This window comes from Anguilla rostrata, chromosome 3 (assembly GCF_018555375.3).
Source record: "Anguilla rostrata isolate EN2019 chromosome 3, ASM1855537v3, whole genome shotgun sequence".
Lineage (NCBI taxonomy): Eukaryota > Metazoa > Chordata > Actinopteri > Anguilliformes > Anguillidae > Anguilla > Anguilla rostrata.
Window position 1 is genome coordinate 48,683,232 of NC_057935.1, and position 118,234 is coordinate 48,801,465.

At 43.7% G+C, this 118,234-nt stretch overlaps 2 protein-coding genes across 5 annotated transcripts; both read left to right on the forward strand.

Annotated features, from left to right (window-relative positions):
* The first annotated feature begins 6,713 nt into the window (after positions 1-6,713).
* On the forward strand, positions 6,714-31,010 carry kpnb3 (karyopherin (importin) beta 3). The gene is made up of 26 exons (XM_064327963.1): positions 6,714-6,873; positions 9,617-9,697; positions 16,339-16,531; positions 17,238-17,340; positions 17,734-17,830; positions 18,072-18,176; positions 18,821-18,943; positions 19,633-19,753; positions 20,819-20,906; positions 21,460-21,566; positions 21,945-22,069; positions 22,290-22,379; positions 22,682-22,855; positions 23,458-23,676; positions 24,181-24,264; positions 24,369-24,501; positions 24,928-25,049; positions 25,520-25,616; positions 26,122-26,294; positions 26,803-26,914; positions 27,789-27,844; positions 28,440-28,562; positions 29,103-29,322; positions 29,508-29,736; positions 29,835-29,976; positions 30,137-31,010. The coding sequence occupies exons 1-26, from the start codon at positions 6,796-6,798 to the stop codon at positions 30,221-30,223; spliced, it is 3,282 nt and encodes a 1,093-aa protein (XP_064184033.1). The 5' UTR covers positions 6,714-6,795; the 3' UTR covers positions 30,224-31,010.
* A 1,155-nt stretch (positions 31,011-32,165) lies between these two features.
* farp1 (FERM, RhoGEF (ARHGEF) and pleckstrin domain protein 1 (chondrocyte-derived)) lies at positions 32,166-116,520 on the forward strand. Of its 4 annotated transcripts, none has more exons than XM_064327966.1 (27): positions 32,166-32,186; positions 43,432-43,624; positions 82,690-82,794; positions 83,819-83,861; positions 84,824-84,902; positions 88,484-88,581; positions 89,767-89,881; positions 91,844-91,991; positions 92,557-92,652; positions 93,814-93,980; positions 94,143-94,211; positions 94,722-94,797; positions 95,121-95,334; positions 101,526-101,713; positions 102,021-102,110; positions 103,301-103,434; positions 105,131-105,212; positions 106,283-106,520; positions 106,925-107,055; positions 107,557-107,625; positions 108,253-108,342; positions 109,771-109,853; positions 110,254-110,366; positions 110,816-110,979; positions 112,959-113,066; positions 114,031-114,182; positions 115,214-116,520. In XM_064327966.1, exons 2-27 carry the CDS (start codon positions 43,454-43,456, stop codon positions 115,293-115,295), a joined length of 3,105 nt encoding a protein of 1,034 aa, XP_064184036.1. In that variant the 5' UTR covers positions 32,166-32,186; positions 43,432-43,453; the 3' UTR covers positions 115,296-116,520. The 4 variants fall into 4 exon arrangements, with proteins under 4 accessions (XP_064184036.1, XP_064184037.1, XP_064184034.1 ...); XM_064327967.1 differs by lacking the exon at positions 32,166-32,186 and adding an exon at positions 32,325-32,715 and having other exon boundaries at positions 101,526-101,701; XM_064327964.1 differs by lacking the exon at positions 32,166-32,186 and adding an exon at positions 32,332-32,715.
* Positions 116,521-118,234: the final 1,714 nt, after the last annotated feature.

Below are 118,234 nucleotides of genomic sequence, written 5' to 3' on the forward strand. Positions count from 1 at the left end.
GTTTTTTGTCATATTTAAGGAACTCACAAAACAGCAGGACCAGAAACTTGCCACGTATTCAACACCGCATCTCCCAGAATGTGCTGTGCTCATATCCCAGGTGCTGTTGCAACACATGTGCAGCTAACGCCTCACCTACTATATCTTTATTCAATTTGCAGGAATTTGTTGCACATTACAAGAGGCTCAAGTTCACACAAAACAGAAACAAGGGACATTTAATATATCGCACATCTGAGACATTGAACAAAAAAAGGAATGAGTGTGTAAGTGAGGTGCTAACTTTCAGCGTACCGGAGCCAACGTCACAGAGCGTTCCAGCGCAGTAGAGAAAGCCAAAAAACCACCTTCACGCATTGGAAACTGAGACCGATGAATCAGTGAGGGATTTTAAATCAAAAGGTGTTAGGAAAGGAGGGGGCGACTAGCTGCAGGTGCATTTTAAATTGGTCCAAGTTAGCATCCACCCCTGCAGCTTTTAAGCAGCACTGTCATTTGAATGCCCTCTAGCGTGCTGCATGGCCTGCTCTCCTGCTGTACCAGGTTAGGAACTTGGTTCAAGGCTTTGGGTTTTCTGAGAGTCCTCGCTGTAGTCAGAGATTCTCTTTATTAGCCAGTGCAGTTTGAACAGAATTTCTCCCCTCAGTGGATCAGGGGTTTTGTTACACATATTATACAGTGAGCTCCATAATGTTTGGACATACAGTATTTATTCTTGATTTGGCTATGTACTCCACAATTTTATATTTGTAATCAAACAATTCACATGTGGTTAAAGTGGAGATTCTGAGCTTTTATTAAGGGGTATTTTTATACATTTTGGTTTTACCATGTAGACAGTGTAATGATGTAACTATACACAGGAACACTTGTGGCCTCTGGCTTCCTGACCATGGGACTGACCCACCACTGAGTCACATTCAACATTAACCTTTTCTGGGCAACCAAGGCATAATGAAGTGCCTGTCCCCTTCCTCTTGTGACCTTGCAACAAACTCACTGCTTGTTCAATTAGGACCAGCTTGCGGCAGGAAAAATGAGGAGCCTGATTTTACACGCTTAAACACTAATGCAGTAAACATCAATGGTTTATCTATCAGTGTTAATTGACAGCTCCAATACCATGAACTAATCTAATGTTTGTGTGCCCAAAATAATCTACCAACCAGGCTCCTGTGAACGCACGTGGGGTTCAGTCACTTCAGTGACTTTGTGAGTATAAATACTCACCAAAAACATACCAGCTTTGCTCTGATTGTAAAGACACTTGCCTAACCAACCAGACGCCCTTGATGTACTTTGCCGCGTTTCCCAACTCACACCTTGCTTAATCACCGAGACCTGCCTGAGTTGGCTTGCCACCATTTGCAAAATAAACCAAGCTGGTTTATTTCCCATTGACAGCCATTCTGAGGAACAAGTACAGACTTTTCCTCGACATCTCCCTTGCGGCTGGACCCAAGTGGAAGATCTGTGCATATCCATAGTGGTCTTGACTGGAAGCCGTCGTAACCCCGACTTCAAAGAAGACGTTTTCCAAGTCCACACAAACCTGCTGTGGCACTTGGACCAGCCTATTCACTTATTCATTATCATAGCCAATAAATATATATCCTTTATTTCCAAACCATTGTCCAGTCTATGTTATTTCATACAGTTGGGCTCTACAGATGTACAGAATTCTGATTGGTTGTTGAACTCAATTGTGCACGAGCGATTCCTCTGGTCAACTGAGTGCCTATCGTTTGTTTGTGGCAGCTGTTTCAGGCACAGTTCTCGCTGATTGTGCAGCTCAGCTGGTGGGCTGTACTGGGAAATGATGTGGCAGCTGGTTGAAGTCTTCTGTTTTATATGTCTGTACCTAGCTAATCAGTAGTATAGGTACATTTTTTGAGATCAGACTTAGAAATTATGTTTTATTTCTAAGTCCCCGCCACCCCTCACCATACACCCACACCCACACACACACACACACACCAAAGGCTATGTCAAATTCCTCGTAAGGCTAAGGGGATTGTACAGATCAATGGTGTCCATTTCAGGAACAAGAGATAGCATTCCATGACCAGTATAGATTATCTTTGTTTAAACCATCTAGAATCAGGTTGCTTTTGGGGCCTACTGCTAATAACTGACTGACAGTAGAAAAGCTCCTCCAAACTGAAATTACAGTATCATTCATAGCATTGAAGCCCATTGTGCAGCAACTCATGTAATGATGCCCTCAAGTGGATTTTTAAAGTACAGCACGCAGTGCTTTTGTATTGACAGATGAGAAGCAATCAGCAAGAAACAAGCAGTGCTGCCTAGATGGCTGTGTGAGAAGGCTGAACTTCATTATCACCCAGACCCTTGTCACGCATTTGCCTCGATGACATCACTAAATTATTTACTAGGCCATTTCCCCCATCTCCTGTAATCTATCCTGATGTTCCCATCTCACAGTTTTCAGCCTCCAGAATCCCTCAAAGTCAAACGCCAGCAGTCAGCCATGGAGAGAGCATACTTGCTTCTTAACATTAGAAGACATTCAGCAGAGGGAGTTTTAGGCATCTAAGGGATGCATATAAATTTCTGGGTCTGATATGAGACAGTGCTGGGTGCTACAATGGCTGAATTTCAATAGGACTCCAGAGAGGAGAGGCTCAGCCCCATGCAGCTGCATCAGTCTGTGGCTTCAAGACATAAAGTTAAATGTGCTGATGCCTGCTAAAACACCAGCTGGTTTCTAAAACATATAGATCTTTAATTGTTTATGTGAGAAAAGTAAAAATAAAAAAAATGTATTATTACTATTTTTACTACTACTACTACTAGTAGTACGACTACTACTAGTTCTAATAATAATAATATTACTAATAATAATAAGAAGAAGAAGAAGAAGAAAAAGGAGAAGAATAATAAGAACAACAACAACAACAACAATAATAATCATAACCATTATCATTATCATCATAATTATAATAGCAGTAAAATAGCAATAAAATACAGTAGTTACCATATTACTAGCTGTACAAGTGACCGGCTATCTTTGTTAAACATAAAAATGTAAGCCATTCAAATAAATTATCTTCTCCCTTGGCCTTCCACTATTGAGTTTTCTGTCACTTGACTGGCTGGGAGCCTGGAGAACTGATAAAGTGGAAGGAGGGTAAGGTCCCAGGACAAGATAGTGGAAAGTCAGCCAAGGAGTTCACTGCATCAAAGAGTTCTCCACAACGGCCTTATTATCATTCCATAATTTACAGTAAGCATTCTTTTCCAAGGAGAACTCGGAGAATGATGTGTTTTCAAATCTTAGCTTTTGGTTCTTTTTTTCTGTGAAGAGTCAAATTTAACTTTATCTGCAGAAACCACTCCTGGTTGTGGAAGTTCTAGAGTTGTTCTAATGTAGAATGGTTAGATCAGAACAATACTTGTGTCTACAGTCATCACCAAAGCTGACAGCCGGATTATGTGTGCTTCATTGAAATTGAAGCTTATCAATTTTAAAACAAAATTTGCAGTTTGTTTTGTTTCTACATGGGGTTGGGCCTCTTGAGAGACTGATTTATTGAATTTATTTTCATTTGAATGTCTCTCTTTCTAGTGATTTGGACAGCATATTGCACATCTTTCTATTGTTGATGCAATTCACTCACTAGAAGCCACTTCTGGGAGGCCTTAATGGCTAGCAAAATTACATTTGAATAATGCAGACACTGTAAGGGTACCTAGGGATCCCTGGCAAACAGATATGAATACACCTGTCTTCTGTATGTCTTCATACAGACAACAATATAACAAAGCAAGACTGTCACTCTAGGAAGATAGAAAGGCAGGACATCACTCAAATAAATTTCTAAAACTGTATTAGACACATTACACTTCATATTTTTTATTGATTAAAATACCAAAGCTCTCAGGTTCAATTCACATGGGGATCAAGACATGACTGGTTTGAGAGCTATTCTAATATGCATGCTTTATGGGTTAATGTCCTTAATTGGATATCCCTGTTGAATAATGTGGGTCAGCTCATCAGTTTTGTAATTGTTGTGTAATTGCTGATTATACATAGAACTAGGGACTCCTACATGTTGGACCAAATGTATCAATAAACCTCCACCATACATGTAGTGAATAAACATGGGAGATTAAATATCTTGCATGTTCTTTAAAATGTACATTGGATTTAATCTGTTTGAAACATATAAACCAAATTTTGGGAATATTGGGAAATTAAAGGAAAAGTTGGAAGTATGTGCTAATAAGGTTATTTTGCTCAGCCAGTCAGATCACAGATCAGTAACAGACAGTGCAGGCTTACAGGATTAAACTCTGAAACCAAAACTATATACATATAAACAACATTCAATTGCTTGAAATAAGGGAATAGAGAAATAATGACCCTTTCATTCCTACTTGTTTATACATTATGCTTGATGTATGTCCTCCATTTTTGTGTATGTGTGAGCGCAACAAACATACATTTATTGGCTGTTTAGTTTTTTCACCTTTTGCAAGACAAATCCACAAAGTACAAAAGAAAGAAATAAGATGAACTTTAGCGCCATCTTGTGTCATACACAGGTTCTGCCATTCTACCACAATTACTTGTGTAATGTAAAAAAAAAAAATTGTGCTGCAGCCTGCAATAGATGCCATAGATGTTTTAAATGTATGTTTAATGCAAAGGCCACAAGATATGCAATATAAGAATGACAAACAATTCATAAAAATAACCTCATAACTTGACTCAAATGTATGCACACGTTGCAATTTTTACCAACAGAATGATTCAGTTAATAAAATGTGATGTTTGTAAAATATGAAATTGTTGGTGTATCACATTCCCATCTACAAAATTTTTCTGTGAAATTAATTTGGATCTGGAGGTGTGTTTTCTTAACAATTCTATGACCCTGTGCTCCTGCTACACTTTGACTATGTTTTCTAATGGTGCATTCAATTATAGTATATTAATTTGACCGTCCTAGCATAGTTTCCAGTGTCATAACTCTGCATTCTTTGCGGTCATCAATAATACATTGATATTTTCTGTCTTCAAGGAAATCTGCTCTGGACACTGCAGGCAATTTTATCCTGAAACTCGTCAGTTTTATTTAATCCATGACCCAAAATGACTCATCCATTGCTCCAGCTAAAACAGGACATAGACTGTGTGGATGTGGACTAAGTGGGTCAGCTCGCAGATTTATTTTAAGAAGTCACTGCACTGCATGAAGAATGGTTACACCTCATTAAAAAATGGAAAGCAAAATAGAGAAACCATCTGCTTTCACATAAAATATGACTATTTGCATGTTTTAAAAAAGTTGGAAGTTCAAGGGCAAAAGAAAGTTTCTTTCTGAACAGTGTTAACCAATCGGTATAACAAAATCTGAAGTACAACTCAAAGGTTTTGAATCGTGTGGCTATTGCTCTGCAGTCTTGTGATTTGTGAGAACACTGTCCACAACACATTTGAAAAGTTGTGCTGAGATGAGGGCGATGGAGATAGATATAGATAGCTATATAGATATACATATAGAGATCAGACTGGGTCATAGCTGCTTGCTACACTGTATGATATGCTGATATATAAATGAATTTAAGTTACACAGCCGAAAGAACCAATGAAGTCTTGTTTTATATGACCTTCAAGTGGTTTCCAAGTTTGCATGGTGTGTGAAAGGATGTGAGCTTTAACAAACAAAATCTTACATAAGGAATACCATGTCTCTAGTTTTACATGGGCACTTCTGCAGTCAGTTGACATAAGTCATGTTGAACAATAAACCTTCGATTTTGGCTGTCTGTTATAAATTGGCATGAGATACATTGGGCCTAGACACAAAAGAATTTCTTGAGAGAAGACATTTAACACAAAATATATGTGGAAAAACAAAACTGATATGAGCCAAAAGGAATGCATGGATGCAATTATTGATTGTTTTTATATATTAATTTCCATAGTTCATCGAACAGAAATAATAACAATCACAGGCATTCTGGAAATGTGTCACTTGGTCAGTAAATAAATAAATAAATAAATAACATGCTCATTGACTAATCGATAACATGACAACGAGATACTTATGAAACATTTCATGACGTTTTTTGAAGTTATTTTTTTAAGAATAGCCTACCATTCTCAATCAAATATACTGAGAAAATGCCCTGTCAATAGAGACTACGCTATTCTATCTTCTAAAGCAATTCAACACTAAATCAGGGCCCCACCCAACCATAAAATCAAACGTCCTTCACCCTACTAAAAAACACCACCATCCATCCATGTGTTGTACTATTTTGTTATGAATAGGGGCCAAATCTATTAATTGATAGTACTGCTGAAATAAATGCTGCCACAATATTCTTTCGAAGTAAGGTATTACTTTCTTGAATACTTCTCTGCTTTTTTGCACATCTCCCGCGCTTTCAGTTGCAATTTCTGTTTTCACATGACATCATCCTCTCGCTCGTTTCCCAACCCACAAAATTTTTAGCGCGGATGCAACGCGGAATCCACCAGTGGCGTTACGGGAAGCTTTTTGTGGCGTTTGCTTGAACCAATAAAAATGTAAGCATTTGCGCAGGCTATCCAATGGCTGGGTGAATTTTGTCTGGAGGACCTTCATCCAATCTTGCAGTTTTGACTCTTGTGGCTACCCAATCTGTTTTGAGGTGGTTCGTTGTTCTCTCCAATCAGATTTTGCGGGTTGTCGTGTCCGGTTCGAGAGGTCGCTCCGCCCGCCGGCTTACCTTCCGTCTTCCTCCAGGCTGTGGCCTCTTTTCTTGGATCGCACTGCAATGGCGGAGCAGCAGCCGTTCTACCTCTTACTGGGCAACCTGATGAGCCCTGACAACAATGTCAGGAAACAGTCAGAGGTATGAAATTATTTCTGTAATGATTTTTATAACAACTGCGGGTGAGAAGGAAACAACTATGTTGTTAGCTAGCTAGAATGGTGTGGAATGGAACCAGCTGTTTAAGGCTGGCCCAGCACACGTGTGAGGCAGCGGGCTTCGTAATAGCGTCAAGTAAGGTATTGGAGTGAAGAAATGTATCCGTAGCTAGAGCGCTCTGTCATCAAGATTGCAGGTTAATTGCTTACGTTAATAAATTATTCGCTGGGCCTTAGCTAGTTAAACAGTGTAATCAAGCGAACAAATAGCTGTCTCTCTTGATGACCATCGTTTAAATTAGTTGCAGCAGTACGTTTGCTAGCTTAGGAGGTAAGTTGGCTAGCTTTCATTAAAAGTGACTGGATGCAGAAATGTATGCTGATTTATTTCTAGCTAACTTATTTGCGTTTTGATTTGAGGTTGATGGTGTATCGCTAACTAGATTAGTTGGCACGCTAGCAGTGCAACCTAGCTATCGCTGTGGCTAGCGAGTGCATAATTTGTTTGTATTCATATATTGGCAAGCTAGCTGTGCTGTCTTGACGAAACGGTCATGAACGTTTGCTAGCTAGTGATCTTCGTGTATGGTGTTTCAAATAAGTGACTCGCTTGCTAATGCTAGCTGAATATCATTCGTTGGCAAGTCGACGATCTTTAGCTAGCTAGTCTCGTTAAGTTGTTAACATGTTCCACGCCGAACAGGTGGGCGTTTCTCTGTCGAAATGGTAAATTTGTTTCCCTTTTGACAGGGTTCACGCTAGTGCCACTGACTTGTTGATGAAAATCGATCATTTGGCTATCATTAGTTACCTAGCCTAACTTTAAAGTAACGTTAGCCAACGCTTGTCCAATATTTCCAGTCAGGTGGAGCCGACAAATTTGGCGTTCTGTGCCGCATGTTTTATTAGTGAGTTGTCTACTAGCTATCTGTGTTGACTTTCGGCTTATTAGCTAAGCAAAGTAATTTGTGTCCCGTGTATGGAGAAAAAGCACGGTCAGAAAATTTTTTTTCCGCAACTATGCAGAGTGCTAGCTAGTCCAAAATCACGCTAAACCATAAATATGTATTCTATCACTATCCGCTCTCTTTTTAGCTAAACGTAAACTGGTTGGTCACTCACTTAAGGCGGGGAAAGCTAATACTTTCACTGGCCTCTCATAGATGACTAGTCAAGTCCCTTTTGGGATTAATGTGAGCTGTCGAGTTAATTCTTTTGTTCCCACTGAGTTTAAGCGTATCATTTCTAAAGCTGAGCGGGGAAGCCATACTGAATTAATGTGGACTCCCGGGTTTGCTACAGCAGGACCTTTCATTTGGATGCGAGGGTTGAATCTTATCACACGGCAGCCCCTCAGCGGTCAGCACATTCTTTAGTGAAGACAATGAGCGGCTAGTGTGCAGCTAATGCCTAGCGAAATCCTTTAGTCAGACACGGGATGAGCTAACGTTACTCCGCTGTCAGGAACATTTCCTCCCTCGCTTTGGACACACTGCGGCGTTTGTTTTATGAGGATTTCTGGTTCATCTTTTTGTCTGAAGTGATGCATGTGTCAGTAAAATATTAAATGGGGCGTTGGAACTGTCGACCTCAGTGTTGTTTTCTAATAAAGAAAATGAACCCTACTTAAGGTCGCACTTAGATAATCTGCCTCTGGCACAGGTGGAAGGTGACAAAGGAAAATTAACTTGTTTTGTGCTCAGGAGGAGAACTATGAAAACAGGCCAGACTGCAATTGACAGCCAAAACTGTATTTCCAGAACTTCTGTACCGTTTAAACCCAGATTGTTTTAGTCTGTTAACTTTAACAGGGCCATTTTTCTGTTGGATTTGGTACATTTAGAATAACTGAATATTGATGTTTTTATTTTAATGCCCTAAATTAATTTTGAAATGGTCCAGAGGCCATTTGCTACAGTTCTATTTAAAGTAGTGACATGTACATGGTTGTTGTTTAGATTTTACATGGTAACACACACATATCAAAGCAAATGGTGTATCCACAGCAATGATTAATACAGGTTTTCAGAGGCCTGTATTTTGTGAATGTTGATGATCTGTGGATGTTGTAACTGAAAGAAGGCTGCTGGTTATGTTTTCTCATTGGCCCGTTAGCTGCTGAGTGTTAGTCACTTTCATGTATGTGTCAATCTCTGAGGTTACTCTGCAATGCTGTGGTACGTGCTAGTCATGCTGCTACCAACATGAATAAAGCTGTTGGCAATGAATTTGACTCTGGTGCAATTGAGAACATATGACACGTCTGCCTATGGTGTGCATTTCCACATTGACTAAGGCTTAAACATCCAGAACATCACTGGAATCCCCACACAGTTTTTGCATTCCGATAATTTTATGTACAACTGGCTGGTAATATGCATAATATAATGAGACCTTATGTTTGGTGTTCAAAGTACTAATTGGGTGATTGTGTCACATGACTGAGTAAACAGGTGTTTACTCTGGGGGAAAGGGAGAATGGCATTCAGTCTTTTTTTTAAATACCGCTAGTATTCTGAAGACATCGGTTTCCTTATGTGCTAAAGAAATGTAATATCCTCCACTTCCTTTCCTCCAGCTGGTGGTGTTTGAGGCCTGATCTGCTTGGTCAAAAGCAGTGCTTGTTTCAGAGGCCTGGTGCCTTGTGTTGCTGTCCTGTAAGCTTTTTTTATGAACTGGCCAGCAGATGTGGTGTAATGTCCTCTGTTGCTTCCCATCTTATGCAGGAGACCTATGACAACATCCCAGGTCAGACGAAGATCACGTTCTTGCTTCAGGCCATCCGAGATGTGTCCGTCGCTGAAGAGGTATGTAGCCTTGGGCCTACGCTGTCATACAGTCAGGGGAAATGAAAGCTCCATGCCAGTCAGTTACTCATGTTAGCAGATCATGAACAAGCCACCCGGCAGTACTGTTGAAGAACACTTCAGTTTGAAAGCTGCCTTTTCAAGTTCCAGTGTGACATTGCTGCTAATTTACTTGAATTGCTGGAGTGAGTTGTCCAGCTGTGTGTAAATTCAGGTTAGGATTTAAGTAGATCTGCGAAGGAAATGTGCAACAATGGTCGCCATTTCCTTTGGCTTCCTTATAATTTCTCCATTATGACTTTCTCGCTTGTTTTTCCATTTTGTTTTAGTAGTAATCGAGTTTCAAGGTTTTTTTCGTCACAAAATGCGTTTGCTTGACGATACAGGTTTTAAAGATGTGCCAGGTATCTATGACTAACGTGAGCTCAATTTTGATCTCTAAAGGATGCCAATTAATGGTGCATTGTGCTACAGTAGCTCTGGGTGCTGCCTTCAGCCACTGACACCCCAGTGGAACTGACCCTTCAATGAGTAGTACAGTAGTGATAACGAGCAGAAATAAAAAGCAGAAAAGCCGCATCATCATCCTCATAAACATGGTAGAGCCCTCAGGATAAAAGGGAATGAAAGTGCATCTGTGAATGAGAGGAAGGTTGAATTTATAGTAGAAGTGCACTGTCGGCCAAGTAAGGGATCAAGAGAGACTAATGTTTTGGTATGAATTAAACATTATTAACATTGCACTCTTCATTATCACAGTATACAATACTTTAAGGTGATTTAAGATTTACTGACCACCTTAAACTGTGATTTAAGAAATGTTTTAATTATAAGGAGAATAAATCCAGAAGTGCCTGCTAGCTTTGAAATTTAAAACTAGGGCCTGTATCATGAAGCAGGATTACTAAATTAGCTGGATAACTGCACTGTGTAAAACCTGGAACAGCCCATGTTCCAGATTTGGGAGAGTTCCATGTTTGACTCGGTGCAATTATCTAGCTAACTCAGTAATCCAGCTTCATGATGCAGGCCTCTTCATGCAACATTTTCAAGCATGGAGAGGGAATACCAGCTGTGAGACGGGTTTTATTAACATGTGGTTAAGCCTCATAGCTAGGGCTATTTTCACCAGTTAAACAGGTAGTTGCGCCATTTTTTTGGCGATATTATAGAAGGCAAAGTAAAAATTTCAGTACGTTTGCCCTTAATTGTGATGGTTAGCCACATACCAGTATTTTGACTATTGGGTGTGATAACTATTCAGCTAATCTGGTAGACGAGCTAGCTGTTAATATTTACACAAGACTTTACACAAGATTTTGTGAAATGAGAATTAAGAATCAGGATTGAAAATTATTTTTTAAATCCATTATCTATTATATTTTGGCTCTGTGGATAGCTATGCTGTGGTATACACATGCACTTTAATTTCCAGTTTCCAGTTAGGTCTATGTTCTGTTTCTTTGATGTATATTAGACAAACCAGAAGCTGCAGTCCTTTAGCAAGATGGTTAGCTGCTACTAAGTCTCAAGTCATACCATATCCTTTGAAGACTAGCAGGCCCACTATTAATCAGTTCAGCTTTACTTTGCTTGCAATTCATTTTACTGTAGCTTTCTCTTGGAGGCATGTGTAGGTCCCAAAATATTAATACAATGTAAATTACTATTATAATAGACAGACTTGTGTAAAATGCCTCCTTAAACCTTTTTGACGAAACTGTGCTTTATTTCCTACGTGGTATTTGAAAATGAGTCGTCTGTATGTTTGTTAGATGTTTACATGTATGTTTTTAGGGTAGAGATTTTTAGGGTAGAGATTTATGGAGTTCAAGTTGTTTTATACTTGTTCTTATCTACTCTCTAGTGGTTAAAGAAGTACCAGCTATGAACTGGATGTTCTCATTAAAGATTCTTTAGTAGCTCATACTTGCCATCCTCCTCACTGTCTGCCTCTAACCAACTTATCTAAGCTTTTTCTGTAAGAAACATTGGCAGTGTTCTAATGAAAGACATCTATCAAATGGAATAATTTTGGGATACAAACTCTGTTCAAATTGTTTTGTTTTATTTATTTATTTAATTTTTTAATTCTGTGACAAGTCAGAGAGGATGCAGAATAGGCATTTGAGTGTACCCAGAGGTAATATTTCTCTCTAATTCTTGATTTTGTAATTCACCAAACACCTACAGATTTTACTTGGTTGTACACACGTATAAGCGATGTTCGCTTAATAGTTTTTACCGAAACTATTGTTCTGTGCAATTTATACGCAAACTTCCTTGTTTAAAAAGTTTATTTTGTTTTTATTTGGTGTAGTGTCATGTGAGGTTTTCGGCCCTGTTGCTTCAGGGTGTGCTGAGTATTGCGTTTCTGAGCATGTGTCATGGAGGCAGATTCCAGTATCATGATACCCGTAGCCAGGTGTGAGGGACCATGTCTGTCTCATAACTCATCTTTTCGGCTATTGGCCTTGTTCCTCATGTTGTGATGTATGCTTAATGCAGGCTGGAAGGCCCTCTTGGCTGATGGGCTTTGCCAAACCAATGGAAAGGGAAGCTTCCGGGCATTGGGGTGAAAGCTGTAGTGTGCTTTCCTGTGGCTGTGATGTCGTCTCTCACACTGATCCCTGCTCTGTGGCCTGGGCAGGATGGGCTTTGTCTGGGTAGTGGGGGCTAGGGGATCCTGCTCTTTGAGTTGCCGGGTGAAGAGGTTTTTTTTTTTTTTTTTTTTTTTTTTTGCAGTGCGGGGTGGGGGGAGTTTGGTTTATTGGGGTGTTCCCCTCTTTGGCTGAGCGCCTATTCTTCCTCAATAGGCCAGAGGCCCCTTCAGTGGGAGGCCCAGTTCAGTTGGACATCTTTTGTAATGGCAGGGCTGGTTGGGCATGACTCCCAGACGCCAAGTCCAACCGTCCTCCCACCCCCCACTGGTCCGGGCTGCTTGATGGCTATGTTGAAGCGTTGCGTGGAAGGAGATGCCTGGTCAGCCTGTTCCAGTGAGCAGAGCACTGGACTCCGCCATCACTGTTAGAGATCCGGGGTTCAGTAAAGCCTGCGTACATTCAGACTGATGTTGGAGGAGGCGGCTGTTTCATTGTATGGGAACTTTATTGTTTAGGCAATAAGGAGCTGTGGGTACTGTGTAAGTGGAGCAATTACAGGATTTACCTGAATGAGCCAAATGTTAAATTGACTTATCATTCCTCTAGATGACTGTTTCTTGGAATACTTTTAGAAAATGATTCCATAAATTTTTTAAATGATTGAGCTGTCGACTATGCCTCCCCAAGGGTTTGTATGTTTTACCATGGATTAACAAGAGAGTTTTCAGTCAGCACTAAGAGGCTCTCTCACATCATTTTTTTCCTGGAGAAAGAGATTGGTCAACTTATAACTTTTCTCTGGATGCCTCCTGACTGACTGGGGCATTCAGCAGAAACGGTTTCACATGAACTGGGCTTTTTTAATGACATCGTAGCACATGAGCTCACTTCTAAGGTCTCCCACAGCAGTGTTCAAATATTTTTTGCACTGCTGCCGTATTTGCTGGAATTTTAATGTCCATAGAAAGCTTTATTGACCTATCCTTCTACTAAACAGATTTTCAGCCAGATGCGTTTATCTGTGCAGTAAGCTCACAACCAGGGTCCTGAGCACATCAAGGTACTTTCGGTGTTTGTAGCAGTTACATATGGTACACATCAGTCACACTTTCTGGTAAAGACTTTTCGATAATTTCGATAATATTTCAGTGCTCGTTCATTCCACGGGGGTCCCATGATTCTTGCTGCGATTTCCTCAGTTTTTACTGCTTTCCATTACTTTTCGGCAATTTGAATGGGAACTGTCATCCTTATCGTAGCACCTTCACCATATTATTGCTGAGAGAAACAAAATGCTAGAATGTCAATTCTAGAATTTTCTGGGATCGAAAATTCAGTCATTTCAGATGTTGTGATGAAATGTTTGACAGCACCTGTCAACAGAGATGCACCTGTTACTGTTGCTGCAGTTGCACCTGTCATTTCAGGCATTAGATGTATTAATTTAATAAATGAATGCCGCTTTTTTCAGTTTTCCATGATTTTCCACAACTTTGCCGTGATTGACAACAATCAACAATACAAGTTGAAAGTCCCATTTTGACATAATTGTCTAAGCAATTGAATGCTCAAAATTGCTTAAAATCATCGACAGCGGTCAAAGAACATCGGTGTTGGCTGGGTTTGTACCCTGAGGCCGACAGTGGTGAAAACTCCGCTTTGTCACAACACCTGCTGAAATAACCAGACTGCGGAGCAGGGATTTCTGAAACAGAATTACCCATAAAATAACCAACTGCTGAAGCAGCCTTATAAGAATAAAGAATAAAACTAAACGCTTTAATTTGCCTGAATTTATTTTCAGGTTATTTTTTTCAGTACTGTATAGTGCTCGAGCAGTCCCCCATCTCTAATAGAGATGTTACTGGGCATGCAGTTACACATTTTAATCTCAATAGCTGTAAAACTGTAATTGACTCAGTCTGTACAATTTTGTTGTCGGTCAATAGTGGCATGTAGAATTTGAATATGGCTAGGTAGCCCTACCTTGCCTGCAGGAGCAATACATAGAATTGACTCCTGTCAGAGCTGTGTACAACATTAAGGAAGTAACATGACCATTTCTCCTTCTACTCCCAAGTTTCCCCCTCACTAGTTTTCAGGTTTGATTCCCTATGTACAGTGAGCTCCATAATGTTTGGGACTGTACTCAACCATTTTAGATTTGTAATTGGTGGTTAAAGTGCTGATTCTTAACTTTCATTAAAGGGTGTACTGCAAGATGCAAACCACTAGTTAGCCATAAAAACAGGACGGCCAGGTTAAACTTCGCTAAGAACTACCTAAAAGAGAGCAATTAAAGGTAGAGCAAAAAAGAGGTCTTGTGGAAAGATGAGACCTAGATTCACTTATCAGAGTGACGGTGTGTGGAGGCCAAAAAGAACTGTCCAAGATCCAAAGCACACCCCTCCCCCCCCAATCTGTGAAACATGGAGGCGGGGGGGTGTTATGGATTGGGTATATATGGCTGCTACAGATACTGGCTCACTTGTCTTCATTGATGTAACTACTTACATCAGTTCAAGCAAATGCCTTCAGACTCATTGGATGGCACTTCATCCAACAGCAATACAACCAGTGCTAAAGCAACAAAGGAGTTTCAATTTTTTCCAAAAATGTTCTATTTTCAGGCGCCCGCCATCCTCAAATTAGGCAACCCCACATGGGGCTGCCACCCACAGTTTGGGGGCCCCTGCATTATGGTTTATGTCATCTTGGCTTCACATTCACGTTAGCAGTTCAGTCAGGAATGTGAGGTAGGAAGTTGACATTTGCACAATTCCTGAATGTGTCGTGATGTCATGTGCGGTAGATGAAGCCAAAGTCTTCGCGTGACCTTCCTTTCCTGCGCTGTTTACGTCTGAGCCAGAGCACCACAAATCATTTGCGGAGGCTGCCTTTTTTGGGCCGTAGCCTAAAAGCAGGCAGCGCGGTTCTGTTTAAGATCGGCAAAGCTGACGTGGGTCGGTCCGCAGGCCCGGGCGCTCGCTCTGCCTGCTGTTCCTGCCGTGGCTCAGGATATTTTTAGAGCCGGGAAACGGGAGCAGCGTGCCCCGGCTCCAGGAGCAGCGGCTCTGCGGTGACTTGTCTTTAAAGCTGCGGCCCCATTCACTCTTCAGTGCTGGTGAATGGGAGTGCTACCCCTGTTTCAGAACCATTCATGTTTTTCCTTTGTGCATTTTAATGTTTTTACCTGTAGACATATAGTTAAATTTGGTTAATTTTGATTTATTTTTTTTGTGATGGACTAAATTGAATTTTAGTAATTTTCATAATGTTTGTTTCAGTCTAGTTTTAATCGATGAAAACTAAAGTAGTTTTAGTTGACAGAGTGAAGCGGCTTTAGTCGATGGAAACTTACCATTTTAGTCTAATTCTAATGAAACATTTTCCATAATTTTCTTTTTGTTGGAATGTTCTTATAAATTATTACTGCCTGACATTTATACACAGATGCCACAATCATTGTAACTTATTGCACAGTATTTCTGTAGGAATATGAAAGAAATATATTCCAGTTCTGGAACTTGGATGGTATTTATCCATCTCTGTCATAGACTACATCTTGATCTGTGCAGAGGTGATTTCTTGGAGGCAAAAAAGGCAATTGCTTCATCTTATGGGGGGGAAAAAAGCAACTTGTATTTTATTTTATGTAAATGGGGTTGAAGACAGGCTCAGCAGGAGAATCAAAACCACAGGCCATTTGATACCGTAAATATTTTAGTATTGAAAAATGTACTTCGCTAACTACCTACATCATGTTATAGTATCTTATAACTAATGTATAAATATAGAATAATTTAAAGAATAAAAAGAAAATTGAATGCGCCTTAAACAAACAAAAAACACCTGCCAGCTTCACATACGCTTTGACATATGACTCTCAGGATGCAAAATAGAAAATGCCACTCAAGCCAATAAACTTAGCTGGGTAGCTAACTTGACTGCAGTGCAAGCCACCAGTCACGGCTTGGCCGCTGGTCCGGTCGGTTTTGGGCGTGCGTCCCGCTGAAGCCCCTCCCCCGCTCTCCCCAGGTCAGGCAGATGGCGGCGGTGCTGCTGCGGAGGCTCCTGTCGTCGTCCTTCGACGAGATCTACCCCTCCCTCCCGCCCGACATGCAGACCGCCATCAAGTCCGAGCTGCTGCTGGGCATCCAGTCCGAGGCCCTGCCCAACATCCGCAAGAAAGTGTGCGACATCGCCGCCGAGCTCTCCCGCAACCTCATCGGTGGGTAGAACCGGCCGGACCAGGGGTGCCGAACGGGGTCTCGGGTAGCCCAGAGCAGGGCTAAAAATGCCAGGTTCTTCCTGCTAAGATCCACATGGGCTGAGCAATTGTCTGGGGTCTCTGAAATCGGGTAAATCGGAGCTTGAGTTCTGCACACCTGGTTATGAGCCCCAGGGTGTATCGTCATTGTTAATTTGACGCGCAGCATTTGGTTATCTGCTTAGACATTAAGTATGCCTTTAAGTGCATCTACATTAGATTTTGGCAACAATCGCTCTTGAGTATTGATTGTGGAAAATACATTAAACGGAAGGTCACGTACGTTTTGGAATTGGCCACCATGATTTGTTTTAAAATGAAATGGCCTGATTTAGTTCACGTGACTTTTTAAAGTCCCGTGTGATGTATAGGTATCCATATTTTATGGCCTATATGTTCCTAGCTCAAAGCAAAGGGCCACTTGTACAGGCACAGAGTGCCACCCCCGCAGCTGATTAATGGTCCGTACAACAGCGCAGTTACGTACTGTCATCGGATTAAGAGTATTTGAGTATTTTACATGCCCCTCCCCCCAAGGAAAACCGTTTCCCCCCCCCAGTCTACTAAAATGCCGGCCACTTGTGAAGATGGGTGGGTTTTGCTGCAGTTGAGTGTGTTCTGATCCAGGCCAGTGGAGTCCTCATTCATGTGCTTGTCCTCCCCTCAGATGATGATGGTAATAACCAGTGGCCCGAGGTCCTGAAGTTCCTGTTCGACTCTGTGAACTCTCAGGATGTGGGCCTGCGGGAGTCTGCCCTGCACATGTTCTGGTGAGCCTGCTGTGACCTCACACACGGCACCTGCTTCTTCCCTCCAGCACTGGCCATTTTCTGTTTGGTCTTAGCTCTAAGTTTGTAAGTTTAAAACTGGTGGTTGGTTTTCATATTAAATGATTTTTCCATTAAATTATTTGTCTATTTAAAAAAACCACTAAGATAATGTATCAGTAGTGAGCAACTTTAGCCAGTTATTCTATGGATTTATTTTGACAGTATCTTTTGATTACTCAAAAGTTCAAGTTACAAGCGCGCGCGTGAGTGTCTCTGTTGGACCCGATTTCTTTTGGCTCTTCTTCACTCGCTCCTCAGTCTGTGAACAGTGCGTAGCCAGCGTATAACTGCACGTCAGAGTCCGGCAGTGTTTAATGCGTGTGTGCCTTGTAGGAATTTCCCGGGGATTTTTGGGAACCAGCAGCAGCACTACCTGGAGGTGATCAAGCGCATGCTGGTGCAGTGCATGCAGGACGAGGACAACCCGCCGGTGAGCAAGGCCCACGCCTCCGTCCTCCCTGAGCTTCAGAGACCCGCCTTTCCCCGTCCAAACCAGGACTTTTCTGTCCCCTTACTTCACGTGATCATTTTCTTATGATGGCGAATGCAATACTTTTGCCCAATGAAAGCATTCCTTAGATGGAGTGAATTTGAAATTGGTCATCGCTGGTCACTGCAGGGGCCTGTGGTGGAAATCTTTCTGATCATTCTGTTATATTGTTCTGCTCCAGATCAAAACCCTGGCGGCCCGGGCTGCGGCCTCCTTCGTTCTGTCCAACGAGACCAACACGGCCCTGCTCAAGCACTTCTCCGACCTGCTGCCGGGAATCCTTCAGGTGAGACCCGTGCCCCGTGCCTGACCCCGGGCTGACCCTCTACTGACCTCTCACCATCCAATCAGAACGTGTGGAGTCACAGCTATGGCTCTTCTGACCTCACGCCATCCAGTCAGAACGTGTGGAGTCACAGCTGACCTCACGCCATCCAATCAGAACGTGTGGAGTCACAGCTATAGCTCTTCTGACCTCACGCCATCCAATCAAAACGTGTGGAGTCGCAGCTATAGCTCTTCTAACCTCACGCCATCCATTCAGAACGTGTGGAGTCACAGCTATTGCATGAATATGTACGGAGGACTGGCTATAACGCAGGAGGAAATTGGGACATGCAGCTCTAGTCTTGTCATTGTGCTTATGTGAAATTGTAGCATAACTGCTGACGTGTTGTAATGGATGTTGGCAACAAAGTAGCCAATTTTAATAGTGGTGATGGAGCACACAGCAGAGTATCAGGCTTAGTGTTCATTTATCTAGCCTTATGAATGATACATAGGATGTAAGCTGTGCAGTCCACCCTGGACGAAGCTCTGCCTGTCATTTAAATCTCTGAGCGTGTTCTGTGATTGATAAATGGCTCAATATGCTCGTTGCATTAACGTGGTGAGCATTGTTTATTTTCTTATTTTTCTTCTCGCGCACAGGCCGTGAACGAGTCCTGTTACCAGGGAGACGACTCCGTGCTGAAGTCGCTGGTGGAGATCGCCGACACCGCGCCCAAGTACCTGAGACCCCACCTGGAGCCCACACTGCAGCTCAGCTTAAAGGTGAGCCCCTCCAGGGTTACCACGGCGCTAACGCAACCTGCCTGCAGTGGAGGCTTGGGTATGTGAACACAGGAACAGTGCCACTCGCCTTTATTTCCTGTTCTTTTCTCATCATCATCAGAGTGCTCTTATACAGAGGCAATCCCTTGGCACACACTTTTAAATTAAAGTTCAGTTTATTACTATTTTAAAAAATTTTGGGTAACGTTAAGGTGTTTCCCGCTGGCCAGGGCTCAGCTCTCGATGAACGACTGCTTAATTTGTCAGTTCGGATTTGTCTGCCTGCCATTGGAGTTATTTTCTGCAGTAAGGATCAGATCAAAAAAGGATCAAAAGAAAATGTCGGCATTAAGTCTTTGCATCACAAGCGCCAAATAAAAATGATTGCGTCTAATAAAAGGTGACCTGAGACCAAAGCCAGTTTTTTTTCCCTCCTTTTTTTGGTCAACGAGTGGAACAGTGTGCCAAGTCATGTAGTAGAAGCAGAGACTCTTGGGTTAAGTCCAGGCTCGACACAGTGCTGAATACCCTTCAGTGTACCGGTACATTGTGAGCTTGGATGTTCTGAATGGCCTGTTCTAGTCTATTGAGCTTGCTGCTGTTTGAAACTGTTTTATTGGAGCTAAGCTGGCAGTAGACGGGCTTGAGTTTGCTGTAAAGTTGAACGTTGCGTCGCTGTGCTTCCCCAGCTGTGCGCAGACACCAACCTGACCAACATGCAGAGGCAGCTGGCGCTGGAGGTGATCGTCACGCTGTCCGAGACCGCAGCCGCCATGCTGAGGAAACACAACAACATCGTGGCCCAGAGCGGTAAGGGACCGGCCGTGTCTGCTGCACAGCGGGATATCTGGGCGCTTTAGGAAATCTTTGGTAGAGCCCTTTAAAGAAAAGTTTTCCATGCATTACGTTACATTTATTTAGCAGACGCTTTTATCCAAAGTGCATGTCATGGTCATGGCCATGCATTGATTTGTACTTTATTTTTAAAAAAATGTTCTCCCCCCTGTTTGGAATGGCCAGTCCTTTTTATCCGTGCCCATTGCTGGAACATCTTCAGTCACGGTACCATTGGTGGGCCTTTCTGCCCCCTGGGCAAGGCTACAGCCAGTTACGCGTCCGACAAGGTTTTCAGTCATTTATACACTAGAACAGTGCCTTAAGAATAGGACCACTCAAATGGCCTCCTAGGGACCTTTCATTGGCAGTCAGAGAATCGGCCAGTCATTATAGGAGGCTTGCAAGGTGGAGCCTGTTGTACTTTTATAAAATATGGTCGTTTTATTTTGCTGTAGCCAGGTGGGCCATTAATTTAAAAACAAGGTCTCTCTTAACAGGTAGCTGTGTGAGATTCCATTGGGTATAAGTTTTGTTTTACTTGGGAAAAGCTCACTTGTGATATGGCAGTGGAGTAAATTGTCTGGTTAAATTAGTATTTATTATTGGGTCTTGCTGCTCCTCAGTGCTCTGGCAGGCAGTGTTATTATTTCGCCTGTTCTGATCTTCCTGTTCTGATTCCACACTTATCCCCAGCTCTGATGGGATGAGAATGCGACCTGCATATCGATCAGTTTTATAGAAATGCCCTCTGACTTGCAAAGCTCATTAAAATTCACATGAAGTGCCATCCTTTCTTTATTTGGGACAGTGTGCCTAAATGACACAGAGAACCAGTGGGTACACCCCAGCATGAAGAACAATGTAATATTTGCTTGTTTCTCTGGCAGATCTTCCAGTATTTAACATGTGGCCATGATGATATTTCTGATATTTTTAAGTCTTTGGTTGGGTTTCCTTTGTGACCATGAAGTGTTGTAAAAACAGGTGGTATGCTGAGAGAAGTGCATCATGCTAATCGTCCATATTGTTTCTGCTCAGTCCCCCAGATGCTGGCGATGATGGTGGATCTGGAGGAGGATGAGGAGTGGGCCATGGCAGATGAGCTGGAGGACGATGACTTTGACAGGTACGGCTCCCTCTGCTGTTCAGTGGCCACCCAGCACCTCTACGGCTGCCCAACCCTGTTCCTGGTGATCTACCGTCCTGTAGGTTTTCATTTCAACCCTAATTTGGCACGCCTGATTCTACTAACCAGCAGCTCAACGAGATCTCTAGCTGTTGAATGAGGTGTGCTATGTTAAGGTTGGTGTGAACCTGCAAGGACAGTAGATCTCCAGGAACAGGGTTGGGCAGCCCTGCTCTACACGGAGAAAGGAAATCTATCCTTGAGGTGTTATTTCTGCCGATGTGTTTACACCAGTGCTGTAGTTATGTGCCAGAAAAGGGAGCCCCTGGCTGTAGAATACAGTGCGTTTGTCTGACTGGTTACTTGGTCGCTTTGGCTTGCTGTGGGCGGAGAGGCAGCAGCAGAAGGCAGCCGTGCCCTTTGAGGCAGTGAAATTGTAACTGCCGCACGACAGGCAGCCTGAGCAGCATAATGGGGCTTTTATTGTAGCGTCTCTGAGCCCCATCGAGACGGGCCATGCAGTTTAAACGCTCTTATTTCCCTCCCCACGCAGTAACGCGGTGGCGGGCGAGAGCGCTCTGGACAGGATCGCCTGCGGCCTGGGAGGCAAAATCGTGCTGCCCATGATCAAACAGCACATCATGCAGATGCTGCAGAACCGTGAGTACACGCAGGTGCACACACACGTATGTGCACATGTACATGCATGCACACACTCATATTTGTCATTTAACTAGGTTGAGTGTGTTGTTTGCAACAATTTTGCCTGGAGGCTCAGTAAATAGAAACGCATGTATGAACATACATCTTCCCCATTCACGACTTTCAATGTTACTCAAAAACCTCAGCCTTCGCTACATCACACTCATCCCACTGAGTAAAACTTCAACGAGCATCTCCTATATTAATTCCCACGTTGGTCATTAAGCAGACAATGAAATTTCTATGAACGCAAATGCATTCACTTTAAGAATGCGTAATGATGCTGATGCTAAAAGTCTTGCTAGCCCTTTAGTGTGGTTTTGACTGTGTCTGCAGCGGACTGGAAGTACCGGCACGCTGGCCTCATGGCCCTGTCGGCCATTGGAGAGGGCTGCCACCAGCAGATGGAGGCCATCCTCAATGAGATCGTCAGCTTTGTGCTGCTCTTCTGCCAAGACCCAGTAAGTCCCACTTACCTTCTGTAGCTGACCTTGTCCCTGTAGTACATGCTTTGTACTTATACTTGCAATGTATAGATGTTCACTGTAGTCAGGTGAAGTACCTTAAAGGGCATATAACAGCAGGTTTAAAATGGCTTCTCTTCCTTGTGCTGTTTAAAGCTGGATGTTAGGTACTGAGTTCTTAGAGGCTCTTTCCAATGACTTCCCGCTCCTCTTGCAGCACCCCAGAGTCCGCTACGCTGCCTGTAACGCCATTGGACAGATGGCCACAGACTTTGCCCCCACCTTCCAGAAGAAATTCCACGACAAGGTACGGTATTTGAACTAAGCAGACCCAAGGACCAGCCCCAGTGGCTGTGAAAGACACCGTCACTGAAATCTGCTTTGTCTGAAGGGTGCATGATGTGTAAAGCTGAAGTTTTAAATGGTGCATACTCGAGGGTCGTTGGTCATTGGTCACTTCCTCCCTGACTGACCTAGCTTGCTCTCTCATTGGTCATCTCCTCCCTGACTGACCTTGGTTGCTCTGTCATTGGTCATCTCCTCCCTGACTGACCTTGCTTGAGCTCTCATTGGTCATCTCCCTGACTGACCTTGCTTGCTCTCTCGCAGGTCATCTCGTCCCTGCTCCAGACCATGGAGGACCAGACCAACCCCCGCGTCCAGGCTCACGCCGCCGCCGCACTCATCAACTTCACAGAGGACTGCCCCAAAGCCCTGCTCATCCCCTACCTGGACAACCTGGTTCAGCACCTGCACGTCATCATGGTGGCCAAGCTGCAGGAGGTAGAGCCAGCACACACTGGAGCTCATCTGAACTTATGCATGTTATACAGTATATGTGCATCCTTAGGGATTTTTTTTCCTGTGTGCGTCATGCATTTTTCAGAAACTGCCTTAACATGAGGTCAGCTAACGGTCAGCTCAAGAAAGTTTTGCAACTACTTCATTAAAAAGGCTGTGTTTATATTTCAGGATTCTATTGTGGTCTCATTTTAGGAGCATTTCCTCCTGAAAATTGCTGTCTCCTAACTGGAAAAAGAATTTAGGGAGGACATCTGCTAATTGTGATGCATTAGTGTGCTCCTAAATTATTCAACTTTTTTTCCCTCCTAATATTTTCGGTTAGTACAAAAATGTTAGTACAGAACCCTGTATTTTCAGCTCTGCTTATTGCTGTTAAATAATGTGAACCCACTGGCACAGCTCAAGTAAACTGCTATGAAAGTGACCAGGAAAATGACACCAGCTGGAATAAGCATGTTCGCAGCCCTAGAGTATACTTTAGTGCAGACTGTTTCTCTACAATATGAGCACATGTAGAATATGTCCTGGAGGTGTGAATGAACCCATGGGAACTCTGCTCACCATGCTGTCTCCTCACACAGCTGATCCAGAAGGGCACCAAGCTGGTGCTGGAGCAGGTGGTGACCTCCATCGCGTCGGTGGCGGACACGGCTGAGGAGAAGTTTGTGCCGTACTACGACCTGTTCATGCCCTCGCTCCGGCACATCGTGGAGAACGCCGTGCAGAAGGAGCTGAGGCTTCTGAGGGGCAAGACCATCGAGTGCATCAGCCTGATCGGCCTGGCTGTGGGCAAGGAGAAGGTATTTAATATACACCTGAACACCATCCGTTTAATATACACCTCAACACCATCCGTTTAATATACATATCAACACCATCAGCCTGATCGGCAAGGAGAAGGTACTGCACGCGGGGTTAGTGTACATATCACCACCATCAACCTCATTTAATGTACACCTCAACACCATCAGTACCATTGTCCTAGCGGTGGGCAAGGAAAAAGGACCACCCACCATTCCCTTATGCAGGTTTAATGCTGGTGCATACTGGTTCCTGATATGTAAAGAAATGAAGCGCTTTCAGCGTTTAATCGTTTCCAGCATAAAGGGAGATTTTTAAATTTATGAAGGGAATTAAAATTGAAGTAAAGATTTTTCAGGTTGACTTAGTTATTAGGGGATTATAGGCTAGAGTTTGGCTAGAAGTTACTTTTGGTTAGAATTTTCCATCTTTGCTACAAGTCTGGCAGTAGAGTTCAGTCTTAACAGCATTTTGGTAAGAGTCCATGTCTTCGCTCTTCTCAGTTCATGCCGGACGCCTCGGCCGTGATGCAGCTGCTCCTGAAGACCCAGACCGACTTCAACGACCTGGAGGACGACGACCCCCAGGTGAGCGTTGAGCCACGACTACGACTGTCCCCAGATTCGAGCTCTTCCGCGGCGTTTGGAAGAGCTCGCGGTGCTGACGGTGACTCTGTGGGCCCTGTGTGCAGATCTCCTACATGATCTCGGCGTGGGCCCGGATGTGTAAGATCCTGGGGAAGGAGTTCCAGCAGTACCTGCCCGTGGTGATGGGCCCGCTCATGAAGACCGCCTCCATCAAGCCTGAGGTGGCCCTTCTGGACAGTGAGTCTCTCCTTTAGTGTTTTTGCCAACAGCGTTTTGTGTGTGGTAGGGAGAGGGCACAACCTGTCTGCAAAGCAGGCCAAGGACTGTGAGTGGGTCTCTACAGAGTAGGAGGGTCATTCAGAAAGTCAGTGTAGAACAAAATGCTGTACTGATGAGATCAGAATTGCTGCTTGGGGTAATGGTAATAGTATTTTGAAGTAATGTCGAACGTTGCGTACATTTCACTGTTTTGAAGACCACCTCCATTTCTGAAGTGTTTGCATCTGAGAGGGTTTACTGTGCGCGTAAAAGTTAAAAGCTCCAGATACGTGGCACAGGTGTTCTTTAACTGCGTCATAAACTACGTCAGCGGGTTATACAAGGCGCTTTACGGCGACGCGTACGCGATTCAAAGTGGTCTTTCCGTCACGGTCAACCCTCCAGCCCAAGACATGGAGAACATGTGTGAGGACGACGGCTGGGAGTTTGTGAACCTGGGCGACCAGCAGAGCTTCGGCATCAAGACCGCCGGCCTGGAGGAGAAGGCCACCGCCTGCCAGATGCTGGTGAGTCTTCCAGGCCCAGAGTTGGGCTGAGGCGTGGGGCTAGAGGGACAGGCTCTGCTCCTGTCTTCTAGGCCAGTCTCTGTTGAAAGTAAATGAAATGGAGGTAAGTTAACTGTAAGGTAGTGCTAGTAGGAGGCATGTGTATATTAAATGGAATTGTGTCATTTGGCATGCTTTTGGCAGTACTGCTCTGGTTGCCATGTCCATAAAGCACCGTTGAAATTAAATTTGTACAGCTCTGATGAATTAAGTGCTCGGATTACATGGGGAGCCGGTGGATGTGTACAGGCAATCAATTATTCAGTTTGAGAATTCAATTTTTTGTGTTTGGAGAGAGTAGTGTTACTGTTACTGGATGGATAATGCTCTTTGACAGAAGTTTTTACTGGCAGGCTGTTGGTATCCCTATTGCAGCATGTTTATGAAAATAATATTTTAAATAAATGCATTTGTTGTTTGCCTCCTCTTAGGTCTGCTATGCTAAAGAACTGAAGGAGGGATTTGTGGAATACACAGAGCAGGTGGTGAAGCTGATGGTCCCGCTGCTCAAGTTCTACTTCCATGACGATATCCTTCCCCTGGAGCCTTGAAATGTCCAATCAGGAGAATAGAAGCATTTGTGCTAATCAGTCACCTGACATGAATCATCAAGTCACGCTTGCAACCAGTTATGCTACACTATATTGGATTTCTGCTTGAACTAAAGTGGCTTAGTTTGTTGGTTCTAATGAGCGATTTAATCTTATTTTAAACTAGAATTACTGAAATGGATGTTGGTGCGCTTTGGATGCCCTTGGACCATCTGTTTTTCAGAAGCACTTGTGCATTTCAGAACACCATTAATTGACTTTGCACCAGGTCAAATTTAACTTGATTTTAGCTAAAAGCTTAATTTTTTACGGTCGCCTAATAAAAACCGCTCCACGCACATTGGAGCCTAAAGCATATCCCTGGTAGATTAGAGTCCACTCCCGGTTCAGTGTGTGAGTCACGTAATGCTGAAAAGCTGGAGTGAGAGCTGATTGGCGTGTATGAACATGCTGATGCCAGTGTGGTCCTTGACTGTGCCCACGTGTGCGGGTGGCAGCGGCCGAGTCCATGCCCCTGCTGCTGGAGTGCGCGCGGGTGAGGGGGCCCGAGTACCTCACCCAGATGTGGCACTTCATGTGCGACGCCCTCATCAAGGCCATCGGCACCGAACCCGACTCCGACGTCTTATCCGAGATCATGCATTCCTTCGCCAAGGTAACCTCCCTGAGAGCCGAGAGAGCTCCGAAGCACTGCCTGAACTCGCGAAAAGTAGCACGTTTATTTTAAATGTCGTTTTTTTGGTCCTTCTGACCTTCAGAGAGGCTTTTCAAAGCTCTGGCTTGTAGCTTAGTTCAGCTTGTTAAACCTCTTTTTTCCCTCTCAAAATGCATATGTGGAAGTTTTCTTCATTACACGAGTTTTACAATACAATAATAATTACAATAACTTTTGTTCCACCTGCAAAAAATATTTGCTCATGAAAAGTCCTGCTTTCTCAACATTCCCAAGAAAAACTTTGAGAGTTTAACAGTTGAGAGCTCTGGTGTTGTCTGTTCTCTTCAGTGAGTAGTTTTAGTTAAAGCTTAAAATCCTGGGCATTGACACAAAGGCACCAATTTTAGAGCCAAAATGGCTTCCACCCCAGCCAATAGAAGTGAAGCTGTTGACCCTGAAACGTTTGTGAGGTTGTTGAATGGTGTTGATGAGCCTCTCTGTCTCTCAGTGTATTGAGCTGATGGGAGATGGTTGCCTGAACAATGAGCACTTTGAAGAGCTGGGAGGAATCCTGAAGGGGAAGTTGGAAGAGCACTTTAAAAACCAGGAGCTGAGACAAGGTGAGCATTGGTCTTTAGCAGAACTAGCACACATGCACCATATTATATATGTGCTAAATGGATATGTTTAGTACATCTAGGTCATATGCACCCCAGCACATATTTGCTAAATGTTTGTATAGCATGCAAGCAGCTAAGCAAATATGATAAATTGGCCTATTTACCATATCTTGCTGTGTGTCTTTATTATTATTAAATTATTCACACCTCTGGGGGAAAAAAACCTAACTACTCAGCTATAGGTTTATTCTTTACTGTGGAAAATATTCTGCTTTAATAATCATTCAGGTTCAACCAAATTAACATAAATTCTGAAATATACATTTTTCATAAAAAGATGTCAAATGTTCACACCTATGGATCTCCAGCTGTGGCTCTTAATTATTCCTGAGCCATCTGCCTCACTGCATGTGGGCTGGGTCTCGTTAAAGTGCTTTAACCCACAACCTCTGCCAGTCGGTTTTACCACTGTTGCAGTGATTTTTTTTTTTTTTTTTTTTTTAAGTTTATAAAGTCAGCAGACTTCTTCAAGTTACCCTTTGTCTTGTTTCTTCAGAAAGCTCTTTTCTCATAGTTATGGATGAAATGTATATTTTGCGTGTGTGCAACCTCATTTTTATGAAATGGTGAGCCTGGAGGCTGCAGTTTTATTCCCTAAGATTGAGATGAATTTAGTTGCCATGTTAATACAGATTTTATTGTCAATTTTATTTTAATGAATGAATATTTTTCCAGCCTCATTACCTGCTTTTATGTTCTACACCCTCCATTGCTTGTGTTTATCAAGGGTGTAAAATAATTTTGGACAGCAGGGTATTTAGAAGCCTTTAGTGTCTTTCTGTTCTCCCTCATTTAAATTTCTTTTTTTATTCAGCCAAAAGACAGGATGAAGATTATGATGAACAAGTGGAGGAAACGTTACAAGATGAGGTAAGCATACAGCACAAATGTAACTGTATTAGAGGAGGGCACATTAGGTAACGTTAGCATAATAGCAGCTGAATGGCTAGCTGATAAATTAGCATCATACATCAGCAGCTTGGTGATAATTTAGTTGGGTATACTCTGATTGCCTGCCTGTTTTTATCTGATTACCCTTACTGTAATTAAAGGCCAGTGGACAGTGATTGATACCTTGCTAGCCAACTAGACATAGATACCTTTGAAGTTTATTTCTGGAACTTGTTGAGGTAGCTGGCTAGTGATAAATGCACTTGTAAATCACATTGAGGTAATATAACTAGGACAAGGAAGCTGTTGCGAGGTCACTTGGCTGTGTAATTAAAGCAGTCAAGCTGTTTTATATATTGATGTAGATTGTTTCTTAGTTTTTTACAGCATCTTGGAAACATGTGGCAAAAATAACATCTATGATAAAAACCACTTGTCCACTATAGGACATCCAGTAAAAAGATTTTAATTAGATTCCAAGTGCTTTTCTCATTTGTTGGTCTTAACTGGTTTTCAGTTGTGTATTTGAAATCAATGGTGTTACGCATTTGTCCCTTCCATTTTCGTGATTTAGGATGAAAACGACGTGTACATCCTAACGAAGGTGTCGGACATCCTGCACTCTGTGTTCAGCAGCTACAAAGAAAAGGTGTTGCCCTGGTTCGAGCAGCTCCTGCAGCTCATAGTCAATCTCATTGTGAGTACCTCCACTCCAATAACCAATATGGGATGTGTTTCTAACTGTACTTCAATCCTCTTTGGGAAGCATTTCCATGTTTTGTTAGGATTTTGCAATGGGGTCACACTGAATGTTGTTTCACTGCAAATGACATAGTTGAAAGTGTTTGGATGGATAAACCAAGCGTTCATCAGATAAATTTTACTACTTTTCCTTGGGGTGGGACTGGTGTGTGTAGACTAAAGCCAGCTTTCCCTGTAGTTTAGGGAATTTTTACTGAAAGATTTTTGTTGGGAAAGCCTAACTGATTATTGAAGAAGTTTAAAATGGGGCTCATACGCTGACGAATGATGGAGAGACGCTGGAGGGCCATCTAATTTTTTCAGCTTTGTCTGTGCTTTTTTTAGATCTGCATTTTGCATTAAAGGTTTAAAGAAGTTGAACTTTTGATAGATTGCAGTTTGCACTTTAACCCATTTACCGTTTGCCTGTTTTCCTGCCTGTGTGACGTGGTGGCGGGTAACTGCAGTTCTGAGCCTTGCTTTTGCCTCCCTGCAGTGTCCGCACAGGCCGTGGGCCGACAGACAGTGGGGCCTGTGCATATTCGATGACGTGGTCGAGCACTGCAGCCCCTCCTCCTTTAAGTACGCAGAGTACTTCCTGCGGCCCATGCTGCAGTCCCTGTGCGACCCCAGCCCCGAGGTGCGGCAGGCGGCTGCCTACGGAGTGGGCGTCATGGCGCAGTTTGGTGGGGAGAGCTACAGGCCCTTCTGCACAGGTAATGTACAGTACTGCACAGTGCCTGTGCAGTAGGTCTCAATGCAGAAGTGTCTTAACTCCCCACAGACACTGGAAAATGCTGCATGGTGCAATATTTCTTTCGTCTCCATGAGAAGATGCTCCAGTGGAGGTTGGTGGTGGTACATCAGATTTGTATTAACGTTACGCTGTCTGTTCTGACAGAGGCCATTCCTCTCCTGGTGGGTGTGATCCAGGCAGCCGAATCAAAAGCCAAAGAGAATGTTAATGCCACAGAGAACTGCATCTCCGCCGTCGGCAAAGTGATGAAGTTCAGACCAGAGTGTGCCAACGTCAGCGAGATCCTTCCCCATTGGCTGTCCTGGCTGCCCCTCAACGAAGACAAAGAGGAAGCCGTGCACACATTCAACTTCCTGTGTGACCTTATTGAAAGGTGAGGCCGGCATGTTCTGTGCGTGCGCACACAAAATATGCATGGGGTTGTTCTGCTTATCCAAAAGATGCTGAGATGGAAATCTGGCTTTCCTACAGCAACAATCCCATCGTCCTTGGACCCAACAACTCAAATCTTCCCAAGATTTTTTCCATCATCGCCGACGGAGTCGTGAACGAGTCCATGAAACGCGAAGACGCATGTAGCAAACGGTTGGCAAACGTTATTCGTCAAGTACAGGTCAGTCCAGTATCTTTTTTGTTTCCTTTACATTTTTTTCCTGAACCAGTGTGTTTTTTCAAATTTTCGATTTTTTTTAAACTAGCATCACTTCAGAGGAATTAACACTAGCTTTACTGTGGATTTGAGATGAGAGCAGTGTTGTGTGTGTGCCCCCTAGACTTCTGGAGGACTGTGGACGCAGTGCGTATCGTCGCTGAACGAGCCGCAGCAGAAGGCGCTCCAGGACCTGCTCAACACCGCTTGAAAGGCCTTAACCGTCTGTCTGCACCTGTAAACCCTGCTCCTGATAATCTTCTGTGCCCCATACCCCCTTTTTTCGAGCAACGGACTGTAGCATGAGCGGACCTCCGGTGCAGCCTGCTCCCAGCTCCCTCCCCTCGCCCCCCCACAAGCCTAGCTGCGGAGTCCAGGTCTGCATGTGCGGTTGAGTCCCGCCCCAGGGGAACCCCCCCTCCCCTCCCCCAAGACACAACCACATTACCGTTACTTGACACTCAAGAGTATTTTTCTATCCGAGCGTCACCCTCATCTCGGTGAAAGGGAAGAAGGAACAAAAGAAAAAACAAATTAGGAATTAATCGGTCATCCGTTTTACTGTTAGGCATAATGAATTTCTGGTCTTCACATTGTATTTTTCTCTCCCCCTTTCCTTTCAGTTACTCATGTAGGTGTGCGATGTAACAGTGTAAGCATTTCTGTTCACCTAGTGTTAAACTGTGCTAACAGGAGGGCGCCAGTTAGATAGCCAAGCCTCCTTTACCCGGCGTCACGGCGGACTGGAGTAATGTCAGCGGGAGGTGTGGCAGGGGTGACCACCTCCTGCTGGGATATCTTTGGGTTTTTTTTTTATTTTAATTTTTTTATTTATTTTTATTTTCTTTTTGTAGACCAGCCTGAATTGCTGAAGGAGGGATGCTTCCCTGTGCAAAAAAAAAGCTGTTGGGCCAGCTTTCCAGTTCAGCTCTGAAAGTTAATGGCATGTCTAGCAGTAGCTCATTCACTCCATGAAATAAACAGCGATGGGAAAACAAGACTGTCTTTTTCTTTTATTTACCAAATGGAAATCTGTGCCTCTATTCAATGGGAGCAGTCGTCCAAAAAAGACAATAGGCTGTTTTGATACACTTCAACTGGAGGGATTTTGGTCATTTATGCATTTCTCTTCATGGAAATTTGTGAAAGTGTAAATGATTTAGTATCTCACCATATCCCCCAGAAATCCATCAGAAAATTCACTGGTGTTTTTGTGTATAAAATTTTAAGGTGGATTGAGCTCTGGAATGCAGTGGCTGAAATATGACAATCCATTAATCATTTTTACGTGACTCTGATGTCTGAAGATTGGAGCGTGCAGCCTTATCCTTCACCTTAGTTGCAGCAGTGCTGGAATGATATTCATCACGGAAACTGCTTGTAGATTTGAAACCTGAATACATTGTGGTTGCTGCTGCTTGTCAATTACATTTTGATGTTTCACATGCATTCCACTTGGTGTTTGGTTATTTCAAGGGCAGTATGGGCTTTTCCTGAAAATAACTTGTAGCTATGACCAAACGGTGACGGTCTAGTTTGTTTTAGTGCGACATACATTTCCGAACATAGTTCTCTTTGGTCTTCTCCGCGAAGATAAAAATGAAGTTCTATCAGTGCTATAGCCACAATTAAATGTATATTGCTCCCATTAATTTGTGCCAGATTCGAAATCTGTACTCAAAATTCTAGCGGCATCCATACAGTGATCTACTGTTGACAGGTTGAGAAATGATTGTACGAAAGGGCACAGGGTTTAGGAATGCATGTGTTTAAAAAGAAAAAAAAAAGACGTTGCCTTTTCGAAAAAAACGTGCGTGCATAATTTCATTCCGGGGTTTCGCAATAAAAACATTCCTTGAAATTTCCAGACTTCGAGTGAAATGTGCTTAGCTGGAACTGTTTTAGAATTGGAACTGCTAATCCTTATTTCACAAATTAGGATATCTGTTCCAGTAATGTAGTTCTGTGGTCTCGGGTTTAAACCCAAGCCAAGCACACTACAATTGACTCCACTTTTCACCGCTGTGTCCTCTTCGACTGATAGCATACGTTTAAAGGGAAATATACCCCACTGCTAGGCCAACAAATAGTGAGGCGCTTAACATAGTCGCAAGCTGATTTTTGGGCCGTGTCCGAATCCGCACACTTGCCTACTGAGGCTACTGTGTTTACCGGTACGAACCTTTGTCAGGAGCGGCATTCGTCATACATACTAGGGATTTTTTGGTAGATTGTCATCCACGAATGTTCGTAAGCCGTAGTTTGTAGCCGTTTTTCCGATTCAATTCTATTTCTCTTAAATTATTGGCAGGAAGTTATCCTTGGAACACGACAGGCTTCCAGGACACGCGCATTTTCTCGACCGAGGCAGCAGCTAGATGGTGCTATATAGCCATATGATTCCTTCAGTTGATTTGATTAGGTTTGGACGGGAGATGTAGTGCCAGTTGCAATGGCTGGAGGCACTGTGCTGCCTTATTGTTCGTTTGACTAACAAACTCCATGCGAGTCTACCGCTTCTTTCAATGTAATCCTGTATGTTTAACCAGTCGGTCCGACATGGCGACGATGAAGAAGCCTTGTATCGGAACAGTCAAAATCTAATCTATGAAGTCATTTGCGACTGGAATTGCAAGGGGGATTCCTATCCAATAACGCCCTGGAAATTTTACACGTGCGCGACCTGCAAATATTTAGCAAAGGGTGAGAAAACTCATATCAATTTTCTTGTTCTCGAAGCCTTGCCGCTAGCTAACTTGTCCGGGGGCAGATTAGTGCTAAGACTATATCTCCGGCTACCTGCAGTTTGTTTCATTTTGTGACCTTGTCGTGTATTTATGTCTACTTCAAATGTAGTTCTTTACTTTGTGTTGTTTGCATGTGGCATTCAGCTACTATTATAGCGTTTTGTCAGCGCTGAAAGACCCGCCGTATTTGCCGGTGCTATTCTCATCAAACGAAGCTGTAAAACCACAAAGACACGCAAGGCACTTGGTGTTCGTTACAGTTACACGGACCTGTCTGGAGGCAAGTGAACATGTAGGGCTACGGGGCAGGCTACTAAAAATATCCTCATATAGAAAATGATTTCGAACATTATTCAACAGGACAGTTCTCCTCTTGTCCGCTTAATGTTAAACTCGTATCTTACGCGCAAAGTCAAGGGACTTTGGGATTCGTAATTGTTCTCTGAACTAGCCATCATTATATGGGCTAGTTTTGATGGACAGTGTGCATCACTGTTCTGATGATTTCACCAATTTTCCTTTCTCTGACTAGTTTAATATTTATTTAAGGCAACTAACAACGTATACAAGCAAGACAGTTTAAGACTGCATGAGGAATATAAGTAGGCTACAGAGCCTTGTTTGGCGACCGCGCGTGTTGCGTGTGAATGAGATGAGAAAGCTAATGTTGACTAGTTGCAATTTATCTGCACCGCTACCTTTCAGTGTGAAGCTGGCGTGCACAGACACAGCTGTGGCTATGTCTATAGTAATTTACCTGCCTTTGGTTTAGCCTATTGATTTATTACATTAGGATTAGACTCCGCTAAACTACATTCCGTGAAGCCCAGCTTCTGTGATGTTAGTGGCTGCCGTTGGATTGTATCAGGTTCCGTTTTGTATTTCAGATTGAGGTAACAAAAATTGTTTTGCATTTTTCGGGAAGTGTATGTCATTGCACTTCGTCTATTTGTTCATACACCCCAGGAACTATTCTATCGTAGGCTAATTTTGTGTGACGGCGCAATTATAGGCTACTGAAATGACATGTAGGCTAAGTGCCAATTTATTTTTTGTTAATAGGACAATAGACTACTATTATGATAAGCATACATTATTATGAACGCATATGCTCAGGTGAAGCTTGTTCATTTTTTTATTTGTATTCTGTGCGGTTTCCAGTGTTTTCAATTCCAGTGGCCTGTAGCATGAATGGATGAATGAATTAATAAAATAAATAAATATATTGGTAAGTAACAGTCTTTTGTTGTTGACATGGCCTACTCGTCCATAGCCATCGGTCACCCCCTCATAATTTGTCATTTTCGATATTTCTGTATCTTCATCAAAAAGGATGAGAGTAACCCATATACCATCGTTTTATTTCGTATGAAAATGTTTTATTGTCTTGGTGTTCATGCAGATTAAATATTACTCTCATCATTAATCTTCTGGGTCTGGTTAAATCGCCGTTTTATCTGCCTGGTCTCAACAACCAAGAACTATATTTTTCCATGGTTAGCAGAACATTACTTTCCTTGTGGTAGGCTGTATGCTAGATTATATGTCTGGGCGAAATTGTTCATTTTACAAATCTGGCAATCGTGTTCCTTTTATTTTTGTATACACAAGGATGGGGACGGGCCAAATAACTTACTAAGAAATTTCACAAATTTACATATATTTAGGCCTACTATTGAACAATTATACCCATTAGCCTACTTGTAGCTACATGCAGTGCGGGGGAGGTGCCATTGGCGTATCAATTTGTAAGATGCAGGATCGTTCAATTACGAGGAAGTCATAGGCTATGTCAAAGCCTGGTCTTTGAACGTGTGGCAGTCTAATTCAGTCTGACTATCCACATTGCACAAACTGGCACAGAGAGGGTTAAGTCGTGTGGGTGGCAATGCCTAACGTGCAGAAAAAGATCTCGGCCATTTTTTGTGAGGTCCCAGGGATTAATAAATGTGTGTTCCCACAACTACTATGCAACTGAAGGGGGCGTTGCCAGTGGAACTGGTGGTATGTTTGTCTTTGTGTGGGGGTAGCAATGTTATGAGATCTGCTACGGCCTGATCCAAGTGTCAGTGTGTGAACTTTTCCTTTATATTTAAGCATGGACTCCATTAGTATTCACTGGATACGGGCCCGATTTTACTCACTGTAAAAATGACCTGCAGAGGATGTTCTTAAATTAAAACTGCAAGAATTGAATGTCTATTATTAGTTTGTAACATAATGTGTGAACTCTAGGTCCTAATTTAGCATTCAGACCAAATAAGTGTTAGCCTATGATTTGCACTGGAAGTGCAAGCAGAGGTATAGCTGGCACACCAATTGAAAGCAGAGAAAGTGGGACACTTTTTTTCTTGAGTCTCATAGGGAGTTGCACTGGCAACTCATTCTATCAAACTACCATTATATTGTGCTAGTGACCTGTGGCCATTTGTTTGAGCTGAATGATGAATACTATTAGGCAGGCAATGCTTTATAATGTAATCAGCTCAATGACATTTCTCCAAGAAAAGCAATTTAATTTTTCACAGTAATGTCTATTAAAATGTAATATCCCTCAATTTTAACTCGATCATACGTCTGTCACAGTGGACCGCCATGAAGTCATAAGTTATTTGAAATTCATCATTAGCACCTGGCTACAATTGAGGTGGTGTCGTTAGTTTGGTGTAGCCGTTGCTCCCTCTGAAAGTATGACTTGCACTGTCTGCACATTCTTGTGGAAATAATGTTAGCATAATTGGTTCTGTTGTGTGTCCAAGAAATACTCTGAGGATTTGTGTTGTGCAGATATCCTTGGTACCTACCCTTACTAGGGCATTTTTAGGACATTTTTTTGCAGTTTAATGATCAATGGTGGCTGCAATATTCTTTTTGCAGAAGACCAACTGTTTTTAACAGCCTTTTAGTTCTAATTTGGTCAGTAACAGTGAGTTCTGTGCTGATTCAAAACTACGGAACGGTTTAGGCTATGTGTTGACAACTACTGTCTATTGTGACTGATTTGATTTGCTCTTTGCCTAAAACTTTGTGTGCACTTTTCTGAGTTGTAAATTGCCCTGGATAGAACTGTGTACTATTACCTGAATGTAATGTGTAATGGTTAAGAGTTCTTATAATGATGGTAGTGAATGTGAACATATTAATTTTTTGGGCATTTGTCATCACTTGCTTCCTTCCTAATGGGCAGACCTTTTAATGCTGTTCGACCAATCAGAGCACACTCAAAGCACATTCAGGCAAAATTAACGTAATTCCGTTATTACGTTTATTCACCTGTTTTTCATATTGGCAAATGCGGGACATTATACCACTGGCGGCCAAAATATCCCCTTCTGCTCAAATTCAGCTGGCCTTAATGAAACCCAGTTGTGTGTTTTGTACATTGACTGTGAGGAACCTGTGTTCCAGCTCAAACGCCCTGGGTCTTTCTGCTCTGCTAAGCAAGCACGTTCAAAGGTAGGTTAATGTGTCCCTTGTGCTCCTCCTCACTCCTTTATTCAGTCTAGATGCGGAGCTGACCTGGCCTGTTCTGACTGGATGCCGTGTTAGCCTAGCGCTTCTTCTGGGCGTCCTGAGTTTGAATTGCAGCGCAGGCAGGGCAAGCTGTCGCTGACATTCCTCCGGCCTGTTCACTTGGGCTGAGATAGTGAAAAGGGCAGCAGTTGGTTCTCTAATTTGCCAGTTTTTTGGGGCAGTGGAGGGCAAGTGTTGCCAGAATGAGGGGCTGCAGGATTAGCAGGCTGGTCTCTTTTTGTCCCAGATCTCACTTGAAGTGCTGTTTGGTCAGGGAGCCAGGCGGACCAGGGTGCTGTCATTGCCTGTGTGATATGGTGAAAGAAAGGGGTCAGGGAACAAGCAGCTGTTACCGGGATACAAAATTTTACAAGGAGTCAATATGAACAAACAGGCTTAGCTTTGTCCAGGTAACTTGGTCTGTATAGCTTTTTAGAGTGAGGCATTAATCCAGGATTTTGGATGGGTTTTGTCTGTTATTCCTTCACAATGATAGTCTGCTCTGGAGACAATAAACAAGGCCCATCATAAGTAAATGCTTACCTATAATGGACCTTTTTAGTCATTAGTACCTTTGAACTAACCCTGGTTTCACTAACACACTCTTGTCGGTAATTATTGTTTACACCTTTTAAACCTTGCGATTCCATTTTGTCTGTAGTAAACAAACCATTTCTGGGGCACCATATGGCCATTCTGTGTGGAGAAATTTAATTTGCAAGTATTTTCAGAAAGTGCATAATATGGCCGAGGTAGCCTATATGTATGTGCATAGGCATCCATACACTATACATGCATGTGTATTGCTTGCATATTCTGTGCATCTGTCTGAATATCTGAGTCTGGGCCTGCATACAGATAGACCAACTCTCTATCTGTATGCAGGCATGTGTGTGCGTGTGCGAGTGTGTGTGTATGAGTCTGTGTGTGACTGCGTGAGTGAGTGAGAGACAGAGAGAATAGCATGGTTAGGATAAAGTCAAGCATTTCTGGTTCACAGTGAACATTATTAGATGCCCTGATAAAGGAGTGGTGCATCAGAAGAACATGGCTGAACTCAGTGTGGCTCATGTGCAGTCGACCCTAATGTCCTGACCGTGTTCTCTGAATGTCAGTGTTCTTCACAGTCCCATAAAGAGCACTGCACAATCAGATTAGATCTGTTTACAGCCAAAATGAGCTCAGTCCTCCCACTGACAGTTAAGGTGTGCAGTTTATGAGCATTTAACAAATTACCAAAGTAAACCGTGGCATGATTGTTTGTAAAATACAGGAGGTCAACCATGCTTGGCCTTATTCAGCTCTCATAGGCTGTGTACTTGACTGATTTTTACCTACAAAAGGAGGAAATGGTGATTTTAGCTAAAAATGGCTTCCATTCACAGTTGAAGTGGAGGGGGGTGGAATGAAAAACAGAAATCTCTGTAATGGGATACAGTTGTCCAGCTCAGCTGTAGAGCATACTAGTTTCCTTATTGCCCATTACTTCATGACCTTCCTCTTGCTTTGGCCATGGGTAACTTGTCATGGACCATAGATTTAAGTGGTTATGATTGATTTAAGGAATACTATTTGCAAGTTGCTTAACCAGTGTAGAAGTGTAATGTCTGCAGGCTGTTCTGATCCTGTTTCTGCATGTTGGTTTTAAGCAGTTTTTAAAAGGACATAGGCATTAGGTGTTGGATCTTATCCAGAATGGACTATATCTTTACAGAGTTTTGTATGACATTCTTACTCATTGTCATACAGAAGACGTGAAGGTGTTATGTTTCTATTTTGACAAAAGCTTGCGTTTATAAAGCGGCAGAATTTCACTTCCCTTTTGTCTGAAAATGATGTGTAAAACTGTCGCAAACACTGGCTGCTTGCTGAATGTATATAGGCCTAGGTGTGGACAGTACATGTGCATGTCACCTGGATACCTCTTACAAGAATTAGGCCTAGATTGTTGTTTGTTCTGCTGTAGTTCAACCTGAGAGAATCTAGTGTTTACTAAATAAACAGAACCTTGTTTGGCTAGATCTGATTTTTTAACTTGGAAATAGTTCTAATGGTGCATGACTTTAGGGAGTACTTATTGTATTGTTCTCGTTTAGAGGGTTTGGAGAAGTGGCTAACCTGGTCTGAGCTGGTCTGAGGAAATGAGGGAGCGCTAGTCGATACCTTTCTCACACAGTTGTGCCGCTGGTCTCACAGTCAGCTGCATGGAGCTAAGGCCCAGGCTTGGGTAAATGGACAGCTGTACAAATTGGGGGCTTGTTTGCAGAATGCAAGTAGCTCTGGGTAAGGGCGCGTCTGCTAAATAAATAAAAACATTAAAAAAACCTTCCTATGATCATGCACATATGTGGATGATTAAATGAATTTGCTTGATCCAAGTTCACCATTCAGTTTTTTATTCATCCTTTATTTATACAGATTGTCTCATTTGAGATTAAAATCTCTTGCCAGAGGCCTGTTCACGAGAGAGCTGTTTATGGCCAGGCATTAGTGCCGGGACCCTCGTGACGATGTTGAATACTTACCTCAAGGTAGCCTAACTGATGGTTTACGCAGTTAAAGGTCATGGGCTGGCTGGCCTGAGGTTGAGGCAGAGGTGTAACCTGTGAATGATAAGATCTATTGATTTTGTAAACCTTCTGTTTAGTATGTAAGGTGGACATCTGATATATGTGTGTGTGTGTTTGTGTGTCTGTGTGATATTTAATCCATTAATTACATTCTGTTTGATATGATGCCTTTCACATTGTCCGAGGGTGCTGTGGAAAGTGCAGAGAAAAGAATAGTAATTTTTCTTGTCATTAAATGATCCATAAAATAAAATTATAGTTGCTGGAAAATCTAGCTTTGCAAAAGGGGAGATGCAAAGGTTGGAATTATATAGAAGAGACAGAAGCATGCAAACATAACACACTGACAATGGGAAAATGGTAGTAAAGAAAATAGCTAAATTTTTGTAGTAATATAGGCTGTATAAATGACTGCACGGTACTAGGTTCCTGCTGTAGAGAAGATGGATCTAATGATAAAGTGATACAGACTGTATCATCATCAGTTACAAGAATCAAATGAATAATATGAACAAACTGGTAGCAGGATCGTAGAAGAACAATTTTCAGAGTATGTGATGGAACAAGGTAAGCAATTCTATTAGGATTCAGTTGGAGGTAAAGCTGTTTTAGTGAAGGACTACAGATTTGTGCAGTGATGATATGAAAATGCCCAGTCCAAGGAAGGGAACTGAGGTGAGCAGATTTGGTCAGGGTGCCCATCCCCCTCGGTTCACAGCAGGTCATCCATGCTACAGGGCCCTACCAGTCCCTTTCATTTGTCACTGTCTTGTCTTGGTCTTGCTTTGCAATGGCTTCATCTTATTTGTGCCCAGAGGGCTTTCGATCAGGCTGCTTCCTGATTGGCTGTGTGGTGGCATAACCCTCACACAGTGCTTCCTGTAGAATAGTGCGAAATCCTCTAGCACAGGGCTCTCAAACTCAAATCCTGGAGGGCCGCTGTGTCTGCTGGTTTTTGATGTGTTCCTGCACTTAGGTACTTAATTTAAGTCACCGATTGGCTAAAGGATCAGTCCACCTAGTTTCCAAGGCCTAAATCGGCTGCCGGTTGAAAGGAAATCACAAAAACCAGCAGTGACTACAGCCCTGCAGGACTGGAGTTTGAGACCCCTGCTCTAGCACATATAGTTTTTGCTATAACTTTAATAAAACTTCAAGTTCAAGGAGAGTTCAAGGTCATCTAAAATCTTTGACTAGAAAATGTACTGTAGGTCATATATTAAGGTGTAGAAATGGAATGTTAATGGGATTCACATGCCTTTTTGGTGAAACACTGCCAAAACGTTAAAGTCAGTACGATATTGTATTGTTGAAACCAAATAAAGCCAGATTTGGAAGACCAGCACCACTATTTCAGCATTTTGAATGTATTCATTTATATGCATCAATAAATAAGGCTTGAATTGATGGAATCCATGGGCCTAAACTGTCTAAAAGATTTTGTCCTGTCTATGGACTTAAACTTGTGCCAACCCTTCTGTTTTTGAATAAAAGTTGATCTTCTCATTGATATCTCCACCAATGGCCTTCTATCTCTGTTCCCTGTATCTGAGATTCATGGTGACTTTGATCCAACTGGCCTTTGTTTCTTATGTAAATCTGGACACACACTTGAATGCCTCTCTGTAACTGTTGAAGTCTTTGGTCATACTTTGAATGACATCACAGCTATGGAATGTGTAGTAAACAATGTAGAACTCTGCTAGCCCATGCGCAAGCCAACGGAACAGTGCCGCTGCTCTCTGCCAACCCACAGTGAAAGCTTCTGTTGCAGTTTTTTTAAAGGCCAACAAGCACATGCTGCCTGGGAATAGCACAGTAGAGCCATACTTCTTAGTCTTTGTATTTTGTCTTTGATAGCTTAGTTGTACCAGGAAGTTTAAATTGGACCCAGAGGCCAGGTCTTGATGAAGTAGGAAATTGCAGCATCTAAACTGAAAGCAGGTGATTCGGGAGCTTAGCTTTCATAGCATTACCGTTTTATGCCCCCCCGATTTCCGAACAATTTGTTCATTTCACTCCAGAAAAGTGATTATTTGGGCACACTGACAGATTTCTCTTGGGTTACTTGCGAAGGGGTGCTGGTTGGGTTTTATTGATCAGTGGCTGCTGTTCCACCCTGTTCGTATTTAAATGTTGTGTTGCTGGCTGCATATTGTCTTAATATGTTTGTATTGACAAAAAGAGGTGCTTAATGTGAACGGCTCTGTCTCTGAAATATTGCAGGAGCTTTTTAACTTGACAGTTTTTTAAGGATGTAACATGTTTGTTATTAAACTTTATTGCACAGGTATAGTGTGATGGTTAATTCTAATGATTTAGTGAATTGTGATTTGCGCTCCACTATAAATACAACAATGTGCACTTAAAGGTTGTTTTTATCATTGGTATTGTTAAGAATATTTAGCACACTTGCCTTTTTCACAAATTTTCAGAGCATGAGAAGTCAAAATGTCAGACAATCTGCGCAAAAATGTTATTCAATTTAAAAAAGAGCTTTTCCAATGGATTCACAGTTGGGTAATGAGTAGGTCATTGGCCATCTCGAACAGTTTAAGTGTCCAGAGCAGTCAGAGCCACAGTTGTAAATTACCATGTGTTTTAGAAAAGTATTAAAAGGATTCATTAAAAAATTAATTACCGAAGACCAAAGAGATTAGGTCTCTGGGGATGGGAAGGAGCTTTGTGAGAAATAGTAGATGAGGATGGGCAGTATAGAAAGGATAGAAAATACATTTTAAAATTTTAATAAAAATAAAAAATCTCAGGCTGTTGAGTAGCTCATCCTGTTAAGGCTCAGCTCTATTGTGTCAATTGGCCCTGCAGTGTGGCATTGAATCCAGACCTTGTCAGTGCAGGCTGTGGCAGGCAGCCCTACAGGGGCGGAGCGTAGTTGGATGTAGTATCGCCTGAGGTGGGAAGCCGCTGGGGCATTTGTCTCATTGTGCGTCGGTGACCTGCCCTGGCCAATCGGACACCCTCAATCTGGCTCCTCTGCCTGAGCTGGTGAACTGGTGGAGTGCTGAGTGAAAAGAAGCAGCGATATGACATCACATGTTTCTGAGGCGAGTGTGTACTGAACCGCCGGAGGAGGTTGCAGTGGTAAGCACAAACACTGCCAAATCAGGTGTTGCAGTTTGGAATAGAATTGGTGTGAAATGAGAGGGAACTTCAGCCATTTGATTTCTGATAGTGTGGTCCCATTTTCCTCACTGCCTTTGGATTTCCTTTCATCTGTCTGTCACACCTAATGGACGGCAGTTTCTGGTGGGCTGATTCTGCAGTACAGTGGCTCTTTTGTTCAGACTGGTCGAGTGAATTGAGACTAATAACGGTGCAACATGAGAGCAATGATCTGTGGTGAGCTCTAGCCAAGCAGAGCGTTAGCGCTGTATTGGCTCAAAATCACAGAGCATAGGGATAGCTGCAGCACAGAAGCATTGACTCCATATGTCGCCGGAGCCTGGATAAAACAGTGAGATACTTTCATAATTCATCATTTCTGAATTTATAATGCATTCATTTCTTGTGGTGACAGAGTGCTCTTCCTCCCAGGGTATGATAGGAAGGGATGGAAGTGATAAACACAATAGAAAGCAAAATGTCAACCCGTGGAGTTGAAGTCGGAAGAAATAGGCTAGGCCTGAATAATTTAGATTGACAAAATACATTGCAGGTGAAATATGCTTGTCTTTCCCTCAGCTGTGTTTTTAATTAATTTCCAAAGCGTCCTGACAGTCCAGTATGTAAATGTAATTGGCAACTTGTACAGCTGTGATAGATCCCTGGGGGGTGATGTGAAGCTTTCACATCCCATTGTTGCGGTCACCATGGAGACTGATCTTCGGGGACTCCGTAGTGACACTAGGCCGTTGTCAGATGATTGGTACCACCATAGTATTGTCTGCTGGGAAGCACTTTCTTGGCTTTTTGCTCCTCATGTTTCCTGGCTTTTATTGTGAAGGATGAACTCTTTCCTTTCATAACCAGATCCTCTTTTGTGGCAGGTAATTGTGTCCACAGATCCCGGAATAGATGCCCTCGCCTTGCTTTCAACGTGTCCTAATTGTCTCTGAGACGTAGCCTGGCCCTTTTTGGTTTAGATTCTTAAATTCCCATAGCAACAGTCAGTCTGTGTGATAATAGGCCATTGACTGTGCGCTACCTGTTAGATCACTTTTTTTCTTCTTTTTTTTACACAAATCTTTTCTTCAAATATCAGTCAAAGTAAGAAATAAGCAAAGACTGAACAAGTTGCATCTCTGAGCTGAGCGCTTTCTGCCCTGTAATTTTGAAGTTCCTTATAAAACAGAAATAACTTTTTCATTACTGTTACCAGATTGATGTTCCTCATAGAGATGATCAGCTCTATAGGCTAATAAATGTTTACATGCTCCCACACTAACCAAAATGGACCAGCTCTATGTTCTCCAATACCCACCAAGGTGGTTGGTGTAAGGCTAACTAAATTACCAGCCAAAAATGGCTTACATCCACATTTGGTGGTGTGGCGGGTGTTGATTTGAAGCTCTCATGCTCATTCGTGTTTGTGAATGTCATCGTATGGTGTCCCATCTCCATCCTGGCAGGAGCTAGGCTGCGGGAGGGACCATGGTGGATGCGGAGCCGAGACCGAGAGCGGGCCAAAGGCTGGGCGCTCAGGAGAGCCTGGGGATCAGCACCCTGGAGCCCGGGCACAGGCCTCCCGCCATGCCCGCGGGCCGGCACGTCCCCCTCAAGGTCCGCATGCTGGACGACGCCGAGGAGGTCTTCGACGTCTCGGTGAGTCACGCTCCGCCCTCTCGAAGGCCTGTCTGAAATTGTGCTTTTAAAATTGCGTGTCATGTACAGTTCCTTCAGTGTTTCGGTAAAATGTATTGTTACCAGAGCTAAGACAAGCGCCTTGTAGTCCAGACATGAAAATGAAATTCTCATGAACGCAATTGACTCACGAAAGGCAACGTATTTTATTACATGCCTGATTTAGTGCTGTGAAGAACGATGTAAAGAAGGTGCCCAAGTGTGTCCCAATATCTTGCCATACTGCTATTGCAGTCATCAAAATGAATACAGTAATCACCAACAGCACGTTTATTTGTACGTCTTTTAGTACAAAGGGTATGTGACAACCATGTAAGATTAAGTACACTGGTGATATCAAGCAAGTAGCTGTAAATAATCATTTACATGCCAATTATAGAGTACATAGTTGTTGGACTCTGAATTAATCTGAGATACTTTCATAGATAATACTCTAATTTTAATGGGATATAAACCTTTGTAAACAAAATATAAATATAATTTTGAGATAAATTGTGTTTCTGTGTTTCCTTACTTTGTAGATACCCAAGGGAGTCTTAGAGAGCTTAAATTAAATGTATTTTCTTTTTTAAAATGTTTATATTTGCTTTTCTAATGATATGGGCTCCTGCTGGGTGTATTTCTTTTGCCCAAGAAAGTCGTTCTTTAAAGAGGGAATATTATGTGGACAGCAGTCTGTTGTTATGGAAACCGAATTAAACTTCAAGATTACCATTGCATGAATGGGACAACAGAATGATTGGTCTAAATTTGTCAATAATGATATCTTGCCTTGAATTCTCTACATTTCATTTTACTTCCTCTCTGGTCTAGAAGACAATTTCCTTTTTGTTGGATTCGGGCACTAAAAACAGAATGCAAGATGGTACTTTTACAGAGAGGAGCTATTTTTCCAAATCCTCTGCCATTACTCCATTCTTTTGAATGGCTCATAACACTAAATATAGTTTGCACATAGATGGTTTGAATATCATGTAGGAAGACATATTTTTGAGATTTTTATTGAGAAATTGTCAGAATTTATTGCACATTCTATTGGGAAAAAATGTAGAGTTGCTTTTTGAAAGTTCCAGTTTTTCCAATGTGTGTGCCAGTTTATGGCACTTGTTTTCCATAGTATAAATAAATGACCAGTGTGGACCAGATAAGGTTTATAGTTGTTAATAGGTGTTAATGAACATCCAGGTGTTCTGTTAATCTTTAATGCCTGTCTAGCCAGTATTGCTTAATGGCTTAACAAGGTATGCACTGTTTTGAAAAATGCTTTCCTGGGTTTGTAAGGCTCTCTATTAGAGGTGAGCCTTTATTTTTATGTGCAAAATGGACTGAAGTCATTTGCTGGTTTCCAGAGGTTTTTTATAATAATACCAACGCTAATATGGCTGGCTGGCAGTGCAGTGCAGTGCAGTGCTCTAGGCTCAAAGTTTTTGTACAAAAGCCATTTGTGTGGAATCACTAACCTGAACCAGTCAATGAGCCTGTTCTTTCCTCCTCAGGGACACTGCATTTAATTATCTTGCATAAAACAACAGTGGTATTTGAGTGGAATTTGCTATTCAAAATGTTGACATTTATAGAGTAAAATGTGTGTATATATATATATGTGTTGGGTTTCATTTTTTTAATTAGCTAGATGATCTGATTAAACAGTGAACAAGACCAGGTCAAAACCTAGTATATGGCTGGACCTAACACACCTCATCCGGCCAACCAATGGTGTAACTTCATCACTCAGTCACTCAGTCACAGACATTCACGTTTGTAGGGCTGGCCCCGCTGTTGCGGTCCAACCAAAAATATGTTTAGATTTAAAATAAGGGAGTATAAAACATACTTAACATGCATACATACTTAGATGGCTGACTAAATATATTGACATTTTTACTAGATTTGCATTCAAAGTTTTTATAGGATTGTGAGCTGTAATGTGCATTGGTGCAGGACACTTGATAGAGTTTGTGTTGTCTTAGTTCATTACCACATGCTCCTGTGATTGCCACAGGTAAAGAATAGCCACAGTGCTAACTAGCATACAGGGCACTCCAGGACTCTCCTCCACAACGTCCAAGCTTCTGCAGTCAGTGCTTCATCTGTTGTCAGTCGATTAGCAGCGAGTGACCTCCCAGAGCAGGCCCATATGGCACCAGCTATTGAAGGGGGTAGGTGTAAGCGCAGACTGCGTAGCTAAGGGCTGCTAGCCTTAGCCTTGACCTCGGTCCAGATGGTCTCTTTGTGACTGTAGGTGGCTGTGCACACGCTTGGTGTTCTCCTTTAAACAGCTGCACTGGCGGCTGGTGGCCCATCCGCATGGGACTCTGGACGTTCCGTAAAATCGTAAAGAGTTACCATGACAGCTGTCCTGTTGTGCTTTGTTCCCTTGGCTTGGTAGAGAGGAACAGAGGGGTATGTTTTTCTTCATTTGCCAAAAGTAGCACAAATAAAATATACCTTTAGTGAAGATTTGGCTTATTTTATGACCTAAAGTGATTATAGCCAGGCCCAGTAAAAATGTAATATAATTGATATTTAATGTTTCATTTTGAAACATGTTTTGCTTATCTTGGAAACAACTTTTTTGGAAAGATGAATTAAAATGACTCTGGTAGGAGACATTTAATTTGCAGGAGAATTTGACTCGTGTACAGGCCCTACAGGTTTAATCACTCTGTCACGAAGGACTGTATTTGAATTTTGCTAAGATTTCATGGTCCTGGAGAGCTGTATGAAAGCACTGAGACTGTTGGCAAGATAAAGTTATAAGCACTTTGGGGATTATTACTTTGTGAAAGATGGGGTGTTATTGGGAATTGTAGGCAGCTAATGACAAGACGAGCATGTCCAGTTATGAGGTAATATGTTTTTCGATTGTCACCATGGGAGCATTCAGTTCTGCCGTTTGACTGGCTAAGACTGAGCACAAAAAAGGTCTATTCTCAGTTCTTAAAGAGCCACCTGGGCTTCAAGGCTGATTTGAAGGTAACTGAACAATCTCAGCACTGTTTGGACGACTGTGAAAGGACAACACGAGGCTCATTCAGAAAGCAGGTTCAGGTAGTCACAGCAAGCCCTTATTACACCTGCCTCTGTAACCTAGCCTGGATTGTGTTCCCATTTGCTGACATGTATATGGGAGGAGAATGGTGATATGTGGTAACTTTGGAATATTTTAGATTTTCACTGCCAGTAGTCAAGTTCCCTCTTGCTTTGTCCTAGTTCACTGATGTTTTTGTGTACTGCTTGGCATTTGTTTCTTCAGCGTTAATGTCAGTCAATATGTACTTGAATTCATGAGGACGCTTTCTTATACATGGTTAAACTAAACAAACCCTAGCTTTTCATCGGCATGGAAATGCTGTACCAAAGTACATTTGCCCACAGATTTATCCGTAGATATCTCTGATTGCTTGAAGATACCAAGTGTGAGACTACTGGGTTGCCTGGGCATTAAATCTCGACCATGCTGGTGCCAGCTGTGGCTGGCAAGGAGACGCACAAGTGTTTCCCAGCAATCGGAGGGTTTCATGATTAGTTGTCATTTAGCAGAAATTGTTTTTAGTTAATCTTGCAGTAAGTCTCCTTTATGTTCGCCGTACTTGTGGTTGTCATGGATTAATGAGTTTTTTATGTTAATTAAAAAGAAAACCTTAACTAGAACAAGTACAAATGGGAACATTTGAACGCAATGAAAATTATTTATTATATATATATATATATATATATATATATTTTTTTTTTTTTTTTTTTTTTTATAAAGCATTTTGTTATTAAAGGCAGCTATAACGTTCCTGTTCTGGTTCAGCTTTTTACCTTAGAAATGGACGTCCGTCTGTCACTATAATGCAGTGGCGGTGGAGGAGCCGAGGTAAGCAGTTTCCAGCCCCCTCTCTGTTTGTGTGGCTCTGAATTTAAGAATTTAACTGCGTTAATCCATTCAGCTGACACAACCTCATCAAGCAGTCAAAGACTGATACTGTTCTGGGGATGATGGGAAAAAATCTAATTGGTGAAATATTTCTATCCCTCCTGTGGGAGGGTTCGAAGCATACTGATGATGGAGATAGATCATGAATGTGCTAAAGCCCACTCAGCTCAAAGTAATGCCCTGCTAAAAAGCCTTGTTATTGCGTTTGGACACAGTTAAAACAGGGTGCTTCTTTTGAAGAAGTGGGGTAGTTAAGGCAAACTTGCCTCAGCATTGATTTCAGCCTGCACTCGACAACCTGCTCAATGTGGGTCTGTTCTCTAGACGTGGAACCAATGCATCTGCATTTTCATTGCATTCAGTTAGCAAGAATCTGGTTTGACTTGTAGTTTGTTGGTATTAGCTGGAAGCACTCTCCTATTTAACCAGTAAGAACGAGGACAGAAACATGAAACTTCTCATTGGGGGCTGTCTGACATCATTCTCGGAACATCTGTGTCATTCTGAGGGGTAGTGCAGGGAAGAGAGAGGGCAATAACACAGAAATATGCAGGAAGATAAAGTCAGAGGAACGTTTAAGGAAAGGCTTAATAAAGAGGTCTTAAGTAGACTGATGGCCCGAGTGAGTCAGTGAGGAAGATATCGTCTTCAATTAAGCTGAATTGGCAGACGCCCAATTTCGAAGGCCTAAGCTGTGTTCATGCAGTCGCAGTTTCCTGTGGAGGTTCTAAAGACTGTTTCTTTGAGGAGTTACTGCGGACTGCAGCAGTTTTACAAAAGACACAGGCACAGTCCACTTTATACTTTTTTGTACTTTGCACTACTTATGGAAAGTCTATAAAAGGAAAACAACCATTCTCCTTCGGAATATAAATGAGTGAAAATTTCTGAAAGTAATTTCCCTTTTCTCAGAAAGGAGAGATTTAGTCCTAGCTCTGAAAAGTATTCTTGTTTGCTCAAGGTTTTAGTATAGACTATTTTCTTCCTTCAACAAGTTCTTTTTTTTTTGTATTGGAAGCAACCGGATATTCTATAATTAAAGGCAATATATAATTCCCAGCCACAAATACCAGGGTTTTTATTGTGTAAATCCCTTCCCCTAATTGCTCTGGGGAAAAAAACTGTTGTGCTGCAGTATTGTACTTTTGGTTTTTTTCATTGCATTTCATATAAAATAAACCTCTTAAAGCACTGTGGGTTTGACACTGCAAACAGGCTCCACTGTAACCAGTAGGGTTTGGTATGACCTCATGTTATTCAGTAACATTTAAGGATGTTTTCACACCAAGTTCCCTGGTAATACATCAAAGCATATACTTTGAACCAAACTTGTGGTTTCCCTAGATTGACTTGCTTAGCTGTAGGCAAGGAAAAGCTGAATTTTCATTTTAAATTAGTTTTTTTAAAATAAATGTGGGGTTATTCCACTTGCTGCTGTGTACAGATCAGATTTTGATTGGTTTTACATTGCAGGTTTCTATCATGCTCTGTTTAGCCTACTTGTTGTTCAGCTGCAGTCTACAAGTACAGTGCAAGGAATACAAGACCCTACATACTGCAATCTTACTTTTCCTGTGCATTATTGGTGCTTTCAAATATTAACTGCAGTGAAAGTAACAGTCTGAAACGTTGAGAATACTCCTTCGAATAGTCCTCTCAAGAACAACATCTGGACAGGAAAAGACTTAAAGGTAAATAGGTGACTGTACATGTCACTTCCATGGTTTGGTTCCCTTTTTGAGAAGTTATTCTCCAATTGAAATTGAATGAATTAATTTCATACTCCAATTTTTTTTGTTGCCCCCCAATGTTCTGACTTAATTTACTGATGGCCCCAGACCACCTTCTCTTATGGTATCTGTTAGATTTATTTTACACCTGTGATTATGTCACTGCCAGAGGTTTCACATATAACGCCAAACTAATTGAACTGTACTTGTATTTGAATCAAATGGTAAGACTAGCTAGGTGTGGAAGCACCTTTGCTTACTTGTAAGAACTAAACCAAGAAAGGTTTGTGGTTTAAATACCATGGTTCATCTCGGCTGCATTCAGAGTGTGTACAGTGTGATCGAACGTGTCTTTGAACGTGAAGTGCAGAGGATCCATGTCTGGGACCAGGGGCTACGTGGGCTTGGGTGTGCGTGTTATTTGCTACCTAATACGACATCTGTGACTCCACTCCACTGGTACCAGACTCCACTCTTTGGCCAACTCAGCCCTTTCTTTTGTGTTCCAAAGTGGAATATATTTCCCTCTGTCTGGGTATAAACTTTGGAATTTGATACTGTTCTGGAACCCTATAGCATGCTGCATCTTGCTGAACGGAATCAAGGTCTCCATAACTCCCTGACATTCCTCATTGTTCGTCTGTGGTTGTGCTCCTCACTCTGGCTGACATTTGAGAGCGCTTTGAGACAAATAATTATCCTCTTTCTTCACTGCGATGCCTGACACCCAATATGGGAAATCCTGTGGGTGGGGGGAAAAATTTAATCTTGAAGGCTGTGCCCTGTAGGCTTTAAACAAAAACTATTGTAATTTATTCATCTCTATGTTTAATGCTGCACAGAAAGGGTACATACAAAGCTCACAAAAGAGATGGGAGAGGCAGAGATCTGTTGATGTGGAGTTCCTGATTCCCAAAAAGATTTTTTCTTTAATTAAAAAACCGTAATGAGATAAAACATTCTTTAACTTTGGGTGGGTGCACTTAAATTAATGTCATAAGTACTGTTTCATACCTTTATTTATCTTATTTTGGTTGATATATGCATTCATGTAGAACTATTTCCTAGTGTTGCACTCATAGGCAGATCTGATAGCACTGCAGTGATTGGCAGGGTGCTATGATTGCCTTAGACATCTGTTGCTAATATGAACTGAAAGAGTGCGTTTGACAGAAACCAGGTTTAAAGAACATTCTTTTGAGAGCAAGGCTCTTTGAGGCATAGACCTTCTCTGGTGATGTAAGAGTTACCTGTATCAAATACTGGCACAAAAGAACATGCACACAATGTATGAAAGGTTCCAAGCACACTAGTTTAAAATACTGTTTTTTAGTCCCATTTTCCCCAGCAACCATTTTACCTATTCTCCTGAATTGTGTCTATTTTCAGATGAGACTGACGAACTCAGTAGAGCGTGTTTTTTTAGTTTTGTTTTTGTTTAGTTCGGCACTGTCTAAGCTTGTTTGTTGGAAATATCACATTTCAGTGGGTTCATTTATATGACAAAAGTGATGTGTCTTAGCTCGTTATAATTTCTGCCCTAGCAAGTAAGAAAATGTCCCCTACAGGAACAGACCCAGCATTTCTCCACCCTAGAGTAATTAGACAAATTGTGTCTTGCTATTTTGGCCTACTGTAATTGCGGCTGAAAATAACAAGTATGTGAATTAGTGGTGTTAATCTTGGAATGTAATCTTCCGGGGGTGTGTCAAAGGGTGTGGGGTATACTTGGAGCATTGCGGTTCACCACCTAGATGCTATTAATGTGCATGTTATCCGATTGTATTAGTTTTAGATCCTATTGATTATGACCATTCATAATTGTCTTCTTGGATATACACTGTAGATTCACATATCAATAATTGGTATCTTGGATATAGACCTACACTGTAGATGTGCATATCAACATGGCTGTGCTTAACCTCTGAAGGGTCTATAAGGTGCAAGAAGGCACCTAGCAAAAGATGGCCCTGGTTAGAAAAGAATGCAGACTGAGACTTGTTAGTTGTGGTGTCTTACTGAGCAGCATACTGGCCATCAAAGCCCAGTGGAAAAGCTCCTCCAGTAAAATGAACTATGTGCCCTCATCATGGCCGGCAGCCTGCCAGTTTTACTTGCAGCCACAGTCCTCCTCCTCCTCCACCTTATCGCCCTGCCGTTTACTGGACCTGAATTGGCTCATTTCGTTCTGTGGCCGAAAAAGGAGGACTGTGTGAGTCAAAAGGCAGTGTGACTCGGTGCAGCATTGGGGAGGCTTTGATGTCACAGCGGCGTGTACTGGACGATGAGGGTGTTGCCTGTGTTTTCAACGATGCACATCTCCTGGGTGTTCCACATAGATTTAATAGAATGCAATTCCGCTTTATCTGGTGTTACACTAATTCTGCAGTTGGTATGTGCAGGACTCTTCTGTAGAAGTGCGTTTATTTTAAAAAAGCATGTTATGGACTAAAATAAACCTAATTCCACTTTAACTGGTTGTATTGTAATTCTGCAGTTAGTGTGTGCAGGAACTTTCTCTAGAATTGAGTTCATTTTAAAAGGCCTGTTATTGAGTACCAGTGAATTGCTTAATTATGCTTTGCTTTAAGATTGCAGAAGCCTCTGTATTGTTTTTCAGTGGCTACAGATGCAGTGTTCTTTATTGAAGACTGTAACTTCTTGAAGTGGCTGCGAGGAATGCTTCTGATGTCTTAAGAACTCATTAAAATAAACCCTGTGGCTTTTTCCTGTGCAACCAACCCGTCTCATTTCCCATTAAGGCTACTTAGTTTCCACAGTTCAATTTCTTCATAAATCGTACACAGTAGGCCCCATAGCCACGTGTGAACTTCCAGGGTCTCGCTCTACAACCTGGCTTGGGATGTGCGCAACGGAATGAATTTTTGATAACCGATTAGCCCACAGCTTTGGAAGTTAAATAAGTGATTAATCACATTTGATACACATTTGAATTTCTCATCTTTAATTAGATTTGTGCTAATGTTTTCAACACGGGCCTAAATCTCATCACTGACCAGTTCAATCTCATTTGAATTTTGGCTTCAATGATCCGTTACTGTGCTCATGTTTCAATATTGTTGCATGAATTTCACTCTGTGATTTTCTTTTCTCCTGATTAAAACCGTATTTTTTGCATAAAGACAAACCCACATTGTCTTTTTTAAACCTGTCATTGAGTTCTTAATAGAAGCCAAATTGATCACCTTTGATCTGTGTTTACCTGACGCATTTAAATGATCCTTACAATTGGAATCGTCTTAAAACTGAACTTGAGTTTGTCTGATAAAATGGCCCTTTTAATATGAAGATGTATTCATATTGTGAGAAGGGAGAGACTAAATAAATTTCCACATTCCTCAGTTAAAGGACAGATTGCACACTGGGTTTTCCAAGTCAAGTTCACCAGATGCTTTTGGTGTGTGTTGCAGTTATTCTATCACGAGGAGAAAATGTATAGAGAACATCTCATCATGTAATTTTTTTGTTTGTTGACCTACCTCAAAGCAAGCGCTGTTATTTTCTTTTCTGCGACAGACGATCGGAGATTTATAGGCATTCAGGGGCGTTTATTCTTTTAGCGACTTTGTTTTTTTAGGCCCTTCTTTCTGACCTCGGCGGAATGTGAAGGAAACCCATTAAAGTTCTGCTGAATGAAAGGGGCTTGTGTGCGGCGGGAGATGAACAGTCCCCCGCCTCCCTGTGCGTGTTCCAGCGCTCATTACTGAAACGCACATGTGAAGAATGAACCTGCTGTCCCTGCCGCTTGCCGCTGTGTTTTGCGAGTGAAACGGGAGCACTTTACCCGCTCGTAAAACTTCAACTTTTTTTGAGAGAATCAGCCGCCCTCAGTCTGAAATGAAGCCTGTTGTTCTCAGCTTGCTTGCTTTCTGGTTACGAACGTAAAACTCGAAAACGGCTTTCTGTCTGGTCTGTGGAATAAGTAATGAAGCGCAGTTGTCCGTTTCGTAACCCGGCTTCCCGCAAATTGTTTTGACGGTATCTTCCATTTTGCCATCTGTTGTGTGCGCGTTTGTGGTGTGTGAATTTTATTCCTTTCTTTCATTTGGGTCATATGCAGTGCTTTGAAAAGCCTCCATTTTGGCATTTTCTCCTCTTTCTCATGGTCTTAAATTCTTTAATTCAGTACAGATGGGTTTCACTCCTGATCCTCTGTCCCACACAGGTGCAGTACATGCAGTGCCAACTATAGCTGTACAGGCAATAGATTAAAGTTAATTGGCAAAATAAGAAATTGAAGTATGAAATTGCCACTAATTATCTTAATTTTGTTCCCCATATTTCATTTACCTGCAATTTTTATGAAAAGGAAAGTCTTTTGCCTTCAGAAGTGTTTAGTCAAAGCTTTTATAATTTTTCACATCATGATTCTAATTACCATTTCCCTGTAAATTCATTGAGAATTTGCATTCTTGTTGCTTTCTGTTGCTGTTCAGTTATACAGTTCTACCTTTTATACAATTCTATACCTGGATAATATAAAATATAAAAATAGCTTTGGCAGGTCAGAATCTTCCCTCATCCTGGATTTGTATGCTTCTGTAAGAGCATCCGCTCTTATAGACGATGCTATTCTTCTCTGACAGGCTCATATGGATCGTGCTACGGCGGGTCACTGCCTGGTTTTTGTGCCAGCTGCTCTCCTCTGCAGCGACGCCGCGGAAGCTGACGGGAGTCGGGGGTGATTAAGGCAGCGGTTTCGCCAGCCTCTCCCCGGGGCGCGCATCCTGCTCCAAATCACACTCCAAATCACGCTCCTGTCAGAAAGGGGGTCTGACATCGCATGTCCGCGGGTCGCACATGCATCTTCACCCGCCTTTGGCTGGGAAACAGGAGGATCATGGGAGCCTGGTTCCACTGCTGATTGTGGGTAGGGTCTTTACAGGGAAATATGTACTTGAGAAGAGGTCAGCATTCAGACTGCTTCAGTTTAGTCTTTCTGTGTGGAGCTGGGAATAAAATCTCCAAGTTCAAGAAATGGTATGAAAAATTATGTATTGCCACACGTCATTGCTTTAATCATCTTTTCTAACATGTCGTGCCAAAGGACTCAAAGACAGTAAAGGCAGAGCTGTTGAACTGTGCATGGGAGAATGTAATGTGTTCTGCATGCAAGGTGTAATTGGCCATAGCGTTGGCCAGGGAGAGATGGTTTTATTCAGGGGCCTCCATAGGCAGCTAACCCCGTAGCGCTCAACAGCACCCCCCCTGGTCAATCAGACGCAGGCAGGCTGCGCGTGCCAGCTGTGTCTGCCGCGCAGGCCGCAGGCACAGTAGCTGCCGCAGCTCAGCTGGTGGTCTGACGGGTGGAAGGGGAATGCGCAGCTGGCTCCGCGCATTTCTGAGGAAGCGCATGCTGGTGTGCAGCCCTTCCAAAGCAGCGCATGGTAGAGAAGTAATGGCACGGGCCCACAGCTATAATCATGTATTCTAGATTGATGCAAAAAATGGGGAAATGCATAGTCAAGGAAGTGGAAAATGAGTGAGCGCTATGAGGTGGCACGTGTGGAAAGACTACCAATGGTGAAGGGGAGAGGCACTTTTTAGAGGTGTCTGAGATGGGCCAGGTAGTGGGCGCGCACTCTCATGTAGCGCTGGGGTTTAGTGTCACACAGAGTGTGGCCGGCGACGGCTTTGCCTTCGGAAGTGGGACACTGCTGGAGATGCTGTCTGTCATTCAGCACGGTCAGTTCCCATCTCTGCTGATGTTCCCTGAGAGGATATTCTGAATGTCCAACCGGGAGCTAGCGATGTGTATTGTATCTCTTGCTTCGGAAACTAAATGCACGTGCCGTATCCTTATTCCACATATCGTACTGTTTCTCATAGCTCACCTTGACTTTAATTTGTGTTCTCTCCCAGCCAGATGGTGTACATTTTTTTGGGAGATGCTTTACAGCATAATTGTGCTATCTCTGGCGCTGGGAGTCTCTTGATTTACAAAGAGAAATGATGGAGTGGAGCAGCTGTTCTGCACGTCTCCTGCTTGTGCATGAGGATGTGACAGACAGTGTGAGGGTGGGGGGGGCTGGGGGGGTGGGGTGGGGGGCTTGGGGGGCAGGGGGTGGTGACAGCAGCCAGTGGGTGTGGCTCCACACCGCTCTCATTTGTCCTTGGACACAGATCAGTGGAACCAGACGCAGCCAAACCTTTCACTGTTATTACCCCAACCCCCCCTCGTCTTAAATCTCACAGAAACGTTCCAGTAAAATGGCTGGCCCCACCATGTGACCATGGTCCCTCAACCATTAGCACTCCTATAGCAAGGGCAAATGGATTAGGCTTTGGCCTGCTCTGATAGTCACAGTCTGTGCCCCTCTTGCTTGTCGCTCCATTTCGCTTTTTAATCTCTGTCTATACGTACGACTCTGGTTTCCTAGCAACCAGGGCTCATATAGGGGGGTGGAATTGCAGCTACTGATTCTGTAGGCTTGAATTGGTTATTTTGTGCAATTAAAATGAATTGGCTGGCTCATTGTGCTATGCATATTAAAATGTGGATTCAATTTTTTGTGTAAACTGTATTAGCCATGCCATTAGTACCATTAGCATTTCGACCTCAATTTTTCCTCATTTGCTACAGTGACACTGCATTAATATTTTATCTTTAGCTTTCCAACAGTTTTGCTATGAGGCAAATAAAGAAGATTATTGTTGACGGTGAAGATCCACATCTAAACAAAGAAAATATTTTTTTATGGATACAGGGGAATACTGCATGATTATTATATTTACCTTTATATTTCATCGATATTTACCATTTCTGGTTTTTGGTCTGAGCAGCAAAGGCCATACCTTCAGTCGCCTGTAATATCTGATACCCTTATCTCTCTGAATGGACTTAACGTAATTCGTTTTGCATATACAGTAGGCAGTCCTGACCCCTGTATGTTATAGAAATGATAATAAGCTCAATCCAGTAAAATGTTAGCCGTGCAAACTGTCCAGTGTGATAATTGCATGCAGGTTTGCACCAGGGACTTCAGAGGCACCCTGGCAGTCTGGAAGATGCTGCCAGCCAACCCCCCGTCTCTGTTAGGACCGAATTTCAGGCAAGTTCTGCCAAATTCCATACTAAAAATATCGAGTTCTATGGCCAGTAAGCTGCGACGGCCTCTCTCTCTCTCTCCTTCGCGGGGCTGTTTTTATGCCCCCGCTGGAGTCCCATGTTCCATGGGAGAGGTGGGAAGCAGGAAGGGGCCGCTTGTTTATTGGACAGGGGTCAGTCGCAGGCCTCCTGGGAAAGGGCACGGAGCCTGAGAGCGCGGGTCCTTCTGGGAAGGCGCTTTGACATGACTGATGCGTCTCTGCCGTTAGACCCCCTCCACCCTTTCACTCCACACTCTCACAAACCCACCCCCCCCCCACCTCACCCCCCAAAGAGGGTCTGTATGTGTGTGTGTGTGTGTGTGTGTTGTGTGGTGCGTGCGTGCGTGTGCGGTAGGGAGGGGGCGGGGGGTAGGCCACCGAGGCAGATGTGGATTTCGCCAGCCTAACAACGCATCTGTTAGACACCTTAATGACATTTTAATGGACGACTCCATTCATTCCGACGTTCCATTGCGAAAACTCCATAAATAATAAAAGCGCGAGATTGCTTGGGCTCTCGGCCCCTGAGTGACATCGATCTGATCTGCAGTGGCTGTGACCGCTGGGGCAGCCCTGTTTCTGTGGTCTGCGGCGTGCAGTGTGTTTTCAGACCGATCTAGCCGTAAATCCCGGCTTATCTCTGACGCTCTCCTCGACAGGGACTAGCGCTGCTATCAAAACCATGGCTGAGCTCAAATCACGCCAGTGGTAATGCAGCGAAAGCTGGCCAAAGCCATAATACATTAAACGTTAAGCATGTTTCATGAGTGTACTAATCATGTAGAGACAGAGTCGGGGCTGCTGCAGCAAGAAGATTATCCCGTGAGCAGCCGTACTCTCCAGTGTACACCCTGCCCTCTGTTCTGGAAAACAGGGTAGTTTTGGATTAGTGCGCAGTGACCAGTTGTACACACCAGTATTTGTCCATATTGGTGACTGAATCTGTCTGTTCATTAATCTTGTTCCCAGTTAGGCATGACCAATGGCGTCCATTTTCGTTGTGTCGTTTGTTCATTATTATTCTTAATGGATCAGCTATGGAGTCACTCTCGAAGTAACCTTGAGGTGTTGGCGAGGGGGTGTGTAATATGAGCCGTGTGTGTTTGCTCATACATGAGAGGCGAATGTGGCGTTGGCCCTGTCGGGGGGGGTCAAGGGGCAATGGGCTTAGGCTGATACTGCTGCTCCAGGGAACCAGAAGGCTGTTTATTCTACCAAAGGGATTGACCTTACGGCTACCTTACCCAGATTAATCATTCTAACCGCTGTCTTTTACTCGTGTTGCGTCTGTTCCCGCTATTAACTTTCCGCCCTTTTAATCTTCTGGAATATTCTCTTGCTTTAGCAGCGAATTACAGCCATTGAAATTGTTTTGTGTATGAAAACAAAAAAATAAGTCCTTAAGTAATAAAGTAAAATAAATAAATACTGAGACATGATGAATGCATTCTCTTTTATTAAATTAAACCAAGGATTAATTTTGGGCTGTTGTGCTTACGGATGCAGATTTGATGTTTTGCCCGGAGATCTGGAACTGCATTTGCGGCACAACATATTTGCGAGAAATATTTTACCATTAGTCACACCGAAAGGTCACTGAAACGAGTCAGGGAGCTAGCTGGTCGATGCAGGTAATATAGATAAATTTGGTATGCACTTGTCTTGATTAATGTAAGTTTGGTTGGCAGTGAGGCTGGGGTGGGGGTTGTGGGGAATCATTTCTGTTCACGCATATACAAGGTGGGTGCTGCACTTGAGTGGTGGTACATTTTCCCCTCTTTCCCTGTAATGCACTGTGAGATCATGAGATCAAAGGTGCTATATGAATTCAGCACATTATTGTTATTATTAGGCTAGTATTATATACATATTTAAATTGATACATGCCATGCTCTATTGAAACTACTCAGGCTAAAGGAGCAAGCAGAGGAGGAACTCAACAGTCAAAACATCTTGTCCCTGAAAATCTGATGGAATTCTGTCATTCACCAGTCCTGCAGACTTGACAGTGATGGAGTTTCGGTTGGGAGCTGAAATGCATTGACGTCAGAAAAGATTTTCTAATGGATGTTCGCCACTCTCTTCAGAGCATAGTGAAGGTCACCCTTGTTTCCTAGTTCAAGTCTACTCTCAAATGCAAAAAAAGAGCTACCTAGAATGGTTAAGCGGCAAGTTAGCCTTTAGCATTAATTTACTGCAGCTGTAGGAGATGCACCAGTTCGTGTAAAGACAGGGCACAGTGAATTTGCACAGTTACTGTGCTAATGCAGGTTTTCATAGGGCTTTATTAGCTAGCTGTGTCCAGTGGAAATGGAGGCCGGGTACAAAGGTGAGATTTAATTGCACTTGTGTGGCTGCGGTTGCTTTCCATCTTGGCTCTACCGTCTGAAAAAAGTGCCTAAAAACGTTAACTGTGCTTATGATTTACCAAAGCACACTAATCCGGCTTTTTTATGAACGCATTCCTTTTTGCTCATGCTGCACATGTCCGTATAAAATCGCCTGGTTATTTATAGATATGAAACACACAAGTTTAAAAGACAACGATGAAAGTTTCATCGTGTACGGGAAATCGTACATATAAAATGGAATCGTTCATATAAAAGAGAAAGCGGGAGATGGAGGTAAATGGAGCCGCGGTTTAGTTAGCCTTCCTGGCTGTAGTTAGTGCAGTCGGCCTTATGGTTGCAGCAGGGTAACCGGGAGCAGTCTGTGGAGGAGACCACCCAGCCTCTCTTGGACGGTCTCCCGTGCTGATGTGTGTGTCTCCAGAGCGGAGCGGAGGTTAGCGCCCGGGTAAGTGGGCCAACCCGCTCACTCATCATTCGCCGCTCACTGAACTGGAAAAGAACCGTGGCCCTGACGGGTCCCTCAGCGCTGTTTCAGTGATAACGTAACGAGGTCCTGAGTCACACTGGAACGAGGTCGCGTAGTCTATGAGCTGCGGCAGCAGAGACCCAGCCTTCTTGCCTGGCACTCGACTGTGGGGGAGGGTCTCACAGCAGTAATGGGACCACCCCCTAGACTAAGAGCGGTCGCCCAGTTCGATCCGCCTCCCCCTCCCTGTCCTCCAAGAAGGACACTGGAAAGCCTGTTCCCTGGAATCATTAAAATAATCTAAAAACACTATTACGCTTCTCTGGCTCCCATAGTAGTGGAATAAATTACAATAGATACCTGTGGTCAGAGGCCGGCTGCACAGTGGTGTAAGTTATGAAAGTACCTCACTAAATCAGAAACGATGCCAGAGAATACCTGCTTCCCTGGGTGAGCAAACTGGAAAAAATGAAGCTTGGGACAAATGCAGTGATTTAGAGGAGAGGTTTTCTCAGAAGTGTGTCAAGGAGAAATATTTTTAGAAGCTACTACAACAGTACAGCTAGCCTGAAAAAATTCAATTAATGTCACTTGAGATTTGCCCCCCACCCCCCCGTTACCACATGATTAATAATTGCAATTTCAACATTTACACTAATGTTATAGATTTTCACAGGTAATGGCGGTTCCAATAACTACGTTTCATTACCTTGTGCTTTCGAGTTTAAGCAAACGATACCTACTCTTCAAAATGGACGCCTCTCTAACAAACCTGTTTCCCTTCCCTCCCTTTACCTGACTGGTTGCTAGGTTACACCACAGCACACTAACTGTAGGGCTCCTAGGCTGATGGCTGTTCTGTGTGGCTTGCAAGTATTGTTCATTAATAGCAAACTAGTAACACACCAGACTGAAGCACGGACTGTGCATTCTACCTGACCTGCTGGCCCACAGTAAACCATATGAACGCTTGTATAATGCAGTATTGCCATGTTGTGCTCAGTATGTTGGAAAGCATCAGGCTTTGTGCTAATAACAGCTTTGGTTCATATGATGGTGTCTGAAACACTACACTGAGTTCTGTACCAAGTTCTGTTGAACTACAGGTTAAACTATGCATCATACGTTCATGGTGATGGTTCATTTCATAGTTGCTTTAAAAGAAAATAAAATCTTTTTCTTTTAGAGAAATACTGGATCTGAAGCCAGGCCAGATTTTGAATGTTAATGTTAAAAGGGTAGAAAAAATATTTATAGTTTGATGATAGTTCCTCTGCCTGAAGTGCAGACTATGAGAGTGAGAAGGGTGGTTATGGCCTGCTCTTTTAGCAGCAGAGATGGAGACCTGAGAGGGGGTTTGGCTTAAATGGCAGTTGCATTGTGGGAAGGTGGATCAGTGAGGGTCTCGTGGGTCATTGGCGGTCTGAGCTGCACTCCTGCTGGTGTATCTACAGCCCCCTCCTCCCCCAGCTGCTCACCCACAGGGGTGGCTATATTTAAGCTGTACTTTTGCGTTTCATATGATTATTAACCTTCTCCACACATACACACGCACGCAAGCAAAGACGCATACACACGCGCACACACACACACACACACACGTACGTGCATGCACACACACACATGAACACTCTCACACAGTCGCAGACAGACTGGCACACACTCACTCAAAAACAACTCCCCAGGGCTTAGATTTGTAAAAATAGCTGCTGTTAGATTGTCTAGCCAGAAATGTGGATTGTGATGTATTTCTTTACTGAATTTTGTTTTTTCTGTATTCCCTCTGTTTGTTAATTCCCATTTTGATCGTTTTCACATACAGGATTAAAGAGTGTTTGCTTTGCTATCAATAGCAATATTATTTCCCAAGAACCGACCGCAGTATGATTTGCAGTGCATTTTAAAACTTGTTTAAAAGATATTTGTTTGACATGCTTGTTAGAGGTGACAAAGGCCAAGCGTAAACAAACAGAAAGACCCAGCTCTGATGTGTGTGACGGCCATCCTTAAGCAAACCTGATGCACAGGAGGATTATGGGTCATCACGATTGAAATACCATGATACTTCCTCTGCCTGAGGCAGAGGGGCTTTAAAAAAAAAAAGAAACTCAGGATGTAAATTTCAGGAGCGAAAAATCTTGGTATCCATGGTAACCCAGTCTCTCGGTCGAACTGTGCACGGTTACGGTCGACTCTGGCTAAACGGTAGTTAAGGACAGGTGCCGCATTTGCCCTCCTGTGAATTTGTCAGAAAAGCTGTAGACTCGTGGTTGTGAGGTGCAGGTTCGTGGTTGTGTGCAAGGCGTGGACCGCGTCACATCTTCTGCCTGGGATTTTCCCAGGTTTCAAACATCGCAGGGTGTTTCATTGCCAAGTTCACACTTTTCTGTAGGGTTCATTATTTGGTCCTGCTGGGAATGATTCATTTGTTTGGCTTGGGTTACATTGGACTTTTGTCGGTTACTCGAAAAGAGACAAATATTTAATGTTTGCATGTTGAGTCATGTGGGGAGACAGGGAGTCGGGTGCTCTAATGTCCGAACCGTACTGGAGTTCGTTTCCACGCTTGTGTGCTGCGATAACCCTGTCATCGTTGTTTAAGCTTGAAGAAACGATTGAAGCGCACCGCTTATTCACACCCCTGCTGGATGATCGGCATCCCTGATTAGCCTCTGCTGGGAACCCAGCCTCATCATGAATGGGATTGTCAGCATTCCCCCTCTCCTGCCGCCTTTGATTCCTTCGGTACCTTTCAGACCGCTTGTATAGCTTTTTCTCAATGTTCATTTAATTATCTTCATGAGCAGTGCTTTGCGATGGTCCACTGAAGTAGGGACCGCGCTTTTCTGTGCGTCCTCGTGTGTGCTCGTCTGAGCGCGTGCGCATTTGTACGTGTGCATGCATGTGTGCATGTGCAGTTACCGGCTAATCCTTATACGTCCATTTTGGGCGTTGGCCATACGCGTTTGCAGGCTGCCGTTCCCTGTCGGAGGGTTGCCATGGTGACGGAAGAGGACACGTCTCAGGGTGGCGTCCCCTGGTAGCGGCGCTGGCCTTTCTGTGATTCTGGCCTCCAGCTCTCCCCCCTCCTTTAAGGGGGAGGGGGAGGGGTTCCAGAGCTGGTGTTCATGCAGCACTGCAGTGCCATTCTACCCCAAGGGGGGAAAACCAAAATCTGGCTCCACTGTCGGCCATGGGTAGTGTCCACACAGGGCTCCAGATGTGTTATCTCTGCCTGGAGCTTGGCCCACGGTGCTTAGAGGCGATGAACCCTTTGTCTCATTCCAGGCTTGATTGACCCAGTTTTGGATCAAGGGAGCCATTGTTTTCCATGGGGGGGCGTAGGAGGAGGATAAACTTTCCCTTGGTTTACTGTGCCTGGGGAGATGTGGTATATGGGCAAGTTTATCTCTTGGGCTGCATGGCCTGCATTGAATTTATAAGTCATTGAAGGTTGGCAGCTCTGTCCATATCTCTTTCTCTGACTGTTGGATTTATCGGTCGTGCCGTTTTAAGAGTCCGTGACAGATCGCACAGGTTTTTATTTCTGTAATTTACTGTTTTATCCCTGAGAGATTGTAAGGACTTCTCTAATCCCCCCCTCTCCCAACATTAATTCCTTGTCCCTAATCACATCATTTTCATCAAGAATTTTATGCTCGGAGAGATGCCTCCGAGGTTCCTCATTTGCGTCTGTGCTTGATTATTCATGGGCTGCAAATAAACACTACCCACAATTCAATTCTGTAGATCAAGATTTCTAGAGAGTTAAATAATCTCCTCAAATTGCTGTCGTTTCCTTCCTTTGTCACCCTTAATTTACAATTTTTAAGCTATTCCTCTACTTGTGGTGGATGCAAGTTAATGGGTTTCCAGTGTATTTCTGGAAATGAGTGAAGTAACTTTCCTCTTAAGCTTAAGTGTGGTTTGTCTTTGGCTTCCTAAGGGAGCAGTGCCTTCTCAGCCATAGTTTTGTATGTCTTTGTCTATTTTTACCCCCCGCCCTCTCGGTTTCTCACGCCCCTTTTGAATGACGAGAAATGTGAAACGATCTTTAATCTCTTCCAGGGACCCTGCCTTCTACATTTTCGCTGTTCCAGTTTTTGGCCTAATTGAGCCTACAGGTCTGGAAGCACGTGAACACAGTGGCCTAGACCAGGATGGTGATCTACTGCTGGGTGTACTGAATACAGTGTGTGTGTTGGGGGGGATGTCTGGCTCATTTCTGTCAGGGAGGGGACCCTGGAAAAAGAAAAACATGCTTTTGACTGCTGAAAGAGGCCTTTTGAGTCCCTGCACAGTTTTGAATGTGAACCGACTGCGAATGTAAAGACCGATGAGTGAGAAGCAATTTCCCTTGTAACGGACCGATAACAGGTTTCAAGGCCTTCCCAGTTTGATGATGTCATCATCAAGCACGTACTGCTTAAAGAGTAATTGCACTCACTGTTTCAGTGCAGTTTCAGGCTCCGCCTATTACACTGTTTTGAAAAATGGGTCCTGGGGTGGGTGGAGTTGGTGTGTCCATCTTATTTGCATAAAGTATTCTATATGCAAATGAATGTGTGTGCCTGGCTCATGAAACTCTGATAAAACTGTCAAACTAGGGGTTTGCTGATAAAATATGAATCACGATTCAGCAATTGCATGGCCTATTTCTCACCTCAAATGTCTTCAGCAACATATCCTATTGGACTGTTTTGGTGGAATACAATAAAGTTTATAAAGAGGCCACCATGTTTCCCCGGTTTGAAAAACTTTGGGCCGAAACCAGTCTAGCCAATCAGGTACTGCAGTGTTCCGTCATATAAAAAAAGTAAACGAGACAAAATTGTGGGCGGTTACAATTTTCCAGCTGGATATCTTGATTGACATCAAAATGATGTAGTAGTGCCTCCAAAGAGGTACTCTGATATCACGAGTGGGGCCAGAGTTGAATGCCAAAAGCATTTTTCAAATGTTAGAAGGCAGCACATTTCAGAAATGTTGAAATAATGACATGGATTAAAATGTTTCATTGTAAAGTAGGCACACAAAAACATTTACAGGAAAAAAACGTGATCTCAGGTGTAATTACCCTTGATCTTCCACTTGGTGGTAATTTGTGGATGCTGATCAGGTGCAAGTTCGCCATCTCCACCAAACGTGTCTGTGCATTCATTCTTTTTCATTGTTCTTTGAAGCATAGTGTTTGTGTGTAGTTAAGCTCTGTGACTCCTAATGTACTTCATCCGTTGACAACTGATTCCTAAAGGGTGGGCTCCATTGCTGTAGATACTTTGGCTTGACACCACTCCTTGTTCATGTGGACGGTACTTCAGCTGAATGGATAAATGATCTGTTCATTTCTGAAGGATTGCAGAGGTCTCAGGCAGAGGGATATTGATTTCTAGGCACACTTCTTTCAGGCTGTCTTGGTACATCAATGTCCACACCCTAACTTATGTGGTTAGGCTGGGATTCTCTCTGTTTGTTTTCTTTCCCCTCTGCTCATTGTGAATGTCAGCCCCTCAGCCAATGGCATAGGACTAGCGTTTCATGAATGGCAGGCTCAATACCTCTCAGTCTGTAATGATCCAGCCATACCTCACACCAGAATGATGGCCCTTGGTGAGGCAGTAAAACAGGGTGGATGGTGTGTGAAACAGTGTCACAAGGGCCACATAAACAAGCATAGCTTACTAACCAGCCTGCTGTAAATAACAAATTGCAGAGGAAACTATAAACTCACTCTGTGCCCAAATGCCAAATTTTTCATTGGTTACCCTTGTATTGTGAATGCATTGTAACTCTAAGGGTTTGATGCCATTTCCTCCTCCCTCCCTGGGAACAAAGCCAATGAATAATGCACTGCGCATTCATTTGACAGCGATAAAATAAACCCATTTACGTTATAATCAGAATGTCCGCGTGCGAAGCCCGCGTGGATTTGACTGTTTCTCTGTACGCGCGGGTTCACCACCTCTGCCAGCGGTGTAGCCGTTCCCATGGAAACTGGGAGGATTCTCAGCGCTTTCGGTGCTCCATTCATATCCGCTACCGCAGAGGGTCTCGACTGCGTCTTCTGTCCTGCCAGACATGGTTATGTAGGGGTCAGCTCACAATGGGTCCACCTTCAGGGAACCGACTATGAAAGTCTTTCATAAACTTCATTACTATGGTTGAAATCCAGTTTTTGATTTTTTTTTTTTAAGTCGTATTTTGATTAATATGATTTTGATGATGTTGGTTTTTGTAGTTTCTGAGGATCTCTTCTGTAAACGGTAGCCATTTCCCTATGTGACTGCTCCTCTGTCCCCAGTATGCACAGTACTCACTGTTACCCTCTGAGCTCCTCACTCTTGACGAGGCCATTATCGCATAATCCATGCCACATGTCTTCACTAAAATTGGCAAGCAATTGCCAAGAGGCTGAAGGTTCACAATCTGTCAAATTAGTTTCCATCACATACCTTCCTATTAGCTCCCCAAATCACCATAAAGTAGCTTTGCAGTGTGTTTCTCAAAGTAGAGATTTTACTGGGGAAAAAAACAGATCGTGTTTATATTTTCACCCAAAATTCTGTTTGGCAACATTTTGTGTGAAAATCTCTGAGTTTATTTTAATAGCAGATTGGTTCCCTGAGATTTTCTCCCTATCAAAGGAAAGCGCTGCTTGTCTGTGTTCATGTCAGCCATAACTGATGATAATGGGTTGTGGCATGTTCTTTTAGGTCAGGTGATTCAGTGTCTATGTCTACAAAGTAAAGACCCTGGGGTTTGCCTGACGGGACAGTGCAATTCAGTCACGGTCCTGGAAGATTTAATTTAGGTGATGTGAATAGCGTGACAATCAAAATTCTGTGTTGAAAATCTGAGATTCAGAGCCTGGGTACACTTGGAAACATTTAAAAAATTGATTAAGGGTAAATCAAGATCTACTGGCAGCAATAGTCTATAAAATGGGGTTTGCTATATGCTTGCCATTTGCTAAATGTCTACTCTTTGATTGAATAAAACATCATGGCTTTTATTAGTTTGAAATGCTACTACTATTAGTTGTTAATTATTGTTGTTATTCTAAGTCAGTATTGGTATGAAAAATGACAGTGGCAAAGTTTTGTTTGGTTCCATCCTTAGTTCTCTGTTCATCCGTACCTCTGTGTGCACGGTTGGTTTGTAATGTAATGTGGATCTTTCTGTTTTGGTGTTATTCCTGACCATGTCCCGGCTGATGTTTATGCCAGTGTTTCTGTGGCTGTCAACATCCTCATGCTGGTAATTCACTTGAATGGAGAAGCGGTATCAAAACTTAGTCATATTTCTGAACAGCCACACTTTTCACCACATCTCTTAAAAAATTTGAAACGCTGTCAACATTCCCAGGAATTGTGAGACTCATCCTGATGTCTCTTGATCCTTCACATCAGGCAATTAGCCACTTCAGCTCATTTGACAAGGGCTCCTGTGAGAATTTGTGCTCATAACTCTCATGTGATTTGTTTTCAGTACCTGCTCTCTGTAACCATTTGCAAGCATGAAGCCTCGTGTTGTCGTGACGTTGTGTTTTGGCCTGATGTGAAATGTCTGTTTTGATCATTTTGCCTGATGGATTCTGTCTGGACTTCTAGCAGTAGCATTTCCCTATGGCTGGAACATGGCCTCTCTCAGTGTCCCAGTCCACCTGGGTCTGTAATTACAGATTTGGAAACCTGGGTTATGTTGGGTCAAGGCTCATTCGATCTGCAAACCCAGCTGTGCATCTCTGGATAGCAGCTACCGAAACCATGGCAGCTCTCCTCCGCCAATTAAACCCAAAGTGTTATGTAAGCTTTGAAGAAGAACTAATCGTATGTAAAAGGGAATGGTTAAACACTAAATCTAATTTGGCCGGAGGCACCAAATGTGCTGCCAGAATTCCTGATTTTCCTCAACAGGCGCTCTTTTGAGACGTTTTTTTTCTTTTTTTAAACCAGGAACTGAGCCACCCCTCGGTGAGGGAACTTCCTGTGCTTGTCCTGCTTTGAGAGCCGTGCCGGGAAGCCCCGTGGTGACGGAATGAAAGGCCATTCTGTGGAAGAGCCGTTTCATTGACCGCGGTTGTATAACTGGGAACCCTTCCATGATGCATATCACAGGGTCTGATGTTACATGAGGACGGCCTTGTATGTAAGCGTTTTAACTGGACTGTTCCAGATTGTGGACCCATCCTGGTTGACATACACGTGGTAGTCAGGTGTAGAACTGTTTCTCGCTCATCACTTGTGGCTGCAGATACACTGAACTACTGTACTTTGAATTTGGGGTTACAGAAATGTCTGCATTTCCAGAAATTAGTTTTGCGTGTTCCTTTTACCCTTCAAAGACAAGACCAAAACGCAGAGGTGTTTATAGCATGGCGCTGGATTTCATTAAAAGTCTTAATTTGAAAGAGATGGAGGACCAACTGCTGTCTGGTTATGCACACCACATGACTGCAGCTCATGGCCAGTCTGTGTCTGTGCTGGCTGTCCTATACTTTACATTGCTGAGACCTTTTCTTGCATGATCCGAATAGTATCACTGCAGCAGTTTGTCAGTGCGCCTCACCAAGCCTACGACTGATTGTCAGGTTTGTTGGCCAATAGTCAGGCGTACATCACTGTGCGGCTGTGTGATCATTGGACCAGAGGCAGTGAAGGATTGATGGATTTCACAACCATATCCAGCACTTGCCACACAACACAGAGCTCATTCTGTGTAGCTGTGTTGCACAGGTTCTACATGAAAGATACTGAGTTACTGTGGACTTGTGCTGCCTCTTCTGCTGAGCTCGTCTTCACTTTTAATTTACTTGAAAGCTGATCCTTAGTCGAGTTAATACACTTTACTTTGTTGTGGCAGATATGTTTGGTGGAGATGGTGTGTGTTGTGTTCGTGTTTATACGTATCCATTTCTAGTGCTGAAGTCTGAGTTCCAGAATCAGAGGCGTCCCATGGGTTATGCCCCGACGCCACACCCCACTTGCTGCTGTCCAGATGCCCAGAGCTCCTGTCTTCCTCTGTAGGGCAAAAGGGGCTTAAGCGTCCTCACAATGATGGGTGCAGCTAGATTAATTTCCGCCTAATCCTTTTATTTTTCGGGCGCGGGGGTACTTAACAGGGTGCATTTTGGCTTAATCTGGCCATGACAGGGCCTCCCTTTTAAAACTCTCCCTTCCACCTCCAAACAACCCCAACCCCCCTCCCCTCCATTCTGGTAAAATTCCAAGCCTGCTCCGACAGCCGAGTCCCAGGGAAGCTCTTCCGAAGCCCAGTCCCAACGCTCTGAATGAGGGCTCCCCGCCGAGTCCCGGCCTCTGTTCATTGTCCTGCAGAGTGGAGGGATAAATGGACTGGAGAAGCAGTGGAGGAATGCGGCCAGGGCTTAGATGAAGTGCGGCCTGTTATGGAGAACTCTGTCAGTGCCCCTAGGTCTCCGTCTTTAAATGCCAATGTCATGATTAAGTTCTACCATCTTTGTAATGGATTTCTGTATCTTTTATATGGGCTTGTCATTGAGTGGCCAAAGAGAGAGTGTGGTTGGTACAATGGCGTCATGTCTTCTATTTAACATGGTGATGCCACTTGTGGCCATTGGATGGTCTCGGTGGTACAATTGCAGGTCAGCTGCATCCTTTACGGTTTAAAACATTTTAACTTGGTGAGTTTAGCTTCATTGCTTGTAAAAATGGCCGAACCTGACATGTACTTGAAGCTGCATTTTTTTAGTTCTGAGGTCAGTCTAGGCATAATGAGAACTGATGCTGATTAGCTTATACAATAGACCTGTATCTGTTGATTGAAAACGAACATTATCCCTCCTTGATTAAAAAACAGACTTTAGTTCTATAGAGGGATGGAAAGTTGCCATGGTTACATTGTTGCCCTGTTGCAAGGAGTGTATTTTTGATTACAGAATTGATTTTTCTGTAGGTTTTTCACAAAGGGCCTCATCTGTAGAAAGCCTGAGGCCTCACAACTACAGCTGCACATTTCTTGTAGGCGGCTTGGCTCACTTTATTTGTGATATTTCTCAGAGCCGTGTGAGAATGTAGGAGTCCACCTCGGGACCATTCCTGGACCGATATTAAGACCTCAAGTCCCAGTGGTGCATTGCATTGAGTCTTAGAATGATTGCATAGAACACCCCAGGCATGGGCCCTGAAGGGTGCTCGCATGTCCAGGAGGAAAGACAGGCCAATTGTCACTCTCACTCCATAAGACTACATATAGCTTGCCACCACTGTTTGTTCACGTGGAGTTCCGATCTTTTCCCAGGGGAAAAGGGATTCTGCATATTTGTGAGTTTTAAATCAAGCACTAAGGCATTATTAATGAGTCCCATTACTACTGGGTAAGCACAAACAGAATGGCTCTGTATTCCTGTCAAGAGTGAGCACTTTATGCAAAGGGAAGAGATGAAAATGTAATTTGCACTCTAAGTGCAATTTGTGCTATTTGACTGAGACTTAACTCTGTTCATATATTAATGGAGATGTCATAGGTTTTGTTTAATACTGGGGCTTAAACTAATAATGCTATTTAAAATGAATTTAGTTTATGGCACTCGTATGCCATTGATTAATTTGAAGAGCACTGTAATGTAATGTAATGTAAAAGCACTGTGCATTTGTGTTTGCTGGTGCATATGTTTGTATGTGTGCATGCATGCATGTCTGTGTGCTTGCCAGCGTGTGTGTCTACACATTCTACGTTGCCTCTTAAACTGGAGACTGCTTTTTATGTCCCGGAATAACTGTTTAAAGGTACCGTACCGGTATAAACAGGCTGATTAATTGCAACCTCTCTGAAAACTGTAATGTGTTTGTATGGATATTCATGGAGTCATTAAAAAATAAGGCATCTCTGACATCAAACACTATGGCTGTCTTTGTTGTTGTGTTTAACTGTGGTCTCAAATTAAAGGACTAAAATGTGTCCGACCTCCTTGTTGGCTGAATTGTAATACACACTGCTTTCTGAATACCATGTCAGCCTATAGCATGACATGCAAAACAGACATTCTCATGTTTCTCAGCATTGTTTGAACACAGTTTCCATTACCTACCTTTAAGGTACCTACAATTCAGCTGTTGTCTGGTGTCTAGCACAGCTATTCTCTGCTTCCCCCCACCCCTATCCCCCTGGCTTTTATTCAGGCAAGTTTAGTAGGGGTTCACAATATGGAAATTCAGCACCGATGACAATAAACAATGTTTGTCTGGTCGTAATATGTGTATTGTTAGGGGTCTGACAAATGGTGGTTTATGGTGACAGCTCAGACAGGAAAGATGATTCATTGACAGACAGACACACACACACACACACACACACTTGGCTTGGCTCTTTGCTGTGTAGAATGAGTGTTCATGTCACGTTACACTTTGGCGTGTGCTCAGTTCAGCTGTCTGGATTGCCCGAAGCCATGGATAACACTGAACCCTCTCCACCTATTTCTCAAAACGGAATTTCTCCTCCTTAAAGATTTATATTCTGGTGGTGGAGGCAGATATTCTGTCTCGGGCAACAAGATTAGGAATGTGGCTGCCTTTCAGTTTGCACTGTAAACACCTGGGGTGGCTGAGTGTGTTGACTGAGGATTCAATCGCTGGTTTGTGTTTCACATAGATGAATGATCCTTTGGAGGGAAGATTTTTAGAAGCAGCTGTGTCCCTGGGCCACACAGTAGTGCTGCTGGACTACGTATAAGATATGACCCCTCACCCTGGAGCACCCAGGGCTACAAAGCCTATTTCATCAGTACTACATTCTCACCCTTTGAAATGTTTCCTTTGGATGTATTATGATTAGCCTCATGGGATTTGATCTTCGTTATGAGTGGAAAATGGTGCAGATTTGGCCAGTAGGTCACACCATGTTATCAGTGTCATTAAAAAACTTTGTGTCTCCATTTTTGAGTTGGATGCATAAATAGAAAACGTGTGTCATCAATTATGTGCTGTCATTAGCCCTTTTCTCTCTTGAAGCCTTAACCAGCAATGCTCTGGGGCTTTACTGTGTAGGACACAGGTGTCAAACTCCAGTCCTGGAGGGCCACAGTGTCTGCTGGGGTTTGGGGGATACTCGGCACAAGTATTTCGTTGAAGTCATTAATTGGCGGCTGATTGAAAGAAAACCACAAAAACCCACTGACACTGTGGCCCGCTTGGGATTCAGTTTGACACCCCTGGTATAGGCTAGGGGTTATCTGAATGAGAATGGGATTCAGCCTTCTGGAAAAGTTTCTCCTGAGGTTTTCTGACTTGGGTCATAGTAACATTTACAGGTATGTTCCGTTGTGATGTTAGTATAACAAAGCTATTGCACTGCTATGACAAGATTTCAAAAGTTGACTTTATTCATTAAGACATGTTATTTCTATAAAATGTTCTTTCCTCGTCATCTCGTATTGTGCCATATTTTCAGGGCTTGTGTGCTCGCCTTTTAAATTACGCGCTTCATACCGGGGGGGGGGTTTAAAAGGCCGGAAGTGGTTCTGTGACATTAAGTTTAATCCCCTGCTGGAGGAAGTCAGCAGTCTGCAGCTAAGCATCTGCTCTCCCAAAGATCAAGTCTTGCTGCCTGCGGACAGCTCCTCAGATTAACGGACCGTAATCTGTGCGCCCAGTGCTGCTGTTTAATTTAGCAGAATGACTACGCAGTGAGTGCAGTGAAATACCTTCACTGCACTCCCGTTTTGTGTGTTGCAGGGCGCGCTCACACCTTCAGGGATCTCAGAGCTGGATTGTGTTACCTGTCATTAGCCATTAGTCTTGCAGGTGTGAAAATGCGTCTCTAAAGGCAGCAGAGCAGCTAATCAAGTTTTCGGTATCGGTTCACCGCTCAGTGTCTTTATTTGTTTTTATTATGATTTACTCCTTCTCTTCAAATAAAGTTGAGCTGCTTCCGTGGGGTTTTTTTAATCAAGTTTCACATGGGGTCGGCGAAGAATTTAAAAGGTATTGAAAATGTCTTTGGTGAATAAACGAGTGGACCATACTATCGTAGTTATAAGTGCACGTTTAGTAGATATCACGGTGGTAATCTGTTACGAAAAAGGAGGTGTATTTTTTCCTCAACCTCACATGACCTTGTCCTCTCGGCTGCCCCACATGACCCCATTTCACGCCTCACAGCACTGGAATCTGTGGTCGTTTCTCTTTATCGTGCAGTTTGCTATACTGGACTCCACAGCTGTCTCTGCACCCTTGTAAATAATAGCGTGAGCTTCGCTGTCAGCTTCTGTTTAATGACTCCATTCACACTGGTAAGATTTTCAACTTGTAGCCCAAATTTGGGCTGGTCTGATGGGACACCTCACACCCTTGTGGCGTAGAGCGACGGCGGCTTCGTTGCGCAGAAGGTTAAGTAGTTTACGTTAATCTGGAGAAAGCGAATTGATTGGTCTCCACGGGAGGGGAGCATCTGCAGCTGTCATCATTTATTACCGGGCGGATTAGAGGCGGGCGCTTCGGACGGCACCCGCGGCCGGGTCACTTCCTCCTGCGAGCGAACCGGGCGCGGAGGAGGAACGGACAGGCGTGTTGCGAGGAGACAGATGGACATCACTCTGGCCTGTAACTGCAGCCCGTCGCTCATGCCAGTGAAACCCCTGAGTCTGTCTGTGGCACCCCACGTGCGAAGTCATTAGAACCATGGTGGGAGAAGGCTGGGGCTACTGGCTGTGAAACTAACCAGGAAAATAATGAGTTGCGCATAGCACCATTCGTGCCTATTAAGGGTTTCATTGTGCTTAATAAAGGAATAACACAGAGTGCTGAAAGACTGGAGGAGATGTGCTGCAGGATTTTATCCCATATTCCTAATTAAGTACATGCTGTATATGCTGTGTTTCCTGGAAGAATTGCAGTTCTGTACTGACAAGCACTGTCTGAATTTTAGCCATGTGTTTGTCATTTAAAATGTATGTTACTACAAAGCATTGCTCTACTGCTGTGTGTTTGATCTGAAAAAGAATTGGACCTAATTTTTAATCTGAATTTGAATGTGGATGACCTTGGACCTGAGCTCACTTAGTGGTTGTCCGTTGATTTACTTCACCTGGTGATGTCACCTGTTGAGTGGCCCAGACCTCTCTTGACCGTCACCTGGTTTGTGCGCACCAGTCGTTGCGCTGTGACACACCCGCCCTATAACGTCTGCTGTCCAGTTCTTCGGGAAGACCCTTAAAAGCAATCAGATTTACAACAGAAATTAAGAGCTGTGATGTCTGTGCATTTGTTCCATCTTTCTCTGATTTGCCCCCCAACTGTTAACCTGCACTTCAAATGAAATTAGAATTCATTAGAGCTGATTGGCCGGTGGAAAGCGTATGCCTCCCGGAGTGCCTCTGCAGTAGCCTCCGAGCTCCTGAGCTGCACGGTGTTCTCATTAGCTCTCATTTGCACTTAATGTAATTAACCAATTTCTGAGGCGTGGAGGATCTGCGTCCGCAGATGCAGCTCTTTAATGGAGACGAACGCGTTTAATGAACGCGTTTGCTCTGCGGCTGATCATCAGCAGGCACTTGCAAGCACAGGTCCGCGTACGCTCATACGAGTCAGATTAACCGTGGACACTGTAGGTTGAAACAACGCTGTTCAGATTTTTTAAGCACATTGGACTGTGAGCTGCCGCTGAACGGGTATTAGTATTAGTGAGTGTTTTCTGGTTTTCTTATTGCAGAATGACTTCCCCCGTAACTGTAGTCCATCTGTTTCATATCTAATGGAGCCATCCAGTCAGCAGTGGAAAATTTCTGGGAAACTGTTTTGTATTTCTTACGAAGATTTGGGCAGAAGAACTGCAATTCCAGCAGCTGCCTTTCATGTGCTTAAATGTTTTCTGCTGTGTGGTCAGTAGGTTCGGATAAAGACACTCTGCCAACTACAGCACTTTCCCTGTTCTGGAACATACTGACTGGCCAAAGCCCAAATTGCTCCTACCTCACTTCACTGGAAAAGACACGGGATGTGTAGAACTGGAGCTGTGAATGATAAGCTATTGAAATATGATACAAGTGGTCCTTAGGTTTTGATCATGCTGTATATTCAAGGGCAAAGACAGGAACTGTGAATGAGAAGTTATTGAAATAATAAGCAGTCATTAGGATTACAGAACATGTTCAAGAGCTAAATGAATAGTATCATTTTTCGTCTTTGCAAGCAAACTGTTGGTTCTCAGTGGTCTGTGTTCTTGACGTTTTTTTTCTTCTTTTTCTTTTTAACAGGAACAGTTTGAATAACCATTGAATAGCCACTGCGCTGAATGGGCTTTGTCTTTCTGTGGTGTTGCGTAACTCTTGGTCGAAAGCGATTGCTCGCCGTCCTCTTCGTCTACTGGTGTGTAGTCATCGGGGCATGTTAAATAAAAAAAACTTGCTGTTGGCTTTTGCTTGAGGTTTTGGCCATTATGGTGCTTTGTAGTGACACGGGCAGTCCCAGAGGGATTTGGAGTGTATATCAGGACTTGGCTCAAATGGACAGCTGGTTGACACTGGACTCTGTCCAACAGGAAATAGCCTTGACAGGTTTTTTTTTATTCCCCTAGCTTTGATTTAGTTTAAACATTTACCTCTATTCTTCATTTTCTTTCATCCCCTGTCTAAAGCTTTCATCCTTCAGAAGTCCCAACTCCAGTTCCCACGAGCGCCTTCTGTGCCAGTTTCTGCTTCTCCACTCAGCTTTATTCTGGGCTTGTTTAAATGCAGGGGAACTTTCCTTGTTAGTCTCAGAGTGTGTTGCCATCCCTGTATTTGTCTTACCCTCCAAACAACAGGAATTTTTTTTATTTCCTACCTTTTTCCAGTTTTCCTCACACTCACACTGCCGATAAACACATTGTGCTCTGCCACTGTATCAAAGGAAGGAATTGGGTCAGGTAGGCCTAAATTTCAGACATGGCCAGTTTTCTCTGTCTGTGACAGAGTCTTGAACCCTTAATGAGCACGTTCTGTTTGCTGTCAACAAAGCTGGCGGTCCTTCAGTTCGGGCGGGGAGTTAAATGTTTTTGCCCTGGATGTATGGAGATTGGCACTGCCAAACTGGTTTGATACGCTGGGCCGCCTTTCTACTTCATTGCCGTCATTAATCCTGGCACCTCATTGGGCACCCCAGCTTGTGGATGAGTGGAGTTGTATAGTCCTGGTTCACCTCTTTTTCAGGAGTGCCATGGGCTCTCTGCCTGTTTTAATGTTCGATGGTCTGTTCTAGGTTTCCTCAACTCCAGTCAGTGACTGCCATAATTCAGCGTGTTTTCCATCTCTCTATAACTATCGCCTATCTGAACCGGGGAGGGGAGCTGCAGTGCTTGCTGGCTGTTGTTGAAAGCCAAGAATTACTCCACTTACCTGTCAATCTTCGCTCTGAAGCCCTCCGGGGCTAGATTTGAGCTGCAAAGCTCCATCAAAAAAATTGCTCACCTCCCTGAGACAGGTAGCGCAACTGTGGTTCAGGAAGCATTCGGGAAGTCAACAGCTAAAGAAACACAGCGATTTGAAAAGGACCTATTCAAGAGGGAGATGAATGAGCTGACTAATTTACTGAGGGAAAATGTCATCACACTGCGAGTCTGCTCGACTTGTACAGTTGCATGGCAACCAAATCATTTTTGGAATGTGCGAGGCGAGGGAATTGGTACAAACAGCGAGGCACCAGGGACAGAAGTTTCCAAACTGCTGAAGAATGCAGCGTTCAACATATAGCACAGCTGTCGTTCCCTTTGTCATTTAGCAGACTGAGAGATTAGTGATGCTTGAGCAACCTGGAGACTAATGAATTCATGATAAATAATCAAGGGACTTTCTATTTTAATACGCATGGTGTTCCTGGAATTCATTTTTTACTGTCGGTAAATGTGTTGTGTATCGTACCACACAAAGCACATCCTGTTTTTTCATAGAATGTGCACTCAGCTTTCAGTTTTATCATTTTTCACACGCAGGATACATGAGAGATGCTGATTCGTCATTTCATACCTGTGCCCCATGTCATTTTTAAGCAAACAAAATTAAAATGTTAAATATTTAAAACACTCGAGAACAATAAAACTCTGCAGTCTGCTGTGCCCTATCTGTTGGCTTGGGAACAAAAGGACTGGCAGTACACTACCAGATGAAGATTATTATTGTTTTGCACTGGTCACAGCTGTTCCCTGTGGCAGGCTTTACGAGCTCAGGAGATGAGCCTGACCTGGGCCCCAGTAGGAAAAGGAAGAGCTCGCTCCACCCACCAATTAGCAGCATCATTTACCCTCCCATTATTAATGAGCTGCTTCTGAACTTCAGACTGGATGGAATGGATGTGCTTTGTGAGAGTGTGATGTCCCTCTGAGGTTTACATGGCCACTGCCTTTCCCTCGTGCAGGGGTGGACAGTCTGATGTCTCGATGTGTAGGCCGGTGTTTGTTTCCACCAATTACACTGGCTGTTAGCTCAATGGCCGTTTATACAAACAACATTTTAGATTAGACCATGTTAAAGGGGTTCATACAGGGACACAAGGACAATCTTCAGTTGATATTTAGTAGCTTACCAAGACTTTTTTTATGAACTGTCAGAACATATTTGCGAGTAGAAGTTGGCAACTGATATGGCCCGACTTGCCAAATCTCTGCAATTCGAAAGCATTATTACTGAAAGCTTGTCACCAAAATTCTTTTGCTAGTCTTTCTTGGGGTCAGATTCATTTTGAGAATGGTGCACATGGCCAGATGTTTTCCACATATTATTTATGAAACAATATTTTGTGTCTCTTACGTGTGTAAACACTTATTTTGTCATTAATAGAAAGAATGCAGACACTACGGATGCAGAACTGTACATGGTCACAATTTTTGATACTTCAGGAAGAAATCACACAAACAATAAAATAAGGGAAAAATAAGGATTTCTGCCGAGTCAGCGTTGAACCATTCAAATATTTACTTTTGCGTTGACTAGTGTCTTTTTGGTCAACAGTGGTCTCCTCAGGTTTGTACATTCCAGTAGTGTGAGGCTGTTCCAGTTTGTCGAATGCAATCCTGTTTACCAAAAAGTAAGGGACCCTCCGCTGGGAGAGGCTTTACCCTCTCTGGGGTCGGTGGAAACCCCTCCCATGGTCATTTCCCATAAGGCGGCAAACTGAGGCCGTGTGACATAATGGCTCTGACAGCTGTGACAGTCCCATGAGTCCCTTTATCCCATCCCTCCGCCACTTTTTCACCCCATGCATTTTCCTAGGCTTGTGAATTAATATGGAAAAGGAAGAAAGCATTGCAGAGGAGCTGCTTTGTGCCTAGAATGCTAATGTATTTATTTATACGCTCACTACATTTCTTTTATTAACTGATTATCAGTGCCCAGCATCAGCCATTTTGCTCAGGTGATTTTGGTCCTTGCACTCTGTAAAAATTGGGGCGACATGCAAAATCTTTCTGTTACTTCTTGAATTGAGTGTTTTAGGAGTTTTATCATATGTAGGAATGCACATGATTGTGGGAAGGTTGTCTGGATCTTCACAGAACTTGAAACCCCACTGTAATATGTGTGTGTGTACATGTATATTACATGTTTATTATATGTTAATAAACATATTTGCAACAATATTGTTTTGCTGTAGTATCAGAACTCCAGCAAGACTTGGGGAGCTTTTCAGGCCAAGGTTGGAATATAGGATTTGAGCATACTGTAGGTTACAAGGTCCGGTTACAAGGTCAGATATTGGCTTTGGAAGTTTCCAGTTCTGTTTGGTGACTGTTCTGGGGTCTCTAAAATTCGTCAGAATATGATGTCATTTCGTTTAAGGCTTGTGAGTTCTCTATGTGAGAGAATTTATTGCAAGGTGTAACTACAGAAACACACCTGCAAAAATGCTCCTCATGTTCATTATCTGAATTGTCAACAACTTAACCCCAGTGGGAAGAACCAGTCTGACTGCTTCTGTGTAGTTTCTCATTTAATTTTGCACTTATTGTGAAGTTTTAAACAATTGTTCAGCTTATTTAATTTCATCTTATAAAAATAAATAATCAAATTCAATCATTCTAATGGTTGATATAAGTAAGTGGTTAGAAAGAGCCGAATGAAACATGAGCGCAGTGGGGAAAAAGATGAGAAACAAAAAGAATGGAATTGCCCAACTTAAAACTAGTGGCCTTATCATGGTGTGAGTCTGACCATTCACTTTAACTGAGACCTCTCTTTTAGCCCTAACCGCAGAAAACTGCGGGAACAATATCACATTGATTTGGAGGTCATGTGAAAGGAAATGACTGTTGGAGGGAAAATTGTGACCCCTCCTGGCCTTGGTAGCTTAAACTTAAATTTTGGGACGGTGTCAAGATTCCGTTTTGGGCTTCTCAGTTCTTTAATAATAATGTTCTCCATTTACGAATGTGGCTGGTACAAGAAGTAGAAATTTTATTGAGAAAACTTTACCTCTCCAGTTCCAGATCTCTGAACAGTACCACATATGTAATTATGTTTTTTTTTTTTTCATTTAATCATACATTATGTAAATAGCCATTTATTTTAATTTATTTTTTGAATGGCCAGTTCTTGCATCATCTCCCTGCTAACTGCTTTGAACTAAGCGGTGCAGCTGAAGTGCATGTACTTTTCTAATACATGCCTCTGAGCCATATTGCATTGCACACAGCGGAGCCAGTGCCAATCAGAGGAGAGGTACTGTACATCTCCCATTTACTGCAGCGGGCAACCTTTAGCTACCTGAAGAGCAGCTGAAGCAGCCCTAATTGTCTTAAGCGCTCTCTCACTTGATGGTTGGATTGCCAGGCCTGATAAATGACTATTTGCTTAATTTGTTTTTTTGGTGTTTCCTGATGTCTTTTAGTGGAAGTAATGCTCCATTCAGATGCTGCATAGGAAAAATCCACTGCCTTCATTTAGCCCATTGACACAAACCCAGGATAAGACAGAAAATTGTGAAAGCGAAAGTCGTAAAGTGCACGCATTCCCATCTTGAATCATGCGAGTTGCTTTATAGTTTAACTGCCATTTATTTAGCTTCCCCTGTAAACAGCAGAATTGAATGAGCATGATTGGAGCCTCTGTTTCAGCTGGTCTGTAACATCTGTTTCTAATGAACGCTCCGCAGGGAAGCCCAGAGCAGGGGCGAATCTGCTACTGTATCCAGCCTGCACTCTCACTTTACGCCAGCCAATCAAATGCTCTGGAAAAAACCTATCATCTATTCGACATTTCTTTATTTTAGCCTCTCTTGTTTCTGCAGCTTCCAGAAGCACTTTTTTTCCTGTTTGGGGCATTAGAGTGCGTCCACAGCAGGCCTTGATTATCAGGTCTAGTCAGCGACGCAGTACGATGCTGTGCGAAATGTAGTCCTTCTTGTCACGTCTGACAGAGCATTGCCACTTTGGCCCTGGAATCGCTCAGACCCTGGACTGGGATGGTGAACGCGGTTGGGAAGATTGGGTGGAGTTTGATGATGAGCGTAGTGGGCTGTGGGTATGTTTTTGCTGAATTACAGCAGAAGATCACAGAACAACAACCAGACATATGAGTAGAAAACCTCTTAGATAATTGGTTGAAAACAAGGAAGGTGGGGGGTGATGAATGGGGTGCAAAAAGACACAAAAACATCCTCATTCAGACCTTTCCCTGATGCATGTAGCAGTGGAGGTGGAAGTGCTGAGGCACACAGCACATGCTAATGGGTAAGCTGCTTGTTACAGAAATGTAAACTGTCCTCCAGTGTCCTCTTTGAGAAATCCTCCATTCCGTGGCCCTTATATTTCTCCCCCCCAGCTGCAATCTATTTGAAGAACGAGTATAATCCAGTAATGGGCACAGCAGCATTGCATTACCGGCAGTCCTAATGAATTTAAATGAAAGCCCCTAACATTTACCCTTAGAACGGAGCATTTCTGAGACTGCTGGCTCTGTATGTCATTATAAGAGTGGGGTGTCATGGCCTGTACTTGCTGATGCGGTGTGACCTTTCGCAGGTTCTGTGGCTGGAATATGCAGTCTGCCCAGAGGGCTGGGGCTGTGCTGCTGTGCACTGAGAGAAGACCCTCTGCCGGTTAATGAGGGCAGGGTCTGTGTGCTGATTGGTCGCCCAGAACGTCGTCACTAATGCTAATGTGCTGGGGGCAGATTGGGAGAATGTCATGGCAGCACAATGCTGACCTTAAATGAAGCGCACATTCAAGTATTCATTTTGTCAGTAATACCCTTTTTATTAGATAATGGTTACGATTATTATTAATTACAAGTATTACACAATTATTAATGATATGCCCATTAACTGAGCGGTGCTGTGCTCATCCAATAGGGAGGGATGTTAATTCTGTTCTTGGTAGGGTGTTTCTGTTCTTCCTCCTTTCAAGTGAAACTCTGTATTCTGTTTCATACCTCATTCATATTAATAAATAAAGATGGACTAAAAGCACACATCTGTGAGAAAGGCATTTGCTTTCTGTATCCGAGCATGTTTTGGTCCAGCAGTTTTGCTCAGGCGGCGCGGGCAGACGCTCCAGGCGACCCTTCCCTGACCCTGCGGTGACGGTACGGGTCGGCATTCGGGGCCCTGCCCCGGTCCTGCTGCAGGTGTGGGCGATTTGGCAGCGCTGTGGGTTGGGTTTGGCGGCGAGCCCGTGCCCTCCTGTTCACGCATGGCCCCCCTCCTAACCGCCCTGCCGCTCTAATAGAAACAGCTGGTCCTCCGGGCAGCGGCTCGCCGCCTCTCGCGTCTGCCTGAAGCTAACCGAAGATGGCAGACGGGAAGAGCTGAAGAGCTGTAGTCGCTGGCCGCCGCTCTCTCTCCTCGCTTCTGAAAACATTTCATTCTCATAACTTAACGCATCAGGCCCTTGCTGACAGACTGACCCATTTTTAAAGTGCGATGACCAAAAATATGAGACGTAATGCAAGATCTCCTGGATGTGAAGGTCTTAGAAAAGTGCTGCCCTCTAGTGTCTGTGCATAGTTGGTGCATGATCAAGGGCTTTACTCAGTAGATATTATCTCCATTCTCCTGTGGGACTCGCAGTTCCAGTATTGTTTGTTTCTGTGTTGCATTCTGGGACAGCAGATGATGCAGGTTGTTCTGGTTGCCCTATCGCTGTCTGGTGTGAGGGAGCCGCAGGCGGGTGTTCCGCTGCCATGGCAACTTGTGGCTCGGGTGTCTCAGGAGTACGTCCTGTCACGTCCGGTTTCCAGTGTTGCAAATGGGACTAATGCCTGACCTCTCCAGGGATGAGGTGGGCGGACAGATGGGAAAGACTGTGCAGTGTAAACACAGAGCCTCGCTCTGGCTCTGTTTGAGAAAAACCAGCCAAAAGTCTGGCAGTAGATCTGACCTGACAGTTATGGCAATTAACTTGACAGTTATGAGGAGCACAGCACCCCTGCCCACCCCACAGACACACACACACAAGCATATGCACACCCCGTCCATGTCTGGGAAAAGAAGCTGAATTCAGTCTTCTGAATATTGTGTTTCTTATTTACCTGGTAAGATTTCTGCTAGCTGTAAATAAAATCCCTCATCGTGTGACTTGAAATGAGACCAAATTGCATTTGCGCCAGTATTTCTAATCATGCCCTTTACGGTTTTTTACCAGTAAATTTTGCAGTTTGTGATAGAGTTGCTTATTCCAGAGGCACTTTCTCACAGTAAAGCCTTATATTATAAATGAAGAAAAAGAAGCCTTTTGTAAGAGCTCTCTAGATATGAAGATGGATCTCTTTTTTCCCGGTTGAGATGGCAGCGTATGAAAGAGCGCAGAGCCGTCGGTCCCGCGGGCCGAGGCGGTGCTGCTCCTGCCCGAGCTGGAGGACGACCCCCCCCCCCCCCGGACTCCATTGTGAGGCCCATTCAGACATCGCACCACACAGCGAGGGGGAACCCGGCGCCCGCAGTCGCACATTCCTGCTGGTTCCCAGCCGCAGAGCTTGGCGACTGCGAGGCCGCGGCCGAGTGTGAAAGCGCTAGCCGCGTCTTCGCCGCAGCGCCGGGGCCCCGGGCAGCCTCATCAGTCATCAATCAGGCCGCGGCTGAACCGGGGACAGCGGGCAGACCTGACCACAGCGGCTGTGTGAGAGCCCTTCCCCTGTGCGCTCACATATGGGCAGCATCTTTGCCCGGTGCCCGCTGGTTTTACGTGCGAGTTTCATTGGGGAACGTGAAAGCCCTTCAACAAATCAAGACCTTGTCGGCAGAAGGCACACTAAGGTCAAAGCTCCTTACATCAAGGAGGTTTCTTAAAACCAGCTTCTGAGCGAGCAGGAATGGCTCAGCCTGGCTGTGTGAAGGATAAACCCAGTGAAGTCTGAATGAATCTTCACTGAATGGTTGTGGAGATATGATGATGTTAATGCTTGCAGCCCTACAGTAATAAACAGCTGTATACTCGAGTCACGTGACCAGGGAAGAAACCATGTCTTCACTCCAGCAGTTTCTCACTGCTTTGCTTCATTTTTCCCACAGCAAAGAGCCCCAGGGAAGGTGCTGTTCGACCTTGTGTGCGCCCACCTGAACCTCATCGAGGGCGACTACTTTGGCCTGGAGTTTCTGGATCACCGCAAGATGGCTGTGAGTTGGGGGGGGGGATTTGAAATGTTCAGGTTAGCGTGCACGAAAGCTTGTATTTATTCACACAATCTAGAAATTAATCTATAAAACAATCTCGACTATTATAACGTGCTTTTGCTTTTTCGCTTTGACCCACGCCTCTGTGATTTATTTTATCCGGGAGTGGGAATAAACAGCACTTATTTATGCACCATTAATATATCCATTCAACAACCTGAGACCGTTTGGCCTGAAGCCATCCAGGTCAGCCAAGCCATTCTGAAACTCGTAGTTCAGGCAGACTAAACAAACGGGGATTAATTAGGCCTTCGGTAAAGCAGCGAAACAGAATTGCACACGGTACACTGCGATTCTGAAGGCATTTATAATCCTGGGATTAGAAAATAAGTCTTTCAAAATGTGCCCTTCCATTTATCACAGTTGGCAGCTTTCAAAGTTTTCACACAAAGCCTTTCAGTTCTGTTGCAGGCAGGAAGTGTACACAATCTTTGAAATTCTTTTTTCTGCAGAAGGAGAGTCGGTTCACGCTACATTATGTATGTGCAGATTCCCACAGAGGGGCAGTCCCTCTGGGCATTTATATCATTCATGTCATGTCACTTGTGTTTACTTCAGCCTTAGCAAATCAGTACCTGTTACGTTTTACTGTTCTCCCTCACCTGGGACTACTGGAATTCCCTCACCAGTCCAGGTTCCCTCCAACAACTACAAAAACTACAATGTTAGTTATTGTATTCGTTAACATGAGTAAAAATACACATACATAAACACGCGCGCACACACTTATATGAAATAAAAAGTATTTTAGCACCAACATGGTCTTCCCCAACATGTCAATCTTTTGATCTGAGCCATGGTCCTACTCCATCTTTGACTGAGAGTGAAGTCAGCAGCCTAACAGGACTGAACTCAGAATCCGGCTGGATTACTTACTCCAGTGCTGCTGGGAATGAATCATTCATTCCTGCCTCCGTACTTCAGCCGTGCGCGCGGAAAACATCTGACACTCGGCTTGTTTTCGCAGGTCTGGCTGGATCTGTTGAAACCCATCGTGAAGCAGATCAGAAGTGAGTGCCTGCATCGGAGGAGAGCGCTCCTCGCTCACCGCGTCGCGACCGCGGGCGACACGGGGAAGGGACAAACCGCCATCTGGGGCAGAATCGCAGAGCCCGTTAGGAGCAGAGCGGATGCACAGTGCTGAATATTTTATTAGGCACTTCAGTGGAAATAAAACCCGAGTGGTTGATGCCTCACATTTTTCACTTCCTGTTATTGTATTGTTTTGTGTATTGTTTATTTCTCATAATGATCTAGTACAATTATAGGTTTTAAAAAAATGTTTTATCGTACACAACAGGAAAGGAGGAATGAGTGCTTTTTTCAGCGTTGAACCCACAGGGTGGTTTAAGTCACTGTTTTATTTCCTCAGACGCTACGTTACATTGCATCCATTTAGCCGATCCTGTCATCTAGACGAGCCGCCTTAGCGGGTGCAACAGGTTAATTAGGCCAGCAGTCGAAACTGAAATGCATTTTTCACAACCTTAGTGCCGGTAGCAGTGCAAAATGGAAAGTGCTATAAACTAAATGTAATGCTGCTTGTGCATGTTCAATGTGAATTTAATGTTGATGGGCATTTCAGTGGTGCTGTGTGTATTGAGATAATGAATTGCGTATATAGGCTATATATGGACAGTAATACCATAAAATCAACTCTAAAGGGCACCCGGAGCTCTCTGAATACATATTGATGGTAGCAATAGCTGTTTTAGCAGCAGCTGCTGTCTGATCATGACAATAAAAAGATTTGTTGACAGATGTCTTTTAAACTTAATACTGATCAAATTGCATTTAAAACAAAAGCTCGGTATTAACTTGAAGTCATCTTTGGGATGTGGATGGCAAGAGCAGACTGATGGCTACATATTTGTTTTGCATTATGAAAACCATTGTCCAAACCCCATTGTGTGCTTTAAGAGCTACTAACGTAATTGAAGATGATCACTGATTGTTCTCTGTGCCTTTGCAGGGCCCAAGCACACTGTGTTGCGGTTTGTGGTGAAGTTCTTTCCCCCTGACCACACCCAGCTGCTGGAGGAACTGACCAGGTAAGGCCAGGGGAAGTGACATCACTCTTTACCCACAGTTCTCCTTCTGTTTCTGTACTGTTCTCACCTCGTATATTCATGTGATCTCTCTCCAATGTTAGCTTTTCTCTGCCCTACCTAGCTGCAGCTTTCCTGTGGATAAGCTAGAGCTGGCAGGAGCCTGTTCTGCCATTGTTGTTCCATGAGTGCATTTATTCTCAATGTCCTTGTTTCTGTGTATAAATGCATGTGTTTTGGTGGTGTAGCAGTAATATATATCATATCATTAATATTACAGAATGACAATATTTCTCTTTGGCCATAAGGAAATGCTGGTCATGAATAATAAGTTGCACATTCATGTGTAATGCCTTAATACCTCAGCTTCCATTAGCATTCATGTGGAGACTCACTGCAGTACAGCCTCAAAATGCTACAGTTAGCACATTTGCAAGGTATTTACTCAAATAAATTATTTTAATGAATGCGTCTTTGAGGCGTTTAAATATTGCCACTGCTGTTAAAAGCTTGTTTTGCATGTTTGGAGACAACCGCTAATAGCAAGCAATGCTAGCTTCATAACAAGGGAAATTGCACCGGAAAAAAAACAGATGGTGAGAATCTCAGTGCATGATGAAACTGTAAGCTGCAATGAGCAAGAAGCAAAATAAATGCAGTGTGAGGAGAAGCCTCCATTCTGCAGAAATGTGTGATTGTACGGCATTGGGAAATCTTTAAACTCATCCAAAATGTGTCATGCTGTGTGATTTCTGGAGCTGATCATGCTTTAGTTGGCCTCATCCAGGAGGTTAGAAGAAAAAAATGCTCTCCGTTTGAATTTGTCATTTCTGATGCTTTTATGCGTGATAAGAGCAGGTGTACCAGAGAATCGTTTAAAGCCTCCCCAACCGTAGAATCATTCCATTTGTTTATTTTTCGGTTCTGCCCATTTGTTTACCTCTCATTTTGCTCTCTGCTGGTGTTCATCCGTTGCGCTGGGCCCAGTGTGCCAGCCTCATTAAATGAATGGATCAATGTTGGCCATTTCAATGACGGTTATGATGAGCACTGATTGAAGTGCCGTCAGCTGTAAATCACCTGACTGGTACTGGGAAATACCTACTGTGCCCACAAACATCAAAGCGGTTTCTAAATGCCCTCTGCTGCCTGAAAGCATACCTTTATAGGTATTTATGCATGCTGTTATTGTGTGATTTATTTTAGCACTCTCTTTATAACTGTACTGTGTTTGTTCATTACTTTTTACCATCCACAGTTGAGCAAGTGCATTCCATATAATGTGTGCCTGTAGTGTGCTCTGTGTTGTGAACCACACAGTGTACCACAGAGCACAGCGCCTGTCAATCAGAGGACACTGAGCGACAGCTTGGCTATAGGATTCAGCCTTCCCTTAAAGCAAGCGCCCTTACAGCCTGAGCCAATCAGAAGGCCACGTCGACGTTTTGCACAACGGAGCATTTTGTTTGTTCATGCTTTCATTCAATGTCAGCCATATAAAAGCTTGTGGCTCGGTGAGAGATTCACAGACAGGCCACCGTATGTGAATAATAATATTCACATGTATTCCATTAATGAATTACATTTTGGAGTGGATGCTTAAATAGGACTTCCAGTGGTTTTGCTTCTAAAATGCTTACAAAAGGGAGAAAGTGCTGGATTTTTAAAGATGAGGTGACCTCTGAGCTAAACATAGTTTCCCTTGTACAAAACTCTCTGCTCTGTTCCACTGAGACAGACCGCCAGTCCCATTATGCAAAAAAATCTCCTTGAACTGTTAGTGCGGTATTTCATTTGAATAGAAGAATGCCAGGATTAATCTTTTGTTTCCAGGCTTTTAGCCTACTGAGAATTTAATATTTGATTACTTGCACCAGTGACAAACAACCTCCAGAGAGCTGCAGCGCCTGCAAATGCAAATCATGTAAATGGCTGCTGCTACTAGCAGTAAGCCATTATCAGTAACATGCTTCCCTTTTCATTACAATGGGTCATTCCTAGATTGGGTCCTTGTATTTGGTGATTTCTCACATCTGCTAGAATGTAGCCTTTGATCCATTAATGTGTAATTACTTGAGAACCTTTCCTCTAGATTAATTCTTTCCTCATCCATGCAAATTCATGTTATCCATTTTATCCACATAAAATTAGGCTGTAATAAACGATCATCAGAGTCAGATTTTTTTTTTTTAAATAAATAAAAGAGCACTGGAAGGTGTTAATATACTTGACCATTTATTACCCAACTATGATAGCAAATGATTCAAATGTCTTTATCTGAAATTGTGATGAATGGATTTTAGTTTGCTCTGCCTTGATATTGGTTATGCTCTGAGTACAGCACCAAAAATTATCCTAATGCCCAAAATTCTTGGGAAGAGCATTGGTGGCTTTTTTGGCAAATGGTAGTGACTGAATTGTTGCTACAGTGTGTGCGGAACTTCAAACTATTACCGCACCAGCACCTGTGACGAACCAATGAAAGGTCTTGCCTACAGTCACACAGTCGCGGTGCCTGGAAGGGATAAAGTAAAGACCCTCTCGATACCCATTTCATGCTTTGCTGGCAGCGCAGGACCACTGATTTAACAGAATGTTTACAGCGAACCGGCCTGTTCCCGTCACCTCGAGCAGTGGCAGCAACCACCCGTAGGACAGGATGTTAATTGAACTCGCTTTCTCAGACCTTTTAATGTTCCCGTAAGGTTTGATTTGAGACGGCTGGTAGCAGCCCGTGTCTGGTCGTTTCGGAGGTTTGGCGAGCATCGATTTTACGAGAAATGTCGGGAGGGCGCATCGCATTTTGAGAGTCAGAAAGCTGATGCGGGCGCGGTCTTTCAGCCCAGCAAATGGACCGACACGTAGGCTCGCGCGCGCTTCAGAGGTCCGAAGACGGTGGTAACTCATCGGCCGCTACCAGATGAGCTTTTATGATGCGCAGCGTCTCCTGGGGTACTGCGGTATTACATTACTACAGTAAATCACGTGCTATTTGCGAAAAGCCGTAATAAATGGCAGTGCAAGGTAGCAACGATTCAGCTCCTTACTGAGCACGGGCGTGTTATGAGAATGAGCTTTCTCTCTCGGACACATGGTATTTTCAGCGAATTTTTAACTGGCTTGCAGAATGTCCTTCTATGTCACATAATGCTCGCAGTGCCTATTCATTTGCGTGTACGTGTGCGAGCGCATGTATGTATCTTGCGGGGCGGGTGGCAGAGGGGATAATGAAAGAGATGTCTAATTAGGCACTTTCATTAGACATCCTGTTAATAACTCTGTTTAATTAGTCTGCTTAGTTCCATGAAAGTGAGACTTTATTAGGAATCTATGAAAAATAATCATTTATGTTTGAAAAGTCACAATTAAGGCAGTCTGTTGCATTATATAACTGGTAGTATTTTCACAAGCTTTGTGCTGGTAGATAAGAATCCCTGCAGTGGCGTAGTTTCAGATGTTGATTGACAGGCAGTGCTGGAGCTGAGGGTCTGCCACCACCCAGCCTGAAATATAATTGTATTTTAGGAGCAGCCAGGCTGAAATGATTCGGTTTTCCTGTCTCTCTTCTCCTCTGTCTCTCTCAGGTACCTCTTCGCCCTGCAGATCAAGCAGGACTTGCTCTGTGGACGCCTCACCTGCAACGACAGCAGCTCTGCCCTCATGGTCTCCCACATCGTCCAGTGTAAGTCTGTTTGTGTTCTAATGTCCAATGCTACTGAGTCTTAAATCACTTAATACTTTTACCACTGAGAATCATTGAAAACTGTCAAGGATGTATATTTTTAAAGTGCATTTTTTATGCCATTGTGGTTACTAGATGCTAGCTCATTATGTCAAAAAGTGCCCATGGACGTTTATTATGAAAATTAAACCCATGGAACGTTTTCAGTTGGACATGGTATTTGTAATCAGCTTTGCAATGACAATTGGAACAGTGCATATTTGGTATGCTCAACCAAGGACTTTTCACCACGGTCCATTTTCAGATAACATCCAAAATAAGAATATAATCACTCTGGGGTAGAATTTGACCTACATGTTGAGTGTAATTGAACTACCTGACCGTTTTCTCTCAGAATGACCTTGGGTGCCCTTTAAGCAAGAGTTGGACAAATGCATTGTCATGTAAATATGAGGAAAAATTTGTCAAGCAAATAGATTTAGAGGATTGTCTATTACATTGTTATTCATGCAGTGCCATTCTTAAATTGTGTCAAACAAGTTACGGGGCAACAGTTCAAAATGAGAATTACATAGTTGCTATGGAGACCTACTCAGTGTTCCATCTCAATGAAATCTAAAGGGCTGCTGTGGAATGCCTTAAGGAGCCAGAGACATGCCAGAGACAGAGCCCCTGAGGAGGCACTACCCTTTCTCTTCCGATAGATTCTCATCTTAAAACCTGGAATAATTGTGCTGACTCCAGTGTTCAGTACTGCATAGATGAAGGGGACTTGCAGAAATGCATCGTAGGTTTTGTAGCGCTAAGCTAAGTGACATGCCGTGGCAGCATTTGCATTCGACTGTCAGCTATGATCAGAGCTGTCTGCTCGAGATGCTATAGCTGTGCAGTTAGAGAGCCCAGCCTGTCTGCTTTTCTTCAGCAGACAGACAGGAATGTGTGGCATGCCCCTTCTGTACTTTCCTCACCCTGTTAGCGCTCAGGTGAAACCCACACTCTTATTAGTCATGCACAGGTGTTGTCTTCACACGTTCTGAGGCTAAAATAATGGAAAGCTTTTAATCCTCTTTAGTCAGCACTCATTGTAGTTCACTTTATGTAAAATTGTGGTTCATTTCAATAAGGCCTTTTCTTATCCATGTCCTTCTCCCCTGCTTCTCTCTTCACTTCTCTTTTCTCACTCAGCTGAGATCGGGGACTTTGATGAGGAACAGGCCAGACAGCATCTTCTGACCAACAAGTATATTCCTGATCAGGAGGCCCTGATGGACAAGATCATCGAGTCCCACCGCAAGCATGTGTAAGTAGAGTGTGTGCGTGCATTTGTCTGTTCATGCACATTTATGTGTTTGCATGAGTGAGTGAGTGAGTGTGTGTGCTTGTGTGTGAGGGTAAGGCTCTGTCTCTCAAGCTTGTGCTCTCTCCCCTTTCCACTGAAATGGTCAACCTCATTTTTCTCACACACTTTCGCACTCTTCCTCACTCACTCAAGGGCTCACACTGTTGACCGTATCTCCAGATGCCCTGATAGTTCTGAAGCATGGCAGAGCTGGGGCTCTGTTTGTGCCCAGACTGTGGTAATGCGGTTGCACGCTGCCACTGCTCTCCAGAGGCTCTGATGCTTGCGATTTGGAAGGATTTTAAAGACCTCAGACATAACCTCAGGAAGGCGACTGTTTCCATGGCGACCCCTGTATAAAACCTGCAGCCGAACGGAATACCTCACCTCACCGGCTGCGTAACCAAGCTTAGACCCAGCATAGCCCAGAGCTCCTCCCTCTCCCCACAATCCAGGAGTGCTTTAGTGCCAGAGGCAGGACTGGGTGTCTGGTAAACTGTGCAGCTGGAGCTGTCTCCCCTCCCGACAATGAGCCGTCTTGTGCTGTGAGGAAGCGCAGGAATCCGCTCGGGGGGCTGAACCTGGCACATTCGTAATGTTCTGCAGTTGGGTGGTTATCAGGGCATTGGCCTCTGTTTCATCTGAACAGCGTATGTGTCAGCCCACTTTTCCAAAGGCAGGTTCATGCAAAGGAAAGGTGTGACTGAGGCCCAAAGGTTTTGAAATCCCCTTACCCCCTTTGTCTTTAACGTTGACTAATGTGTTTGAGGAGTGTTTGCTTTTTTTCCCTCCTTTTTTAATCCTTCTTTCATGTATGACGAAGGGCAGGGAAGCCAAAATGTTGGGTTTAACTGATTGTCTGACGCACCAAAAAACTCCTGAAGCAGAATTACTCCACTTGCCTGAGCAGACTATTAAAAGATTAATAATACAGTTAGCATAGGGAGTATTTTCTTTCAGTATGTTCTGTCCTGCCTACATTAAAGATAAACCATGGAAATGTCATGGTCCATCCTGTAAATATTTCAAAATCAAAATCCTTGGACACAGAGGATGAAATGGAGGATGAGGGTGAAATTTCCCAGATTTCCTTGTGGGGAAATGACAGACTTATGGCTAAAGGCTCTAGCACTGGATCTAAGAGCCTTTCCTGCCATGTCCCTTTTTTTCTTCTTCTTGGCATTGTCGATAACGCTAACCGCTACTGGTCTGGAGGGAGGCCACACCGATCATTAAATCTGTAGTTAAGCACCACATACAGGAAGCAGGAAGTTATTTTCACATATCAGATTAAGGAAAGCAAGCGTTTTCTCTGAGGTCCCAGTGCTACCAGCAAAATTTCAAAAGGTGCTCTGGTTTTTCATACATGGGCCTGGATAAAAACTTTTGTTATTTGCAGTTACTATAAGGCATGAAAACTGAACACTAGGAAGCCTAAGGGTTTAGTTTGTCTTTATTCTTTCATTTTATGTATAGCACAAACTGGAGTAATGCGGTGACACTTTTGTTTGATTTCATCTTTTTTTGCTTAAACAGCCTTGATTTAATTACGTATTGTCTTAATTTTCTTAGCGTCACTTGAGATTCAAGCCTGAAGCCTTTTGGCCATGAACCCCATTCCTTAACCGTCACTCCACGCTTCCTCAATGTGTTTTAGACATCAGAGGAATGTGTGAGAGTGCTTTCATCTGCCAGTGAAACGGCAGTCGTTCGCTTTCTCCACACTCGAGGGTCCAAACACATGGGCTGAGTATTAAACAAACGTGAAAAGGATGAGAATGGCCTTCGCCCCATCAGTCTTGCCGGTATGCACCGAAAGGTGAAACGGCCAGCAGCGTCTGTTTAAAACATGGCGTGGAGACTCGACAGTGAATCACTCCTGAGCGCCTGTGATCATGTGGGCTCTGTCCTGTGGTTCCTCAGGGGGCAGACGCCGGCGGAATCGGACTACCAGCTGCTGGAGGTCGCCCGCAAGCTGGAGATGTACGGCGTACGGCTCCACCCTGCCAAGGACAGGGAGGGCACCAAGCTGAACCTCGCGGTGGCGCACACGGGGGTCCTGGTCTTTCAGGTGACTGGCATGCATGTGACATTTCACGGTTCAAGGCACGCAAATCCAGTCCTGTAGGGCCCTGGGAAACCAGGCGTGCGCACTCTTCCACCACTGACTTACATTAAGCACTTAAGTAGTGAAGCACAGCGAAGCTCTGCGTCTCTGATTTATGTACTGGGGTCAAAGGTTATTGTGCACTGTTCAGTGTGATACACACCAGCACTGTTCTGTACTCTGCTGGCAAAAGAATGTTCACAACATTGAATTTTTATATTAATATTATATCTAATTGTCAAGTTTTTGTGTGCTTTGAAAATATTCAAATGGTTTTATTTCTGTGTCAAAACATATTTGAAACCTGTATGCAGTTTTAACAGCAATAAAAAAACATGACATTCATAATCATCGTGAAAATTAAAAAAAGGTTTATTAATGTCATTTTTCTAATCTGTCAAATGATATGTAATAAAGTTGTGCTTTTAATACAGTAAGAGTAACTATTTTTTATGACTTGACTGGTTAAAATAGGACAGGTTCACATTGATGCTTTTATTCCTGTGTTCCATGTCATTTTATCCTAAAGGGGCACATGAAGATCAATGCCTTCAACTGGTCCAAAGTGCGCAAACTGAGCTTCAAGAGGAAGCGGTTTCTCATCAAACTGAGGCCAGACTTGAATGTAAGTCTCATTGCTGTGAATTCTGAAAAGTAAACATCACATGACATTTCTTAATTAGCAGGTGCCCTCGTTCAGAAGACATTGCAGTATTGAGTCTCACAGATTATGTAAATCTGGCTCCTTACTGCGAGTATTTGGATACAAACTCTATGTCTGGGGCATGAAACCCCAGTCCTGTAGGGCCATAGTGCCTGCTGGTTTTTGTGATTCCCTTTCAGTCAGCAGCCAGTTTAGGCCTTAGAAACCAGGCGGCCCTCTAGAACTGAAGTGTAGCACCCATGATCTCATTCTGCGGTGCACCAACAGTGACTCAAAATAGGAAAACCGTTTATACATACCTTGTGTGCATGCATGCATACGCTTAATTTGGCCTCAAAGAAAAAGTTCCAATACATTGCCCTACGAGCTTATTTTGTTGTGTTTCAAAAGTCATGACCGTAATAACTGATGTCACCCCAAGGGTTAATTTGACATGTGTCATTCGTCTTTTCTTTTGAGAGGCTATTTCCCATATTTCAGTGCAAGTCAAACTGTGTTTAGCTGTTACAGTTCATGCTGAGTTCAGTTTAGAACTAAAAACTTGGGGTTTGATTTACGTGCCTCAAACCTGGACTTCAGGCATCCCTGGAATCTTCCATCTGCCCTTTTCTGTGGAGAATGCATTCAGTATATGCCACATTTTAAAATGTTTACCTCCACCAAGGAGGTTATGTTAATGACTTCTGTCCATCGTTTGTCCATCAGTCCGTGACTGACATATCTGGAATTTTAATGGAAAGATGGCCACGAAATTTGCTGCGCACATTCATATTCCCAGGAGGAAGAGAACTATTGACTTTGGTGGCCCCATGACCTTTCCTCTAGTACCACCATCAGGGCAAACATATCTCAAAAATCTATGACTGGTTTGCCAAGACATTTGCTGTGCAGATCCATGCGAGTGGAGAGCGTTGTGCCTTTACGGTGGTCTGCTCTGCACTCTACTGCGTGCATTCTTTTTAGTTTTGTTCTCTTTCTTCCCCCACATTGATCTTCAACCAGGCTAGTCTGGAATGTGCTGTGCCATGTTGAGCAATATTAAACAAGGAAAAGGAATGAAAATAGACTCTGTTTTTGTGTCGTTTCTGAACATTGTGTGCGTGTTTTGACTGTCCCCTGCAGCAGAGCGCATACCAGGACACCCTGGAGTTTATGATGGGCAGCCGGGACTGCTGCAAGGTGTTCTGGAAGATCTGTGTGGAGTACCACGCCTTCTTCCGTCTATTCGAGGAGCCCAAGCCCAAACCCAAGCCCGTGCTCTTCACCAGAGGATCCTCCTTCAGATTCAGGTAGGGTCAGCCATGGGCCTGGTGGTGGGAGGAACCCAGATTGTTCAAGCGTTGCTGTCTACACCTCACACAATCTCCTGTGATTCTTTGAAAGCGTGGCTTTACGGTGTGTGTTCCTTCGCCCGTCCGTCACTTCTCCTTTAATTTCACCTCTCTTTAAAGTGGGCGGACACAGAAGCAGGTGATCGATTATGTCAAGGACTCGGAATTCAAAAAGATCCCCTTTGAAAGGTGAGCGTTTATTGTTTGGTGTTGTGCTCCTATGATGTAAGTGGCTTTCAAGTCATTACCCCTCATTTCCTGATGTATGCGTGTCTGTGCAAGTGGTTATGTGTCTAGAGATGAAAGAAACAGCTGTCATGACTCATGAGTAAGGAGAGAACTGTAATAAATATAATAATAAGACCTTTTTATGTGGGCTTGGATGTCCCTTCCACTGACGCGTAAGCCTGTTGTGTTTGTGTATTGTCTTAATCTTGTTATCACAGTGGTTGACTTTGATTAAATTCTTTAATATTATATATTGGAATTGGGGGAGGGCGATGGAGGCAATTATGAAGTTAGTCGAAGCAGAACATTAACATGATCCTTGATAACTACGTTGAGGTGGAGTTTTGGAAAGCAATAACCACAAGTACCAGACCGTGGAAGAGGACAGATGGTAAAGGGGAGTTGGGCGTAGCTTATGAGAACTCCATCAGAATGTGTGACACGCCCCCTGCCTGTCTCTCCCTTTTACAGGAAGCACAGTAAGGTCCAGTCCAATAGCAGCCTGTCTCCTCTGCCTTCCCAGCTGCTCACTGAAGTGCCAAAAGAAGTAAGTGTCACGGTCACCGTGGAGTTACTGTTTGTGCTGTGTTGCTGCCTGTGCTGTGCGTTTCCCCCTGTGCTGTGCGTTTTCCCCTGTACTGTGTGTTTTCCTCTGTGCTGTTTGTTTCTCTCTGTGCCGTGTGTTGCTGTCTGTGCTGTATGTCGCTGTCTGCTGTGTTTTTCTGTCTCTGCTGTGTGTTACTGCCCGTGTGGTTACCGATGCATTTGCATCTGAAAGTGAGTATTTCTGTTCAGGAAATGTCAGGAAAAAACCAGGTAAAATTGCATCTCTGCTCTCTCTGCATTGCCATGTCACTCTCTACTAAACAGAGCGCAAGCTGCACTTCCGGGGACAAGCCGGACTCCCCGAGCAGGCCGGGCTGGAAGAAGGCGGTGCCTGTCACTGTGGAAGACCACGGCGGCCTGCGGAAGCACGCCAGCCCCTCCCTGCACAACGGACGCGAGGACCGGCCGGGCGCCCGGGACGAGGAGCCGAGAGGCCAGCCGTCCCCCGGCAGGCAGCACGCGGACCACCTGAGCACAGGTCCAGCCTCGCGGGCTGCCAAAGGCAGCAGCTCCTCCATCCCCTACATCGACTGCAGTGACATAGATAGCGAGTACGACGTGGCCAAGGGCCGCGTCACCAGGTCCCACTCTCACACAAATGACAATGACGAGGATGAGCCGCCGTTCCTTAGCAGGGGCCCCGCTAACGGGGGCTACCACCGCCAGCCCCAGTACGAGCGGGATCGGGGCCCGGCCAAACAAACCCGCTATAGGGAGTCGCCCCCCTTCTCCGCCCCCCCGTTGGAGTTCTTGGACGACGAGGCGTCGAACGTGTCGCTGTACGGCGTCGGGCTACCCCACGCCCCTCTCCACAGCACGCTGGTGGACGAGGCTTTCCGGGGTCCGGCCCAGCGCAGCCCCCTGGTGGCGCGCCACGTGGCGGGCAGCCGCAGCTCCGGCCCCAGCCCCATAATGAGCACCTTCCACCGCACCGGCTCTCTGAGCTACGGCGAGCAGAACGGGCACGGCGGGCGGCCGGGCCGCTGGGACGAGGGCCGCCGCTACGGCAGCTACTCGCCCATCGCCAGCCGCTCGCCCCACCTGCAGAAGCTGCAGGGCGCCCGCAACCGGTCCGACACCGACCCCCTGATCCTCAGCCAGCTCACCTCCACCCCCGCCCGCGAGCCCCGCCCGGTCCTGTCCCGGCCCGAGCGTGCGGCCGCGCTGGAGCGCCGCATGGTGGCCAACGGCCTCTCGGCGCCTGGCCAGCCCCGGTCCGGCCCCGCCCAGCGGCTGTACGGCCGCCCGGGCGCCGAACACACCGGAGCCGTCCAGATGATCGACGGCTCCACCAGCAGCGGCACGGAGTCCAGCGACTCCGAGTCGGAGACGGGCAGCTCCTGCAGCCACCCGCTGGTGTATGGCAACCCCGGCGCCGACGGCGCCTCCCCCATGCCCCGAAACAAGTTCTCCTTTGGGAGCCTGCAGCTGGAGGAGGAGACGGAGGAGGACGGCTGCTTTAATTTTAGCGACGAGGACGGGGCGCGTGTCTTTAGCTGTTAGCACAGGCGGCTCCATGAGCCGGCTGTGGGGATTAACTTGGTAGCGAGCTCTGGGCTCTTTTCATAGTCTGAAGTGGTGTGCCCCCGGTGGTGGGAGGTGTTAGCGAAAGAGGGGACTTTGCCCCCTCTCCCCCCATGTGTGTCTGTTGATTGTGGTGGTGCCGCACTTTGTTACAGGAGACCACATTCGTGTGGGAAGTGTACACATAAACAACAGAATGCTGAACACTGCCATAAGCACTTTTCTGCTGTAGGGGCCTGATTTCTACATCATTTGTACAAATAAGGAAATGGCTGCCGTGTAATCAAAATTGAAAGGTTAGCCTTGCTTAGCCCTCGCAGTTTGATCATGTACATACATACTCTGTCTGCTTCTGCAAACAGTGTGAAGTCCCTCAGACAGAGTTCTTCCAAGTGCCAAGCCGCTTTGATCACACGCTGTACAGCTGAAGATGAAATCAGTAACCGGAGAAGACTTAATGGCTAAAAATGCTTTGTTTTTACTGAAACCCGGGTTGGGGAAAATGCAAGTCACATTCAGCCTATGACTAATTCATTTGCTGCCCTTCTGTCTTGAAACCGAGCTGGGGTGACTGGTGATGAAGGTTCTATTTCCATTTTTGTTGTGAGGAGAGCTTTCACAGAAAGCTCTGCTCGGATTAGTGGTTTTATATTGCCATGCATTTGACTCTGCTGTAATAACTCGTTATTTGTGCATTGCGTAAAAGGGTAGAATCAAAGCATTTGGTCAAATTGCCTTCATGTGTCTTGATAATTGGAGAGAAAGTACTTGTTGATGCCATAAATGGAAGACTTAGCTGTAGATGTTTTATTTTGACCGTTTGATAGGGAATTTGATTGTCTTACTGTAATCTTACTGTAAGTGTTTTGACTGCACTTGTTACAGTGTATGCTGTTTGAATGATTTTTGTCCATCATAGTCTTGTGGAGTAGGTAGGTTTGTAGGGCATACTTATAGAGCAAGCTGGTTACTAAATGATTGGAATGCTGTAGTATACAATGTGATGTAATTGGTGTAAATTGTAGGTAAAGTGAAGTACAGTTGCTATTTCAGTGTTAGACATTTTGACTTAGCCGTTTACATATAATGAATGTTTCCTTAGACTGAGCAATTTTACTGTTTAAACTGTTACGCCAGGTGCAAATAATTTAGTGTCCCACTACGCCTCACATTCCAGTTAATCCAGTGCTTTTGTTTACAGTATGCTCTTTCTGCAGCTGTTGTAAATTGTCGGAAGTCTGGGTTCTTTTCTTGATGTCATATCAGTGGACTTGATGATCAGACTCTTAATGTTCATTCAGAAAGGGCATTTGGATTTTGTAGTCATCTGATGTCGAGTTAAATGTCCAAACCATTGAGCAGTACTCTATAGGATACCTTAGTTTACATGCATCTCAGTGTTATCCAATATGGGTAGCAATATTAATAATCGTTAATAGTCTCTTGCTGTTTCAATAATTGTTTACTGGTGTACTTTTATGCTGGCACATATCGTCTAGAATTGAGCTTTGGACTCTGTTTATGTGTAGTTCCTGGGGCTTGGGAAAGTTGTGGAACATGTACTGTAAATTCTGGACGTTCCTCTTTTCATATTATCATAACAATTTACAATTTAGGCATTTCAGCCATAGCAGCTTACAGAAGGTGCACTTAGCTTGGATAGAAACCCTCAACCAGAGCTCGAGCTCAGCTTCAGTCAAATCAATGCGATCACAGAGACAAGTGCCACAAGACCTGCAACCTGCAAAATAACCCCCCTACTTCACTCAATATCTCTTATTATGCCTTCGATTCATGCTGTGCGGACAGGAACTTTTCAACTAAAGCACTAACCCCTGCAGAAGCCAAGGCCAGGCCAGGCACAGCAAGCAGGAGTCCCTGTTTCCCAGCATGCATTGCCAGCAGAGCAAACTATCCCCACGAAATAACTTTGCACTTTGACCTTCATTTTTGCTTTGTTTTTGTGTGTTTTTGTTATTTTTGCTCCCTAATTTTCTTCTTTTTTGTTTTTTGCGAATTAAAGGCTGCCGGGGCTTCATTCTCACCATTGTCATTTGTTTGCGGTTTATTTGCAGTTCCTATCATTTTTATGAGCAATTGGATATCTGCGCTATGTTTATAACACACTGCTTTTTTGTGTTCTTTTCGATTTTCCCTATGGAAGCACTGTTCTGTCAGCATGTATCTGTGGGGTTGAAGTCTCACGTTGTCTCTGTTCCTCTCTCCCGGAGGCATGTGGCCCTGTTCTGTTCCTGCGCTGTGCCACTGTTCTGCTGTTCTGTCACTCACTGTGTGTGAAGAGACCAGGGTAACCGGGGTTCCCTTAGATGCAGTGATCCTGGTAACTGGGAGAAAGGGGGAGACGGGACAGGGGGGCGGGCACTGGAGGTTGTTCAGGACAGGAGAATAGAAGGGACGAATAGAAGGTTATCTCCGTAGGTACTGCATGTTTGTCTGAAATGCAACCCGATGAACTGGCAACATCCCACGGCTCATTGTCCTCATAATTCACCTCCACCGTATGCTTATGCCTGCTTTCTGGGTCATGTATTTATTTATTTATTGATTTATTTATTTGCATTTAATTTGCTTACTGAATCTTGTACGCACTGCTTGAAACTACAGCAGTAAATGTCAAGTCATGAATGAAAAACTTAACAGTTTTGGCAGTTAACCATTTTGTTGACAAAATAATGAATCATTATAGACGTCAATGTCAAAACATCTAGTCTGTGTTTAGTCTGCATACAGTGAGGACATTTTGAGGTTAAAAGTGCACCACTGCTCAATAGAGACCAGTGCAGTATGCCTAACTGAGCTGAAATTCTTTCTTTGGTAATGTGATGTCATAATATTCTGAAGGCTGTAGCCATTTTATTTGTTGCCAATGAAAGAACCCTTTACGTGAAGACTGTGAAACAAGGAACGGCCGTTGTTAAACGTCTCTAAGAGAACCCAGCAGTCTGTTGGTGGGAGTCTTCAGTGGCCATTGAAGGGGGGTGTAATGCCCAGCCACAGCTACAGAGAGAAAGATAACCGCCCAGTTCAAAGTGTCAGGATAGTGTCAGTTCCTGGATCACTGCAGATTCAAAGAGAAACCTTGATGCACCAAGCGCTGCCTTAACGGCTTTCTATGGGAGATGCTGCACATGGCCAAAAGCTCTGCTCCAGTTATACAGGGATGCTGACGGGTTAAGTTAGTGCCCAGAATATGTAGTTATTTGCATGTGGTTATGATGCATTCGATTTACCTTGACCAAGGCAAAGTAAAAAATTAAAAAAAAGATTTTAAGTCTGAGCCAGTTCCTCCCATGTTAGCCACCAGGGCAGGCTTGTGTGTTTTCCCCGATATCGGTGTCACCCCTTTGGGCATTAAGCATGGGTCCAGGGGGCGTCACTGCCCAGGCAGCATGTCTATGGAAAGTAACCCTGTTCACTGGCATGGTGTGTTGCCCCTTTTTGCAGACTTTTTTCAGACTGTGCCCCTCACACGCTGAAGCTACAGATCTTTCACCTGGCTGCCACCGAAGTAGCACGTTCAGCAGGTCTTGTCATTAGAAATCTTTTTTAAGCATGTGTATATACAGTAACTATTCATATTTTCATTTTAAATGTGAAGCTTATTCTAGTACGCAATTTTATATCGGTATTTTGTATTCAATTTAGCCTATTGTATAGTACTGGCTACTAATTTGACCAATTTTTGTGGGTCAAAACATAGTTACATTTTTAAATGTACTGTACATGTATTTCATAGCAAAATTCAACCTGCAATTTGCAGATATGTCTGAATGCCTCTCACTGCTGAATGTGCTACTTTTAATGTCAAAATGACTTGAAATGGAGCATAATGGCTTGTAAATGGACTAGCCTGATTGTACCTTAACCTGCTGTGTTTCCACCTAAAACAACTGTTTCAATAAACGATTAAAAAAGTGCTGGTAAGCACTGGGTCTTTAACCACTAATACTTGGACTATTATGAAGCTCATACACAGGATACTGAATTAAAGCTAGAGCAGACCCTGGGTTTGCTCGTTTTTCTAGAACCAGTCTGGTCTTGTTCTAAGGTTAGAAGGCCTGTGTTGTGGGCCTGGCCTAGAATGTACCTGCACAATCTCTTAAATCTCTATTCTGCTCTTTCTCTCTCTCTCCCACTCTCACTTCTGTAACACTGTGTATATATTGTAGTCTTGTATTTGTACTGGATTCCTCAACTGTTTTTTTCTGTTTTCATTTTGCTATTTCACTCTTTTGGAAAGGTTTCTACACTTTTTAACATTGTATACGGTTGTGCACTAGTGTCAATAAAAGTTGACCTTGTGAAGCGGGACTCCAAGCATCTTATTTAAAGACACCCACCAATGTCATGTGATCGTCCCTAGATGCTAGTGATCCCCTCCCTTCCGTCATGTGGTGTCTTAGAGAGCTTCGTCTGTTTAGTTGTCGTGTGTATATAATGTGTTTATACACATGCAGATATGTGTGCGTGTGTTCAGTGTCTGAGTGTGTTTGTTCAGCATGTGGTGAGGTCACATTTTGTAGTCACTGTCACAGCTCTCCCTTTCATTTGTAGACTCTGTCTTAGCCCTGTGTTAGAGAAGCACTAGTTTAATCACTGTTTTACCCTTACCAACACGGTGCAATCAGAGGACAGAAAACAGTGGCGGGCAAGTATGCAGTCTGTTACCGTATTAGATGTAGTGGCTAATTAGTGAAATCGGGTAAGTGACTTTAACTGTTGACCCAATCAGCCAAGGCACAAGACCTTCCCTTCTCCATGATTTGATAGGATGAAAACAGAAATCTGTGACAAAAGGTGGGATGAATTTCCAAATAAATCCTTTGAAGTCACATAAATTCTTAGGCTTGGAACACATGTGCTGAACCAGTATGAACTACATGAACTATGTGAAGAATGACTCATCCATGGCTGTCTGGAAGTCATCTCCTAGCTTTAGTCAGCCTGTCTGTAAGATTCTATGGTGGCTAGCCACTGCTGTAGTTCTGATGGTTTAGTTTGCACAGTGCAGCATTACAGTAGTTCTTGCTAAAATGTATTTAAATGTGACATAAAGTCTAACTTTTCCCCTTCTCTCTTTTCTCTCCGTCTGCCTATCTTTCTCTGCCTGCCTGTCACCCTCAGCTTTGGTAGCAAACAGTCCTCGGCTCTCTGAATCTTCTGGACAGTCTCAGGGCCTGGTCAACGGACAAAAGCAGAGTCTGGCCCTCGGTCAGAGCCCGGATGGCCGGCAGCCCTCTCCCCTCACCAGCCCCCTGCTGAACGACGCGGGCTGCCTACGCCCCGACGAGGAAGACGAGGTTCGGAGGAAGGTTTGTGGTCCAAAGGAAGGCCAGCTAGGAGAATTTGCCGATCGTGTAGCTTTGATCTTAAGCACTTTGAGCTGAAGAGTCTGATCTCTGGCCCCAGTGAGGAATGAGATGGCTCACCGTGGTATATTATAAATACAGTTTACTAGAGGCAGACAAACTTAACAAGAATTTAAGTGACTGGCTGCAGTCCACATTCCCCTTTGTAATGTTGATTAGCATTGCAGTGTAGTTTGCACCATTGCATAATTGGGGTTAGTGGCAGTAGCATTCAATAAGTGCTGTTGACTGAATCCTCGCTCGTTTCCAGAGGTTCCCAACGGACAAGGCCTACTTCATCGCCAAGGAACTGCTGACCACAGAGAGGACATATCTAAAGGACCTGGAGGTCATTACTGTGGTAAGGCTTACCAGATTGGTGTACTTCTCACAACCTTTTCCTCCTCTTTTCTCCACATCTTAATTCAGGCAGAAGGACCGCATTATTGCTGGCACAGTAACTGCCTTATTACTGCATAAAAAATGCAATCGCCTCATCAGCTGGACTGTTGGGATGTTTGGGTTTTGCTGAAATGTTACCTGAATTGTGGTTAAATTGGTCTCCTGCCCTGTTTGGATACCTCCTGGAATGTTTTTGGTGGTGACAGGTGGGCTTTGACAGCTCCTGCTGCCTGAGGGTTTCTCTTTTCACAATCTCCTTTCCCAGGCTCGTTATCTCCTGTTTTGGGGGCGCTCTGTGGCTGCTGTGAACATCCTGCTGGCTGTTTTTGCACAGGCACACAAACACCTTTTATTTGTACCTCCGAGGCCTCGCTGAGGAAGAAAAAGGAAATGCACTGGTGGGGGGTGGGAGGGGGAGTGAAACGCCTCCTTTCTAATGAGGAGCAGGGCTCCGTCACAGCGGATGGTTTCCCCGCCAGACCGAGCAGGACCGATGAGGTCCGATTACGGTTTGCTGTTTCTCTAGCCCCTCCCAGTGACCTCGCTGGCCCTCGGATGTCCAAAAAGAGATTATTTTTAAAACACATCCTATAAATATTTGTGTTGGCTCCATCGCTTGAAACTCCACCCACTTACAGCTCCTTTGTTTTTTGTTTTTTTTGTTTTTCCACTGCCTGTTCCAACTTCCTGTGGAGTTTGTAGCCATCTGAGATGCAGCTTTTCACCTGCTTTCAAGGGCTTCCAGCAACTTGGCTTGCCCAACCACTGCAGCAGCCACTCAATGAACCAGCCAATCAAAACCCTGCACGGTTTCCAATAGCGGCCAGGCCGTCATGTTCTCATTCCTGCAGATGCGGTGCCGTTAGATGAATTTGTCCCCGAGGGCTGTGTCTGCAATGATGGTGGCATCGATCGAATTGATCCCGCATGGTCATTATGAGATTTTCTTCAAGACTTGGTCCTGACACGTGGTCGTTGGCTATTGATGCAGAGCTCTCTTGACAGAACGACTCCAATACAATCACATTAGCTGGCTTCTCATTGAGTGGAAACTGTTTTCTCCTTCCTTTTCCCACCTGTGTGGAGCCGCTCTGCTGTTTGAGCCTGGTGGCTCTGAGGCGGAGTGACAGCACCGTGTCGTTTCTCCAGGCCTTCCAGAACTCGGTGGGGAAAGACGAGGCCATGCCCGATTCTCTCAGGAACGTCATCTGCTCCAACTTTGACCCTCTGTACAAGTTCCACACCGGCTTCCTGAAGGAGGTGGAGCAGAGACTGGCCCTGTGGTGAGGATGGGGCCTGGGCATGGAGAGGGGGGAGGGGGAGGGGGTCAGGCAGATGGGCTGGTCTGCATGGGGAGATTCTTCTGGTGAAAACAGATCTTTATGTACACAACCAACTATACTGAGTACTGCACTGTACATTTTAATGTGAGATTCAAAGCTGTAGTTTAACATTTTCATATGTTGAGCACATGTAAACTTAGCACCATTTTGAAAATTCTGTTGTGGACTGTCTTAAGCCTTTTAGATTTAGATTTATCGTGTTTAAAGTATCCATTCCAGAAAAATATTAGAAAGTAAACCAAGCCAAATAAACTTCCTTTAAATATGCACACCAGTAGAACTCTTTTATAGAACTCCCTTGTAACATTACATCACCGTTTATCACAAATGCCTTCCAGAACAGCCCAAGGATGCTTCTGTATAGCATCATAATTGATCTAGGCACCAGGCCCACTGATGGCTTCATATCCAGTACTGGTATTCTGTCTAATTTGAATACAGCTTAGAATGTGAGGGAAAGCAGTGGTCTCCATGGAAACAGCCAAGCAGTAAGGGCAGCCCCTGTTGCCCCACAGCCCTTGGGCTCCCACTTCCTGTCTCTTTCTTCCTGTGAAAGTCCCAGCAGAGAAGCTTCTCCCACTCAAATCACATCTCATTGAACTGCTGGGCTGTGGCATCTTTCCAAACCTCAAGGGATTATCCCCCAACCGCTGAGGCCCGCCCCTGCCCCCACTCCACCACAGCGACACTAGCGATAATCAGCAAGTCCCATCTTCACATCAAAGCTTAACAGAGCTGGCTGGGAACAGTCAGAGATGAGGCTGTCTGTTCAATACGGCCTTTCACTTGGGTCGCCCTCTGGCCTTCCTGAATCAAGCATCACTCATTCATAATTCTGCCGCTCAAGGAAAAAGACCGGCAGTAGCACAATCTACATGTTGTACATAATTGAGTAGCCATCAATGGCATTCCCAGTAGTAAGCTAGCCTTTACACAGCTCACAGCCATCCAATTTAGAGAGACCCGCCTTGGGCTGAGAGACGTAGTATAAATTGCTCGTAAATCATTCCCTTCAAACACTTGGGGTTCAGAACTCTAGTTGTGCTAGATCTAATTTGCCCATAAAGTAGATCCATGTTGTGAGCACTAATGAGTCTGGCTTCAAGAATGTGAGGGAGAGCCTGATGGCTGAAGAAGATGGGAGTGTTTGTTTTATTGTCCATGCACGATTAGAACATTGCTCGAGAGGGACATCTGCTGGCAGTTCTACAGAAGTGCTCATTCAGAATCTGACTATTGCTTAACTGTCCAGTACCAAAATTCACAGGGCTACACACAAAATAAGTGGCACCAATAAATAATTATCTGAGTTGATAGCTTGCATCTCCATTTTTGCTATTTTTGAGTGCATCATTGCTTCATGAACCATAAATGTTTCATGTCTCTGGTACTAAAAACATTTATTCAAAATACCTTAAAACTAAAACCTTATTAATATGATGTAAAAAATGAAAGTTTTTGTATTATTGAAAGTATGACTTTGTGGAGATACAAGACTTTTTTGTGTCTATATAGAACGACTCCGATGGCTTAATGATATTGAATGGAGTGACATTTTTTGCTTACCTCTCATAAAAAGAAAAAAATGGCCTGAATGAAAAATGATGTAAAGATTAAATTTCTGTGTTCTGTATAGGGAGGGTCGTTCCAACGCCCACATCAAAGGAGACTACCAGCGCATTGGGGATGTCATGCTGAACAATGCCCAGGGCATGAAGGTGAGGGGGAAAGATCTGTAGTCACCAGTGCCAAAAATCAGTCCCTGCATTTCTCATTTTGGCTTCAGGTAAAAACTTTAGGCCTGTAGGTCTATCTTGGGACCTGTTACAGACCCTGTGGTTTTCTGTTTATGCAAATATATCAACCAGGAAAATAGGTAATTAATTATGCAATAATAATATCAATCACCACCATGAACACAGTTTGGTTAATTAATGTTTGATTAATTATTTGTAACAGTGCCTCTAATCACTGACAGTGTTTGAGTGACTGCCCGGTTCAGTTGTTAATATGCGCTCCTTGCTAATGGGCACTGCAGTCAGGCTCTCACATTAACCAAACCCCCCCCATAGAAAAGGTCTGAAGATGAAAGGCTCAGTAAAAGAAGCTGTGGGTCTGATGTCCTCCACGCTGCCCAGGGGGTGAGGTCTGGCTCATAAAAGTGTTCCTCTGAACTCTGAGTTTAGCAGGAACACAGGGTGAATTCACTGGCCTCTGATGAGGTGGCAGTGTAATATAATGCTTAGGGAACCAGGAATGTACCTTAAAGGTTGCAGGTCCAGTTCCCAGGTTAGATTCCAGATAGAATCGCTCTAGTAAATATCCAGCTTTATGAAAGGATTGCATGTGAAAATGTACATTAATCTGTGAAAGTCACCGGATAAGAGCATTCAGAATGTAATGAAGGGGGGCGGGGTTAGCGTCAGGATAGAGTTCATGCAGTTTTGTGGGGAGTTAGAGCAAATGAGGCCAGCCCAGCACATTTTCCTGGCGGAGGCTAGCACGGGGGGAGCGGTGGAAAAACCAGCCGTCTGTGGGAGTGAGGCAGCGGCTGTGTGTGCAGCATTCACTGAGCAGCAGGAGTGAGCCACCCTGCCCGTATGACTGGCCCCCTTTCTCAAAACCTGCGCTGAGCTTTCCATCGTCGTAACTTAAGCCTTTCGGAGAGCTTAATGAGGTCATCGAGAGGGGAGGAATGCGTGTTAATAGCAGCCCTGCTTAACCTTGGGTTGAGGGCGGGATAGGGACACCACCGTTTCCCATCTGACCCCCTCCCCTCCTTTTGCAGCTGCTGACCGGTCACCTGCAGAAGCACTCGGAGGCCTTGCTGGAGCTGGAGAAGGCGTGCCGGGCCTCCCGAAAGCTGGAGGCGCTGTGCCGGGACTTTGAGCTGCAGAAGGCGTGCTACCTGCCACTCAACATCTTCCTGCTCCGCCCCCTGCACCGCCTCATGCACTACAAGCAGATCCTGGAGCGGCTGTGCAAGCACTACCCAGCCACGCATGTGGACTTCAGGGACTCCAGAGGTACAGAGCCGACACACTGCTCACTATCAACTAGCACACTGACAGGGGACAGCTGGGGATTCTAGGTAAATCTTTTTAGTGAGGGGGTGGGCTGACTTCTGCTCTTTAATTATTCAGTGAACCCAGTCGTTTATGCTATGTGGCATTTCAGTCAAATTCATGACTGACAGCTGACGACTATTCTCATTTTTCTGTATGAAACCGTTTGCTGGTGAACTAAGCAAATCCTCGGTGAAAACAAAATACCACACTGGACCTCCAGGATTGGAATTGCCCACCCCTGTTTTAGGACATATGACAGATATGATGACAGCAAGAGGCCATTCAGCCCATCTACGTCTACGTCTATCATTTTATAATCAAAAGTCTGGTACTGGTGATGACATCTGTGCCCTTCCCCCCAGCCGCACTTGCTGACATAGCAGAGATTGCGACCCAACTGCACAGTCCCATGATCAAGATGGAGAACTTCCAGAAACTTCTGGAGCTGAAGAAGGACTTGGTCGGCATCGATAATCTGGCCATTCCAGGACGTGTGAGTGCACAGAAACCATTGATGGTAGAAATACTGTATGATGGGATGAGGGATCACTGAATCTCTCTGTTTTTAAACTGCCGATTGGTGCCATAGTGAAATGTAAAATGTAAAGGTTCATAAAACAAGTAATGTATTACTTAAGTGATCGTGATAGTTACCCAGCATTTAGCTATCTAGTTGCATCAAGCTTTGATGAGCTCTGTTTTGATGAGTTGCTTTAGTTGGCTCACAGTTTAACTGGCAAGGTGGAAAATGCTTAGTTGGCTAGCCACAGTAGCTTGTGCTCATGAATGCTAATTCTTTCAAAATCAGCATTCACAGGGGAAGAAGTTTATTAACTCTGAGTACAGTGGAACGTTGCGTGTTCTTTCCACAAGTTTTACTTGTCTCTTCCATCAGGCCCCTTGGATCATAAAGGGATCAAAGCTGTTTGGTAATACGAAACATCACGTGAATATATTTTCCCCATATTTGGGATGCGTTTTTTGTGTTTTACAGGAATTCATCAGGCTGGGCTGTCTCAGCAAGCTCTCTGGAAAAGGCCTCCAACAGAGAATGTTTTTCCTGGTAATCCTCTTTCTTTTCAGTGTACCACATACTGTACGCTTTATAGAATGATCCTGACCTGACTACCTCTAATTGGCAATGCACATCTTCAGTAGCACCTGGGTATTGTTTGTCCTGCTTGGACCAGATTATTTGTTTTACATCCACAAAATTAGTAATACATGACAACACAACATCACAATACATGTATATGTATTGTATTACGTTATATTGTGTTCATTTATTGAGAGTGACTTATAATGTAAGAGAACTTGTGTGCTGTCACCAGAGTTGCATGAGCAACTGTGCCAGCCTTGGTTAGCAGGAATACATCTGTGTATCGATCCACTCAGTGAAATATGTCCCCACAGCTCAGTACATCAAGCTCTTTATTCACACAATAGTTGTTTGCTGTTCTGTGAGTCACCCAGAATGTTAGATCCACCATGACAGAAATGTGTTCACAAAGCGTGCTACACACCTACACCTGTGTGTGCGCATACCTGTCTCTTAATCTCTGGTCATTTCCAATCTGCTAGTCAGTTTACTCTGCAAACGGACTAGGAACATTTCTGAATAGCTCCTTGATGATTGGGGCTAATGATGTGCTTTTGTGTTGCTTTTTTTTTTCACCCTGCCTGGTGACAGTTCAATGATGTCCTCCTGTACACGAGTCGAGGGATGACGGCGTCCAATCAGTTCAAAGTTCATGGCCAGCTCCCCCTCTATGGCATGAAAGTGAGTTTCCCACCGACTTCCCCCAGTATGGATACTGGAAGATATGGCTCCTTGCTATACACAGACCAACAGAAAGACAGAGAGAGTGGGAGTGAGAGAGGGAGAGTGCGAGGGAGAGTGCGAGGGAGAGTGTGAGAGAGAGTGTGAGAGAGAGAGATAGAGGGAGAGAGAGATGATGAGAGAACAAAACAGACAGAGTTGGTGGGGGGGATTGTGAAGAGGGATTCTAAGCCTACTGCCTCTGTATCCACAGCCAAGCTGCTAATTCTGATGTTACACAATGAAGAGGGCCATTGTTCTCCTGCAAACACAGCCCAGCAGGGCAACAGAACATTTCATTTATCTGACTGACACTGTGTGTTTTTCCAAAGAGCTCATATTCGTCATCAAAAAAAACCTAGCTTGAAATAAAATAAAAAACTGTCTGTAACACAGCGGTATGCAAAAGAATAGATGTTGGGCTTAAACTCAAATACTGTATTGAGATTGTACCACAGAGAGGAACAATTCACACTTTCACAACTTCTGAGCAATAACCATTGTCCACATCATTGTTGTGCTGCATGTTTATATGCAACAGTGCTGCCATACAGTTGAGTCCAAAAGTTCACATACACTTAGGCTAAAGACATTCAAACTTTTGAACTTTTGGCTCAACTGTATCAGATAATAATGTAACTACCAGATGATAATGTTAACATAACATCACATGATATAATGAGGAGAACAGGCCATTCAGCCCAACAATGCTGGCCATTTTCCTAACCGAATTGTACCTAGTGCTCCGATTACCTGCAAACTAGATAGTATCTAACATCGTGTCAAACCTGGTCTTGGAAATCCCCTCTGCTACATGACCCTGGCAGGCTATTCCACACATTGACCACTCTCTGTGTGAAACAATTCTTCCCAATATCTGTACTGAATTTACCCTTTGCTAATTTCCATTTATGCCCCCTTGTTCTACGAACAATTCAACCTGAAGAATTTCTTGCAGTTATCTTTATTAATCCCCCTTATGAATGTGTTGTGTGAGTTTTCATTAATCTGACAATGAGCAGAGCTACGAAACGCTGCATCACTGATTTGAACGAATAATTCAGCCTTTCTGTGGAGAGTAGTAGATCTGTCGAAATAAACCACTGATTGACAGCTCGTTGTTCAGTAGTATTATCCATTATGGTGTTCACAAATGCTCATTCTCCCATCACTGTCAGAACAGGAACAGGCTTTCTGATGTATCTGATCTGTCATGTGACCTGTTGGGGTATCCTCGGCTGTGCATGGGAAGAATTCATATTCTTCCCATTCATATTCACTTAATTGGATTCAGCAGAGAATTAAATTCAAGTTTGGTAGTCCATCAGGGGAGTGTGTCTGGTGGCTAGTGTGGGTGAAAAGGCTATCTGTCCCTCTCCCTGTCCTCAGATCAGAGAAAGCGAGGAAGAGTGGGGCGTGCCTTACTCCTTCACCTTGTCAGGACAGCGGCAGTCCGTGGTCGTGGCAGCAAGGTAACACCACAGAATTAGCTTAATGCGCGGCTTTACTATATGTGACAGGTTCCTAACTGGAAGGGAAGGTGCAGTTAAGATGGCGTATCTCCTCTGTCACAACTCAAACTATTTATTCCTTGTATGAAGACAAAAGTGCATTTGTTATCAAGTGCTGCACAACTGTTCATAAAAACAACTGCAGTTGGGCAAAGAGTATTCAGTGGGAAAGCTGCTATGCTTATAAATGTTACTGAACAAGCTGATCAAAGTCAAATCCTCTGTCCTCAATGCTTTGTTTTTTGATGCGAAGGCATAGGTTCAGTGAAATATAATGTCGGTCACTGAATGAATAAAGGTACTGTTAACTTGTGTGGTTAGCGGTCACCTGCACGTGGACTGACCCTGTTGTCTCCTCCAGCTGTGGGGCAGATATGGAGAAATGGATGGAGGACATCAGCATGGCCATTGGCCTGGCAGAGCAGTGCAATGGCCACTCCTCAGACCTGCAGGCCGGAGCTCTTTCGGAGAACAGTGAGTCAGCGGAGCGCCACGTCAGCCGTTCCCCGCGGCCCAATGGCGGCCGCCGTGTCTCGCAGGCAGAGTGACCTGATCCCTGGGCTGTGCATGCATTGTTCACCTGCTAAAGGATTAAACGCCTTCATTTAATGCCTCCTTGGCCAGTCCCTCAGTTGTTGTATTTATATTCTGGCCTGTGGCTGGCTTCTGAAACGTTTTTTTTTTATCCCACAAGAAGTTGTTAAGAAATGTGTAGTGATGCGTCACAAACAGGCCATAGCTGAAATATCTGTAGACTGTTTGCTGCACTGAGTTCAAATGGAAACCTGTCTGAGAGACTTCAGGCCATGGATGTACCTCTTAAAACATAGCCACGTGTTGATGGTCTGCTTTGCTAAACATTCAGTGTTTGTAACTCGAGAAAAGGTCACTTTATTCACGGCTCCTTTTACTCAATTTCCCAGAATCCCCAGAGGACTTGACTTTAGAGCAGGAGTCCGAGGACGACATAAGCGCCTCTCGCACTTCCCTGGAGAGACAGGCGCCTCACCGTGGCAACACTACAGTGCACGTGTGCTGGCACAGGAATACCAGCGTGTCCATGCTGGACTTCAGCATAGCCGTGGAGGTACCAAAATCCAGTCCACCTGTCACTGTGTCTCTGCTCTGTGTCTGTGTGTGTCTGTCATGTCCATATGGGACTCTTTCCACTGGGAGCAGCAAAATTCAGTTTCCAAATGTTTTTTTGAAATGCTCGGACCTGTGAGAATTTCTCTAGACTAAGGCCCAGTTATAGTAAAAGTTATAGTAAAATACAGTAATACATTTGGACCTATTGGTCTTTACATAAAATAACATTAGCTGCTTTTTCCTGAAACATGCTGGTCATATTGACCTGTATAGCTGCTCAGATGGCCTGAATATTGAATATACATTTATATACAGCTTGATTTCAGACATGTCATTCGATGTCATTTATGTCTAGTCTAATAAGGAGGAATAATAAAAGCATTATATTCTGTGCAGTATAGATTTATACTCTTACTCAAACCAGGATTACCCCCAGGGGCTGTACCTGCTCCTGTCATCTTTCCAGCTCTCTTCAGGCCTGACTTTTTGCTCGATGGCCTAGTCCCGTCTGCCATAGGATGTCTGTCCGTACATCTGTCCATATCTCAGACTGCACATGTAGAGTTACGCTGGGCCTGTACATTTCCTCACCAGTCTTCCTGAGTTTATGTGCATTTAAACTGAGGACAGATTGAGTTATTTCACTTGAACCCTATTTACCCATCCTTCCTGCCCTGCTTATGAAGCTGTGCAGATGGGTAGCAGTGCAGTATCCTGAGGACACCATAACTCAGGTAGAATTATTAATGGTAGCAGACATAATATTTCAGGGGAAAGGTAAATCCAATCTCTGGTTTTGTTGACTGAGTAACTCACCCTGCATTATTATGTCCTGAAGGTAAAAGGCAGTGTTTTAACCCCATTGGGAGAGAAATGTTTAATGTCCTTAAAATGGTGTGCCCCAGGGTGAGAGCCCTGTTTTTACTTATGATGAGGGTTTCCTTCACAGCTGCTGCTCCCAGGATCACTGCTGGCTGCCGCGTTTAACCTGTTGTTGGTTGTCGAGTGTCTGTGTCTGTGTGTGTGTGTGTCTGAGTGCGTGTGTGCATGTGTGCGCGTGTGCGTTTCACCTGCTGAGTCCGTATACCTCTTCCTCCCTCTTTGTCTGTCTGTCTGTCTGTTCTTCTGTGGTAGAAGATTCTAGTCCAGTCATTGCCTCAGAACCCGTCCCCTTTGGGCCTAGCAGTGGCCAGGGACCAGTGTCTGTCTCTCTGTCTTATCTGCTGGTTCCAAGCTCACAGCCTCCCCTTAGTGATACCTGCGGGAGCTCTGAGGTAACAGTGCCAGAGAGGGGGAGTGGCCTCATGCATGATGTCACTGCTTACACATACCCCCTCCCCCCAGTCCCCTCCCACTCTGCCTACCTGCATAAAATATGCACAGATATATAAACATAAAGTGAAGAAACATATGTTTTATCACTTAAATTCTGGGTGTGTGGCATAATCTAATGTACTCTACCTGTGCTCATAGACCAACTAACTATAGCTATACTCATAAAATTCAAACTGCAATAAAAAATTGTTTAATATAATGAAGGGTCTGTGTACTTCATTTGCAATTCCACTAGTTGGTACCACTTTGATTTCAGTAAAAGGCTCATGTTCAGAGCAAGTTACTCATTTCAACAGTGAGTGGAGTCTCCACTGAGTCGGCTCATATAGCTGTTGCCTGGAGGGGAGAATCTACACCTATGAGATTGAACCAATCCTCTGGACACTGACTGTAGGGTAGAGGATGTGAGCAGTCTTTCTGGTGTCCCATACAAGCTGGTTTTCTGCTTGCTGCGCTAGTTAATATTTGGGCCTTCTCATTCCTTTCATGGGCTTATAGATGGTTGTCTCATGTGTATCTCGCATTTATTTGCAATGTGCTCTTTGTGCTCCTTTGTCTTGGTTTTGTTTGTTAAAAGACTGAAGAATAGAGATTTGCCAAAGGCAGACGACCACAGGCAATCACTGCTTTTTCCTCCCCTAGAATCAGCTGTCTGGCAACCTGCTGAGGAAGTTCAAGAACAGCAATGGCTGGCAGAAGCTGTGGGTGGTCTTCACAAACTTCAGCCTGTTTTTCTACAAGTCCCATCAGGTGAAGCCCCACCCCCCTCTGACCTCTGCTCTTTGACCTCTGTGCCACTGTGTGGTCATGTGTCACTTAATCAGTAACTGTAAGCTCATATCCGGTGCCCCAGATCTCTCTCACCGAGCTCAGTATGAGTTTGTTTGAATTGCAACGGGCTTGAAAAATGTGGGGCCACCCTTGGCATTCCTGAACGTGCTGACTGTATGTAGAGCTCTAGCATGGCAGCGCTGTGTATGTTGTTTCACCCATGTGACGGGATTGATCAGTATAGTGGGAGTTCCTTATTCCATTAGGCTCCTCTTTTCTGTCTGGCCTGGCTTTTTGTCTGGACCTCTGTGTCAGGAGGATGATTTCAGTAGCCATTTTGTTTCTTGAAATTAGGAATAAAGTAAATGCCACGGGATTCTTCTCAGAGCACGAATCAAAGCTGGCCATTTAATCGATACCTCAGTGCACGATCACGGAAAGGTCATTCAGCTGCAAAGCCACCTGAAAAAGTGGCCTGTCAGATCATCAAAGACAATAGTTAACATCCAGACTCCAGAAGACAGAACTGTTTAAAGATTTAACGAGGCCCTGGACAGTGATAGACCTTTAATTACATTTCCTGTCCCTGCTCTCTAATGAGGCCTAGAGAGATCTGTCAATACATTTCCAACAACTCATTCTCCCTCTTTAATGAGAGATTATAGGTACCGGTTGGAAGCAGTGTTTTGGAAACTATGCCTGTATCCATAATTCTAATATGCAGTGTCCTGAGCATGAATTGACCTTTTATGTTGAACTCGGGAACTAAAGCCCCTTTTCCACCGGAGGAACCAGGGCTGATGTTGGTTCCTGGGCATGTTTTGTTAGTGAAAATGGTATATTCCACTTTGTGTGGTACGGGTTTTATTTTGTTGTGCGGTGGAGTGCTGTGATGCTGCTGCCCATGGCTAACCCAATGCCCCCCCCCCCCTCTTTTCCACAGGATGACTATCCCCTTGCTAGCCTGCCCCTGCTGGGCTACTCTGTCACCATCCCCTCTGAATCCGAAAACATCCACAAAGACTACGTCTTCAAACTGCATTTCAAATCTCACGTCTACTATTTCAGATCTGAGAGCGAGTACACTTTTGAGAGGTATGCCACACTGACTGGGGGAGTGAAGATATGTTTTTCTCAGTCTTTCAAAAACCAGGAAAAGGGTTTAGTTGGTTATTCAGATAACCATTTAGATATGCTTTGGTGAGTTCCTTATGAGCAAACTGTAGGTGATTTATGTCATGATTATTTATTTTACTTACCTCTTTATTGCTTGATATGGATATTTGATAGGTACTTATACATATCACATTGTGTAAACCAAAATTTGATGTATCTTACCATAACAATGTGCTACTTTCCAGTATTTGTACACTTCAAAAGAGTCATCTCATTTTCTTTTGATATTTGGAATGTTGAATATAAAATGGATAGTTCAAATTTTTGGAGAAATTAGCTTTTTGGTTATCTTACCCGTAGTTATATTTGTCTATTTTAAAAATATTAGACAATTTCTACAGGCTACATGCTAACTGTGTGACCACTAAGAATAGCTGCAGATGGATGCACCGTTAGCTCTGATAAGCTACGTGACAGAAATACAAGCGTGAGTTTGGGGTTTCCAGGTATCCGTGTCACTGACTTTAAACTCGCTCTCTTACTCCCACTGCAGCCAATAGCACTGCATTCCTGGCAAACCCAAACTCACGCTTCAAGTGGTGCTGCACAGCGACTAATCACTACACCCAGTAGATGGATACATGGTTTTGTCAATAGTCCTGCATTTACCTGCCTCTTGTTTCTCTGTTTTTATTTTTACTTGTTATAAACATACAGGAGGCTAGTGTAAATAACTCGGCTGCATTTCCATGTTAATGCTGCTTCTGTTTGTAGCCATTCATAGTGGTAGCACAGTTATCGTGCTGCCTGTAGATATTGTCTAATATTTTTCTGCTGGATGCACAGGGATGAAATTTTTATCGATCTTATCATTTAACTATGGTTTAGATAGCCAAAAAGAGCATTTCCAAAAAAGTTGGACTGTCTCTTTAAGAGCCAATAAGAACAGCTGGGATCTCAGTGTGTGGAGTAGCACTAATATCTGCCTATCTGTCTGTCTGTCCTCGTAGGTGGATGGAGGTCATCCGCAGCGCTACCAGCTCCGCTAGTCACTCCCAGATCTCGAGCCGCAAAGAGCCACACCCCTTCTGATACGAAGTCCCGCCTTGCGCCCCCTACCTCCAACTCCCATTTGTGCAAACCCAACCTCTTCCGCATCACCACTCCCCCTGCAGCCAGTAATGCTGTTACGTCCCATCGCACCCTTTTCACTGGGAATTGATCAGGTCTTTCTGTTGTTTCGTTTTCAACACTAATAGGACACCGGTGCATAGACCAGTGTTCAAGCACAACGGCTGAGCTTTATTATGCTTTAAAGGTCACATGTCTGCTACTGTTTTCTGCATTTTTACTGGACTTCAAACCTTCTTTTGTAGGATGTCATTTTATACAATTTTTTAAAACAACCTGTGAACCACTTGGTAACTTTTACATATTGTCATAGCTTGTGTTTTTTAGAGGAAATCCTGTTGATAATGATGGGATTGTTTGTTTTTTAATTCAAACTTGTTGAATAGATAACTGAATTCTCATAGCTAGTCCCAAACATTGTTTTGTCACCGTAATTCAAAGTGTTAATTGTTCTTTTTCTATGTTTTGAATGACAGTAGCTGCTTTAAAATGCAACAGCTTGAGTGCCAAACATTCTACCAATGTTCCTCCACCTGTATTGTTTGATTGCAGTATGTTGGTGATGCATAGGTTTCTAAAAAATTAAGTTCAGAGAATTTATATTATTTTAAGAAAACACATATGCACCTTTAAAATCTTTGTTGAGAGTATCCCAAAAAAACATGGAGGACACGATGATCAAACATGTTTAAAATAACACTACGAGATAAGTCTAGATAAAATGAGGTTTCCCTAGCTAAAACGTGGATGTGGTGATTACATTAGTGCTGACTCTACAGAGGGGCAGTGTGCAGTATAAAGTCTACCCTCAATTCAAGTGTGTGACATTCTCTTAAACTAATTGAAATGTTGAACAATGACTAATATTACTTAAAATTGAATTGGTCATTGGAGAGAAGCTTTAAAATCCAGAAGAATCTGTAAAAAATCAGGTTTATGAAAAGCCCTGTCTGTGTCAGAGTTGTGATATGGCAGCCATGTAAGGAATCCTTTACCTATTATAATGAAAATATGCACATGAAACATTATGGGGTGCAGCAGTATGAATATTCTGTGGTCTCTATGGCAGATAGATTTTTTGCTTCCCTCAAACACCAGAGAGCTCTATGGAAAAGGAAAGCAATAAAACCACATTTTACGAGTTATTGTATTGTTTTGTTTTAATAAAACATTTTCCACAATCATATTCCAACTGTGCATTTCATTTTCTCCACTTTTTCACCAACACATTTGCTGTTCCTCATTCCTGTTTCTGTTCCAATTTACTTCTGTTTTTATTTGTTAGTTGTTATGGGCATGATATTTCTTTTCTATGAAATAATTTTAAATGTGCTGTATTTCATGCGCCAGCAAAATACTTTGCATATATTTTTTCAACAGTTCTGTTTCTGAATTGAAAGGAATGTGATCGCTGCTATTCATATTCACCTCTGGTGAAGTTATTGTGCCGTACTCCATTAACTGCACACAGTGAAGTGTCTTTTTGTCATGGCACTAGAGGGCACTACCGAGTCAAGCTTCCAGGTTATCCAACAGTCCTCGTAAAAATAATAGATCTAGACGACTTTAGATTCCGTAAATCAGGTCATTACAGGCTGTGATGAATCCACTGATTTGTGCCAAACTGTATTAGTAGTTTCACACAAATTAGTGGAGCTGTTTATTTCCATTGTGGTACCAATAAATGGATGGTTGACTTAAACCAATTTGAAAAAAACTGGAAATCTGTGGGAAGTAGCCTTTTCCATGTAATGGCAGGCCTTTCAGTTCCATAAATCAATAATAATTTGTTCATTTAGCACCGTGATTCCCAAGCTGTATTTTATGGGAGGGTTTGTGGTGGTTCGTAAGATGACTCGAGTGACTAAAATAACAGTACATGACATACACACTTCCAGTGCTAGTCACATGAGTAAGGTTGAAAACAGCACCTGCAAGCACTGCACTAGTTACGGAGCGCATGCAGTTGTGTAGAGGTAAGTTCAAAACATTTTAATTCCATATCTGAGCATATGTCAGCACATTTCAGCAAAGGAATTGGCGTCAGAAAGTTTCAGAACCCCTGGTTTAGCAAGTTTTGGTAATAATCTTTTTTCTCTTCCAAAAATACAATGTCTCAATAACCCATCCCATCTTACAATGGCCATCCCGAACTGCCTCCACCCATTCAATAAGCATAGCAAGAAAAATAGTTGAGAGTGATGAAAATTATTTTGTGGGACAGAGTGGGATAGACTGAAAAAGGTTAAATTTACTTAAGCAGTTCCAGGAGAGAAAAAAGGCAAATGTCCATCTTGTTGGCTCTTGTATGATCTGTAGAAAAGCATTCAAAAATTAAACGGGAAAGGTCTTGCTTTATACCCTGGTTTAAGATATTCCATGGTCTGTCCAGGTGTTCTTTATTATTTTTAAATAATAGCCTGTATTCTGAAACTTTGACATACAGTATGGTCAAAAGGCCATTATTGTTTAAACTTAGTTTATTTAGTTGACATAAGATTTGCCAAATTTATCCAAAATATACAAACTATGTGAGCTGGCTATGTCTGAAATATTGAAGGTCATCTGTGTAAAGGGAGACCCTTAGTTCCACACCTCCCCAAATAACACCTTGTGCTAGCTGATTACAGCATAGAGCCCAGGCAAGAGGTTCAATTACCAGTTCAAATCACAATGAGGATAAGGGACAACCCTGTATTTTTCCTCAGTTGAATGAAAGTAATGTGTATCGTTGCATATGTATCATTTATTAGTACAGTTGTAGTAGGGTATAAGTATAAATATAAAGGCTAAATCCACCAAAGTAAAAATCTCAAACTCAAATTTCCTTGTATAGTGTATAAAATAAATATTCCCACTCCGTCTCAGGGAGATTAGGTTTTTTTCAATAGCAACGTTAT

Coding starts and splice junctions, on each gene's coding strand:
- kpnb3 (XM_064327963.1), top strand. CDS start 6,796: ATGGCGGAGCAGCAGCCGTTCTACCTCTTACTGGGCAACCTGATGAGC. Junction 24,502..24,927: donor TGAGGTGGCCCTTCTGGACA/GTGAGTCTCTCC, acceptor TCAACCCTCCAG/CCCAAGACATGGAGAACATG. Junction 25,617..26,121: donor CAAGTTCTACTTCCATGACG/ATATCCTTCCCC, acceptor GACTGTGCCCAC/GTGTGCGGGTGGCAGCGGCC.
- farp1 (XM_064327966.1), top strand. CDS start 43,454: ATGGTGGATGCGGAGCCGAGACCGAGAGCGGGCCAAAGGCTGGGCGCT. Junction 94,212..94,721: donor AAAAAGATCCCCTTTGAAAG/GTGAGCGTTTAT, acceptor TCCCTTTTACAG/GAAGCACAGTAAGGTCCAGT. Junction 110,367..110,815: donor CGGAGCTCTTTCGGAGAACA/GTGAGTCAGCGG, acceptor TCAATTTCCCAG/AATCCCCAGAGGACTTGACT.